The 137,095-nt window shown below is 36.2% G+C and overlaps 1 long non-coding RNA gene across 1 annotated transcript; it reads right to left on the bottom strand.

Annotated features, from left to right (window-relative positions):
* Positions 1-32,061: 32,061 nt before the first annotated feature.
* On the bottom strand, positions 32,062-81,267 carry LOC112630971. Its single transcript, XR_003121053.1, has 5 exons — positions 81,107-81,267; positions 36,869-36,981; positions 36,147-36,194; positions 33,732-33,809; positions 32,062-32,221 (listed from the first exon to the last, which is right to left on the bottom strand). It is a non-coding gene; the product is annotated as an uncharacterized LOC112630971 (long non-coding RNA).
* Between the last annotated feature and the right edge of the window lie 55,828 nt (positions 81,268-137,095).

The following is a 137,095-nucleotide window of genomic DNA, read 5'->3' as shown; positions in this document are numbered from 1 at the left end:
AGGGATTGCATTGGGAGTTATACCTGATGTAAATGACGAGTTGATGGGTGCAGCAGACCAACATGGCACAAGTATACATATGTAACAAACCTGCACGTTATGCACATGTACCCTACAACTTAAAGTATAATAATAAAAAAAAATAAAAAAAAAAAAAAAAAAAAAAGAAAAGAAGTTAGCTGTCTTTGATTTGTTCTCTCTTTAGACAAAAGGCTTCTAATGTTTTATCATTATGTATAATGTTTGAAGTAAGATATAAATAAACTACCATTTTCAGATAAAAAAAAAAGAAAGAAACTGACAAAAAATGTTATGATTTTGTTGTTGTTGTTGTTGTTTGTTTGTTTTTTTAGCACATCCAAGATTCTTTTATTTGGACTGAACCCTGACCTAGCGAATTAGCTAGTTTTTCAATGTCTGTTTACATGCATCTAACACTGATGAAATTTCAGGGAAGACATTAGCATAAAGTACAGAAAAGGAACATTGTCTCTGCTCTTTCTACATCATCATAACCCCACCCCAAATCCAAGCACCACATGGCAGCCAAAGGGGCATTTTACAAATACCGTCTAGACTTGTGTAATGGACTGAGTTGTGTTTCCCCAAATTTACATGTTGAAGTTCTAGTGTCTGATGTCTATATTTAAAGACAGGCCTTTCCAAAAGTAATCAAAGTTAAATGAAGTCATTAGGAGGCATCCTAATCTAATAGGATTCCTTATAAGAAGAGGAAGAGACACCAGGAGTGTGCATGCACAGAGGAAAGGCCAGGTGAGGATGCAGCCATAAGGCAGTCATCTGCAAGGCAGCGGGAGAGGCCTCACCAGAAACCAGTCGTGCTGCCACCTTGATCTTGGACTTCCCAGCCTCCAGAACTGTGGGGAAAAAAAATTTGGTTGTATAAGTCACCCAGACTGTGATATTCTGTTGTGGCAGCCTTAGCCAATGTAAAAACCTTCTTAAAAGTCTCTATCACTCCCCTTTTAGTTCCGAATAAAATTGAGTCTTCTTAACATGACCTCTGAAACTCTGTATCTGGCCTTTCCACTTTTCCAAACTTATCTCCTGCTCTTTGCTCCTACTACATGCCATCCACAGGGACTTGAATTCCTTTGACAGACAAAGTTTGTTGGGAAAAAAAGTAGTTATCAAGGTCCTTACACGTGAAGCTTGTTTATCTGGAACTCTGTTTCCCTGATAGTTTGCACAGCTTCTTCTCTTTATTCAGTCTCATTTTAAATGCCTTCTCATCAGAGAGGTTATATCTGAGCATTCCATCTCAAGTATCTCTCCTTCTCCCCTACCTTCAGTACTTTTGACCACCTTATTTTATTCCCTTATCACCAATAATCACTATCAGACCTTATCTCCTTTATTTACCATCTATGTGTTTACTGTATGTACTTTCTCACTAAAATGAAAGCTCCCAGAGTGAGGAACCTGTGTATGTTGGTGAATGTCTGTTCTCTATCTCATTGTCCAGCAGAGAGCTTGATATATGAGCTGCTCAGTATGTGCATGTTGGATGTTGAATGAATGCATGCTTTTCTTCTTTCTGTTCCCTATTTCCCATTTCCCATTCCACTCTATGCCTGTCTCATAGCTCATGTTTTCAGATATCTGCTCCAATTTACTACAAGCTCTTATCAAATTAAGATAATTCTTTCACAGGTGAAGTTGTATTTCCCCTGAAATTGGACTTCTTATGTTGGAAATTTAGTCAAAAGCAAAAATATTGACAGATACCATGACTTTTTCAGTGCCCCTCAAGTTTAGATCACCATTAATAGCCTTTTATTCTCTCATCCTAAAGCTCTTACAGATCTATAAGAGATAGTAATCTTATATGAGGTAGAACACTGGCTCCTTCTGAAGGTCTTTCACTGCACCAGGGCTTCAACAAAAGAGAATTCCTTCTGCCCTGGAGGTATGAGCAGGAGAAAATGTGGGAATGTGTTGGTAACAAATACAGAAAAGCTCCATAACCTGATGACATTGAAAATCTGTAGTGCGTAGTATAAACCACTAAAATATGGCTAGATTGACTCACAGCAACTATACCACTTCACATGCTGATAAGATAAAAAAGTAATGTGCTTAAAACCAAATAGAATTCTTAATCACTAGTTTCCTCATTTTAAGATGCCCCCAATCTATTACCAAACCCTTTATCTCCGCCTGTTCCTGCAAATTGTTCTAACTGAAGCCTTCTGATTAATGCTGTGATCTTTCTTGTCATTTTTTCATTACAAGTGTTTGTATAGGAAATATTATCCTGCCTTCATGGAGGAAGACTCGAAGTTCATCTCCTTCTTCACTTCATTATGCTGAGTCTAAGCTCAGTTTCAATATCAACACTGAGAGAATGATCTGAATCTAATAGAGTAGAGATTGGTTACAGAGAAGAACTGAGCAGGCCCCTACAAATAAACATGGTTTCTCAGTTAGTGTCTTGCTAACAGCTCCTTTCTCCTGTTTTATTAAAATAGCTTGACTAATTGGAATGGTTCCAGATTTTTTTTCCCATTGGCATCCAATGCATAATTTCAGCAATTTACAGATAAAGATTGTATTAGCATTGAATATATAGTTATTTTCCTCCCATTGTGCATAACATAAAAAGTCTACTTTAGTTCACAGAATTCTTAGCACATAGATGGCTTACCAGTTCATTGAACAGCCCTAATAAAAACAGGCCAAACAGGTCTCTGTAAGTTTAAATGCTACCTTCAATCTATCCCGTTTGGCTTATCCCGATTGCCTGTGCATGTAGAACTGTGTCCCTATTTTGCTTTAAACTCGATTTGATTAAAGAGAAGCTGCTTGTATTTCCTCTGCCACAAATATAAAGAGCAAAGGCAAATCCTAGAAGCATCCCTCACCTTTAACGGGAGAGAAAAATAACCATGACATCAGATCAGCTCAGAGGGCTGATGAGACAACTTGCAGCTGAAAAGAGAAGTGAGGATAAGGAAAAAAATAAAACCTTTAAAATTATAATAGACTGGGAGATGAAATATATTACCTTCACGGCCTGGCAATGATTTCTGCTGAGAAGGGCATAGTCTTTTTTCCCCCCCCCTTTTCCCCTTAAGAAACAATTTCCTAGGAATGTGAAGTGTTTTTTCCCCTATTAAATGGAAAATCATTGCAATTCTGCAGTAATACTAAAAAAACTAATAAGAGAACACATTCTATTTGTAAATATATTATCCTGTTGGCAGACTTACAAGAACAAACCAGCAGTGATGTTTGGTCTAGCATTTATTTCTACTTATAGGAACTGTCCCTAAAGTAAGTTGCTGATAACATTCAGTACAGCTTATTAAAATAGATGGCAAGACTTTTAAAGGACTTGCATCCTCTTTGCTTGTAAAGAAAGAAAAATTCTAGTAAATAAACCTTCTAAAGTTTATACAATCATATGCTATGGATTAGCCATTTAAATATATGGGATATAAGATGAAGCGTGAATGCATATTGTCAATATTTTTATGATCGCTTTTGTTGTTCTTCACAAATCGCAATGTTATTATTCACTGTGCCAACCTTTCTCCAATTCACAAATAAGAAAGATGAAAAACTCTGCAACCACTTATGTACATAATCTTTTTCTTGATAAGCTCTCTAAGTTAGTTGGCATGATGTTTTCACCTTGTGATCAGACTCAATTTCAAACCTACTCAGTATTATGGTATTTCCCCTAATATGACTGCAGAGTTATTTAGCTGGATATATCGCAATAATAATGTTTGTTAGGGTAGTAAAATAATAAAATAAAAAGAACTAACCCTACTCCAGTATGCCTATTTTCTAATTTAGCTCATTTTAAAAAACAATTTTTAATTTCACCCTTAGATATTCTATATTTTGTTTCTCATGTATTGTATATTTTTATTTAAATAAAAGTGTAGTGGGATACAGGTTTTTTTATTTTCGTTTCCTGCATATCTTAATCATTGTTACTTGTCTTGCCTTTTACGAACAGCAGTCTTCCTGAGGACTGCTTCTAGAATGAAGTAGTAGTAGTTCTGGCCCTCTGAAAACTCTGAATCCCTATTTTGCTCTATAAAAATGTATGTTTATTTTTATTATGGTGATTGTTGTATTTAGAAAAAAACACCACTTTTACCTCCACAATTTATTTAATAATAGATAACATTTATTTAATAGATACTGCCTGATGGACACTGTTCTAAGTGTGTGGGAACCCAAAAGAAAAGAGATGGCCTATTCAAAAAGGAGTATTTGGGAGTTTAATTAAGGGGCTATTCACAAAAACATGGGCAGGATTAAGGTAAACCAATAGAAGGTGGTGAGGTACCTTTAAACTAGAAGGAGCAAAAGGTGGCAGAGGTTAACAGCACTTGGCAAAACTGTAGATGTGGAAGAATGCCACTCAGTGTCTGCCACTCAGTACTTCAGTTTTGGTAGACAACTGCAGCACTCTCTATCTGTGGCCTGTCAGGGAGCTGGCCCATAGGGAAAAGTACACAGACCTCATTTTCCTCCTGCCCTCCGATTTCCTGCAGTGTCTTGCATTTGCTGAACCTGTTGGGAAGCCAGAAGAGAAGGAGACTTTATCACAGCAGAATACACAAGCCTGCCCCCCAGACACCAAAATGAGGGGAGAAAAGTGGAGTGTAAACCCATGGAGGCTAGTGGAAACCCTCTAGCCCCAAGTGATTCCTGTAGATAACTGATTCAATCCTCACAATGACTATACCATACCGATAAATAACATTAGTCCTATTTTACAGGTGAGGCAACTGATTCAGGCAATCTGCCGGTGGGTCATACATTTCATGAGCAGCAGAGGAAAGATTTGAACCCAGAGAGTCTTTTCACACAAACAATATTCTGACTCACTACAATGTGCTACCCAAGGAATAGCTTTCTGCCTGCTCCAAGGACAAAACCCAAGACGCAGAACATGTCTCTCTTCCTGGAAGGTTTCTTCCTTTTCATGCTCTCCCATTTTTGTGTCTATATATTTAATCTGAGAACCATAGCAGCCATGGGATAGTGTGATATTTGAGATATCATTTGAGACATTTTCTCAGAATAGTTATATTTTTTGAATCAGTAAACTATTTTAAGAAAATAGTCCCAGGACCTCCTAGAATTATTTTTAAATTGCAGCATAGGAGTGAGACACAGGGAAGGGTGATAAAAAGTATATGGAAAAAGAAACTAAATGTTGACTATATGATATGCTAGGTATTTTATGTAGTAATATTAAATAATAATAGTAATAATAGAAAATGTCATAATAATAGAAAACATTTATTGAACATTTACTATGTATCATCCCCTAGATCTAATTTTTGCATATTATGTTACTTAATTGTCATAACAAATGAATGGGATAGGAATTAGAATGCTCTTGTTATACATAAGAAGTTGAGGTTTTATGAGGTTAAGATGGTCACATAGACACAAACAAAAGATAGAGCTCTCAATCAAACATAGGATTGTCTGATGTCAAAAGTCCTGATCCTAACCAATGTGTATCCTTACTGTTAACCTTTGCCAGATGATCATTATTCAACTAGCTTTTTTAGGTGCTTAAGAGACTTTTATAGTTCATCCAGTTTTCCAAAGTTAATAAAGGACAAAGCTGGAATTGGAACCCATCAATAGGACTTCAGTACCACTTCTAGTAAGAAGCACACAGAGGCATCAATTGTGTAATTTTATCTACTAGCACAATGAAGTCTCCTAGAAAAAGTGAACTGCTATTTTTATTGTGCTCACTTTAATAAGTCATAAAGGTTTAGGGTGTATCTTCTGTAACAAGTCCACTTACGACAAATCAAATGTGACATCAATGGAATCAATTGAGTGAGTGGACACTTAGCTGGACAATTTATTTCTTTTGTCACTTAGTCACTGCAGTCATTTACAAACCATCTAACCAGGCCTAGAGATTTAGTTTTCAAATTAGTTATTGATCTAAACTCTAGGAAGCACAGTTTTTTTTTTTTTTTTTTTTTCCCCCAGATTCAGAGGAATCCACACAAAAAAGCTTCAGGGTTATGATGAACAAATATCTCCTTTTTAAAGAACTTACTTGTAGTTCTAACTGTCTGCCTTAAAGAGATAACACATTGGTGTTTTCCATAAGGAGTGACTCAAGAAAACATAATGAGGGAGGATCTTAACCTAGTAATCTTTTTTTTTTTTTCTTTTTCTTCTTGAGATGGAGTTTCGCTCTGTTGCCCAGGCTGGAGCGCAATGGTGTGATCTTGGCTCACTGCAACCTCTGCCTCCCATTAACCCTAGTACTGTTTATCATACCCCTCTGCAATGCAATGACTCAGGTCACAAATTATAATATTCTGATATTATAATTTGAATGGTTTATTCTTATATGTATTAGTCTTCTATTACTGCATAACAAGTTACCAAACACTTAGAAACATAAAACAACACACATTCATTATCTCACAGTTCTGTGAGTTAGGAGTCTTGGTAAAGCTTAGCTAGATTCTCTGCTCAGGGTCTCGTAACTCTGTAACCAAAGTGCATCCAAGCTGGATTCTGATCTGGAGGCTGGATTGAAGAGGAGTCTGCTTCTAAGCCTACTCAGGTCAGTGGCAGAATGCATTTCCTTGAGGCTAAAAGGTGTATGTTCTTGGCTTCTTGCTGACTGTTGTCCAGGGGTTGCTGTCAGCAATAAGAGGCCAATTGCAAATCTGTCACATTACCCTCCCTACAGGCCCTCCTATAACATGGTAGCTTAATTTTTCAAGGCAAGAAACAGAGAGGAAGAGACTTTAGCAATACCTAGACAGGTACTAGAGACTTATGTAATCACCATAATCTTTGCCACCCTAAGATTAGAAGCAAGTCCTAGATCCCACCCCCAACTCAAGGTAAGACATTTCACAAAGGTATGAATGATAGGAGTCAGGAGCCATGAAGACCACCTTAAAATCTGTCCTACACTGTGCTAACATGGAAACAAGCTCATTCTGGAAAGCTGCATTGAATAGCTCCAAACATATTATACCATTCAAAAGGCCAAAGTTTAGAGTTTTCTGGGAAATAAACTTTAGCCATGTGTCGTAAATAGATTTTTAGGAATCTTATTGTCTTGTAAGAGAGTCCTATTAAATCTAAGTTAAACTATAAAAAATAATTAGTAGACAAAAAGCTACCTGTCTCACAATATCTGGACTTTAGGCACAGTTTGGAATCATGTATCATGTAGTTGTAGGGAAGCAGAATTTCTCTATTTCCATCTCTTGTTCTTGTTTCATTTTGACCTGTTGTATTCCCCTTTCATATTATAGACAAGTTTCTCTTTTTGTATTGGCCCATGTGCAGGAAAATGTTTGGAATGGAAGAAAGGCTTAAAAGAAGTTTCCGTGTATGCACTTTGGGCCAAGAACTTAACTACGAATTATACATTCATGACCAAGGGGCAAAAGTATGTATCCAACTGTGCTTACCTCAACCATGTTGTACTTGGAGGTGGGAGAATTTCTAGAAAAGTGATAAATGATAGAGTTGGAGTCTTTTCTGAATTATTTAATGTCTAGGAAATCTCTCTCTCTCGTTCTCCTTCTCGTTCTCTGTCTTATTTTTCTATTTAGTGAGTGACACATGAGACTGTGCTTTTCAAGAACTTGAGTCTTAAGGTCCTGAATGGCTGGCATTTTTTAGCACTGTGATTTATACATTTAAATGTTCAATAAATGCTGAGTTTAATCTGTTCTAGTTTCAATGACAGCAAGTCAGAATTTTACTCTGCTGCTTAGCGCCTTCCAAAGGCTTCCTATTTTCTTCAGAACTTTCAAAGTTCTTAGGATGGGCTATGTGGCTTATAGGATGAGGCCACTGTTTCTTCTCTGACCTCATCTCCACCTACTTTTCCTCTCACTCACTGGGCTTTAACCACACTGGCCTTCTTTCTGAACCTGGAAAGCACTAACTTTTGGCTCAGGCCTTTACGCTTGCTGTCTCTTCCCTTTTTCCCTTTAGCATAGTTTCCATTTGAATCGCTGAATATCTCCTCCGTCTTCCTCTCCCTTCCTCTCTCCCAATCAAGTCTGGTTTTTAAATGTTACTTTCTTAAGAGTACCTTGACTACACCCCCTTTTTTTTTTTTTTTTTTTTTTTTGAAATGAAGTCTCACTCTGTTGCCAGGCTGGAGTGCAGTGGCTCAGTCCTGGTTCACTGCAACTTCCGCTTCCCTGTTTCAAGCGATTCTCCTGCCTTAGCCTTCCGGGTACCTGGGACTACAGGTGCGCACCCCCATGCCCAGCTAATTTTTGTATTTTTAGCAGAGACAAGGTTTCACTCTGTTGGCCAGGATGGTCTTAATCTCTTGACCTCATGTTCTGCCCGCCTCGGCCTCCCAAAGTGCTGGGATTACAGGCGTGAGCCACCATGCCCGGCTGATCACCACTTTTAAAATTGCAAATGCTCTTCCTTTTTCCTTCATTCCCTACTGGCATTCCCTAATTTATCACATCTACAGCATTTATCATCAACCAGCATACCATATACTCTGTTTTACTTGCTCCCGTGTTTAGTACATATTTCCACATCTAACATGTAATCTTCATGTGGGCAGGCATTTTTGTCAGTTTAATTCAATATTATGTTGCTTGTGATCAGGACTTGGTACATAGTAACCTTTAAACATGTATGTATTTATCACAATAATTGACTTTATGACTGCCCATATTATTTGTTTAGATTGAGACTGTGGGAAAATTTCTTTGGGCCATTCTTTTCAGCAGTGTGTAAAAGGCATATTCTAGGGCATGCATAGGATGCCAGGTGGAAGTAGAAGGCACTGGGGAGTGTGAAAGGAGGATATCTGAGCTGCAGTTCGGAGTAGTTCTATGGCCTCTGAAATTCTTTGTTTTATACATCATTGTTTGTACATACTTTATAATTTAGTGCCTCAGTTTTCTGGTCCTTGAGAGCTATGCTCTTTGCGTTGTTTCTGCAGCTTTTTAAATTTAAACATTGAGTAGAATATTCATATCACTAGAAAATAAAAAAGAATGTTGTCAATGTCAAAATCATACGCCATGAAAATGACCATAAAATAGCAGTCTTTTGGTTGTGCAACTGATGTTATACCTTGTTTTATTAGCCCTGGCAGAATTTTGTAAATTGGATTTATATTTCCTAATTTCTATCAGTTTGGCTTTTTCATTACTTTCAGCTTGGACAATCAAAATAAGACATTCATTATGTTTCTCTGCTGTGTTTGCACTTCCATCTAGGCAATAAACAGGAGAGATGCCTGCATATACAAATCAGATGGAGAAGAAACTCTGCTTACAAATCGAAGACTTTAGAGCTGATCTCATGGCCTTTCTCATTCACCAGGAAGGCTGGGGCACATTCAATCCTTTGATTAGGGGGAGTAATATAAAATAGTTTGGGTGACTAAGACAAATGATTTCAGTGATTAGGGAGAACATAGTATGTCATAAATGCATTAACTTGTTCCCAATCTTATTCACTGCATCAGGCACTGTTCATGCACCACTGCATAGCCTCTCAGTTTTACCTGAGTCTTACTTCGGCAGAGGCTGCAGTGATGCACTCTGAAAGGATTCTGACCAGCTTCACTCAGGCTCAACCTGCCAGTGTCTGCCTCATACCTGTGCCATGTACTTCTTGCCTCCCGCCCCGGTTCTTCTGTGTTGACACGGGGCTTTGCATGTGGTGGACATTCCTCTGTGACTATAATAGTGAAACCTGCTTCCTTCTTCACTTTCCTGACCTTTATCCTGCTCTCTGGGATGCCATTCCTGAATAAAGCTATATATTATACATCTTTGCATTGTACTCTGCTTTCTAGCAGAAGGCAGATTAAGACAGTTGGTATGGGGCGGGGGAGGTGGCAGAGCTCTAGAAACAAGATGAAAATTTGGAACTTGATGACTCTTTGATCTGGTGACAATAAGATCATTGCTGGTGATAATTGGGGTGGTTAAAACCATCAAGGTTTTCAATTGTGAATAATCAGAACAAAGGGCAGGTAGAAGGTGAACCACTGGTTTTGCAGTGGCTGAGGGTTTGGATGATGTGGGGGAAATGATAATCATAAGAAATGTGATTTTGTTCTATTCTTTTTTGGAAAACTTGAAATGAGAACATAATAGGCTTCGGGCAGCCAACTGCTAACTCTAAGCATACTATAAAGCCAAAGAGCCTCTGGGACAGCTATGAAGGATACTTTCATCTTCTGAAGCTGTAGCACAGAATGCACTGAAAGCCAGGCTCACTCTAAGAGTGACCCCTCCACGCGGCATCCTTCCTCCAGAAGACCGGCCAGTCCCACGGTGGCAGGTCAATTAATTTGGATCCCTTCCACTAAGAAGGCAAAGCATTCCTTCTTACAGGAATCAACACCTACTCCAAATATGGGTCTTCCTTCCCTACCCGCTGTGTTTTCACCATCACAGCTTAAGGACTTAAAAATGCCTGACCTATTGTCATGGTAGCCCACACATTATTTTGAAACAAAGGATTCTTGTACAGCAAAGGAGCTATGAAAAAGTTGCATGATAACAGATGCATTGTTCTTACCATAAACCCATCAACCAGAAGAAGCAGTAGAATGCATTGTTAAAGGATTAGCTAAAAAGGTAGGGAGGGAACAACATCCTGAGACACTGAGGTACTACTCACCAGAACACAGTCTGTGCTGGACCAAAAGTGCTCACAATAACTGGTATACATAAGCCTGGGAACCGAGGAGTAGAAGTAGGGCTGGCTTTTCTTACCTTACCCCAATGATCTGCTTGTAGAATTTGTGTTTTCTGTCCCCCTGACTGTAGGCTTTGCCAAGTCAGTGGTCATAGATCCTGAGAGAAAAAATACTTCTCTTAGAGGCACTAACGTTTCTGTTGAATTTTAGGCTTTAGCTACTTTCTGGTTGCTTTGGGATTCTTAAGTTAGTGAATAGGTGTTTAAAAAAAAAAAAGTGTTACTAGACTTAGGAGTAGCAGACCCTGATTCCCACGATGAGCTAAGGTTGGTTTTACATAGTTGGGGATGAGAAGAAGGTTTGTTTTGAATGCACAGGGTTCACTGTGGCACCTTGTGTTTCTGTACCCATGATAAGAATAAACTCTTGATAAACCTTGACTTTAAAAAAAGTAAAACAATTGAAAACACAGATATGGAAGGGATAAGTGCCTGGGTCACCCCACCAGATAAGCCATCCAGATAAACTGAAGTGCTAACCAAAAGTGAGGGAAATTGAGAATAGATGATGGAACCAGATATGATAAATACCAAAGATAGTCTTGGCGCAAACTGTAGCAGTGTGGATGGTAGCTTTTTCACTAGCCTTCTAGGCTTACATATTTTCAGATATTGTGTCTGTTCTTACCTTGAATAGGATTCTATGATAGATGGGGTTTGTAATTCACCTTTCAAGGAAAAGCAAAGCATGCTGTCCCTACTACAAATGGGAATTTCATCCTGCAGTATTGGAGCGGGATAAAATGAAGAGCATACAATCAGACATAGTTTACATGACATCTTGGAGGATGATCACAAGACGGAGCAATCACTTGCCCTTTGGAGCTGTGAGCTCTATAGCACATCCTTGTCACAGGCTGACCCTCCTTTCCTGCTCTGCAATCCTAGTCCCTCACTCCTGCTCCTTGGGATTGCACTCCAAAATAACAAAGCAACTCAGTAAGATTTTGCTTTGTTTCTGCTTTTGTGGGAGTGTAAACTGAGACATCGACTATATATTTTAATAATTTAATAATTTTATCAATAATGTTTTGTTATTTTAGCTTCAGACCGAAGAGTTTAAAATCACATTACTTATCAGTTGGGTGACGTTGGGCATATGGCTTAACGTCTCTGAATTGTTGCTCCTTGTATAGGTTATTGTAATATCAAGAAAAGGTTTTTGTAAAATCAAGAAAATATCTTCAAAGCATATTAGATATTTAATAATGGTAATTGTTATTGTTGTATTACAAATTCCTTGTTCATGGTTGAGCTAACAAGTTAAAAGGAGATTATTTCCCCGGATTACATGGAGGGTATGCTAGAATGCATCCAAATCTGTGGATCCACCAGGATTTCCTTTCTATGGTATCGTCCTAGAAGAAGGAATCAATCCCAACCATTCTATAAAGGTATAAGCACCTGAATTGACACCATTTGGCATTCCATAGGGAATTGTCTGGGCTCTGCTGGCTGAGATGACCATGGATGGCTTCCTGGAAGAAGTGCCCCTTAGATTTTTCCTTGAAAGCTGAATGGGTTTTTGTCTCCAACTTAGTAGCTTATTTACATTTACTTCACTCAAGTCATTCATAGTAATTACCTCTTACTACTTTTCTTTCATGGTTTTAAGATGAATCACACATGCATATCCTAAGATAATCAGTAGAATGACAAGGTTTGGGCCTGAAAAATCATAAACTCTAAAAGGACTGGGTAGCTCTTCTTAAATAGCTGAAGGGCTAAGGAAGAACTATTCTGTCTTTCTGTATAGCTCCAAATGAGAGAACTGGGACCAGTAGATATACATTTAAGGGAGACATACTGTAGAGTTCCAATGATAAGACATTCAGTAGAAGGCAAAACAGTGAAAAGATCAGTAGTTGCCAGAGGTTGGGGAGGTGGATGGAGAGATAAATAAGCAGAGCTTAGAGATTTTTTAGAGCACTGAAACTATTCTTTATGACACTATAATAGTGGATACATGTCATTATACATTTGTCAAAACTCATAGAATGTAAAACACCAACATGGAATCCTAGTGTCAACTATAGACTATATATGATAATTATATGTCATTGCAGGCTTAACAATTGTAACAAATATACCACTGTCATGGGAGATATTGATGGTAGGAAAGGCTGGCGGAGTAGAGGAGGGGGAAATACACAGGAACTCTTTGTACTTTCTGCTCAATTTTGCTGTGACTATACATTTCATATATGTATACATGTATATGCACATATATATAAGAAACAAAACAAAATATAACAAAAACAAGTTGAGAGTCAGAGGTACTTAAAAATGGAATGGATTACCTTTGTCAATAGTAAGTTTCCCATCATTAGCATTTTTAAGCATAGAGTGACTGAGGGGTCAGGTATTTCGACATTTAGCGTGTCTTCTTATCCTGAGACTCCATACCTCAAGAGATCCAAAGATTCAAGTTTATTTTCGAAATCAATTTAGCATCTGCCTGTTTTGTATTCATTACCTGATTCCATTTGGATACTGTTTATAATTATCCTGATAAATAGATGGCAACTACTTCCTTGATTCCCCTACAGAAACTTGTTCTTCGTGATATATCAGGTGCACAGAAAACAAGAAAAACAAAGTTCTCAAGTAATGCCTAAGATGATAATTGGGTGATGATTAACTCTCAGGTTCAAAAATACATACACTTCACATACAGCAAGCTGGTGTTTAAGCAAAAGCCTTTTCATAAGAAGTGCAGATAAGGAGCTGTTTGAGTAAAAGGAAAAAACACCTTAATCATCGAAGGGAAGAAACCATCCCGATAGGCTAATGAGATGTTGGGCCTCGATAAAGGAGGATCCAGGAAGGAAGTATTGCCAAGATCAAGTTTTGCTGCATTGCCATGTTAGGAAGTCACAGAGCAAAGAGCAGAGGAAGAAAAGTTGAACTTCAGGTGCTCGGCAGGAATTATAGGGGGTGTGGACTAGTGGACTATAAGACAGCGTGGCAGCAATTCTGCTCCATGCTATTCTGCTCTAAGATCTTTTTTATTTTTTATTTTTTTATTTTTATTTTTTTTAGATAGAGTCTTGCCCTGTCCCCCAGTCTGGAGTGCAGTGGCATGATCTCGGCACACTACAACCTCTGCCTCCAGGGTTCAAGCAATTCTCCTGTCTCAGCCTCTTGAGTAGCTGGGACTACAGGCATGCGCCACCATGCCCAGCTAATTTTTGTACTTTTAGTAGAGATGGGGTTTCACTGTGTTGTCCAGGCTGGTCTCAAACTCTTGACCTCAAGTTATCCGCACGTCTCAGCCTCCCAAAGTGCTGGGATTATAGGCGTGAGCAACCGTGCCCGGCCCAAGATCTTTTTAAGTAGGAGTGATCCTCAAGGTTTGTTATGTGGGCTTGAACAAATCATTTATCTTTTTAGAATTTAGAATCATTTGCTATAAAATAAATGACAATAATTTATTTATAATACTCTAATTAGACAATATTATTAGCCTGTTCTATTGCCTATAAGATGAAAATTAATACCAGAAGTATTATCTATTCTTCCTATTTCGAAATGGATTGTTTTTTATTCTTGAAAATTTGCAGCCTTCACTAGTCACTAGTTTCTCCTCCTTATCCCAAGAAAATAAGACATCCATCCCAATAACCCATCAAACTCTGCTCTGACTTATAGTACCTTTATTTTCTTGGATGTGATCTTCAAAACAACTGCCCAGGATTCTCATAGAAGATACCTGAAAGTAGTCATTAAGGTTTGGGTGGAGTGGAAATGTCTCATTAAAATGATACTGCTGTCTTATGACTATAACACTCAGCTTCAAGTAAGCATTAAGACTGTTGAAGGTGCTGTACAAGACATAGCATAGAGAAAATGGCTATTTGTTAGAAGAATACCAGGAGTGAGATCTAAGGGGGAGAGATTGAGTCTTACCTGGCAGATGCAGACCTTCCTCAGTGACCTGCCACTGGTTTAAGCCGGCAATGGCTTTGTGGGTTTTATTTCAGAATCTCAGTGCCCAGCAGAAAAAGGGATTTTTTTTCCAGATAGATTTTGGGGAATTATACACATGAGGCTGGTGATAGAAAGTATGAGTTGCATATAAAATTATCTGAGCACCTAAACGTATCTTTGATTAGTTGGAAATTGAAATTATTTTATAATAATACTTTAAAAGCAGCTTCTAAGAAAAAAATTTGAACTTTTCCCTCCCATTTGAAAACATTTATTTGAGATTAGCAGAAAGTATTAGAGAAATATCTGCTTCTTCTGAATCTAATCCTTCAAAGACAGGATGGCTGGATGTTTAGATAACTTCATCAAAGTAATTACAGCACTCTTTGAAGAATTGGGCTTATTTAGATGTTCTGAGCCAATTATAGGGCTCCCCTATTTTTCTTGGTTATACTACAAAATTGAAGTCAAATTTTCTACCTGAAAAATGCAGGTGAATTGTTGTATCTGGCAGTGGCAATAATATCTACTTCTCATGGGATGATCAGTGAAGATTCAAATTACATATATAAAGCATTTTCTTAACCATCAAATAAAGCCTAATTTTATTATTGTTCTTACCTATTCATTTGTTTCTTAAATGCAAAATATAGTTGGTAAAAATTATGAATTTGTTTCTTTTTCTGAAGCTGGCCAGGAGTCAATCATCATTGTGAAAACTTTGTTTTGTTAGACCCTAAATATGGTCTATACATTCTGTATTCTTATTCAACAATGTTGAACCATGAAGAGAGACATCAACCCCTGCCCCAAAGAAAAATGGAAGGACAAATTGTAACAATGTGGTCTTAGTATGTTAGAGTCAACTTTTATTGTGAAATCTGTTTTGTTAGACCATATTTAGGTTTCTCAATGAGAATTGACTCTAACATAATTAGATCACATTGTTACAATTTATCCTTCCACTTTTCTTTGGGGCAGGGGTTGATGTCCCTCTTCATGGTTTAACATTGTTGAATAAGACTACAGAATATATAGATTTCTCTGCATATCATCTATAATCGAAAGTAGTTATTCATCGATGAGATTATTTTTCTCACCACAGCAGTCTCAGCTGTATTTTCCAACATAGCTGGCAATTATCTTACAGATTCTATGGACACTCTGATGTTGTCTAGACAAGAATGTGAAATCGTGTATATACTTTTTGTAGCTCAAATGTGCTTAGAAATTAGTGTCATTGTAAAAAAAAAAAACAATAAAAATCAGAAATTGAATTTAAAAAGCTGAGACCTACTCACTAATGAGTTCCTATATTTTCTTACCTAGCATCAGTTTAACCCTTCTGTAAATAAGGACTGTGAATTACATTGCCTATCATTTTTGTTGTCCCTATCAGATTATCTGGTCCATCCTCCACACCCTTATTATTATGTTTTAATCAACAAGGAAATAAAAACTCATGAAGTTGAAGTTATCTACTCAAAGATATACAGGTGTGTGTATGTGTGTGTTTGTGTGTGTGTATGTGCATGTGCGTGCAAGTATGTGTGTTTGGCAGAGCCAAGAATAGTAGCTAGATTTAGTTTCGAGGTCAACACATTGGGTAAATTTTCTTGTTGATCTCTGCCTATCTTTTGAAATGTTAAATAGATGAGATTATATACCTCCTATATTATCAGAAAGAAGCTAGTAAAAATAGATGTTTCATCCTTAAAGCTAAGAGTTGATTGCAGTAAGTCACCTTCAGGCGTGGAGCAGTGTATGATGAAGTTATCATCAGACCTACTGTCATCTCCCTGTAACTCTTCCTCTGAACTACCTAAGGTCATACCCTTCTCAATGCAATTTCTGCTTGATATGGTTTATTATTTATTAAGAGCAACTTAATGTGGCTCCCACAGCTCTCTCAGCCTAGAGGACTGAAACCCCCAAATTAGATCTCTGAAATGATGCCACCAAGCTGAACCCATTTAATTTTGTCTGGTTCTATTCATTTGCATAATGAATATTGAGCTTATTTATAGCTCTATGAGAACACTCCATATTAGCTAGTGGCAAAATAAAACTCTTTTATCACCAGGATTTAGTAAGTAACATTCACCCAAAATAACTGAAGAAAATATTGAATTGTGAATTAAAGATAAGTCTATCTGTATAATTTCAAAGTTAAACACAAAATTTGAAATAAAAGGAATAATTTGTTATTTAGTATAATTTAGTAATAAAATGGAATGGAGGAGAATTGGGAAAGATGGGTGATTAAATACGTGTTTCTCATCTGCACTTTTGTCATCTTCCTACTTGACACTTGAACTCCTAAAATAATTAGAACTGGCTGTAGTTGCCTAATGGAGTACCAGACATACAGGTCAAAACACTCATAAAAACAAATGGAGGCCGAGCGTGGTGGCTCATACCTGTAATCCCATCACTTTGGGAAGCCCAGGCAGGCAGCTCACTTGGAGCCTAGGAGTTTGAAACCAGTCTGAGCAACAGGTGATACCACGTCTCGACAAAAAATATGAAAATTAGCCAGGCATGGTGGCCCACACCTGTAGTCTGAGCTACTTGGGAGGCTGAGGTGGGAGAATCACTTGAGCCCAAGAGGTCAAGGCTGCAGTGAGCTGTGATTGGCCCACTGCACTCCAGCCTGGGTAACAGAGTGAGACCCTATCTCAAAAAAAAAAAAAAAAAGGAAAAAAAAAAACAGATGAAGTTTAAATTTTATATTAAGACATCAAAAACCTTCAGGAGCACATAATATTGAGTTAAGCCAAATACATATGACCATACACTTAATGATTCTATTAATATAAAATTCTAAATAGGCAAATTTATGGTGATAGAATTCATAATAGGGGTGTATTACTTGTGTATCACTGCATAATACATTATGACAAATTTAGAGGCTTAAAACAACACATTTATTATTTCATGATTTCTGTGGGTGAGGAGGTCAGGCATGGTTTAGCTGGGTCCTCTGTGTAGGATCTCACAAAGCAGCAATCAAGGTGTCTGCTCAGTTGAGTTGTCACGTGGAGGTCTGGCTGAGAATTTCTTTCCAAATGCACCCAGGTTGTTGGCAGAATTCATTTCCTTGGCATTGTAGGATTGAGATATCCCAATTCTTGCTGACTGTTAACCTGAAGTTGCCCGCAGATCCTAGAGGCTTCCTGCAGTTCCTGCCCTCAATTCCTGACCATGTGGTTTCCTCAACATGATCACTTACATCATCAAGTCAATAATAAGTGTCTGTAGAGCCAATTTTCTAGCAAATGCAGTCATATATAATGTAATTTAAGCATGAGTGACATCTCATCACCTTTACTGTGTTCTTTTGGTTAGAAGCAAATCACAAGTCCTACCCATACTCAGTAGGATGGGTTTCTACAAAGGCATGAATACAAAAAGACAGTGTTACTGGTAGGTCTATTAGTCCGTTTTCACACTACTGATAAAGACATACCCAAGACTGGGAAGAAAAAAAGGTTGAATTAGACTTACAGTTCCACATGTCTGGGGAGGCCTCAGAATCATGGCGGATGGCAAAAGGCACTTCCTACATGGCAGCAGCAAGAGAGAATGAGGAAGAGGAAGCAAAAGCGGAAACCCCTGATAAACCCATCAGATCTTGTGAAACTTATTCATTATCATGAGACTAGTACAAGAAAGACCGGTGCCCATGATTCAATTACCTCCCACTGGGTTCCTCCCACAACACAGGGGAATTCTGGAAGATACAATTCAAGTTGAGATTTTGGTGGGGCACAGCCAAACCATATTAGTAGGGTTTTGGGGGAAGCCCCTAAAAGTCTGTCTGCCATCTATATATACAAAGTTGTATAGTGGGAAATTACTGAAATGGGGCACAAGGAGGTTTTTTTTAAAACTGAATATATGGCATTTCTTTTGGGTGGTGGTTACAGCAGGATGGTCACTTCATAATATTTTAGCCAACTATGATTTTATTTTACCCCTTAAGAATGTTATGTTTTAATTAAACATGTATTTAAAATAAAGGAAATTTATATGTATGCATTCATTTATAATATATATTTTGTATTTACTATAAATATGGTAATATATTATGTAAATGCAAAAATAGAAACTGGCTTTATTAATAACAATGTTTCATTCAATGATAACTCCATTATTTAATAATAAAGGAATAGCTTTCTTTTCCAATATATACAATCTATAGGAATATACTAGTCATTGCCTTCTTGTACCAAACCTCAAAGCAGGGAAATACATAAAGGAAGGTATTTTACAGAATTTGATACATCCAGTAGTCAAAAATCAAAATTTGAAATACAATCAAGTATTTTCACAGAGATCATCACATGTATACATACTGTTTTCTTAAATTGATGAAATATTCACTGAAAAGCCCATTAATAGTAACAGAAAATCTAAACTTCCAAATATTGGGTACTTGATAGGACAAATTCTTTTATCATAGTCAAATCAGATTATATAACAACAAATAAACATATAACCTCAAAATATCAAGAAAACAAAATTTTACACTTTCAAAGGTAAGAAACAATATTATAAACACTTCCTAATTCAAGTGATGTTAAACCCAGAATTATAAATTATCTAGATGTGAATCGAAGTAACAAATAATAACAAAATATGAGTTTAGGCTAAAGCTACACTCAGAAACATTTATAACTCTAAATATTTTTAAATTTAACAAATCTGTGAATAAATTATTTCTTTCAAGATCCTAGTAAAGTAAAACTAAAAATGAACCAAAATATTGAGAGCAATGTTTTAATAAAGATAAAAATAGAAATCAATGAAATAAGGAAGTAGAGAAATTACATCTAAGCCAATAAATACCTACTTTTCAAAACATTGGTTGGTTTGATTAAAGAAAAGAAATAAATGCATCCAAAATTAAGAATGAAAAGTATTAACCTGATTTCTGTAAAAATTATAGAAAGTTACAAAATACCATTGTGTAGAACTCTTTGAAAATATGTTTAAACTATAAAAAGTACATAATTTTGTAACAAAATATAAATAATACTTTGAGAAAGTTATAAAGCCCTAACAGAAAAATAATCAAAGGAAAGTTTTAGAAATTTGTTAAATAAATGTAACAATTTTATTTATTTATTTTGAGACAGACTCTCACTCCGTTACGCAGTCTGGAGTGCAATGGTGGCATCTTGGATCATCGCAACCTCCGCCTCCCGGGTTCAAGCAATTCTCATGCCTCAGCCTCCCCAGCAGCTGGAACTACAGGCACTTGCCACCATGCCCAACTAATATTTTATATTTTAGTACACACAGAGTTTCACCATGTTGGCCAGACTGGTCTCAAACTCTTGGCCATGAGTGATCTGCCCACCTTGGCCTCCCAAAATGCTGGGATTACAGGCATGGGCCACGATGCCTGGCCTAGATAAATGTAACTTAAAAGGTGCCAAGGCCGGGCACGGTGGTTTGCACCTGTAATCCCAGCACTTTGGGAGGCCGAGGTGGGTGAATCACCTGAGGTCAGGAGTTCTAGACCCGCTTGGCCAGCATAGAGAAACCCTGTCTCTACCAAAAATACAAAAATTAGCTAGGTGTGGTGGCAGGTGCCCGTAGTCCCAGCTACTGGGGAGGCTGAGGCAGGAGAATTGCTTGAACTTGGGAGGTGGAGGTTGCAGTGAGCCAAGATCACGCCATTGCACTCCAGCCTGGGTGACAAGAGTGAAATTCCTTCTCAAAAAAAAAAAAAAAAAAAAAAGTGCAAAAAGTTTGTTAGTTCCGCAGGAGTTACATAAAAATTTAGTTAAAGCTGATTTATGATTCTTATAGGTCCATACCAAATAAAATTCCAATTAATTTTATGGGTTAGCATAAATTTTCTTAACAAAACCTAAAATAGATAGTGCAAACACTATAGACAAAACTCATTTATAAATATAGGTGTGAAAATCCAAGATAAAATATCAATAAATCATACGTCAGAATAAGATACTTCTCTGCAAGTTGGGGTTACTCTAGGAGTGCCAAAAATGTTCAGTGTTAATCTATCAAAATGTGAACACTGTCTTTAAATTAAAGTAAAAAGTAACATCCACAAAATATTAAATGAGACATAGATTAACGTAAAAGAACAAAAATACAATCTAAGTAAAATTCAATGAAAACAAAATACAAATAATAGGAAACTACCCATATATGATTCTATTTATCAACCCCAAACTAATAGCAAGCATCATCTTAAAAAGCTAAATGTTAAAGTCATTTTCACTGAAATCTGGATCCTAACACTATAGATATCATCACTATTAATCAGTACTTTAACAGATGTTTATACAATTAACATAATTCAAAATATTTCATAACATGAAAAAATACAATTAGCTTAGAAGAATTGATTACATGTTTGTATTTTAGAAAAATCCAAGTGAATCCAATATATAGGAATTAATAAGTTAATTGGATGTTTGATTATAAATCTAGAAATCCAAAAAGTTTTCTTTATTCAAAAATAATGTCAAGAATGAAAATGAAAGAGTATTTATAACAATGAGCACAAAAATATAAAATACTTAAAAATGAATTTATTAAGATAGATAGATATACATATATATATTACATATATATATATGGCACCTAATATAAATCAATCTAAAAAATGCTATAGAAGAGCATAAAATAAGATCTTGATAAGTAGAATAACAGATCATTTTACTACATGGTATGAATTAACATGAAAATGATATTTCCTATCAAATATATTAACATTAGGTTATTTAATTATACTTTAAAAAATATACTTTGAATCATATTACCAGCTGACATTTTTTGCAAAGAGAAGAAAATGTAGGCCCACATGTAATTACACATAGAAGAAGAAATATATGGAAACAAGAAAAGGAACAAAAATGTGGTCAATAGTGATAAACCATTTGTATCTACCTCACATTAGAAAGTTCCTTTCATGTTAATGGTGTGTGATTAGAATAAGGATAGGGAAGTGGATAAGCAGAAGAAAACAGAAAGTTCAGGAAACATTTTTATTTAATAAAGTAATTTAATGTATGTAAAAGATGGCCATTAAATTTAGTGGAAAGGGGATAGATTATTTAATCATTGAAGAATAATTAGATACTTTCCATTTATCCCTCTATATTGCTGCTATAAGTCACATATGTAATTTCAAACCAGTAGCCACAATTATAAGTAAAAAGAGATGAAATTAATTTTAATATATTTCATTTAATCTAATATATTACCATTTCAGTGCAATGAATATAAACAATTATAAGTGAGTATTGCATATTCATTTTCTTTGTTTTTCCTACTAATTCTTTGAAATCCAGTACTTATTTCCTACATACAGAACATCTCCAGACTGGCCACATTTCAAATACTCAGAAGTTGCCTGTAACTAATGCCTGCCATATTGGATCCAGTCTCTAACCCTCACCATTCACTGAGACCAAAGCTGTGGACTACACTGATCAGTCCCCTTGTTATCTGGTTTCTTATTAAATTCAGTCAAGGACAGACATCAAAGAGATGAACTTAGAGAATAAAAGGAGAGTGATGTTGTGTATGTATTCCTCCATATACCTCTCTGTCGGACTGTGAGTTTGTTTCATTGCTCTCCTGGGGCAATAAATTCATTTAGGTGGCCATCTCCTGCAAGGTCCTGATAACACATCTATCCTCCTCTTACCTCTCCAAGTCTAATGAAGGAGAAGGATGCTTCACTATTTCTTGGTTTCCCTCAACCTTGCCCTCTCCCTTATAAATTATACCTTTATTAAGTTGTCTACTTTTACTCCATTTGATATTTTTCATACCAGGATCCTGATTGATATAACTATTCCATTAGAAGAATATAAAAGTATACCTTATCTCACATCACATGCACCACCCCCCCACACACACACACAAACACACACACACTAGATGAGTTATAGCTTTAAATATAATATATAAAAGACAAAACTTTTGAAGAAAATATTTGTGTAATTTTGTGGAGAGGAGCAAAAAAGCCAAGAAGCCATAAAGTAATAAGTAAAACAAACAAACAACCCCGACAGATTAGATGACACTGTACTTAAAATTTTTATATGGCTCAATTTGGGCTCACGCCTGTAATCTCAGCACTTTGGGAGGCCGAGGCGGGCGGATCACGAGGTCAGGAGATCGAGACCATCCTGGCTAACATGGTGAAACCCCATCTCTCTTAAAAATAAAAAATAAAAAATAAAAAAATTAGCTGGGCTTGGTGGCAGGCACCTGTAGTCCCAGCTACTCGGGAGGCTGAGGCAGGAGAATCACTTGAACTCGGCAGGCGAAGCTTTCAGTGAGCTGAGATCGCACCATTGCACTCCAGCCTGGATGACAGAGAGAGACTCCATCTCAAAAAAAAAAAAAAAGAAGAAAATATTGACGTCACAAAAAATGGACAAAATGTTAATTTCTTTAATATAAAAAGATCTATAAATTGTTTTTAAAAAGAACAGCAGAAGGAACATTGACAGTAAATTTCAGTAGGAAATTCACAAGAAATTAAATGCAAACATCAAATAAGCCCATGAAAAGACATCCAACTTCACTAGTAGATAGGTAACTGCAAATTAAAACAAAAATATGCCATTTTTTTCTACTGGAGAAATGGAAAAGATTATTTTCAGTTGGTGCTTTAAAAAAGCTTAGGAATAGCTGCATTCTCATAGACGATATGAGTGTAAATTTAAACAACCATTTACTATTCTTCTTGGATAGTAAACTCCATGATTATTCACCATAATGAAGTTAACATGTAAGTTAACTTTATCAAAAAAAGAAGAAAATAATAAAGGAAAAACACCTGCATTTATATGTATATAGAAAACTATTATGAATGGATAGGTATAATATTAAACAATTATATCAATAAGTTGGAATTGAAGAGGGAGAAGCCACAGTATTACAGTTACATAGAGAAAAATACATAATTGTTCATTATAAAGAGCAAATACTTTGAAATAAGAATAAAGAACAACAAAGGAAAACTTTAAAAAACATTATTTAATCTTTAAAAAAAATATAACAACAATGTTCTGTTAACATCCTAAAGTCAGATTCTGTACTCAATTTGGGTACCTGAACCTTGCAAAAAGAGAAGGTGTCCACTCATACATACAGAACCAGATTCCTGTAAGACTGACCTACTGTCAAACCTTCTGTGCATAGAGATCAGTTACCAGTTTAGCTCCTTATGATCATTGTATACCTATGAATTCATTAACTAATATTAATATAATTATTTAAAAAACTTATTTGACAGTTTTGGCAATACATCTGTCCAAGTTTAATTCAGAAAAAAGAAAGTCTGAATTGGGAAGTGTGCTTCCCCTGAGTCTTATCTCATTGAGTTTCTATATCAACACTTTTTTCTATATTAGGGGTACATAGTCAATTTTATACATCTTAACCTAAAATGGTTTTGTAGCCTCTGAGGAAGTTGAATGAAATCTATATGTCATATGTTATTAGAATTTTTAATATTTAGTAATCCATATTCTTGTTCTTAGCTATTTAGTAAAGATTATACTATTTTATTGTAAATGATAATTTCTTTGTTAATTTGTTTACAGATATCTGTACTTAATCTGATTTTATAGTATTATTGGTATAAGAGAGTTTATGAGGGCAAGAAAGAAAACTACAAATTCCTGCTATTCTAAAATAAATGTCTGTTGGCAAATGGCCAACAGGTACAAGAACAAGTGCTCAACAGCATTAGTCATCAGGAAAATACAATCAAGACCATAATGAGATCTCTCTCACCCTTTAGGATGGCTGTATCCAAAGGACAAGAGAAAACTGTTAGGAGGATTTGAAGAAAAGGGAACCTTTGTATATTGTTTGTGGAAATATAAATTAATACAGCAATTATGGAAAACAGTATGTTTGTTCCTCAAAAAAAAAAATTAAAAATAGAACGATTGCATGATTCAGCAATCCCACTTCTGGGTATATTTTCAAAGAAAGGGAGATCACTATTTGGTAAAGTTCTCCTCATCCCTATGTTTATTGCAGCATTATCCACAATAGTCAAGATACGAAAGTCACTTAAGTACTTGTTCATTGTTAAATGGATTTTTAAAATATGATAGCCACATACACTGGAATATTATTCATTTTTTAAAAATAAGGAAACTTGACATTTGTGACAACATAGAAGAATCTGGAAGACATCATCCTAAGTGAAATAAACCAGAGGCAGAAATGTAATTATTTAATTGTCTCACTTACATGTGGAATGTACTCTCAGAGACTCAGAGAAAGAAAAATGCTACCAGTGATAGAGGACCAGGTGAGGCGTAAGAAATGGAAAGATGTTAGTAAAAAGTACAAGCTTTCAGCTTTAAGAGAAGTAAGTTCTGGAGACCTAAAGTACAGCATGGTGACTATAGCAAATAGTAAAATAATGTATTCATGAAATTTGTTAGGAAAGTAGATCTTAAATATACCTACCACAAAAAACAAAATGGTAACTATGTGAGCTGGCAGACATGTTAATTAGCTTGATTGTGGTAATCACAATGTTTATACATATCAAAATATCACATTGTACACAGTAAATAATACAATTTTTATTTGTCAATTATACCTTAGTAAAGCTTGGGGGAAAAAGAGATGCATCCATTTGGAACTCAAGACAAAAAAAAATTAAAGTTCTTGAATATAACCAAAAGCAAATAAATAAATACAAACAATCAAAATGTGCTGCCAAACAAAACTTATCCTCTGTGTTTGTTAGGGCTCTCCCTCTCTCTCCTTCTCTTTTTTTCTCTCTCCTTCTCTCTCTCTTTGTATAGATAGATACCTCCAATATCTATCTAACTATTGAGAGATTATGCAAACTGAGGAACTATCAAAGACAGTGGTGTCATTCAGTCCAAGTCTGAAGGCCCAAGGACCAGAAAAGTCAATAGTACAACTACCATTCTTATTCCAAAGTTAGGAAAACAAGGGGTGAGTGTCAGTGGTGTAAGTCCCACAGGCCAAAGGCCCAAGAAATAAGAGTTGTGATGTCTAAGGATGGGAGAAAATAGATGATCTAGCTCAAAGAGAGAGAGAGAGAGAAAGAAAGAGAGAGAGAAAGTCAGCTTTTCTCTTTTTGTTCTGTATGGGCTCTCGATAGATTGGATGATGCCCACTAACAATGATGAGGCTAGATCTTCTCAGCCTTCTCATTCAAATGTTGGTATCTCCAGGAACTATCCTCACAGATACATCTAGAAATAATACTTTACCAGGTACAGCTATCTGGGCATTCTTTAGTGCAGGCAAGTTGATACATAACATTAACCATCACATGCTGTAAATCCAAAATCCTAAAATAACAAGTCTGTAGTTGGCAATTCTGACTGGCTGTTATCTGGAAGACTACCAAACTTATATAAATTTATTTTGCTAGGAATCTGTGAAAAATCTTTGTAGGTAACAATGTCTTTTTACTTCTACAATTTTCACTTCCTGGCAAGTCCTCCCCATACCAAATATTTTTTCTACCTAGTCCTTGTTTAAATTCCACATTTTCCCTAATGATTTTCTTAATTACAGTGATTGGAAATTAAATTTATTTTCTCATATCTAATACTGCCATGTAATTTTGATAGGTGTTATGAGTTTTAGGATTCTTAATACATTATAAATTCCCAGTTAGTCGAACTTTGCACATGACATCTTTTTTTCATAAGAAAAATATTGAATATCAAAAGATCTTTTATCCTTTTTACACCATGTTAAAGTAATTCCTTAAAAGATTTCAATATGGGTGTTTGGGGGAATTGCAGATATAGTCCCAGTTTCATAACAGAAACTAGTTCATGAGTTAGAAAGTGGGAAAAGAGAAGGCAGTCCTCTGGTTCTATATCTTTTTATAATACTTTAGAGACCAGAGAATATTGGAATCAGGAGATTTATAAAACACTAGCCCTCCAGCTTTCCAATGTTTGGTTTTCCAGATGGTACATTGCATATTGTGGTTATTCATACAATACAGAGACGATTAATTAAAAGAGCAAAACATGTAAGTGTCTTTTTAAATCATGACTTTAATACTCTCCTTTCTCCACCTCCAAAGATTTGGATAAAATATTTTTCCACATTGGAAGTATTTTTATTTGCAATGCAAATTCATAGTGTGGACCAATCCTATAATTATTCAGGCCAGACATCTCTAAAATGGTAAACATAAGCTGAAGGTTTACCTGTAAATTTGTGATATGTATTCAAACTCACTGATGATTTTAGATAAACGTAAGTAGAGAACCTAAAGGAAAATATTTACTTACCTTAGGGAAATAAAGCTTGGAAAGCTGGTATCAACTTTCCTTCTGTCATATAAGCCTTGCTTATCCCTACTTCTGACCATTTACTCACATATTTCCATGCAAACTTTCCTCTTCTCCCCTCCTTTGTATTAGTTTATATTCAGTGGTTACTTTAAGTTCTACCTCAAAATTAGTTTCCTCCAAGTTGCTGTTCAAGATTTTCCTACTCTGAAAATTTCTTTACCTAGATTTACATTTAGTACATACCTAATCATTGTTGTATGTATATGTTCTAACTTGCTAATATGTTATTTTGCCATTATTCTTGGATGGGATTGTCTTTTTTACTTGGAATATATGCTTCTTAATATCAGAAACTTTGTTTCAAGCTTGTCTTACCTGCAGTCCAAGGGCCAAATGTAGCCCAGCGTGGCTTTTAATGCAGCCCAACACAAATTTGTGAACTTTCTTAAAACATCATGAGTTTTTATTTGCATTTTTTTTCTAGCTCATCAGCTATCATTAGTGTTCATGTATTTTATGTGTGACCCAAGACAATTCTTCTTCCAATGTGACCCAGGAAAGGCAAAAGATTGGATACTCCTGCTTTATTCCATTAATCTTCTACTTACTTAGGGGTTAAATGTTGATGATGGAAAAACACATCATTAATATATTAAATGAGAGAGTTAAAATAAACAACATTAGAAAATACTGAAATCCTGAACTTTGTCTGATGAGGTGAAATTTTGATAATTGTAAAGTATTATCTTTTGGTTCACAGAAACTAGAGCCCAAATGCATAATAGAGAGATATTGTAGCATAGAATTATATGTGAAAAGGCCAGTGTTCTATTTGGCTCTAAACTAAGTCATTGGAGATCAAATATGTGTGTTATAGAAATGATACCTATTGAGAATGGTTGGAGTTCATGATACAAAAGCTGAAGGAAGGCTCATAAGATAGGTAAAGTGGATAAAAGTTCATGAAAGCCTTGCATGTCATTATCTTTAGGCCAAGATTTATTGAGCACTGAACAGATGACAGACACTGAAACGAATCAATTTTTATATATATGCACACATATATATACATATATATACACACATATATACATACATATATACACACACACACATATATATATATCTCATTCAATCCTTGCACTATCCCTAAGATATAGGTGGTTTTATCCACACACTATAAATGCAAAACCTAAGCCTTAGGGAAGTAGAATACCTAAAAATAATTTGAGAAGTTTGTATTTGTTATTTGCTATGAAGTTGCAAATAACCAAAAAGAGAATAGTCAATGAAACAATTTATCCAAAAGAGTGATAGTGTCAGATGTAGTTATAAGACAGAGGGAAACTTCCTTGATTTTCTATAGAAAATAGTAATCTTGAGAGGCAGGAGAGCTGTATGCAATTTGGAGGGGGGAGGATAAAACTTGAGATTTTGGTAACCTCTCTACTTACCCATTTGAGAATCACTGTTTGACAAACAATTGTTGACAGCAACATGGAAGGGGGACTTCTATTATGCTCACTTCAATTTAGTATTCTAAGAAAGAGAATGTTTGGTCTGTTCTCTGCATGGTCTGTTCTCTACTTTTAATACATCATTTATTTGCAAGGCACTAATTAAGATAAATTGATAAAGTGCCTGTTACTCAGGGTCAAGCAATTAGGATGGTGAAGGCACAACATCATTTTATAATGAAAAAGCCGGATATGTATTTAAAGAAGAGAACATTTGTGCAGTGGAGGAAATATGCATTTTGAGTGATTACAAAATATAACTTTTTCAGGGTTCAGCTTCATATAAGTAGATAATTTTTCACAATCATCTTCTACATTGGAATGGATTGTCATTGAAATAGATGAATTTCTAATCACTGAAGGTTTTAAAACATGCCATGCAACCTCTCATCAGAGGCATTATTCTCTCCCAGTTTTTCCATTGGATATGTGAAATTCTTTAACACCGATATTTTCTATGTTCCAAGCCTACTCAAACCAGCTTAACTTACAAAGGAATTCATTAGCTTATGTAAATGGAAGTCAGGAGATAGGGCAAGCTTCAGGAATAGTTTAGACCCAGAGGGTTATCTACCCTTGACATCAGAGGTTAAATTTCATTTCTCAGGTTGGCTTTCCTCATGTTGACTGTAGGTTGGCATTGATCTTGAGTTGCATGCATCTTGGTTCATATTTAGACAAAAGAAATGTTTGTTTCAATAAATTTACCACATTCAGTTTCATATCTATCCCTGATAGTTATAATGGTGGAGGTCTGGGTTATGAGCCCATCCCTGACCCAAAACTGTCAGAAATAGATTGTGAATATATTGATAAATTTGGCATATTCCCCTGAGCAAGAGTCTTCAAACTTTAGCATCGTAAGAATCACCTGTATTGTTTGTTAAAATACAGATTCCTGGGCCCGATATCCAGAATTTCTGCTTCAGCTGGCATGAGATCCAATTATTTATATATTTTTCTCTTATTGCATATGTTTATTGTATGCAACATGCCATTATAAAACATGTATACATTATAAAATAGCTAAACTGAGTAATTAACATACGCACTCCTTCACATAAAATTGCATTTAACACCTCCCCAGGTGATGATGGTGATGAACCACTGCCTAGGCCTCATCTCAAAATAATTCAATGGGAATCTCTGAGAGGAGGGAACTCAAGCATCTGTATTTTTTAATGTGCATGCAGATTGCCTGGAAATCCTCTTAAAATGCAAATTCTGATTCATTAAGTCTGGAGATGGGCTTGAGATTCTGAATTTCTAATAACCTCTCAGATGATACTGATGCTTCTGATTTGAGGTACTGACCTGAACAACAAAAACTCGACAAAATTCTGGTTGAATTAATATGAGGAAGGGCCAGGTGTTTCCAGTGTGTAGACGTAGCTGAGAATCATTTTCTGACATCATCAGGACCCAGGAATTAAAACTCAATGCAAGAGCAAGAAGAGGAGTGGGTTTCTTCTGGAAAGACAGTCCCTTTGCCAGACAGTGGGTAATTGGATTGGTTGGGTGATCTTTGAGGTTATGTTGTAACTTTTAGTTTCCAGGAATTGTCTTGAGTTCTTTGTGTTAGCCCATAAATAAGCAGAACTTAGCTTCAGAATCAATTTATAGTTGAGAAATCAACTTAAATATAAATATTTGTTTTGTTTTGTCAACTCAAAAGGAATCTGAAATCATAAAAATCTTCCATTTCTGGGCTCCAAGTCATCTTGTGTTTTAAGTCACCAGCATCTTAATCTTTTTTTTTTTTTTTCATCTTAATCTTTTCTTAGAAACTTAGGCACTTATACAGCTGTCATCATGGAAAAAAAAGTAAGGGAAAAACATTTTCACATGCCACACAGAATTTGGATAAGCACATCAGTGATTTTTTTCCTAACTCATCTCCAGTGTTTAGTTTACCTTACCAATGTGTCTTGCTTACTAATAGCTGCTGATCAGAGCTGAATGAATAGATTTGTTTATAGGAAAGATTTGCATGATTGAGAATCAATAAGGCACGTTTAAATCCTCAGGTGATATGAAGAGAGGAAATGGGACAGATTAAGCTGGTGAGTGTTTACAATTTAATTGTGAGCAGACAGGTGGAAAAAATCTACTCTGGGAGAAAAAGGAAAAAGAAAAAGCTCTATGATGTCGAGGGTGAAAATATCAGGAAAACATAAATACAGGAGTCTGGATATTTTAGGCCTATGCCTTAGCCCACACTCATTAAAACTGATTTGAGCTAGTGGTCCATCTGTCCGTTATTAATGGGAGAGAATGGCTTCGGCAAGTAACTCATTAAATATGCGGTCTGTTTGGCCCAATGTGAAGTGATGTATCTAAATGGCATTTGTAATTGCTTATGTGAAACTACTTTTAGAAGTGTCTTAAACCACAAATAAAAATAAAGAGATAGAAAGGAAGAAGAGACATCTTTCTGCGGATGCTTTTGTTGTTGCAGGTACCTATTATCTTTAATTCTGAAGCCTGGTTGGTGGAATTGAGATAAATTTGTTAGGGTCATATTTTAAACCTCAGGTAGCACTTCCCCTAGCTATCCACTATCTTTCCATGGCATATTTTATAGTTTAGATCTGCAGGGTAAGCCTCATAAAAATTACAAATTTTATCACCCCACATTAAAGTGACTGGTATGACGATCTGTATGAGTTAAGAGCATGGCTAATTATCTACCTCTTAGCATTTGCAAGGTCAGTGCATCAACCGCTAAGAAGGTCAGTACTGGGTGAAGGGCTGACAAGAATTTGGGAGGTTTTGTGAAAAGATCAATGACCTTCATTTGTCTTAGGAGGCAAAAGAGGCTGAAACAATTCCAGCAGAGAGCAGCAATACCTACATCCGCATGGCATTGTGTCAGAGGCCAGCAGCAGGTGGCAATAACGATAGTTGTAGCAATAAACAACAATTACCAATAGAGTTTATTACTCTATGTCAGGCTATTTATGTGTATTCTTCCATTTAATTTTGAAAACAACCATATAAGGTTTTTATTATACTCATTTTACTAACAAAGAAGTAGGCTTTGATTTTAAGTAACGTACCAGAATGAGTTGACCAGACATATATAACAGAAGTATGACTTTTGAATCAAGGACTGGCAGGCAGGTCAGCACTCCAGAAAACGATGGGTACTACAACTACTATCCTATAAGTCATAGTGTTCTGGCCATGGTCAATGTGACTTCCTCCAACTGTATTCTTAGAATACTAACATTCCTGTTAAGATGTTACCGAGTGTTCTTTGTGTGTGAGTGTGTGTGTATGGTTGGGGCAAGGGGGTTCCTACATGGGGAGGAGTTGGATAGGATTTATGAGAATGTTGAGTTATATAATTTTTAGCAAGTTTATCTCTTGTATTAGTTTTGCAAGGAGAGATACAATGAGGAACATGATCAATATATTACAGAATATTATCTCCAGTGGACCACAATTTATAAAGAGATGAATGAGGAAAAGAATATAAGATCAACAGTTAAAAACCTAGTGTCTTAGTCTATTTGGGCTGCTATAACAGAATACTGCAAACTAGGTGATTATAAACAACATACATGTATTTTTTTACATTTCGGGAGGCCAGAAAGTTCAAGATCAAGGCGCTGGAAGACTTAGTGTCTGGTGAGGGCCCGCTTCCTGATTCATAGTTGTCCATCTTCTCATTGTGTCCTCACATGGCAGAAGGGATGAAGAAGCAATCTATAGCAAGATAGATTTTATATTTATATATGAAAAGAAAGCAAAAAGTATCAGACTCATTGGTGAATGTAGTAGGTCAAGCCATAAGAGAAAGTAAGAATGCAGACTTCTAGAAGATAATAAAGAATATATGGCAATTAAATAGTTGGACCTCAGCTTGCTTCTCAACTTCTTTATAGCTAAAGTGTCTCAAATTTAAGTGTTTTTACCTAGTGACTTTGCCTTGTCACTTGGAATTGAAAGTTTGTTTTCAAAGTAGAAAACAAAAACCAAAGAATAGGAACAAATTATATTTTTAGGGAAAATAAGAGAAGAAACTGCAGAAGTTTAGAGAAAATTAGGAAACAGAGCCAGAGGATTCCATCTGCTTGATCAAAAATACACATTTTTGTACTTCTGTATATAGAGACCTTACTTGAAATGTATACCTCTTCTTCTCTCCAACACTGTATCTCTGCAATTGCCCTAATTCGATATGAATTATAAACATAAAAATGATATTATAATATGTGTTCTTCCCCTGTGGGTCCAAGATATGTCTGCCGACTAAGATTTTCAGAATATAGAAACAAAAGAAAAAATAACATCTGGATTACAGCATCAGAGAACATGGTTTAAATGGGAATTTTTTTACCTTGGAGATGGACCAAAAACAATATCATAGAAACCCTTAAACCATCAGGAATAGAAGAGCCTTACATCTGGCATCTTTTCTACTAAAACAGGAAATTCTTTTTTTGACTAAGATGTTGCCCCCCCTTGGCTGGGTGCAGTGGTTCATGCCTGTAATCCCAGCACTTTGGGAGGCTGAGGCAGGTGGATCACAAGATCAGGAGATTGAGACCAGCCTGGCTAACATGGAGAAACCTTCTCTCGACTAAAAATACAAAAAATTAGCTGGGCATGGTGGCACGTGCCTGTAGTCCCAGCTACTTGGGAGGCTGAGGAAGGAGAATCACTTTAACCCGGGAGGCAGAGGTTGCAGTAAGCTGAGATCGGACCACTGCACAGCGAGACTCTATCTCAATTTAAAAAAAAAAAAAAAATTGCCCCTCTTACTAAGTGTACTCTACAGGATTTATTTGAACCAAAAGTACCTGTACTCGTAGAATAGTAGTACTTTGGCTCAAGAGAGTTAGTTAAGTCAAAAGAGGGCTTGAGGGACCAACATTTTCCAAATAAGAAAACTGATGCCTGGTACGGTGCCATGCTTTCTCAAAGCAGGTTGATGACAGAGCCAGGGCTTCAAGTCTCTAGTCACCCTGTATGCAACCCTTTGAGAAGCTGTCCATGTGTCATTTTTATATCTACATTCTCAAAACTGTAGTGTGTTTTATAACTCAAAGAGTGTCAGAGTTAATTGGAAGTCAAAAGAAGAAAGCATCCAATTGAACATCTAAAAGAAAACAGATTTCAAGTAGGCACGCATGGAAGGAGAATGACCTGTATTTCTGCTTTAGAAAGTGATCGGGGAATGAGGCCAAGTACTTAAGAGTTAGTTAATATTTACCATGCTGTGCTATAATCACAGGAATCTGAGCTGATGCTGTTGGGTAATAATGGTCTCCATCTTTTCAGAAAGCAGCTTCTACCCAGCCATGGGTACGGAACAAACAAGACTGTGGAGAGACATCTCTGAATTATTAAAAGCCTCGTCTACGTATGAGGATTAATTGTGAGTTCTGAATCAATATTTTATCATTTTAGCTAGTGAAACATTTATGAGACAGCCCCTTTTTTGCAATTTCCCCAGTATAATTAAAAGAGATCTAACCTTTCAATTGGCATCTTTTTCTGCTTATACCTAGATGACATTGATTAGCTAAGCCCTAATCAAGCTAGGAACAGTCTCTTAGACCCTCTTTACCCAGCATCATTGTACCCATAAAACCTGTACACACACAATGCTTAATATATTAATTTATTCACTCACTAAGAAAACACATGTTGAGTATTCACATGAAAATCACTGAAACAGATGCGATGGGGTATATAGTGATAAGACATATGTAGTCCTGGTCCACCCACAAAACCCAGATATCATTATGATTAAGCACTACATGTAATCCAGCTTGCTTTAGGTCACGCCACTGTGTATGTATGTGTGAGATGTGTGTTTTTGTGTGTGCGTGTCTATGTGTATGTGTGCAATGGATGTAGTTATTGATTCACAGTAACAAAACAAAAAGCCTAAATTCTCCTGTCTCCTACTTAACATTGTCAGATATATTCTATATCCTCTTTTTAGTATCTTTCCTAAGATATTACTTTTTTGAAAGCTCTCAAGAAGTGATTCACATAGAAGCAGTGTAAAAAAATGGATGTGAGCATGAGCTTGCAATTTGAATCCAGACTACACAGCTTAATAGTTTTGCGACCATAGACAAGTTTCCTAATCACAGTTTCACCATTTGTAAAATGAAGATAAACAAAGCACTTCCCCCACATATTTGTTATAAAGATAAATGCGAATAAGAATATTTGGTCCAGTGCCTGATGTAAAATAAGTGATCCATTGTTATGTATTATAAATATGTGTATAGTTATATGTATCGTATATTTCATTGGCTCTGAAGTGCATATTTTTCTATTTCAGCATCTTTGAAATTGGGATGTGATTTAGAATCCACAATGTCTCAGATGTGATGAAAGAGAGAATTATATAAAGCACAAATTTATATAACAATAAATGATATGTATCATGGGCTCACAGACAATCACATCAGCAATGTTAATATTTCTATCTTTTAATTCCTTCTTGATCCAGTTCAGTGTGGTGAGCCAAGGTTTAGGTCCAGGCACCATGATGTGGGCTTTATAAAAGGGCCCCAGCAAGACTTCTTGCTGTATTGTTGTTGTTGTTGCTGTCTGCTGATACCTGAACTGGGGTGTCTAGCAGTCAAATTCTGGTGCATCAAGATAACTATGGAGAGCATGAAGGCTTGTTACTACAAGAGTGATTTGAGCTTATTATGACAAAAGTCAGTCTAATTTCTGCTAACATGGGAGATCTTTTGGCTATACCTTTGTATCATCTCTGTTGCCCACAACTCAAGGCAGTTCAGCTTGGGACTCCTTATACTTGAATGTATTAGTTACACAGCTCTTTCGGGTTTGGTTTGCAGACTGTCCTTGAGCTCAGGCTGGAGAGAGAAGTTAAGTGACTGGCAATGTGTGCTTATCACACAGTGTCCCCTTTCTCAGGAAAATACGAATGTCTGACTCTTACTCAAAGACAAAATTTTTCCTAGGTGTCTGATCATTCCCAAGTTGCCTGTGTGTGCTGCACAAATATCACATCAGAGTGTTCAGGCGGGCATGTTCATTGTGTGTTTTGGCAGTCCTGGTGTCTGTTCCTGTGCTGTCTGTTTCATTTGTCTGTGTTCAGGTGCCTTTCCTGCCTTTCCCCTGCTTGGTTTCATATCACAGGGGATTGACACCTGCAAACACTGTTTCCCAGGACTCCCTCTCCTGACTTCCAGCTAGATCTCGCCAACAGTGAACACTCACAAGAGCTTGAACAGAAGGAGAAAAGAAAAACCTGGGTTAGTTGCCATTTTCTCTGTTTTTGGCAGTGTTCTTAGAGAGGACTGCATGTCTCCTATGGTTCCTGTTCTTGTTGGACATCTCCCCTTGACCTCACCTCCTACCATTTCTACCCCACCAAGGTAACCAGTCTCTCGGACTCTGGAAATTCCATTCCCTCCCTTATTCTTATAGCCTAAGGGTGATAGCAACTTTCTGTTTTTGCTAATTTGGGGGTTACCTTTTTATCAACTCTTTGGTATTTCAGCTCCTCCCACATGTTTGTAGTTAGTTTTCTATTTTAAAACCTTACTAGTTGGCTACCTGGAATGGGTTTCACTTTCCTGATATAGCCCCATGTAAATAGACCTCAGGAGTCCCAACCCTACAAAATACCTACCTAGGTGTATCTGAACACTGGTGAAGACAATACAGACTTAGCTTGGATCTGTAATACAGGCATATATTGAATCAATTAACATATGGTCAAATGTGAAGACAGAGTCATTCAAGAGCCATCCGGAAAGATGGAACTTTTGAACGGGCTGATAGAAAAGATGGTGAGGGTAGTGATGAATGTTTCAGTGCATGGAGTTCAGGATGAGGCGTGGCACTTCTGAAAAATGAAACATCACATTTATAGAATAATGAATCAATTTAGGCTGGGCCTGATGGCTCAAGCCTGAAATCCCAGCACTTTTGAAGGCTGAGGTCGGAGGTTCAGTTGAGCCCAGGAGTTAAAGACGAGCCTGGGAAAGAAAGCAAGAACCTCCTCTACAAAATAATATTAATACTGCTAATAATAATAATAATAGTTAGAATAATGATTCAGTTTGGAGTATGGTATACTGTGGAAGACAGGCAAGATATTACAAATTAATAACAATATCAGTGACAACTAATATTTTCATTTTAATATTTGCCAAGCACTAAGTGGTCAGTGTACGTTCTGTAATTTATCCTTAGAAAACCTTGTAGTGGAAGCATTGTAAGCCACATATAATGATATGGAAACATAAGGTGAGAGATGAGCATAACTCTTTTAAGTAGAAAATGAAAACTAAGTGGCAGAGCTAAGCTATCAGATGTGATGCCAGCCCCATCTTTTCAGCCCAGACTTACTTTTCAGCCTTCAACATGCCAAGCTGATGTCCACTTTAGGACATTTTTACATTTGCTTTTATATCCTTGGAAAGTTCTGTCTCCTGATCTTCACCTTTTCCTCTTTTTGACATCTAGAAATAGTGTATCCGTGTATTTGTTTCTGATTATTTTCTCCTGCTCCTCCTACTTTAGTTAGAATATAAACTTCATGAGAGCAAGAACCTCAACTACCTTTCGCTGTTGTATTACTTGTGCCCAGAACAGTACATGGTATGGAGCTACATCATAATTGTTCATTGATTCGAAGAATGGCACATAATAGGCCTTTAGTAAATATCCAAATATCCATTCTCAACTCCCTGTGTGTTCAAAAGTCAATCTCTCAGCCACTTTGAAGGGCAAAGACTGCATACACATAAAGGTCAATGGATCTGCTTTTAGGAAAAAAAAAATAGGGCAATCTATAAGCAGCAGGATTTGGGACAATCTCTCCCAGCTAACTATTATCGTTTAGGCTGAGAAATGAGATTCGTACCCTGCCAAACTATTTATACTTTTTAGGTAATTAAAGTAATGAAGTTGTCTGGGAGTACAACACATTGTATGCTATCCCCTCAGGTCCAATTCATCTGCTTTAGTTTCTGACTCCAGTTAACAGTTTTATGTAGGAAAATCACATAGAATAGTGGGAATTCATGCAGAGCCGCACGAAGGAACAAGCTATTTGTTATTTCCAAGAGAGAAATGAATGAGGAAAGGAAACAGGGCTTAAGTCTGCTTTCTCTGTTTCATGCAATAACTGTGTATTTTAAATAGGCCTAATGAAGCATGGGAGTTTCAGCCTGTGCAATACGAGCCCTCTATGTGGACACTGGACAGCACTTTGTATTAAAAAATATATACATAAATGTAAACATATAGAGACAATTTATTTTGCCAGAGATCAGTGTAGCATAAAGGGTATGTGTATTCCTATAGAAATATGATCTCAAACAGGACAGAAAGCACTGTTTCTTCAGACAAAGCCTTAGGCGGGAAATTGCCTCTGGGGTGGATAGTTTGAGCTTCTGCACACCTTCAACAGCCTCTTCCTTTCTACAAGTTCAGCCTAAGAGGCAGAAGTCTTAAGGGAGGCTCCCTTGCATCTATTCTGTCTGGAGGAAATGGCTTTCCTCATTCCCCGCCTCTTGGACAGCAGAGACCTTGGCTGCAGGCCAGTGGGAGCACAGACATGCCCGCCAGTAGGTTGGTTATGTTTTCCAATTAGTCACTGCCAATCTCTGGAACATTTTCTTTCTTTTTTTCTCAACTTTTCCCCTCATTTGTTTCACTATGTAGATGGCTTTCAAATTTTTCCTCAAATAATTATAAATATTCCATACCATTCCAGTCTAGGTGTAGAAAGAAGAGTGAAAATATGTTCAGAACACCCACCAGGTTGCCTCTCATCTGTGCCCATGACAGTATTGGGGGGCAAGGTAAAGAAATCTTCAGATCCGCCTATACACACTGGAAGTCACAGGTGGAGCCGATTTTGCTGTTTTTCATGCTGATGTGTTTTACTACGATTCTCTTCACAAATATCCCTTCAAAGATCACCTTCCATTCAGGTCTGATATTCAGACCATGTGTACTAGATTGGCTATGTCTGGTCTTTTTGTTTATTAAAAACACAGCAGAAATATTTCCATATCAGCTGATAAAATAGCCACGCCCTGAGCCCCCTAGTTTCCCCAGCTGCCCTGGCCACCTTGGCTCAGAACACTTGATTTTCAGGATCCAAGTTTGTATCTGGCCCCACAGGTGGTCTGTCGACCTCTGTTTCAACACTGTGGATGAGAGCAGTTGTGACTGCCTGACCAAGTTTTGAAGATTAGGAATAGCACTCCTGCTTCTAATAAAAAAGAGGGGAGGGGTATCTTTATAGTACTGTCAAGTCTTCCCTCACTTTGAGAATGGCTTAGATTCCATGAGAAGAACTAGAAGCCCTGTTAAGAGGCAAACCTGCACAACACAATAGAGGCTTGGGGGTCAGCCTGAAACGCATTTAAATTTTACTTGCCAGTTGGATGAGTTTCTGCAGTTGTCCTCTCCAAACATTGCTATCACGTTTTGTCTCTGAACTTCAGTAGCCTTCTCTGTGAGTCAGAGGGTAGTAATTGGAATGCAAGCAAGAGGAATCAAAGTGACTGATATTTGAAAAACAATTTTTTTAGGTTACAATGAAAAAGAATTTACTGTAGTTCACAGCATGAAAGGAAGAATCGAGCAATGAAGCATTGTCGGGAAGAGTAAAAACCACAGCAAAACTAGGTGTTTCTGAACAGATAGCTGGGCTTCAACTATGTTCCATCTCCCTTTGTATTTTATTTTATTTTATTTCTTTGAGACAGAGTTTCTCTGTCTCACCCAGGCTAGAGTACAGTGGCACGATCTAAGCTCACTGCAACCTCTGCCTCCAGGGTTCAAGCGATTCTCCTACCTCACTCTCTCGAGTAACTGGGATTGCAGGTGTGCACCACCATGCCTGGCTATTTTTTGTATTTTTAATAGAGATGGGGTTTCACCATGTTGGCCAGACTGGTCTTGAACTCCTGACCACAAGTGATCCACCTGCCTCAGCCTCCCAAAGTGCTGGGGTTACAGGCATGAGCCACCGTACCTGGCCATTCCTTTGTATTTTTTTAAGATTCATATTTTTGGGACAGAGAATCTGGTTGTGCTAATTTGTTCTCCTGTCTGTCCCTATATCTAGAAGAGCAAGTCTGTTTCATTGGCAGCCCCAAAAGAATAGGGAAGAGGAATTTCCTGAAGAAAAGAAAAACAATCAAGTAAACAACAATAATCAAGATCTCTACTTATTCACTAGACGTTAATCACAGGGTACCACAGAGTTTAAAGGAGATAACATATATCAATTGCTTAGCTTAGTATGTAGTTCAAACACTCAGTAAATAGATGCTAATAATGTAATGAATGATAATAAAGTGGCATGGGAGAAATATAATATCAGTGCTATTAAAAATAGCAGCTGCTGGGTGCGGTAGCAAGTGCCTGTAATCCCAGCTACTCGGGAGGCTGAGGCAAGGAGAATCGCTTGAACCCGGAATGTGGGGGTTGCAGAAAGTGAGTGAGATCACGGCCCTGCACTCCAGCCTGGGCGACAGTGTGAGGCTCAGTCTCAAAAAAAAAAAAAAAAAAGTAGTAGCTGCAGTGCTGGTAGTATGGTGAGAATATGGTCTTCTGGTTTAAAAGGCTAGGTGTAAGATCAATGGCAAATCTGAGACTCATTTTCTTCATTAAAAAATGAGGGATATAATAGATTTTTTGAGTTACTAAATTAAATAACATAATGTACATAAAGTACTTAGCACTTTTTTGGGTTCCTGGCTAAGTACTAAATTTTTTATGCATGTGTATATGTCCTTATGTCTATATATACCTCTACACATAAGTTTATATATCTTTATCTGACATATATGAGATTATATCTTAAGACTTTAAAGGAATCATAAAATCCATGATTAAGATAGGTTTGAGGTTGTGTCTATCAGTAGACACAGTCTTTCATTCTTTCATTGACCCCCTTCCATCTAAAAATAGGCTCCCTTAGTATCCACATGTAGATAGAACTTGCATTTCATTCTATAGAACATATCTGCCTCTTGCAGTCTTTGTTCAAGAATATTGTTTCCTCATCAGTTTTAAGGGTGATTTATTGTTGTTTTTGCTGTTATTATTTATTTTCAAACCCCACATTAATTATTTAAAATTAATAACAGTTGCATTTGTAAAATAAGATCTAGACAGAGACGAAAGAATCTGCTCATGAAGCAGACCCCAGTCCTGCATGACTCAGTGCCCACTCCATGCCCCTCTTCTGTGCTTCCTTCTGGAGAAGAAAAGCTCGGAGCAGAGGGGTTGATGCCTTTAAGAACAAATGGACACTTTCCCGGTGACTTCCTTGGGAATTGCTCCTTTGCTTTCCTATCTGAAGTCCACCTTAATAAAGCAGCTGGCCCTTTGTACTGAAAGGAGGTATTATCTCTTTTCAGGGAAATCTCTGCTTTGAGTTATTCGTCTTTGAAAGTAAATGAATTAATGAAGTTGTCTCACTACAGAAGAGGACACATTCTATCAACCTAGGTCCCAATTATGTGTTGTGTTTGGTGATGTTACAGAATACAAGGGGAGGAACATTAGGCAGAAATAACATTAAAATAACTGGAGGTCGACAGATGATGGAACTAAGTAGTTGCGGTAGTAGTAGTTTTCCCCAACCGCTGTTGTCCACTACTTAATCTAATTTAAAAAATATAGCTAATTGTATACCCTTTGATGCAAACCTAGATGTATTTAAAAGTGGTCCCACTCAACTATTTAAATAAATTATGATGCAAAGATATAGTGTAGCACTGGCATCTGTTCTTTTTAAAGACTCTATAATGACATAGGAGAAATCTTTCAAATCTATTGTTTGGTAGGGAAAAAAGTCAGGATTCAAACATGATGTAATATAATCTCAAATAATATGCTTATAAATTTGTTTAAAAGGCAAGTATTCAAAATTCTACTTTCCAAATATTCTATAAGAAATATATGTTTCTTTATGGACATAAAAACAATCCATAACTGCTCTGCTCTTAAAGAGGGCCTCAGCAGTCCATTTATCCAGCCTATGGATCCTGGTAAGGAATGTCACTGGACCCACCCATCCCTGGAAGTCTAGGATGCCCTCATCCCTTTTCATGAAATTTATTCTTCTACATGTGACTGCCCAGGAAGTTACTTTAGTCCACTTACCATACATCTGAGATAAGATTCAAAGTCTGCACCGGACCACGTTATTTCAATTTGAATGCTGGAATCTTGCCACTTGCATACTGAATTCATACTTAGGAATTCCATTATATTCCCCAATTCATTTTTCCACCTTGTTTTATTATGTATGTACCTAGTAAGCTCTCTCCCTCTACATTGTGGACTCTGTAGAGGACATAGAGTGTCAGATTCTGTAATACATTCTTAGTGTTAGCAGGTCACCAAAGAGCAAACAGTGCTAAAAATTGGTATGAGCAAGGTCTTCTTAATGCCTACTGCTTTGGGGTCTGCAAAGATTGCTATATTCCACATCTTTTTAAAATTTTTTTTTGTCAAGGAGAGAACAAGGTGAGATAGATATGGTGATTATGTGGTGACAAGAACACAAATAACGGATATAGTTATAGGACAGAAGATGTTTCAGGTTCTCATAGTATAAGCAAAGACTTGAGAGATTCAAAGGAGATTGAAATCATATGGTTTAGTGGGTTTCCGAGGATGACTGATGAAGGATTTGTCCCTCATGATGGGACCTGAAGGAGATAGAATTTGGTAGGCAGATAATAGGGTACTTGAAGCAAATGCAAAGCATGAGTAACTGGAAAGTATGAATAATTTCCAAGATGGGTATATCTCTGGGAGCAAGATAATTTACATCTTACTGTGTCATAAGGAATAATATAGAGAATGTAGGGTACTTAAGTCAAGGTTCTATTGCCAAGGTTAGTTTGTTACAGGGAGGTTCTTTTCAATTTGGTGGAAACTGGAAAATTACAAATGGTTTTCATGTAAAGGTATGATATTACTCAACTGTGTGGAAGCCTGATTTATTTAGAAAGAATCTAGGGATGGGGAGACTAATTAGGGGGTTATTATATTATTTCCTTAAAGATAGAAAGAGAAACTTTAGAGTTGCAGCATTGGGAATAGAAAGGAGAGAAATACTGAAATATACAAAATCCATGTATCTAAATCATAGCCATTTTGCAAGGTACATAATGTTCTTTACAACCTGTACTTAATTTATAACTCATGCAATAATGGATTACAAATCTCATCTACCCACATGCATTTCTGCCTCCATTCGCACATCATTCTTCAAGCAATTCCACCTCATTCTCTAGTCTGTTGTTTTGTGCATGCCATCTTTGTCCAGAATACCCTCTCACTTGCTCAAAACCTGCTTCTCAGTATCTATTGACTCCTCCAGGAAGTTCCATTTAATTTTTCTGACAGTATTTAGTCTAATATTTGATAATGCATGGTAATCTAAATGAATGCATATCTGTCTTTCCCACTAGGGCCTGAGTTCTCACTTCCAACTTAGGATATCTGCAAATTCGAAAAGCATTTCTTTTAGGCCCTCTAAGTCATTTCCCCAAATATTAAACAGGACAAGGCCAAGGCCCTGTCATCCTCCAAATTAATTTTATTTTAAAATATTTCTGGAGGACTGCACTCTGATGAATGCTGTGCAGGATTTAGAAGAAGTAAAATATATAGTTCCTGTTCCCAAGCTGCTCACAATATAGTGCAAAAACAAGACAAACACTTGTAAAACAATTCGAGGACACACATCACATTATATAATTAAGGGTTTAATTGTGTGGTGAAGATTTACAGGAGACTTAAGTGGAGGGAGATTGGAGAGGAAGAAAAAGTCAAGAATGGCTTCATGGACAAGATGGAAAGAAACAAGAGAAATAGCAAGAGAACTGGAAGGTGTTTCCTAACTAAACCACCTGCTCTTTTCCCCTTGTGACATATACCTCTGAGACTTGTCTGGGACAGATGGAGACATGGATGTGCAACGACTCAGAGTCAGGGTATGAGGCAGGAAAGGACATGAACATAGACATTTTGAAAATAAAGAACTAAACCAAAAGTTTTATGGGACAAATCAGCTTTATATATGAACAGTTAGTTTCATCTGAAGTTAGAAATAGAGTTCAGCTGGCATATTCACTATCTCTTTCATCAAGATTCAAAAATAGTTGGTAAACCACGAAGAAATTGATTTCTTTATAATAATTACTAAAAGGTCCTTGTATCCAAATCTTCTTTCTTCTGAACAATTCAATGCAGTCAAGGAATTGAACTTTAGCTCTTCAAATGAGACAAATTTTAAACAACTATAGACATAAACATCAATGGTGATATTTATTTGAAATTACTTGTCTTTGATCTCTTTTTGGCTTATCATTCTAGAATCAATGACAATACATGATTTGCAGAGTATAAAAACCTGGCTGAAACGATGTATCCTCAGAAATGAGATGTGTTCCATTTCCACATTAAAGCTGCATAATGTTAACATGGTGTATAGAATAAGAGGTTGCCATCAATGCAATGCCGCAGTACCATATTTTGTCCATAACCATGTTTTTCTTCAATATCAAGAAATCAATTTTTATGCTGAGATTTTTAGTCCATGTGCCTGAGAATTAATAATTGTGTAGAACTGAGGATGAGCCAACAAATCAAAATATGAAGCTAGATTTAATATTTGTATCTTCAAGATGGTTTGCTGATTTTTTTGTATTGGTATATTTTATGAACACCACCAGCAAAAGCATACACACACACATACACAGACACATATATGACATATATATACATATATTTTTGCAACACTATATTTTTCTTGTGTAATAATATTGAAGCAAAAAATATTTCTCTGTAATCTTTAGGTTAATTTGTATCACTTCTTCTTATATAATTTTCTCTCTGTATGACTGAAGAAATATTTGGGTTGTCAGGCTTAGTTAAATATAAAGACAACAATCAGTTAGAAATAGTGAAAATGCACACGTGGTATGTTTTTCTCCATCTGACTTTACTGCCTTTTACCCACAAGGTGGCACTCTCTAGATATGTCTAAATTCAAGCCTTTTTAATAAAGATACATAAAAATAGAAATCTTCCTCAACCAACCTTCATTGTTAACAGCCTTCCCAAAAAACAAAGTGAATTCACAAATGCTGTTTGGAAAACTAGTATGGTTAAATGTATCACATAGATCCCTAACAAGATGTCACTGTTTATATTGTAAATTTGTAAAGTCCTTAATTCTGGATCAGTCAATTTAGGTCTGATTTTGTTCTCAGTATGAACAGGAAAGCAGATTGTCCCTACTAAATCTGATTAGTCTTGAGGCAGCTCTATTCAGTATTTCTTCTTAGGAAGTACACATGCACAGCCCAGAGGATGGAGTTTATGGAGAGAACTGGTGTGCTGTGATTGCAGTGACCATATGTCCCCAGTTTTTTTTGGACAAAAATAATTTTAAATGGGCTATTCTAACAACCACATCTGGATATTCATATTTCTAGAGAACATCTTCCTTTTTTTTTTTTTTTTTTTTTTTTTTTTTGAGACAGAGTGTTGCTATGTCACCCAGGCTGGAGTCCAGTGGTGCGACCTCAGCTCACTGCCAACTCCACCTCCCGGGTTCCAGCAATTCTCCTGCCTCAGCCTCCAGAGTAGCTGTCACTACAGGTGCCCACCACCATACCCGGCTAATTTTTGTATTCTTAATAGAGACAGCGTTTCACCATGTTGATCAGGATGGTCTTGGTCTCCTGACCTGTGATCCACCCTCCACGGCCTCCCAAAGTTCTGGGATTACAGGCGTGAGCCACTGTCCCTAGACCCAATGTTTTAAAATTCAAAAATAGTTAATATTAAAGACAGTCTTGATTTCCTTCTCAACCAAGTGTACATGGAATCTGTTAGCAACATGACAACAGATGTTCAGTCCTTTTTTAAGTTCAATCTTGGCCCTGGGAGATGTCCTATTCATTGGCCAGTAGATGCACAAAGATAAGTCTCTGGCGGCTAGATCCTAGGAACATGTCCTCCCTATCAGCTTTCACTGCCTTTCTTAGAAGCTGTCTCAGGAAAGAGATATGCCCTTTGCTTGAGACACTTCCTTTGAAATTGAACTCTTAAAAATCAGAGAAAGCATCCTCCAAAAATAGTTCCATAGCTCTACATTCTAGTTTTTCAGTCAGAATTTTATAAAGCCTCTTTCCTTACCATTAAATAAATTATAAAATAAAGAGGTTTCCAGTAGAGAAAATGATATATTTTCTATATCATGCAATTGCTAAGTACACACTGGGTAGTGCCTACAAATAAGAATATTAGAGATCTTCTCGCCCATCACCAACCCCTTTATGTATATAAAAGAAAAGCAAGTCATACTGTAACTGGTTGCCACTATGACAGGTTAGAGTAAGGTAACAGATTTGTTACAATCCACATCTCTGCCTTTTACTTAGGTGGAGATAAATCGGCAACAAATTCTACATTCTACTAATGATTCTATTAGAGATGCAGTCTGCTTATGTTTCAAAGCATTTTCTTGGTACATGGAGCAGCTGATTAAAATGTCCATGAGGGGAAGCTCATGTATAAAATGAGCCGAATTTGAATGAAAGGAGGTGGAGCTGTAGAAATTTCAAATACAGAAGAATGTGAAGTGGGTAATAATTACCTGGAACCAGCAAAATAAAATAAAATAAAAATTTGATTAACTAAAAATTGGGCTAGACAGAGAGAGGCATTTTGTAAAATTTTCATACAAACAATGTCCTCCCTTATATTATTGTGAAAATGACAACTGGGAGGAGTTATGGGCTTGCAAAATTGACTAGATGCAATAAAATGGGAGTTTTGCTTTGGGAAGCATCTTTGATACATATGGTATTGTGAAAAGCATTACAGCCCCAGCATAAATAATCTTGGTATAAGTATACCTGATAGACACTTGCAGGCGGTAATGTAAGTGGAAAGTAAATAGAAGGATTTGATTTGATTTAAAATGAGGAGGGAATTTGATAAAACAGAGACTATGATGGAGAAGTCAAATGGAGGAACAGGAGTTATAAAGCAGAAACAAATCATCATAAAGAGATGAATATGAATATAGAGATGAGCGAAATTTCAGCCCAGCACTAAATGTGTTATACATTGGGCTCCTGCTGTACGCAAAGAATATGTGCTACCTGACCTCAGAGGCTACAAAGGGGAACAGCATGACACAGAATCTTTTACCAATAATATTATAATCTTATTGAGGAGAAAAGATATAAATACATTAAAAAGTTAGGTTTAATACAACATTAACAATACAACAAAACTTTTACAACATAATACATGAAGAGTTACAGAGAGACAAATCACGTACCTGTAAATGGAGTTTATCATCAACATTAAAAGGAAAAAATAGATAATTCATATCGTATCAATTTCTTGGACACACTTTTATACAACTGTTTGAACTCTGGTAATAAGAACTAACACCAGCTAAGGTAAATGATATAGGCATATCGAAACTTTGCTTTAGTATTTATGGTTTTCCAAAATGTAAGCTTCAGCCTTTGTGCTCAGCAATTTAAAACTGTAATGGCTATGTTTGATAACTCGGAAAAATATGCTTTCTAAGTCCTTTATTTTTATATGTTTATTTGATTAAAGCAAAGGAAAAAAAGATGCTAAAATAGAAAAATGGTCTCTATACTTAAGTTAATTTAGCTTGAGTACCAATATTTTTAAAATTAATTTTTGGATCCCAGGGAGGATCACTCACTCACATTAGATTTTCTTTTTTAAATCTTGCCAGTGGTCATTAATTATGTACAATCATTTGTGACATTTAAAACTGTTAATTTCCTTTGTGATTTAGGCTGTGGGGATTTTATTTTTCAAGGAAACAGTTTCTCAAAACCCATACTTTAAATGATTTTAAAAATACCTCAATGAATAGTAGCTATTTCTTCTTATTATTATTATTAATCTTTTTGAGTACCTAGGTCAGGAACTATGTATACATCAACCTAGCTGAAAAAATTGTAGTTAAAACAAGTCATTCAAAAGACAGAAACACTCAGAGAGGTAAAGTGATATTACCCAGCTAGAAAATGGTTGAGGGAAGGTTTATTTCCAAATCTGCCTAATTCCCAAATCATTGTTCTTTCTACCAGTGAATGCTGCCTCCTTAGAGAGAACCATATTGAGATGCTGCCATATTATAGATGCCTCTTTGTGTGTGTGCGTGTGTGTGTGTGCGCACGCGCACGCTCAGAGGCTTTCACACAAATTTTTATATCCTAAATAAGTCTCTAACCAGTTTTATAATTTGGCAAAAACTGAAGTGCAAATTAGAATTAGATTATTTGTTTTATCTTTTCTGTTCTCGGCCTGCACTACCTTCATCCTACTTAAGAAAAGAAACTTCGTTTGGTGGCATGAAATTGGTTGCCAATGACTCTTAGGTGTCTTTTTGTTTTTATTTGCTTCCAGGGACTGATATTTCAATGGCTGCATAGTACCTGACCTAAAGAGGATACTCAATAAATGTCCCTGAAAGACTGAATGGTATTAATCTCTGTTTATATCTGATCGTTCCACACACAGCCCTTGTTTACCCTCAAGTCTTGAAAACACCCAAATACACGTTGCAATTTTACTTATTAAATAAAATGTATTCTCAGATGCACTTACATATGGACAATGTTTTAAAACTCACTTATATTCGCATTTGAAAAGCTTGTATCAGACCATTATATAATCTAAGAATTATTAGGGCTCTTAGAGATACTGTGGTTGAACTCTTTCATCTTACTGAAAGATAAAATTGAATCTTTGAGAAAGTAGGACATCTTTGTTTTAAAATTAAATAAGATTATAAATTCACCTAGGACATTTAGAGATGTGTTTCTTTCAATAATAGTAGTGTTTCCTTATGTTGGTGACTACTACTTCCCCTGCTGGCTTACCTATTGTGGCTGGGTAGAAGGCAGTGTTGCATGGAGTGTTGGGGTCCGAATGACCTGAATTTGGGATATAACTTTGACATGCTTGACATGTGGCTTTGAGCAAATTACACAATTTCCTCTCCCCACAATTTCATTTTTTAAATAAATTAAGCATTATAATAACTATCTCCAGAGATTATTTTAAAGATTAAATGAGATAGTGCACGATAAGAACTTAGCATAATCCTCTTACAGTGAATGTTCAATAAATCTCAGGTTTTAGCACTGTTGTGACATAACCACTGCCTATAGTCTTTGGATTTGAAGATATTTATTTAACCTCTCTAAAACACATTGAAATGAAAAATGTTAATCATTCCTGCTCTGCCTACTGTAGCAATCCTACTGCAATTCCTTACCCTAACACCTCCTTTACTGGCTTTTCTCCTGCTCTGAATTTCTTTCTCCACTCACATCATCCTGTTAAATTTTACCTTAAATTATCTATGTGTACCCAAACCTTTGACTCAGGCTCTGTCTGTAGGAGAGTTCATCAAAGACAGCCCTTTTAATGAATTCACTTTCAGAGGTAAGTAACTTAAAACCAAATTTAAATGGATTGTTATGATAAAGAAATTTATTTGATTCACACAGTTAAAAGTCCCAGAGAAAATATTTATTCCTGCACTTTTACTAAAGTGCCAGTATTCCAAAGATTTGATTTCTCTCCACCACCTTGCTTAGCCTTCTAATATACCAGCTTTATCCTATGGTTGCTATCCCTCATGATCCCAAGATGTGTTCCAGAAGCTTCCACAGTAAGATGCATTGTCATTTATGTGAGATGTGAACAACGTGATGTCTTCATTCCAGGGTGCTTAGAAAATTTCCTGAGATTCACCCTGACTGGATCAGCATATGTTCCATGACCATGCCTGTCCCAATCACTGTGACCAGGGAAATTAAACAAGTGGATTAGCTTAGATTCAGTTATGAGTTTCAGCCTAGAGTGGGTAAAGGAAGCAGCTTCTTTGAACCTATAGAGATTCCCAAGCAGAAGTTGAAGCTGTTGGAAAGGGTAAACACCTGGGAAGGTGGTGAACAGATGATAAAAAATGTCGGCTGGGTGTGGTTGCTCACGCCTGTAATCCCAGCACTTTGGGAGGCCAAGGCAGACGCATCACTTGAGGTCAGGTGTTTAAGACCAGCCTGGTCAACATGGTGAAACCCAGTCTCTACTAAAAATACAGCAATTAGCCAGGCATGGTGGCACATGCCTATAATCCCAGCTATTTGGGAGACTGAGGCAGGAGAATCACTTGAACCCGGTAGGTGGAGGTTGCAGTGAGCCGAGATAGCACCATCGCACTCCAGCCTGGGTGACAAGAGCGAAACTCCATCTCAAAAAAAATAAAAATAAAAAATTCTACTACTTGACTTCACATGATTGCAGTGAAACAAGAAGGAAATGATATTTGTGAATATTCTCTGCATAGTATAGCTATAAGGTGGTTTACAAATATATAGTTATTATCATCTGATTTTCCTTAGCAGGAGCATCTCAGGAAGTCTATCCCTTTGTCTTTAGCCCAGACCAAGGACTCTATGCAAAATAGTACCAAGACCAACTTCACTTCCCCTTGGTGCTCAGTGAGAGTGGTTGCTGCCTTTTGAGCCATGGCACACCAGCAGATGTGCATGGGCAGAAAAGCCAAGATAAGCTTCTATATAGACAGACAGAGCAATGCATGTGTTCCTCTGGGCAAGATTTGATATTCACTGAAACAGCTGTTATCTCTCAGCCATTGCACATAAGATTGAAATGAATAGGATATTGTTAGTATAGACTCAAGCAGGTTTTTTTTTTTTTTTTTTTTTTGTAGCAACAGAACTACACCACACATGGACCATTCTGCCATCTATGAGACTGTTCAATTTTGTTCCCCACAAGAGGAACGGAATAATTTGAATCCACAGAAAAACATTATAGTCTACCCTAAATATAGCATGCATTATGCTTTCCATATTCCAAAGCTCTGAAACAAATTCAGGAAGTAACTTTGACTTCTTATCATCAACTGTGATTTATTTAAGAATAGCATTCCAAAACCTGAGTCCCAGAACCAACTAAATTAAAAAGATGAAACACATTTTAAAATATGTGAGGGTGTTTAGATCAAAAGGATCCCAAATGCTGTAGTAAATGTCTCAGTAAATAATATCATGGACACTTCAAATATGAACAAGTGATGGTCAGAGCACACATAGAATTTATAGATGACATTTAACAAAATGCAGTGAAGATGGCCAATGTAAATGTTTTTCTTTTTTTCTTAGTAAAAGAACATAGAGGCCATATGCTGAGGCACAAACAGTTGGAAAATGCACTAATCCAGGAAAAAGAAGCAGATCAGCATTAATCCTAGCCTTGCTTTGTAGTGATAAATGTGTTTTTTAAAATGACTAATTGAACACATGACAAGAAAAGACATTCCTGGAAAATAACTAGCAGTTGAGAACATATCGCTACCTTGCAGAAACCGATTCATAGTAACTTATACTGAAACATGAAGTCAAACAAACAGAGTTAGAATTAATAAACTACAGCAATAACTCAGGGTATTGTGAAATGACTGAAAAAATAGTCTTTACTCTGCAAACTTTTGGCACAAAGCTGCTCCTTTAAACCTGCTTGTTTTTGCGGGAAATCACATGTGATGGATGATTCTATGAGTAAGAAATCATGAATATTTCAGGCTATAGTAGTCGATTAAGTACACAGGCAGGAAAGGTGAAGAGGGAAATAGCTTGAATTGGTTATTGGCCATGTCTACGACTTGATGATACATTTACAAAAACCCCCAAAGCATCACCTGGTTTTATGAGTTGTATCCTATCATCTGATGCCACAGGTAGGGTGTAGTAACGTGACCAAATCTGGGCCAATGGTATGGGAGAAATGTTGCAGGGAAAGATTCAAAATGTCACTATACAAAAGATATGTAATATGCAAGATTGGGATAGAAGGCAACTACAGCAACTCAGAGGCAAGAAACTGTATCAGTTCATTCAATAGCACTCCAGAGGACACATTCATACAAAGAAGAACAAGGAAGTTAATTTCAACACAAGATAAAGGAAAACTTTCTACCACTGAAAGCAGTTCAAAAGTAAAAGGTCTAATCTGATCCTTTCCAATGACTGTAGTCAGAGACCTCTACACACAGAGATGTTGGGCATCCACCTCAGGACTGAACCAAATAACTAGGTGAGGATGCAAAACCTCGGGAGGAAATCTTTTTTATGTTTATTGCCAATATTCATTTTATTTATTTGGGACTTTGGAAGTGAGGAAGGAATTTCTGGAGCATTTGGCAAACATTTTTACGGAGATCTGCAAACAAGGAAATTTCACTGAAGTTCTCAGAATTTATGAATTGCAGGACAAAGTTATTGGCTTTAATTTCTTTGAAAATAGATTTTTTTTTTCTAAAACGAGAAGTGTGTATATTAGGACTGAAATTGATGCAGATGCAAAATAGCATTTAAGAATAGCATTCCTAAACCTGAAGGCCAATATGACCAAAAGAGAAAGTTAAAATTTAAGTTGTCAATACAGAAATGTTATAAGATTAAATGAGAATACACATACTAAAGGTATGTCATATAAACACTGGTTCCCCATTTTACTCAGAAGACATGCTTTTATAGGTGTATGATAGAAATGTACAAATTCTAAAAACCTCTAACTTGATAGTAATAGTCTACAGTTCAGAAAATCATCCACCCCAAGATTTTAATCTTTGGTTATTTAGTCAGGGGTTCTATAGTGTTTACGAGTTCTTGGAATGGGAGTGTTCAGGTTTTCTCTGCCTTGAATTGTGGTTTAAAAAACTCCTTGGCATATCCTGTTCAAAGCACAGTAGATGAATCAAGTTCTGGTCATGTCCCAGCTATGGATGCTAAAATGGAATCATCTCCCTCAGCAGCTAAGGTTCCCAGCCATAAAGGCCAGGCTTCTCTAAATGAACATTTCAATGGGTTTATTGACACTTACTGAGGTTTTTTGTTTGTTTGTTTGTTTGTTTGTTTTAGACAGAATAGCACAGTCTCTGTTATCTCATGGAAACAAGATGGTAGAGTTCTGGCTATGGTGCCCTGGTTCAGTTGGACATCAAGGCATAGCCCACTGGGTATGAGAAAGTATAAAATGTAGTACATTTGAGGTTCCCTGGTAGAAAACAAGAACTTCCCAAACATGAAGAGATGCATGGAGAGAAACATGGAGATAGCATGCATGTTCTCTCCATGTATGAAGAGAAATCTTATTCATAGAAGACTTGAGCTAGAAGGGGATAAACTGTGACCTTACCAGGAAAACAGTCTTGAAAGGTGAGGTTATGATGATGTGGCAAAGTACAGGTCTTTTTTTGTGCCTGCTACCTTTGTTACTGATGGAAGTTCTTCAGAGTGGCTCTTTAAAGGAATAAGATATTTCAGTATCTTGCTTAGTTACAAGATCCGTACTTTTTGAAGTCTTAGACATTACACAGTCACTTCTTAGGTGCAAACCAGCCTTGACATTTCAGTGACCTTATGGACTGGGCATCAAGCCTGCTACAGGCCAAAAACCACTCCCTACCTTACCTGAACCACTTAATCCCCCAAACATAGGACACCTTATACACATGTCTCCAGACAGTGAGAACTAGCCCCTTGCAATTACCCTCTCAAGGAAGATGACAAGGGAATTCAAGGTGACTTGTCAGTCTTAGTGTGTACTCTGAAATGTTTGGCTCTATTCACTGAATAAATGAAGATGCCAGCATACAGTCTAGTGATGTTTCTATTAGGCATAATGTCATAAAAGCTATACAATAGTGTTAATATTTAAAGCAAATACTCCCTCAGTATTTCTTTTCAAATCTTCTAAAGTTCATAGGTTAAATTTTTAAAGTAAACTGTAAGATAACTTTGTAAAAAATGTCATCAGGATTTCAAATATGTTTGGTACATATATATTATTTGCAGAATTTTGAAAATATTAGATATATTTGCTTCTTCCCACCAGATGGCTGATCTATTCCTACATTTATTTGAACTTTTTACACGTTTTATGATGAATTTCTATAGTTTCCTGATTTTGGTTCTAGACTTTGTTTTATGATGAAGAGTTTTGGAATATAAAAAGCTAAGAGCTTTATATATATTATATTCTCACTATTATATCTTCATTGTTTTAAAGTTTTAAAGTTAATTTTCTTTCATTTCTAGGGACAACCATATCATTTTGAAGTCAGGTCTGTGTCCTTGTCCTCATTTATTATAATCTCAGTTGACTTTTTGTATTATTCCTGATCTTAGGAGAAAGCATCCTGTCTTTCACCCTCACGTATGAGATTAACTGAGAGTTTTGATAGATGTCCTTTATTAGATAGAGCAAGATATCTTTTTTCCCTATCTTGTTGAGTGTTTTTTTTTTTTTCTAACTGTGAAATGAGATTGGATTTCTTTTCTATTTTTATTTATTTTTTATTTGTATATATATATTTTTATTATACTTTAAGTTCTAGGGTACATATGCACAACGTGCACGTTTGTTACATATGTATACCTGTGCCATGTTGGTGTGCTGCACCCATTAACTTGTCATTTACATTAGGTATCTCCTAATGGTATCCCTTCACCCTCCCCCCTCCCCACAATAGGCCGTGTGTGTGATGTTCCCCTTCCTGTGTCCAAGTGTTCTCATTGTTCAATTCCCACCTATGAGCGGTGTTTGGTTTTCTGTTCTTGCGATAGTTTGCTGAGAATGATGTTTTCCAGCTGCATCCATGTCCCTACAAAGGACACGAACTCACCTTTACGTATCTAGTGAGACAACTGTATAGATTTTTTCCCTTTATTATATTAATATGGTGTTTTATATTTATTGGTATTTGGATATTAAACCAGCTTTACAACCCTGGGATAAAGCCCACTTGGTTATAGAGCATAATCATTTTATGTGTTATTGGATTTGGTTTGCTAATATTTTTTCAATATTTTTTGTGTCTATGTATCTATATTCATAACAAGTGTTGGCCTGTAGATTTCTTTTCTTGTGATGTCTTTGGTTTTAATATCAAGGTAATACTGATCTCACAGACAATTTCTTCCTTTTTAAAAAGAGTTTGTGAAGATCTAGTATTAGCGGTTCTTCAAGTGTTTGGTAGAAATTACCAAGAAGGCCCTCTGAATCTTAAGCTCTTCTTTGTGAAAAGTATTGAAATTATTAATTTAATCTCCTTTTTATGTTTACTTTTTATGTGTATAAAGCATAAAATATACTTTATTTGTTAATTTCTTTCAAATTATGTGTGTTTGGTACTGATTAAGAGAATGTCAGTACCAAACACACAGAAATAAAGGAATAATGAGGAAAGAGTATTGCAACTGTATGCCAATCAGAGCTTCAGTTCCAAACACATTTGAATCTTTAGATTTAGAAATTTGAATGTTTTATCATTTTTTTCTTATCCTAAATTTTTGTCAGTTAGGTAATATTTTCAAAGAACCAGAGTTTGTTTTGTTGATTTCTCTATGTTTATTTCATTTGTTCACATACTTATTTCAGTTATTCCCTGTCTTATGCTCGCTTTGTGTTTAGCTTTCTCATCCTTTTCCAATTACTTATGGCAATAGGTCATCAATTTGATATCTTTCTTTTTTTTCAATATAGATGTCTAAAGCTATAAATGTCTCTCTCAGCAATATTTTAGTTTCCACTTATATGTTTAAGTTTTAGTATGTTGTATTTTTGTTTGCATTTATCTCAGAATTTTCTAATTTATCTTGTGATTTCTTCCTTGACTCTGGTTATTTAGGAGTGTGTCATTTAATTTCCATATATTTGTGAATTTCCCAAATTTATTTTTGTTATTGATTTCTAATTTAATATCATTGTGGTCAGGAAACATGGTTTATGATTTTAATGTGTTTAAATTTTCTGAAGTTTGATTTATAGTCTAGCATATTGTCTATTTTCAAAATGTTACATAGTACCAGAGAAGAATGTGTATTCTTCGGAGTGAAGTGCTGTATAAATATTTGTTAGTTTTAGTTGGTTCAGTGTTGTTCAGATTATCTATACCTTTGTTTTTCTCTCTAGTTCTATCCATTATTGAAGCAGAATATTAAAATATCTAACTATTGTTGAATTGTCCCTTTCTCCCTTCAATTCTTAAATACTTTATGAGTTTTGGGGCTGTGTTGTTATGTGTATATTTATGTATAATTGTTATTCCTTCTGGATTTATTGATGCTGTTACCATTATAAAATATCCTTCTATTGATATTTTTGTTTCAAAACTCTATTTTGCGTGGTGTCAGTATAGGTCAGTTTTTTTATGATTGCTGTGTGCCTGCTATATTTGTCTTCATCCTCTTACAGTCAACCTGTTTCTATATTTGAATCTAAAGATACAGAGTATCTTTCCATCCTGAGAACAGAATATTGTCAGAATTTTTTTCTAATACATAAAGTCTAAAAAACCCTGCCCTTAATGCATTTGCAGATAATGTTGTTATTGATACAGTTGGGTTTAGGTCTGCCATTTTTCTTTTTGTGTTTCATATGTCTCATGTGTTTTCCTCCTATTTTATTCCTCTTTTACTGACTTTTTTTGTGTTAAGCCAAGGTTTTCTGGTGTAACATTTTAATTACTTTACATTTGTTTTCACTTTTTTATTCTCTTAGTCATTGGTCTAGGCTTACTATATGTTTATTATCAGAATCTACTTCAGATTTATACTAACTTAATTATAATGAAATATAAAAAATTAATCCTATATATCTCAATTCCATCTTCTTTCTTTCATGCTATTATCATTTTACATATTACATTTATATGTTATAATATAAAACATTATTATAAATGATATTTCATATAATTTTATATTTATAAAAAACAGGAAAGAAAGAAGATCAAGTATTTATAAAGTTTGCTATATTATTATTATTGTTTTCTGTTTCTGGTTGTCTTCTTTTGTTCCTATGGATTCAAAGGACAACTGATGGCATTTTATACTTCAGAACAGCTTTGGTCCCACCTGACCCCTCTGTGCTGTTATTATCAAACACATATGCTCCTCCATTACAATGGGATGTACCATAAACCCATTGTAAGTCAAACATGCATTTACTACCTTTATAAACTCATTATAAAATTAAAAATTTATAAATCAAACCATCCTAAGTCCAGATGCTGCCCAACTTAGGATGGAGTTTTGTCCATGTAAACCCATCATAATGTCTAAAAATCATAAGTCCAACCATTAAAAGTTAGAAACTGTCTGTGTACCAGATTTCTGCATGGTATATGCCCAATATAAAAAGTACAACTAAGGCCGGGCGCGGTGGCTCAAGCCTGTAATCCCAGCACTTTGGGAGGCCGAGACGGGCGGATCACGAGGTCAGGAGATCGAGACCATCCTGGCTAACACGGTGAAACCCCGTCTCTACTAAAAAATACAAAAAATTAGCCGGGCGAGGTGGCGGGCGCCTGTGGTCCCAGCTACTCGGGAGGCTGAGGCGGGAGAATGGCGTGAACCTGGGAGGCGGAGCTTGCAGTGAGCTGAGATCCGGCCACTGCACTCCAGCCTGGGCGACAGAGCGAGACGCCGTCTCAAAAAAAAAAAAAAAAAAAAGTACAACTATATACAAATTGTGTTAGACAATTATTTTATCAATCTGTTGAGAGTAGAAATGAGACAAAACATGCATTTATACTATCTTTTAAAATTATATAATTACCATTACCAGTAATCATTCTCTTTTCATGCAGATTTGAATTACTCTCTGGGATCACTTACTTTCAGCCTGCAAAATTTCTAAGTATTTTTGTAAGATGAGTCTGCTAACAATATATTTTCTCAGTGCTTCTGTTATCTGAGACTGTATTTATTTCATCTTCATTTTTACAGATAGTTTTGCTGGATGTATGATTCTTGGTTGACAGTTTTTTTTGTTTTTTATTTCTTCTTTCAGTACTTTGAATATGTCACCCCACTCTTTCCTGGTCTCCATTGTTTCTGATGAGAAGATCTTAATCTCACTAAGGTTTCTGTATCCAAGCAAAGTCATTTTCCACTTGCTGCTTGCAGTATTTTCTGTGTCTTTAGATTTCAGCATTCTTACTCTGATATGCCTGGGTAAATCTTTTTGCATTCATCCTACTTGGGATTCTTTGATATGCAGATTATTTTTTCATCAATTTTTAGTTTTCACTCATTATTCTTAAAATATTTTTTTCCGCTCCTTTCTCTTCTCTTTTTCGGGTACACCCTTTATGTACATGTTGGTATGCTTAATGGTGTCCACATTTCTCTGAGATTCTATACATTTTTAGAAATTTGATTTACTCTGTTTTTTTGGATCACATAATCTCTATCAATTTATCTTCAAGTATGCTAACTGTATCAAACATACTGTTGAGCCTCTCTAGTGGATTTTATATTTTGATGACAGAACTTTTCACTCCAGAATTTACATGTGGCTATGTTTATAATCTCAGCTAAAACATTGTCTTCATGGCTTCTTTCAACATATTCAAGCATAGTTTCCTTTAGTTTTTTGATATATTTATAAGGAATACTTTGACTCAGTTTTGGGTTTTTTTTGTTTTTTGTTTTTTGTTTTCTGTTAAATCTGACATCTGGGCCTTCTCAGAGGCAGATTCTATTGTCTGCCTCAAAACAGACAACATTCCTGTATATGGCTCACACTTTCCTGTTTCTTTGTATGTCTCATGATTTTGAATTGAAAACTAGATATTTTACTTAATATATTATAGCAACTCTGAATTCTTATCTTTCTCACTCCTTTTGGCACTTCTTGTTCTTGTTTGTATGTCTATTTGTTTAGTAACGTGAGATGACTGGACTACTTCAGTGAATTCTATTTCCCCAGTAGTGTACAGCATCTGATGTTGCTTCTCAGAATGTGCAGACTTGGCATGCAGAGTCTCTCTGAGCACCTGGGAAAGTCTGCTTCTATTAATATCACACCTAGTTTTAGCATCCACAAATTGCTTTCTAATTCTTCTATTGTTTTGAAACAATGCTTTGGGGCATAAATTGTTCCACAGAGTGATCCAGTTAAAAGTAAGGCCCCTTTGCAGGGGGAGAATCTTTCCAGTCTTGAAGGCTGCTCCAAATCCATGAAGGCTCTTATCTTATTCTCTGGTTTTCTCTATTAAATACCTATCTCATCTACAATTTTGCTTTTTGTTATGGGTGTCAGAGAGCTACAAGTCTCCTCTTCATTGGTCATTTCGTGATCTCCATTGGGTTCAACAATGCCCTTGGTCACGAACTCACAGTTTCTTCCAAATTAAGTAAACTCATTTAGGAAGAGATTTGAGCTCTTCGTTCTTATTGTCTGCCACTCCTCTGAATAGAACTTCTGTGTGACTTTAGCTGGGCTGAGGGCGAAGACAGTGGTCCACTTCTTTTAGGGTGACACCTCTGCTTAACAAGTGGTACTCTGGGCAGGGAAATAGAGCCTGAACTTTTGAACTTGTCCTTTTTGACATTGAACCTCTACCCTAAGCAAGTTGGGCAGCGCTGTTTAGATTCCAGTTTCCTCGATGTATTGTGCTTGGGGCATAACTTCAGCAATTGGAGTGGGTGTTGGGGAAGGTAAAGGAGATCAGTGTTCCCACTCATGGTACTCAGAATAGAGATTCTACAATTCAGAGCTGGAGTGGAATGACATGTTCATGCTGTTCCTGGAATAAAACTGTAACCCTTGGTGAGAGTGAGGTAGGGAGGAAGCCCCATGTCTTCAAATGACTGAACTAGAGTTTTCATCACACAGATCTAGGAGGGGCAGGATAGAAATGGTAATGAACTGTGGCTTAAGTGCCACATATTTTGACTGTTCTTACATACATTTAGTAGATTTTCTTGAATAAATGGTTGTTCATTTACTATATACCCAGATGACAATTTCCAAAGACTTTGCATGGTTAGTTTAAAAAAAAATTCATTCACTAAATGATTTTTATTTTCGACTGGGAACGTGGTTCACTATATTCTTTATACCGCTGTTTTGACAGTAAATTCCTCTGGTTTCCTTAAAATAACATCGTTGCCTTTGATACTCTGCAGGCTTACTCTAATATATATAATTGGACTTGCTTTCATTTATTATGTTGGTGGCTCATTTTATTTCTCAATCTGAAAGCTCTCTCCTTTTTCCTTTTGGTGGTATTCTCAGCCATATAGTTTATAACATTGCTTCATTTTAAATGTGTCCTATTTAATTTCCCCTAGAATACTTAAAGTACATTGTACAATTTCTATGTTTCTATATCTCTTAACCTCTCTTTTATATTCTCTAGTACAGTTCTCAATTTTGCATGTATCAGAGAGATTACTGATCCCTATCCTTAGAATCTCTGATTCCACACATCTAAGATAGAGCTTAAGAATTTCATTTCTAACAAGTTTTCAGTGATGCTGAAATTCTGATGCGAGGACTACACTTTGAGATTTACTGCTCTAGTTCTTATATCTCTGTGCTGGATTCAGATGATTTCTTCAAATTTATCCTCAGTTTACAGATTAGCCATGTCTGATTTGCTATTTATCATCTTCTACATTTTAAATTTAAATGACTAGTCTTCATTTATAGAAATTCTGTTTCTCAAAATCTCTTCTGTTTATTCATGGCTTCTTTTTTATGGTTTATTTTTTATATTTTATCTTCGATCCTTTTAATCTCATTTTTATACTTATTTAAGAACCTATTTCAGATTGTACCATTATATCAAGTTCTGTGATGTTATTTTGTGTTGTGCCAATAAACTGCCTATTAGGTAGAATCATTTCTTCATGTATTGGGTGACTTTTGATATGAGGTTATCATTGGCAAGAATTATTTCTCCATGAGAGTTTTGCTCATGTTGGGTTATAGTAGTTTCGGTTTAATTGATGAAATCTGGAGTTCAGTTTCTGCCAGGAGCTTGGAAAACTTAATAAGCTTAGACCTATTTTAACAATAAGTTCTCATCACATAATTTATGCACCATGTGTGCTGTAAATTTGGATCCCAATTTTGGATTCTATGGGGGATATTTTATTTTAGTTTTGCATCTCAGGTTCTGGAGAAATACCAGATGAACAGAATTTTCTCTATTCCCTTTTGAATTGAGGAGGGTTGATATGTGTGTGTGTGTGCACATGCATTTATGTGGTCAATTTCCCTTCTAGTTTTTCTACTAAAAAAGGTAAGATTTTAGAAATGCAGCAGCATGTATAGAATTGACCACTACCTACATCCTAAACTGAACTGTAAAGTATTATCACTTTTTTTGCAGAGATCACTATTTTAGGCCCTGGAATTTTTGTGCCATTTGCCTTTTATATTTTAATCTAAAATTCATTATCTTAAACTGATATTTATCAATTTCTATATATGAAGCTGGGGATGTACACATCAGCTGAGTCTTACGAATATTGGGAATTTTTATTATTTTGTAATCCAAAAATAAAATTTTTAAAAAATTAAAACAAGCTGTTAATCAAGGAATGTGCACTTATGATCTGTAGACTTATTGTATGATATATAAAAATATATAAATATATATTTATATTATATATTATATATATATAGAGAGAGAAGTTTTAAGTATAGGTAGCAAAAGCTACTTATACTGAATATTTATAAACAAGCATGCCCTATATTTAAGATTTACATCTTCTGGTTATGTTAACTTTCCTCTTCTATTAGCTCCTTGTTACACTAGTCATTGTTGTAATAAAATTACCAATTTAACGTTTTTCTATTTCTTGAGAGTCAAAGAAAAGTTGAATTTACTATCACTTACAAGCAGTGATAGAACTGACAAGCAATTGGACTGACCTGTGCCATTATGATGGACAGTTTCCAAGTTCTACAGAAATCACAGTGTGTAGGTACCCCTAGCTTTTTATTTACTGGTATGTTCTAGCATATAGAACAGTGCCTGGCATAAAGTGGATATTTAATAAAATTGTTGAACAATGACATGAAGCTGTGAAACTGACCTAACCAAGGAAATAATTGTGACATTTGTAATCAAAGTCTGACATTCCACATATTAATTTCCAGTCAGAGCTCTAGCCCCTGGGGCCCCTTTCCTAACTGAAACCCAGAGAATGTTCTAAACCTGCCATGAATGTAAAGTAATGGCAAGGATGAGGGTGCTCTGTGGGACTACGACTATTTGTGAAACTCACCACTGCTTAAAACCTTAACTTTGCTAAGATTTACGCTCTTTCTAATGAAACAACTGCCCTTTGGATTAAAAAATATCCCATTGCTTAAGTGTCAGGCAGTTAGATTATTATTTTAACATACCCATAAAGAGGAAAGGCGAGCTCACATGCAGAGGCTGGTTAATGTGCTAGTTACTAAGATCACAACCTGGGCAGAAGATAGGATGAAAGCCAGCACTATTAGAAAGGTCCACTCAGAGCCACAAACATATCCAGTGTTCTTGCTTTTCCCTCATAGACAGAAATCTTGTTACTAGATAGGAGCAGGTAACTGATATAAGGAAAAATCAGCCTTCTTTCAAATAGTCTCTAAATATTTGACCATAGGGTCACATCTGGGCTTTGATTCATGAAAATTTCCCATAGAATCTTACAGGTGTTTAATGAGTATTCCCAGAGTGTGATCATTTGTATGATTTTAATAAATTCTTCAATGGAAAGGGAGGTGAGACTGGATTAGATTTTGCCAGTTATCTGCTAAGTTAAAATAAAAACTTTTGGACTCCCGTTGTTCTTTAATTTAAAGAGTTTTTCTTTCCCAGTTTGTCCATCAAGAGTCAGCTCCTCAGAGATCTCTTATTTTAGTCTCAGCATGATCTAGGGGCCACTTCTAAGACTAGTAGGGCACACTGAATATACGCTAGCATGACATTTACTGTGACTTTTATTAGTAATTAATTAACATACTAGTATTTCCTACTAGATTCTATGCTCCTTGAGAATAAGATCTGAATCTCACTTTCATAAACCTAGTAGTTGACACGGTGCCTGGCACGGCACCTACTCAATACATATTTGTTAAATAAATGCATGATGCTCCACCCCACCCTACATGATAATTCTCAGCAAAAGCCTCCAAGAATCCAGCAGCATGAAAAAATCCTTTCCTTATGAGATCGTTCCTTCCCGATATTATCGAAAGCACTTGAAATGTCTCTCTGTGCGAGCCAGATGGATTCAAATTAATATAGCTAGAACAATGTGGCTCATCAAAAGTTAAAATAACAAAGACAAATTGGACTCCAACTTTAAAGTCCTCATATTCTTTTTCTTAAAATACTAAAATATTTTGTTAAAAACAGAATACTGGAATGCTTAACATGTAGTTTGCAAGTTAGTTTTGTTTCTTCTTGAAATTTTCCTCCAAGGGGTGGCAGAAAGAAAAGTAAATGTTATACTGGAATTTGTTTTATTTAATCAGTTAATGATACAGAATCATCTCCTTTCACCAAAGTGGGTCCCCTGATTAACAAATCTCTTCTGGTTGTCATGACTAAACACTCTCGGGAGGTGGGAGGAGTGGGCAGGAATAGGGGCACAGGGACATCAGTCAGGAATTTCAGTAAGCCAGACCTGGGTCGGGCACGCTGCTTCTCTGCTTTCATTGTCCTCATTTACTGAATAAGGGTCTTGATCTAGAATATTTACTCTAATTTTAACATGCCATCCTCTCTCTGAATTCTGAAACAATTCTGCCCTCTCTGGCACCATTATCACCAACTGCTAACAGAGGAATCATATAGTTGCAAGGGATCCACTGGGCTTAAGATACAGAAGTAGGGTCAGAGACAGAGTTTGGGCTGCTGCATCAGCACACAGTCAGGTACCATCAGGATCCTCCATGCGCACAGCCTTCATTGGAATGCAGAATTTTCAAATAGCAGCATGTTTTCAGGGGATTCTCGTGTAAGGCGGCAGTATAGGGGTAGCAGAATAGTACATAGCAGGGAATGCAAAAAGAAAGGGTGGGATACGGTTATCACCATGCTTACTACCTATTAATCTAACAATCATTAAACACTTACTGTATACCGGGCACTGTGCTGTGAACTTCCACCTCCAAACTCAATCTTCAAAATAAATCTGTGAGTTAGGTATTACTTTGGGTCCATTATACAGATGGAGAAATTAAGCCTCAGAAAGGTGAAATAACACAGTTTTTAAGTGATATGAATGGTAAACCCAGGCAGTCTGACTCCAGGGGCCTTGCTCATAACCATTGACCTATAAAGAGTTTCTCACTTTTGCTAGTCAAAGACAAATAAACAAATGAAACACAGTGGGAAGGAAAGATCTGACAAGTTCCCACATTCTTAATGTGAGCATGAAAACCTGCTCCAAAGAAGAAGCTTTGTTTCTGGAGTTCTTGGAGCAGTTCCTGCACCTGCACCTGCACCTGCGAAGAGCCCTGAATGTGAGATGGTGCAGGATCAGCTCTGAAATGTAGTCCAGAGAGCTAAATCAATAACATGTAAACAATGATAATGTTTGATTTTCTGGAGATATATAGATATATATTTGAAGTAAAATGGAACTCTGCAGGAGCCTAATTTTAAAACATCATTTTCTCAGTGATCATGTTAATGCATAAAATGTTTTCTTTTCTTGAGTGTAGGGATTTGCAAATACTTTCTCTGTAATTTGATGCTGTTATCAGACTTAATTTAATGACACATTGATTTGTTATTCATTCATTTATTCAACAAACATTTATTGAATGCTTTCTGTGTGATAGGCACTGTCCCACGCCCTAAAAAAGAGTTATAGAAAAATTAGACAATAATCGTTGGCCTCACAGAGTTTATGTCATGGTAATATTAAAGGATCTGAAATTTTATCATTCTGGTTTTATCTATCATCTGAGTATTGGTGGAGAGTAGAATGTTATGACCTTGGTTCTTAGGATCTGGGGAGCTATATGAGGAATTTTTTTTTTTCTCTGAGGAATCTCAAAGAAGCTTTCCTATTCCTCACTCTTCTTTAGAAGTTTCTTAGGCCAATAATCTAGAACAGAGAAAAAATATAGAGCAACTTCATCCGCAGAGTCTAGAATCTCCGGCTATGAAAGAAGACTTGGGGAGGAAAGTTTACTTTTCTGTTTTCCTTCCCTTTAATATCATCATGGCCAGCATAAGTTTCTTAGATCAAAGTATGTATAGTATCAGATGAAACAAGATAGTCATGTTGGGCCACAATGAGAGGATAGCTTTAATACACTTGTATTATAATACATTTTTGATTTCTTAGTAAGTGTTCTTCTCCATGTTTAATGGTCTTACTTCATCTTTTTCCAGGGTACCATGAAGAGCTAGGCCCAGTTACCATAAATCAGTTAGGCTTGAGCACTGTAAAACATGGCAGAGCATGAATAGTATATAGATGTGGGTACCTGGGCATGACCAAATATATACTGATTTTCCAGAATTAAATCCATGGTTGTCTTCATTTTTTTTTTTTTTTTTTTTTTTTTGAGACGGAGTCTCGCTCTGTCTCCCAGGCTGGAGTGCAGTGGCGCAATCTCGGCTCACTGCAAGCTCCGCCTCCGGGTGCACGCCACTCGCCTGCCTCAGCCTCCCGAGTAGCTGGGACTACAGGCGCCCGCCACCGCGCCTGGCTAATTTTTTCTATTTTTAGTAGAGACGGGGTTTCACCGTGATCTCGATCTCCTGACCTTGTGATCCGCCCGCCTTGGCCTCCCAAAGTGCTGGGATTACAGGCGTGAGCCACCGTGCCCGGCCGGTTGTCTTCATTTTTCAAAATGAAAACGCAAACATAAATCATTGTGTTTTATCAGGAAACATTTCACTGTCTAGATGTAAGTTGTCACTGGGAAAGAGTCTATAGCCTGAATTTTGATCTTGGTTTCTTCTAGGATCTCTGCAATTTTAAAGTGACATAGGGTCAAAAAAATCAAAGCATCTTTTTGATGTTAACTTATCTCCTTTCTTTGGAGATTTATGATGATATCTTAATGGTCTAGGAGCCTGTGTCTAATCTCTGTTAAGTCACTTAAAATTTTCCTTTGATTGCAATGGGTGGCTACATTTCATAAAATCATAGAATTGGACAGTAACTTAGGTCACACACACACACACACACACACACTTGAAATCCCTGTGTGTCCTTGGTCAGTACTCAATCAAGATTTTATTTCACTGATTCTAATAAACGTAAGCTATATCTGAAGGCCACCTTTTCTTTTGAGCATATTTTTATTAATAAAGTTATTTAGTTTTTATAATACATTTCATGGTTACTTCTATTGCTGTTTTGTCTTTTTTGGCTCTGTATGAAATAGCATGTCCATTTCCATGTGAGAGTCCTTCCTGCATTTGAAGAAAGCTTTTAGAAACTTTCAGTTTTCATGATACTTGCCCTTTCTATTCGTTCTGTTTCTCCAAGCAATCAAAACGTATCTTTAGCATTTTGCCTAGATTACAGAACCAGAATATAAAATGTCCTGAATCCTAACATCCCCAAATCATCACTGTGTTTGACTGCTGCCTGTGTGTTTAGTTTCAGAAGAGCCCATAGCCTTGCTGAGATTATATCATGCTGTGAGACTCTACTCCATCCTGGATTTACGGTTTCCTTCAATATACGGGGTCAGGTGAAAACTAGCCACTAAAAGTCAAGAATTAATATTTTCTTTTATAAATCCTTGATCTACGTTTTGTGGTACACACAATAAATAAATACCAGAAACTGGAACTATGGCCTCTATCGCCTGTAGCGCTCCTGCAGCACTTCTGTGCCGTCTTGGTTTCGAAACTATTGGGGACATAAAAGAAGGAAAGAGCATCTGCCACCAAGAAACACACAGTTTACTTAAGGAGTCATGGCACCTGGAGGATCTTATGCTAAGTGAAATGAAAGCAAAATATTGTATGGTCTCTCTTATATGTGAAATCTAAAAGGTCTAACTCACAGGAATGGAGAGTAGAACTGTGGTCACCCGGGAACTGGGGATTGGGGAAAATGGGGACATGCTGATCAAATGGTACAAACTTTTAATTATAAAATGAACAAGTTCTGGCAATCTAATGTGCAGCATTGGTGGTATTTGGAGTGATAATTTAATTTGATTTTGATAATCATTACACAATGCACAGATGCTCTTTGGCTTGCAGTGCGGCTACATCCCAATAAATCCATCGCAATTTGAAAATAACGTCGTTTGAAAATCATGTAACACAAAGCCTGTTTTATAATAAAGTGTTGAATATCTCATGTGATTTACTGAAAGTGAAAAAAAAACATAATAGTTTTATGAGTACTGTATGAATGCATATCACTTTTGCACCATTGTAAAGTTGAAAAAATGTAAATTGAACCAGCATAAGTTGGGAACTATCTGTATACATGTATCAAATCATGCTGTACACCTTGAATATATACAATTTTTAATAAGTTATGGCAGATGATCATTAAATAAAGAACAAAATATATAACACATTTCTGTGACATCAACTTCCGTGATTACTTGTGTTTTGTGTGTGTGTGTATATATATGTATTTGTGTGAGAAAGTAGAAATCAATATGACAGGGTTATTTGGAAAATTATTCCTAGGAGAGGAAGAATGCACGTTTACTACTTTGATTACTTCAAAATATAAATCATCTGAAGGAAGAATACTAATGCTTGGTATTTAAACATTTATATTCCCTAAATTCCAGTAAAGCATGGGTTTTTGCTATATCTTAATGATTTATGTGCTTTGAATTTCATGTTTAAAAGAGAAATAATGTGGGGTGCATACACTGTAGAGCCTTAATGCAAAATTATTTTCCACTTCCTCCTTGCCCCTATTCATCTAGCTAAGACTTCTTTTTTTTCTCCATGGTCAGCTAAATAACTGTGGAAGATAGTAACTCATGGATGTGAACTTCATTGTCATTTTTGCATGTATGAATATGTCCCTTGCTTTCTCAAATCCATGACCACAAGTCTAAACTCTAGCAGGTGCCAGAGGATGTAAGAAGTAGTAATAGAAAGGTTCAGAAACACCACAGTTTCTGGTGTATTCTTTGCTGTTTACTGCTTTATCTAAATATTGATTTAGATAAATGTTAGAGGAGTAGTAACTATATGTGTGACTTTGCTGTTTTGTTTTCTGCTTACTTTTTCTTGACTTACAGGAGAAATATAGCCAAAACAAGAGCTGCAGTGCCATAATGCAAAATAAAATTAAGTAGTTCACACACACACACACACACACACACACATACACACACACACACACACACACCCCAACATCTGCGATTGCTGAGAAATTAAAAATAGAACAGAATGAGAGTTTGGGTGACATATTCCAGTTTGAATCTTTAAGAGCAGTTTAGCTGAGGCCCTTTGATGAAAAATTACATTGCGCTTTCTTTTGCTACCATCTTTGTCTTAATTTCTAATCCAAACCCTAAATCTTGACAGATTGGTAGGGGTATAAAGAAAAACAGGGTTTCTTGCTTCTAGCAGAGTCTCAACATCCTGCTGAGTTTTCTGTCAAATCTGCAGGAATCCTTATAGCCACCACTGCCGTATTAAGTAGTTCATCAGACCCCATAGCTAGAAAAGACATCCATATGCTGTCCATTTCAGTTCTACCTCATATCTGTTGTAATCATACTCCTGGCTGGCATGCACCTAAATCCTAAACTGGAGAACTAGTGGATACCTAATCAGCACAATGGTTTTTTATTATTTTTCTTATTTTAAATATTTAATTGACAACATAGTATATCTTTAAGATGGACAATGCAATGGCTTGATACATGTGTAGACTGTGTAATGTTATCACAATCAAATTATCACATCCATCATCAGCCATGTTAATCATTTGTGTGTATAGGGGGCTGAAGACATTTAAAATCCACTGTTACCATTCAGTATTATTAACTATAGTCACCATGCTATACATTAGTCCTCAGAGCATATCCATCTTACAACAAAGTTATTACCCTTTTTACAAAGTTTTAGTCTGATTGAATGGTGACTACAGTTAATGGTAATGTACTGTATACCTGAAACATGCTGAGCAAGTAGATCTTAGATGTTCTCAACACAAAGAAATAAGTACGTGAAGTGATGACTATGCTAATTAGCTTGATTTAAACATTTCACAACACATATCAAAAAATTACATTGCTCATACATATATATGATTTATATTTGTCAGTTATATCTTAATAAAACTGAACAATAATTAAAAGTTTTTACCATGTGAACAATATCTCTCCACTTCCTCCACCCTTCAGCCCCTGACAACCACTGTTCTACTCTCTGTTTCTATGAGTTTTACTTTTGTAGATTCCACACACAAGCAAGATTAAATAGTATTTGTCTTTCTCTGTCTGGTTTATTTCACTTAGCCTAATGTCCTCCAGGTTTATCATGATGTAGCAAATGGCAGAATGTCCTTATTTTTATGGCCGATAAATATTCCATGATACATGTGGCATCCATTAATGGACACTTGGATTATGTGTAGCCATTGGCTATTCTGAATAATGATGCAATCAACATGTGGTGCAGATATCTCTTCACTATACTGATTTCAAGTTATCAGGATATATCCCCAGAAGTATATATTGCTGGAACATATAATAATTCTATTTTTAATTTTTTGAGGAACCTCTATACTATTTTCCATAATGCCTGTGCCAAATTACATTCCCACTGATGGTGTACAAGGGTTTCCTTTCTCCATACCCTGGCCAACACTTGTTATCTCTTGTCTTTTTGATAATAGCCATCCTAAGAAGAGTGAGGCAATATCTCACTATGGTTTTGATTTGAATTTCCTTGATGATTTGTAATGTTGAACACCTTTTTCATATACCTATTGGTCATTTGTATGTCTTCTTTAGAAAAATGTCTATTCAGGTTTTTTGTTCATTTTTAAATTGGGTTTATTTGTAGTTTTATATTGCCATATATATTGAGTTACTTGGATTCCTTATATATTTCCATATACCATATATATTTCCATATACCTTGTCAGATATATGATTTGCAAATATTTTCCCCACTCTGTAGGTTGCCTTTTCATTTTGTTGATGTTTTTTTCTTTTTTGTTGAGATAGGGCCTTGCTCTGTCACAGGTTGCAGTGCAGTGGCATGAATATAGCTCACTGCAGCCTGAACCTCTCAGGCTCAAGCAGTCCTCCCACCTCAGCCTCACAGGTAGTTGTGACTAGAGGCATGCATTCACCATGCCCAGCTAATTAAAAAAAAATGCAGAAATGTGGTCTCACTATGTTGCTGAGGCTGGTCTCGAACGACTGGGCTAAAGGCATCTTCCTGCCTCAGCCTCCCAAAGTGCTAGAATTACAGGCATTTGACATCATGCCCAGAGGATTGTTTTCTTTTCTATGCAGAAGTTTTTTGTTTGTTTGTTTTTTGTTTTTTGTTTTTTTTTTAATTTTATATAGTCCCACTTGTTTATTTCTGCTTTTACTGTCTATGCTTTTGGTGTCATATCCAAAAAGTGATTGCCAAGACCAATATTATGGAGTTTTCCCCTATTTTCTTCTAGGACTTTTATGGATTCTGGTCTTACATCGAAATCTTTATGTCGAGTTAATTTTTTTAATATGGTATATAAGAAGGGTCCAATTTCATTCTTTTACACATAGATATCCAGTTTTCCCATCACCCTCTACTGAAGAGACTATCTTTTCCCCATTGTGTATTCTTGGCAGTCTTGTCAAAGTGTAATTAATCATATATGTATGGGTTCATTTCTGGGCTCTCTATTCCTGTCCATGAATGCATGTGTCTGTTTGTGCCAGTACTGTGATGTTTTGATTACAATAGCTTTGTAATATATTTTAAAATGAGGGACTGTGATGCCTCCAGCTTTTTTGTTCTTTCTTAAGAATTGCTTTGGTTATTTGGGCTATGTAATGGTTACATCCAAATTTAGATTTTTTTTTCTATTTCTGTGAAAAATGTCACTGGAATTTTGATAAGGATTGCATTAGGCATATAGACCTCTTTGGGTAGTATGAACATTTTAACAATATTAATTCTTCCAATCCAATCCACAGAATAGTTTTTCATTTATTTATGTCTTCTTCAATTTCTTTATTCAATATCTTACAGATTTCAGATAGTTTTTGTTAGTGCGTAGAAAACAACTGATTTTTGTATGTTGATTTTGTATCCTGAAATGTTATTGAATTCCTTTCTTAGTTCCAACAGTTTTTTGGTGGTCTTTAGGGTTTTCTATATGTAATATCATGGCATCTGCAAACAATTTAACTTCTTTTTTATGACTTTAATGTCTCTTATTTCTGTGTCTTTTATCCTCTGTGTAAGATCAATGCTCATTGTTTACTTATATGATCACATTTCTAAGTAAACATTGTAATTATTCCCACTTTAATTATAATGGAACTGAATATTAGAGAGATCAAGTGACTTGGCCAAGGTGCTTCATTAACACATGGTAAAGCCAGATTTAAATTCAGATCTTTCTTTCTCCAAAGCTCACGCTGTTTACTGGCAAACTATACTGTCATCATTTAACCTAAAATATAGAATCTCAATAAAATGCATATTACCCTGGAGAGTAGGAATTTGGAAAGGAAGTGACAAGGGGATCCTAACAAAGGGAGTTTGTCCCTTGCTGTAGTCTCCTAGGGCTGCTGTAACCAAGTACTGCTTAATGTATGGCTTAAAAGGACAGAAATGTATTCTCTCATAGTTCTGGAGGCTAGAAACCTGAAATCAAGGTGTCAACAGGCTTCTGCTCCCTCTAAGGACTCTACTTAAGAATGCTTTTGTGTCTTTTCCAGCTTCTGGTGATTACTGGCGTTCTTGCTGTTCTTTGAACTGTAGTTTATCATCCTAGTATCTAATTCAGTTGTTATGTGGCCTTCCTCCCTATGTGTCTCTGTGTCTTCACATGGGCTTCCATAAAGGTGTCAGTCATTGGATATAGGGCTTACTGTACCTAGTATGATGTTATCTTAGCTAGTTATGTCTATAAAGGCCCTATTTCTAAATTCGGTCACATTTATAGGTACTGGGGTTTAGGACTTCAGTTTGTCTTTACGGAGGACACAAGTTAACCCACAGCACTACCTTCCCATTTTCTTTTTTAGCTATGATTCCTCCAAAAGTTATGTTTGGGTTAGCTGTTGATTATTATATTTCTTGTAGGATGCAAAAAAGACCATTAAAATGGTCTTTCCACTCAATCCAAAGGATTTTTAAATAAATTAGTGGGCAGAACAAAATCTTCCATTGCCGTATATTTCCACAGACCTATCTTTCAAGCAAATATATGACCTGTTCATTAAAAGAGCTGCACATCGGAGAGATGCTCATTGTGTGCAACTGCCCTCTATTACTAGAGAAGGAAAGGAAATAAGACCACCTAAAGCTACATAGAATATTCAGGGGGTGATATAGTGTTATCTTTCCTAACGTAGTGCACATTGCTATTTATTGATTGTTAAATAAACAAGGATCATTCTTCCCTTGGAAAGTCTCAGTATGATTTCAGGAACCCTGGGAAATATCATGTCATCTCACTATTTAATTCATACTTTTCTATTCTTTATTTATAAACTGCCTTGTTCCAACAATGATTTAAAATGACAAGCTATAATCAATGTAAACTAAAGAAAATAAAAGGATGTAGATGATAATATTTGAGAGTCTGGTTCCTGCAAAACAAATGTTGCAGTCTCCACTTGATCGTTTTGGTGTCCCACTAATTAGTTAAAATTTGAGTATATTAAAAGTACAGTGAACTGCTATAGCTAGAATATTGTGTAGCTAATTGAATCCAGGAACAAATCGCTGTACTTTAAAGGGAAGTGATATATTTGAAAAGGATTGGTGAGTTGTTTTTATCTAATCTTTCTGGGTGCTAGATGCTTGGCTGCTTGCAATGAAACGTGGTCCTCAAAAAGTAAGGGACCTATGGCCCTTTCGTCATTTCTCCAGGGCAACCGGAGGCAAGAGGGCCGGCATGTATCAGGTCATACAATTGTCATCTATTTGCTGAACCCTGATCACAGAAACACTGTGCCACTTGTGATTCAAGTCAAGATCCACTTTCCTTGGTGACCAAGAAGCAGTAAGATGTTAATTAATTTTCCTTTGTCAGTGTCAGTATTTGCCATACCTGCTCTAGAATGGTGAAAATCCATTGGTTGAGAATGCTTCTCTTTCTTCCCACTTGATGTAGGAAAAATAAGAGGGTCCACTAAATCATGTTTGTTTGTTTGTTTCCTTTTCCTTGTGATTTAAAAAAAAAAAAATGATTGAATTGTTTAAGTTGCCTTCATTTAGAGAAAAGTGGTTCTTGGAAAAGCATTTATCAGTCATTATGTGAGGACCATAGGCATAAACTAGGATTGTCCCAGGCACCCCAGAACGTGTGGCTACGCTGTAAGTAAGTATCATCAGTGTATGTTTATAGCATTGCAGCAAACTCTGATTCTGTAAAAGCAATTCTATGGCGAGCAGGTAGGGGGGATAAATTGGACAATATGAGACATCTTAGAAGTTTGTTTCTCTGATGGTCTGACTCAATGGAAGGATAGATTTTAAAGAATCCAGTGTCATCAAGAGGTAGCATATCCTCCAAGCAGTCCTCCACCAGTACTTTCTTTCTGATGAATTTTGAAACCTGAGCTCCTAGGAATCTGAGATTACCTTTCTTGAGAATTTCTTGGATTGAGAGTTTTCCCGATTCACAGTCAAATGCAGCATCTTAGCCTTTAATAATCAAATATAACCAAGTATAAATTGACCTTTTTTTAAAAGAAATGTATGGATACCAACACACACTGAAATAGGAGGCCTTGTTTCATATGCTTTGATGTAAGCAATATTTGCTTCTACTTTGCAAGCAATGAATGCTTTGGCTTACTGGCAGCTGGTCTCTCTCTACCTTTTCCACAATGTACATTTGTCTACTGGTTATCTGGGTGATGAACAGACCCTGCCTGGAACTTATGGCATGTATTCTATGAGGCATTCCATCATCTTGATTTCATTGTCATTAAAAAGTCCCTGGCAACTCAAATGTTGAATGCTCATAGCAGGTCTGCCTGGTGGGACACCTGTCCTCTTAGTCACCACTGGCTCTCTCAGCCATGGTTTCTTCCTATTGGCAATATTATCAAAATGTTCATTTCATTCACAATACCATTAACTTTTCTAGTCTGAAATAATTTCAGAGTTCATCAAGTTCACATACTTTTTTTTAGCGTTAGGGAAATTGAAGTGTAGAGGTCATATGAGCTCTTACTAGCAAAGCCCATAATAGAATCCAGACATCTTGATGTCTAGCTTAATCTATTTTCGGCTTTTGTGAATTTCAGGTGGTTCTGCTGAAAAAGATTGAACACACTTGATTCACACATCCTTCTTGCTCAAACATCTTTTTATGGGTTAATTTCTGTCATTAAATGTATTTTTCATTTCTCCCAGAATGTATCAACTGCAGGCAAGATCAGGTAAAGTTTTCCGTTTGTTTTTTCAGTTGAGTTACATAAATAGGATTTGTTCGCCAGGCTTGATACCACCTGAGATACCATAGCACTCGTGACTTTAGAATGTATCTGGTTGTGGTCAGGTAAATACTAAGCACCCCCAGAGCTTCTTTAATCTGAAAATCTTCTAGAATGGGGGTCCACAAATGGTAACCCCTGAGCCACATCTGGTATGCTGCCTGCTTTTGTAAATAGTTTTATCAACCACGCTCATTTGTTCACAAAGCCTGCTTTCAACTACAGTGGCAGAGTTGAGTAGCAATGACAGAGAATGTTTGGCCTGCACAGCTTGAAATATTTGGTCTGACCCTTTATAGAAAAGGTTTGCCAACTGCTGCTTTGGAAACTGTAAAAATCCCTTCTAATAATCAAGATTCTGTTTGTTAGATACGATTTCTTTTTTATTTTCTACAAGAAATGCATTAGGTAATTTTAGACTCATGCTAAGGTTTGTAAATAGACAATTTAGCTAATGACTTCCAGAACAATCAATGATGTTTTCCTTTTTGATGTACGGTGATTCTTCCTGTGTCCCTGAATATTCATTTTTCCTGAAAGCTGACAGGTAATTATACACTGAAATGACATATCTTACATAAACGTGCATGGTTTCCCTTTTTACACGTAAGAACGTGAAGATACAAATGTGTCTTTGATTTGTGAATTGACATTTGCATGGCTTTAATGAATTATCTATAAGAAGAATATGGGAGAAATCAACATGCTTTGAAATTGTTTTTGAGTTTTTGTGCCTACTCTTGTTCTTAGTGAAGATGCTGAGGCAATAGATTTTTTTTGAGTGATTATATTCATAGAATTGGCTTTGTAGTAAATTGCCAAAGTCTTGGATAATTTTTTGAGAAATTTTCAAGCAAATCTAATAAACACCCTGGCACCATTTATAAAGTTGACTTAATTTTGTTAGGTGCATTTCACCATTCAGCCTAATCATATTCTAAACAAGAAATAAATATCTGCAATTTGTATGCTTAGTCTTTTTCTTCCAATTTTCTCCAATAACACTGGTCAGTATTTCAATGACTTTTCTTAGTGTTGATATTTTAGGTAATAGTTACTTTGTTACTGAATTCTGCAATGATTAATCACCATCACGCTGCAACTATCCTTCCTTCATCACAGTCATGAGTCGCTTAACAGTGGGAATATGTTCTGAAAAAAGTATTCCTTAGGTGATTTTGTCATCGTCTAAACATTATAGAATGTAAAAGATTTAAAGAAAAAAAAGGTACCCCTATGTAAGGTACTTCCTGTGGCCGAAGCTTACAGGACTGACTATTGCTCTGGGCGAATGAGTGAGTGAGTAGTGAGTGAATGTGAAGGCCTAGGACATTGCTGAACACTACTGGAGACTTCATAAACACTATATAATCAGGCTACAGTACATTTATAAACAAATAGTTTTAAATAATAAATTAACCTGTAATTTTTTACTTTATAAGCTTTTAATTTTTTAACTTTTTGATTCTTGTAATAACTTCTGGTTCAAAACACAAACACACTGTATAGCTGTACAAAAATATTTTCTTTCATTATATCATTATTCTATAAGCCTTTTTCTATTGCAAATTTATATATTTTACTTTAAAACTTTTTTGTTAAAAATTAAGACACAAACACATATATTAGCCTAGACCTACAAAGGATCAAGACGATTAAGATATCAGGTGATAAAAATTTTTCAGCTCCATAATAATGTTATGGAACCAACATCATATATGTGGTCTGTTCTTCACCAAAACATTGTTGCTTGGTGCATAACTGTACTGCAGTTGCTTATTTTTAAATCACTCTTTCATTTGACTGTATGTTCCATGAAATCAGACACCAACTATATACTCTTCACCGTTGTATCCTCATGTATTAGTAACTTCTTTATTCTGGACATATTATTGAGCATGTGTTATTGAGCTGTGCTAATCCTGAAAAGGAGCAGTTTGAAGCAATCATGCCCAATCCTCCTGCAGTTTGCAATTATTTCCTAGCACAGTACTGAGCACGTAGAAATTTCTTAGAGATCTTCATTGAAGAAACACATTAATGAAGGATATTAGTGTTTGGTACTAAATCTAACAATTAAAATTAATTTTCTTTTATTACACAGCTATAAGCCTCACGTCTCAATAAGACTATTGACAACAAAAAGGATAAGATGAGAAATTGTATAGTTCAACACTCATTCACTACTAGAAAAATAATACCTGACAAATTATGAGTGATGCAGAAAAGCTGAACTTAAATTTCATTTCCTATTATAATTTTTTAAGTAAACATTTGTATTTATTGGGTATAAATGCCAAGATATTTATAGGGGCCTCTAAAAGCCCATACAATCTGGCTCCCCTGGAATTATAACCCATATCCTACATCTCTCCCCTTCAGTCATTCTGCTACCACATCGGCCTCTTTGTTCTTCAATCATGTCAGATGTGTTTCTGCCTCTAGATCTTTATTCTCTTTCCTCTGTCTGAAACATTCTTCTTCAAAGAATGCACGAGGCTTACATTCTCAGCTCCTTTGGTGAGATCTTACTTTACTCATATTATCAGAGACCCTTTCTCTGACTTCCCTATCAAAAGTTGAACACGTCCCTCCCCAGGTACTAACTATACTGACTTTCTACTGGCTTTGTTCATTCGTTTGTTTCTGCATTTATTTATTTTTATTTTTAATTCATCCATCTGTCCATCCATGTATTCATTCACATATACTCAGTTATTTACATTCTTGGACCATTGTTACTACAGATTTAAGGGTCATTTTTATATATTATGAGAAGGAAAGTTATATCAATATGGGTAAGGTAATGGAGAGTGCCTTGGCAAAATACAAATACAAAGTTAATGCTATTAACATTCAAAAAAGTAGTGGTTACTGAATATTTCAATAATATCAAAAAAATCTAATCTCTGTTTCTTACTAAATTCAGAACGCATCTGAATGAAAGCCATTGGCTACAAATGTTCATAGAATGGTTTCCAAATGTTCTATGATCAATCTCCATGCAACATTTGAGCAATGTTGTGTGAAAATGACTCATGTATTTTTTTTTCGACATTTTGAGGTCCTGAGGTATGACCTTTTCACTCTATTCCAAAATTTCAAATAGTTGTGCTTACTAGGGTCCAGGCTGAACATTTTTCAGGGTTGAAACAGGTAAAGCTAGAAGCTACAGACTTTTGCCTTTTGATTGTACTGTCTCAATGCAGAAGTCCTTGAAAGCACCTTTTAAATTTTATCAACCCATATACCAAAACTTGCTGTACTCCCTGGAAAATGATCTGAAAATTCTTAACCCACAATGTCAACTTCATCAAACCTAGGACCAGCAACCCAGGCATGCAAGTATGGCATATTGTTTCCTATGCTATTCCTACATGGGATTGGCTTAGACAAATACATCCTACTACATAAATCTCAATATCTATGTGGAGTTATGTGAATTATGTTGTGTAAAAACAGGCCACAATTTCAAAATTCAAAAACACTACTTTGATAATGATAAGACCACATTAGAAGATGCACATGCAAGTACAGCCTGACACCTCATCTAAACATTGTCTTGTAATCTGCAAACCAGAGGAGCCGCTTGACTTTCAGCAGATGAAAAAACATGACACCTAGTTGTTGAGGGGAAATTGGACTTTATTGTTAGAAGTTAGTCATTTGGAAAATTGTACTGATAACAAATCTTAAACAATATTTTGACTAAAAACAAAAGTATAATTTTTGTTTATAAAAGTGTTTCAAAATCTATGAAGAGATTATAGTGTTGTGAAGATTTTCTTTGGGAGGGAGGAATAAAACTTAAGAATTTCTTCATAAGTTGCATTTTATGTTTAAGAATATGAACCCAGTCCAGAGTTTTGTTGATTATGGATGCAGATTTTATTTTCAGTGCGTGTAGATGTTTGTAGCCATCTTATATCCACACATATCTATAATTGTTTATTTGCATGTTCTGAGGGTACCACATAATTTTGGAACATGCCATGGAAAGTTATTTTTTTCTCCCAGTCCAGCTGTTAGCTCACTTAGTGTCCTTCTCAGACATCCCACACATTCTTTGATTGCTCTTGGAGACAGGTTGATAACACAGCCTGTGATCATGGACCCTTCTGCCCAGGGAATGCATGACACATTTGCTGTTGGAGAACTGTAGTTCACAAGCCCAAGCCTAACAGGTCTCCCTAAGCTTTCATGGTTCTACAAGAAAGCAGGAAATAAAGGGTGGTTGAGTAGAACCTGGTGGTTTGCCGATCTCATTCCTGGTTTAGAGTAAATCAGTCACAGAAGATGCTGAAGGCAGCTGGTTTCTCAGTCTCATCTGAAATTGTAGTTCTATCATAATATATTTTCTACGGTAAGTTAAGGATCTGATTGAATCTATTTCCATTAGGTTTTTCCTTTAAGAAATTAAGTCAACATTCTGTCTTTCACCTTGAGGCTTTCTCTCATCAACAAATACGTAATTGAGCTTTGTTAGAAGCTATGAGCTTCTTCAGTGGCCTGCATTTTGCCTTGGATCCTAGTACTGGATATCCTACTAGAAATGTTGGCAGTTCTTTCCTAAAGGCATGTTAAAGCCTCAGTCCAGGAACATATGACCAAGGAGCAAGCCAAGAGCAAGGGCAGAGTCAACTGAATGGCACAAATCAGCAAATTTGGGGTGAGTCGTCTATTTCCTAGACCCTAGCCTTGCCACTAGCTCCACTGCATTCATTTCATAGACGCTGTTCTAATGGTCTTAATGTTTTCTCCAGGACCTTGTAAAACAATCTGCATGGGATTATCAAAATCTGTGATGATTTCCATCAGGAGGCACAAACATTCTGTCCTACGTTATTATCACTAAGATGATGTAGAAGTCATTGAAACTGTGGTTAGAAACAAATGTGGTATCCATTTGTAGATATAATTGTTAATGGCATTTAGTCTTGAGAAAATACTGTACAAAGGTTGAAGCCAATCCTTTATTACCTGGATTATTTTTCGAGAAATAATCTTGCTTCTGCCTACAGAGATCAGAGACAGGCTAGACATGGATCGAAATTCCTATGCCTATAAGCGTAGGGCTGTAGCACAGGTAAACAACAGATTAACTAATACTTCAGTAAAACAAGTGTCATCTCAATTGCTTTCTCATATGTGTGAGCTCTAAATGATGATGTAAGGTACAACCACCAAAATCAGAAGAATCATTTTTGACAACAGCACTCCTGAAGAAATAGAAGAAATAGGATAGCCATAGTAATAGCAAAGCAAGTGTTTTGTATTATACCTCAGGTAGGGTTTTGTTTGCTTTTCAAGGAAATGGGATTAATAAAGAGCTGGAGAGATTTTATTCTGAGTCTAGTTAGAGCCCATCTCACATTCTTGATAGGTTTGAATATATTATGGCAACTGGGAAAATAATATAGTATTCTAAATCATAGGTACTCTGGATTTGTGTGGCAGGCAGAAATAAGACATAGGTCCAGAAGAAACGTATGCAAAATAGTAACAGGTTCTCTGTGAAATATCAGAAGATATGTTAAGCCAGATAAGATATCTGGAATCATTGAAAGAACTGTTCCTTCTAAAGTATCCATCTTAGAGCTAATGATATCTCTTTTTCTCCTCGTCATCCTGGAAAGGAAATGAAATCGGCTATGTAGGAACTTGTTTGGTGGGCTTCTATCAAGCAGCGCGTTTATTTGTTGACACTAGGGCTAGGTATAGGGTATGCTAGTGCTTGAGGTTTTATGAGGTTATTTCCAATATACTCTGCTTGATATCATCTTTGCTGGACAAGGAAGTAGAACTGAGAGTTTGAATGTCAGCTTCTTTCCTGGTTTTACATTTGAAAGATTTGTTTGCAGAAATATTCATATACATGTATTTTATATATGTATTATATATATAATATGAATGACTTTGGTATACAATTAAAGATATTTTAAAATTATAAGTTATAACTTATAATAACATAATTATAAATTGTAAGTTATACATTATATTATAAATTAATATAATAATTATAAATTATAATAAACTTTTCCTGTAATTATTATAATATAATAATTATAAATTATAATAAACTGTTGCATTCTCATGAAACCCTATTTCCTGTTAAGCAACTAGGGTCATCCTTTTGATCCTAGATATGAATCTGCCCTGGCAAACCAGAGGCTTCTATACCACCTGCAAGGGTCTCATCATTAGCCATATATTATCTCAGGGTCCTCTACAGTGTCTCTTTTTATATTCACTTCCATAGAGGAAATGATGTCAATCACCAAAAACAGAGAGTTCTCTGGGTTCTTTATTATAAGGGGACTAATCTCATTCGTGAGGGCTACACCCATGTGACTTAATCACCTCCCAAAGGTTCCACCTCCTAATACCACCATATTGGGGGTTAGGATTTCAGCATATGAATTTTGTGGAGACATACATATTCAGACAATAGCACTTATATTTTTGTGATCCCTCAGAAAATTAAAAATAGAATTACTGTATGATCTAGAAATTCCATGCCTGCATGTATACCTCCCAAGATGGAAAGCAGGATCCTAAAGAGATATTTGTATACCCTTTATCATAACATAATTATTCACAATAGCAAAAAGGTAAAAGTACCTCAAGTGTCTATAAGCAGGTGAATGGATAAACAAAATGTGGTATACACATACAAGGAAATTTTACCTAACCTTATAAAGGAAGGAAATTGTGACATAGCTACATCATGGATGGACTTTGAGGACATTATCTATGTGACATAAACCTGTCACAAAAACACAAATACTGTATTATTTTATTTATATGAGATACATAGAGTAGTCACATTTATTAAAAACAAAAGTAGTAGGGTGGTTGCCAGGAATCCAGGAAAGGGAAGAATAAGAAATTGTTGTTTAATAGGCACAGAGTTTCAGTTTTTCAAGATGAAAAGAGTTCTGGAGATTGTACAACAATGTGAATACACTTAACACTACTCAACTGTGCACTTAAACAGAGCTAAGATGATAAATTTTACATGTGTTATGCCACACTAAGAATAAAGTAAAATATAATACTCACATATTAATGCTGCATTTGATATGTTATATCTTCTTGGTAATCTTTAAAACAATTTCATTCACTTCTAGGGCACCAGTCCAGAGCAAGAGGTTCATCAAGAGTCATTTCTGTTTTGTTAGGTTTTGTTTTGTTTTCTCTGGGATTCAAGTCTCCCCCTGTTCTATGTGTGGAACAGTTTCTCTTGGCTGCCTGGCAAATCTTCAACAAGACCCCACACACTGACATCAAGGAGGGCATTGTCCCAGAGCTTTCTCCCGAGATACTCAAACCTCGTGCTTTGCAGGCGTGAGGTGGCCACCACCAACCTTTAGTCAATAGCCAGCAGGCTCTGCATGGGCATCAGCCCTTGGACACAAAAGTGACTGAAAGGAGCTGTTAAATGCCCCAGTGTGAGCACCAGTGGGGTTTCTGAGAAGAAAGGGCAGCAGAGCACCAGGAGGAGAAGCCTAAAGAGCAAAATGCATTTTCTGATCCTGTGGAACTTGCAGTTTCTATGCCCTTGATACTGTTACCAAACTGAGCAAGAGGGAGAGGAAGAAGTGCTCAGCAAGTAAGTCCTTGAGCAGGCCTTCTGTAGCCCGAGATGGCAAATCTCAGCTGTTTCAGCCCCAGCTGTTGCGAGCAGAATGAGCAAGCCAGAATATTCACCTGGCCATCCAGTCCAGTAGTGACGAGGTGTGTTGAACAGTGTCTGCAGCTTGGGTCATTTCAGGTACATGTGGATAGAAGACATCTCAGAGACTAGCCCAAACTTCTCACTTTACATATGAAGAAAACTGAGGACTACATTCATAGATTTACAGTTCAGTGCTTACTTTACTTTGTTTGAAATAAGGTCTGTGTCCAAAAAAGTGGGGGTGATGTGGAGAGTATTAAAATAGTACTGAGCTCCAAAGGAAGAATTTCCAGTATGTTACTCTCTCCTATTCCCAATATTTCCCCTTTCTTCTTCATAGAAGGGAAAATTCATCATTTCCATGGTCTTCTTTTTCTCCCTTTCGAAATGGAGAAAGCCCACCCATATTTTACCTTTCTTCTCTCCCTTCAATAAAAAGAGTATGGTAAGTAAAGTACAATATTCTTCACTCACCAAAGGTAAAACCCAGGCATCTTTTTCCTCCTCTCTCCCCTCTAGAATCTACCCCAGCAGCCAGGCTGGAGAAGATGTCTAGGTGATCTCCCTTAATATTATCATGAGCAAACTTTCTTTCTTGGTTTGGGTCTATGAGTATTACCTTTGTCCTAGTCCTTCCTTCACGTCATAAGGTAAGGTCTAAGTTTTAGGTTTGAATAGTCCCAGACAAATACAGAATGTCAAGTCTCTCCTGTCTATAGCACTTCACTATTTAAGCCAAGCTACCTTAAAAATAAGTTTACTAGATTGGGCATGGCGCCACATGCCTGTAATCCCGGCATTTTGGGAGGATACACTGGAAAGATCACTTTAAGCCAGGAGTTGGAGATCAGCCTGGGCAACAAAGTGAGACCCCATCTCTTTAAAAAAAAAAAAAATTAGCCAGGCATGCTGACACATGCCTGTTAGACCAGCTACTTGGGAGCTGAGGTAAGAGCATGGCTTGAGCCCAGGAGTTCAAGGCTGCACTGAGCTATGAGCCTCCCACTGTATTCTAGCTCAGGTAACAGAACGAGACCCTGTCTAAAAAAAAAAAAAAAAAAAAAAAAAGTTTACTAAATCTTCTAGGCCAGTTTATAAAATACTTTTCATTTTATATTTGATACCTAAGCCACTGCTTAAAAAATATTTTTTGGCCAGGCATGGTGGTTCACTCCTATAATCTCAGCACTTTGGGAGGCTGAAGCAAATGGATTTCTTGAGCCCAGGTGTTCAAGAATCCCAGTCTCTCCAAAGAAAAGTATCTAATTCAAGTATCTATTGGCGCACGCACATGCGCGTGTGTGGGGTGTGTGTGTGTGAAGGTGCAAAGGGAAAAGCCACCTATCTTCATAGATTAATGTTACTTAGCATCCCTGGGAAAATAGTAACTCTGACTACAGAAAAAAGCAATCTCCAATTTAAAAAAGTTTTTTATGTAACTTCCGAGGTCAACGGTTAACTTATTTAATTTCAGATGGTAGCCAGAACTTCTTGAAATTTTAAAGGACTGCAAAGTGGTGAACCAGTGAAAAACTGTGATTAAATTCTTACTGTAAAGAGCCAGATCAAGACAAGTGAATATATTTCAAGGAAATGACTGCATTAAGGAATCAATATATAGTTGCAAGAGCTTTTCAGTGAGTCTACCATCCACAGAGTAAAACATTTTCTACAACTATTATATCAATATGTGGCAAATAATATCTTAAGATTTATGCACAAGTTGTTCCCACTTGAATATGCAGCCTGTTCTTTGAAATTATGCTTTAAAGTGATCATTTGTAAGTGTAAGAGTAACTGCAATTCTTGTGTCTTTCATTTCAAAATGTTAGAAGTCATTGGTGAGTACATGGGTAAAGATGAAAGAAATTAATGATTGCTAACTATATACTTCAGGTTTTAATTAACTTATTTATGTCAGTGATTTATAAATAGTTCTGTGGAACACAAAGCCTGAAAAATGTCTTAACAGAAAAATTAAATGTTCTGTGAAGCAACGAATTTTGGAAACACTTGCATTACTGTAATGAGGAATATTAAAGAGATTTTGATTTGGAGATAGTAAAGGGATTTGGATTTGGGGATATAATATAATATAACCAAATGGCGTTCATCCCAGGTAAGAGAATTTAATTTAATATTAAAATCTATTAGTAATAATGATTTTCTCAATGGGAAAAAGGAAATGTAATATAATTAAACACATATAATAAATATTCTCAACGTACTTGAAGCAGAAGAAAACCTTCTCAATCTGATAAAGAGTTTCAACACAAAGGCATCAGATAGCATAAGTCTTCATGGTTAAATAAGTATTGAATAGTGTCCTCTGATTTTAGGAAGTAGACAAGGATATGTATGATCTCACTTTTTGTATCTGGCTTCTTTCATTTAGCATAATGCTTTTGAGATTCATCCACATTGTTTCATGTATCAATAGTTCACCGCCTTTGTTGCTGAGTACTAGTTAATTGTGTGGATATAGCATAATAGATTATACATTCACCAGCTGAATGCTTATATTGTTTTATTTATATTGTTGAATGAACCATATAAATGTTTCCAGGTTTGACTATTATTAATACAGCTGCTATATACATTTGCATTCAGTCTTTGTATGCACATGCTTTGTTTCTTTTGGGTGGGGTGGAATTTCTGGGCAATAGAGTCTCTGTTTAACTTGACCGGAAACTGACAAACTCTGTTCCAAAATGACTGTATTATTTTTATTCTTTCTAAAATAAACATTTAATCCTATACATTTTCCACTAAACACTGCTCCAGCAACATCCCACAAATTTTGATATGTGTATTTTCATTTTATTTCTCTTGAAAATATTTTCCAATTTCTCTTAGGATCTTCTCTTTGACCCATGGACTATTTGAAAATGTGTTGTTTAATTTCCAAGAGTTTGGAAATTTACCTATCTTTCTATTGTTTATTTATAGTTTAATTCAGTTATGGTCAGTGTGTTAGTCTGTTTAGTGTGTCTATAACAGAATACCTGAGACTTGGTAGTTTGTTTTCTATACGCGTTTATTTAGCACAGGATTCTACAGGCTGGGAAACTCAAGAGCATAGGGCCACATGTTGGGTCAGAAACTGGCATGGGAAAAGAGGTCACTTGGCACAGGAGGAAGAGAGAGTCTAGGAAGTCCAACTTGCTTTTGTAACAGTTCACTCTCTGATAACTAATCCAATCCTGAGAAAGCAAAATTTCACTCCCATAGGAGGGCATCAATCAACTCATGAAGGATCACCTCTGAGACTCAAACACCTCCCACTAGGCCCCAACTCCCACCACCACCACACCGAGAATCAAATTTCAGCATGAGTTTGGATGGGAAAACCACAGCAATTAGAGAACATATTTTGTATAACATCAATTCTTTTATTTTGTTAAGATCTGTTTTATGAATCAGGATATCCTTATTTGCTGAGTGTTGGGTATACACTTGAAAATAATAAGTATTTTCCTGCTTGGATGGATAATTACATAAGTATCAATTAGAACCTGTTGATTGTCGGTGGCATTTGGTCCCTTTATGTATTTTCCAATATTCTGTCTACTAGTTTATCTATGACTGATAAATACATCCACAGATATAATTGTGGATTTTTTTTACTTCTCCGTTCAGTTCTTTCAGGTTTTCCTTCATGTTCTGAGGCTCTTTTGTTATATTCATGTACATGTAGGGTTGTTATGACTTCTTGGTGGGTTTACCCTTTTATTGTTATGTAATGTCTCGATTCTGGTAATTTTCTTTGCTCTGAAATCTACTTTGTCTGATATTAATATAGCTATTCTAACTTTCTTTTGATTAGCATTTGTATGGGAACTGTTTTTCCAGCCCTTTAATTTTAATCTAACTCTATCATTGCATTTGGCATGAGTTTCTCATAGATAGCACTTGGCTGAATCCATTTTAAAAAAATCTATGTTGTCCATCTCACTTTTTTAGTTAGTATATTTAGATCATTTAAAGCCCATTGGTTTATAAATAACTTTATGGATTTATATTCCTGAGCTCCTCCCTAAAGTCTTCCAGGTATTTTCCAATTCCCTAGTGCTTTCATTTTTTGTCCTCTAGCCAGAAAGCTGGAGCATTAGTTACTCTATGCTGCCATATACTATCCACAACCATGTCAACATTAGGGGTAGCAAAGATCATAGTAATTGAAGCTCCAGCTTTCTGGTCTATGCGAAGACAGAGAAAGAGAAAAAATATATATAACTGGAGTTTTCCGCACACTCTTGGGACCACAAATCCTCTGGTTAGAGAGGAAGATTTTCCTCCTTCAAAGTTTATATGCTCCTAGATAGATGTACAATCATTTTGGAGGTCAATATGCAATGCAGTGTCTAGCAAACTTGAAGATGGACAGCCCTGTAATCCTGTTCCTCATCATACACCCTAAAGAAACGTTTCAATGTGTATACAAGAGACAAAAACTGTTGACTACTTTATCATTTTATAGTAGCAAAAGATTAAAATTAACCTAAATTTTCATCAACAGAGGAGTGAACAGTTTGCTCCCTCACTTTATTCATGTCTCTGACCTGAAAATGCAGCCTCTTTAGAAAGGCCTTTCCTGGCCACCATATTAAAAATAATTCAATCTTCTCCCTCAACCCCAATCTCCTTCAATCTCCTTATCCTATTTTATTGCTCCTAATAGTTCTCATTATGATATGACACTAGATTGCATTATTGGCTTCTCTCCTGCTGTTCTCCCCCACCACAATCTAATACATGTGTGGATTCTTTGCTGTTCATTTTATATACTTCACTACTTCACATTATATACTTATTTGTTAACATGTTTGTTTACTACCTCTCTCTCCAACTAGAATATAAATTCCATGAGAGTTGGAAAATTTGTCTTAGTTGTTGTTGTATCACCCATATCTAAGAATGTGTGGTACTTAATAAGTGCTCAAAATATTTGTAGAATATATCAGTGAATAAATTATGTACATCTGAGAAAGACTGCATGACATTTTATAATTCTCTATCTCTATGGTTTTATATTTTATACCTTTTTTTTTTTGAGAAAGGTTCTTGCTCTGTCACCCAGGCTGGAGTGCAGTGGCATGATCTCTGCTCACTACAACCTCTGCCTCCCAGGTTCAAGCAATTCTTCCGCCTCAGCCTCCCAAAGCGCGGAGTGTACAGGCATGAGTCACCGTGCCCGGCCTGTATTTTATAACTTTTGAAAGAGAAAATAACAATAAATTGTTTTAAATAATCTTTCAGTGATTATTATGTTTTATTTTTTAAAGCTCCTTTGAACAGATTTTATTTTCATAAAAATACTTATTTTTGCTATTACTATTTTATTTCATAATTTAGCTATAACTCTTTTGGTCTATTTCATTTTATATCTACTCCCCTGCCAACCTACCTTTCTAGCCCAACCATTCAGTAGTCATGAACAAGTATTCTGCATGCAAAACAAAATGGAAGATTGGTAGTTTTCATATTATGCTCTATGCTTATTTCTCTCACTCCTAACTCTTCCTAACTTGCACTGTTCTCTTCATCGGGAAAGAAAATCCTTTCTCTCAGCCCTGTCACTTTCTCCCATCAAAATTGCAATCCTTCTTCAATGGCACGTTGAGTGCCTTTTCACACTTTCCTATGGCAATAAATGCAAGCAGCAGAGGTGTTATTTGTGTATCTCCCTATCTTCTTGCCTTAATGTCTTTGTTGACCAACCTCACTTCCTAAAACACATTTTACAAAATTCACATTTCACGGAATGTTAATCTAGGTCATGTGGAAAGAGAAAAAAAAACTGATTCCATGGTAACTCAATTTTGAAATGGCTGTATTTTAAAAAATTACATAGATTATTTTAATTTTGGACCTATCAAGAACATTTTGCCAATGTCCATCATGACATTTCAAGAGGGACCTATAATATGCAGACTTTCAACTTGTTGTCCATAAAACTACTTTGTACATTTTAACAGTTTCCCTCTAAAAATTTCTTTGTGTGAGTACTTCACAATGTGGGCAATTATATTTTGTTATATTTCATATTTTGTGGGGGTCCTTATCTCTCTTTTTACTTTCCAAATTCACTCACTGCAATTGATTAGCATAGTAGGTAATATATCGACACTAGATAAATACATGATTAAATCTATTTCTATTAGGAACTTCTGTAGAGAGTTTAGTACTTTGTCTAGCGTGACTCTTTAGCAATATACTTTTTTAATCATTGTTTTCTAGATAACGAAATCTAGCCTGTGAAATTGACCCCCAAGTCTAATCCTCCTCTGCTTTCCAAAGTTGATAGTGAGTTGATAAAGTGTCTGTGGAGAATTCTTCCTCTCTTGTTACTGCTGAATAGTTCACTGTGTGAGCATGTTCTGTACATATGAGTCAAAATCAATTTGACAGATGACAGTTACCTTCAAACTTTCGATGGGCATGAGAGGAAAAAAGACAACCTGAATGTTTTCTCCACTCATTTAATGCTTGTTGACAGTGTAAATTTGTAAGAATTAAAAGAATTAGTCAGACTATGGTTATAGAGAAAGAATGGGTTGGAATTTTATATGGTTTCATGGTCAAACAAATTAACTAATTTGGATTAAGGCTGAGTTTTGAATGGAGACTTACTTTACTTTCATAGAATTTCAAACGTTTTTCCATTTCAAAATGTGTTCAGAGAATTGTTACTCTTCATGTTTTGCCTCTGACAAGTATAATCCTTACAGAAAGGTTTCGGCTGAAATCACTTACAAGCTAGAAAGGCCTATGGTGATGACATTTAATTTGGGAAACTCTTCTGTACCTTAAAAATTATTTTAGCTGACTAATGAGTAGATCCATACAAAATAGTTCCAATTAGAGCTTCATATTTAATATTATTGACTGACTCCCAAATCTGTAAATGTCTTTTTATGATTGTCTCTGCCGATTTACCCTCATTTTATGATGATTGAGGCATGTTTCCAAATTATGTGGTAGTGTTAGCACTATTGTTGTGGTTAAAACCTATGGCGCATCAGGCATTTCCTAAAGTACCAGGAAATATTTTACATATATTATTTCATTTACTATTTTACATACATTATTTAATATTTTACATATATTTTTATGTATTACTTATTTTACATATATTATTTCATGTAATCATCTCCAAAGTTATGAGATTAATGGAATGTTACTCCTTTTTATTATTCTCTACCAATAAGAAGACTTACATGACAAGAAGATTAGTTACTTTGTTCAAAGTCACAGAAGCAGTAAAAGGTTAAATTGGGATTCAAATACACACAATCTTAATCCAAAACCTGAATGTCCAGTTATGGCTACACAGTATACAAATAAGTTTAAAAGTATAAGCTCTCAAGTAAAAAAGTGTCCCAAATTGTAGGTTCTGCTCTGTATTAGTTGTATGTATTTGGGTTCATTGCTGAATCCACTTAAACCTCAGTGTACTCAAGTGTAAATTAAGACTAAAAAAGGCACACATTTCATGTGGTACTTGTAAAGACTAAGGAAGTTTATGCACATGCATAGAGGAACAGAGGAAATGATCAGAAATTGTTACCTATTGACATGACACCTAGCAGTATTATTGTGACTATGTTAAGAATGTTTCTCAGATCAAGACCATCCTGGCTAACACGGTGAAACCCCGTCTCTACTAAAAAATACAAAAAACTAGCCGGGCGAGGTGGCGGGTGTCTGTAGTCCCAGCTACTCGGGAGGCTGAGGCAGGAGAATGGCGTGAACCCGGGAGGCGGAGCTTGCTGTGAGCCGAGATCCGGCCACTGCACTCCAGCCTGGGTGACAGAGCGAGACTCCGTCTCAAAAAAAAGAATTTAAAAAAAAAAAAAAAGAATGTTTCTCCAAATGAACTTGTTGATTTCTCTATAGAAAGTTCTATCAAAAGGCTCATCTGGGGAAAAAAATGTAGCAACACAGTAAATTTTAGTGTGTTTTAAGTCAAAGATAAGATTTCCTGCAAGAATATATTATTTTAAATCAATCTGGAATTAATATTTTCCTTTTGGAAAGGAGAGCAGTTCAATACCATTATCATAATCTTTATCAGCAAGTATCATATTCATGATCAATAAAGGCATAAAGAAGTATTTAAAAACATGTGCTCCAATCAGCAGAGAAATAGCACCCCTGTCCTCTCTGTTGATCACAGAGGCAGCCTCACCAATAGATTCTTCAGTGTTCTCTATGGTTCCAATCAGCTTCTCAATCCGTAACACCAAATCAAAGGCTATACTTGTGGAATAGATTGATGATTTGTGAGAAGATAATGTATATACTGATTTATAATTCCTTAACAGACACAAAGCAGATTTACCCTCCTTAAAAGACCCAGAAAATAATAAATGCCTAAGGAATATTTTGTAAAATTAGTCTTTTTATTGCACCTATTATATGAAAAATAGCCTTCCATACTAAACAAGTTCATAAATTCTGTTTATTTCTCACATACATTTTGTGATCCAGATACCTTTTAAACTAAATTTATTCTTCTCTCTAGAATTCAGATTTAGTCCTAATCTACTTAAAAGCTCAACTCAAGTCTTCTGCAGGCAATTTGCTGGTTTCACATACGAATCTCCCTTGGCAGAATCCGGTATAGTAAAATGTATTACTGCACATTACAGTCATTGTCAATAATTCCTTTGATTCTTCCCTACTTTTTGCAGTACCTAAATTTGTCAGTTTACATCTTCTTGAATTGCCGTTCTTTGACTCTCACACCCATAATGTTTGTAGCAGTAGTCTAACTATATCGTTATGTGTCTACAAAGGGGTTTTTGCATTATAAAGATAAGGCAGTGGTAAACTGTGTTGCTTCTATAAAACTAAAAGTCTGATTGTAGAGACTTTCTCAAGTTGAGTCTTACACTGTTGCTTCAACAAAATAATGTATAAAACAACTGAACAGGTGCTTTTGAAATCTGCTACCCTCACTTATGCGTCTTCTGTTGTTCATTTGGACAAAGACATTTTTGTTAAGGATTATTTAATTTCACCCTCCATGATTTTTCCCTTGAATGTAACGTTCAAGACTTTATCTTGTGTCCATCATTGACTGTATACAGTTCTAAATAGCTTTCCATAAGTGGCAAAGGCAAGGGCCTCTTTGGATTATCAATAAGATATTGCACTGTTACAAGAAAAATTCACATATTATCATATTAAGTCTCCTCCTCTAACATACTGTTTATCCTTTAGCCCCCAATCAAGAAGGGTTTAGTGGTCCCAGACACCACCCACATGCCTTAAGAACATGAATTTAAACATCAGCTCTAACATTTATGGTTTTTCTTTTCCTGAGCTTGCTTGCTTTTTTTTCTTTTTGGCTGAGGAGAGGTAAGATATGAATTAATTTTTTTGACTCTGTGAAAATGATCTATAAAGAGTTGACATCTTCTAACAAGTCTATACTATTTGTGATGCATCTTCTTTATTTTCCATCCTCTCTTTAATTTGCTCCATTCTGTTCCAACTCCCATCTAAACTGCTCCTTTCAATGGTCAAATGAAATGGTCATTTCTTTCTGTATTTATCTTGCTTTAAGTCTCAGCAGCAACATTTTAAACAGTTTTCTGTGGCATTTGACTCACTGTCCTTCTGTCTCTTGCTCGCTGTCTCTTCTAAAACTTTTCTTAGATTGTAGGAGATCACGCTCACTTAGTTCTTAGGTATCTCTTGCTTTTCAGTATCTTTTCACAGCTGCTCCTTCTTAACTTGCTCTTTGAATACTGGGAAGGTGAGTCTTCTTATATAAAGACATATATATACACATGTACACACATATACACACATATGTGTTTTACATATACATATGTCTTTATATAAGACTCAACTTTTTATGTACACACATATATGTAAAGGCATGTATGTCTTTATATATATATGTATACATATGTCTTTATATATATGTATACATATATGTCTTTAAGTACCTCATTTATATATATATTTATAGACAGACATATATATGTCTTTAAGTATCTCATTCAGTTCCAGAGCTGGAAATACTCTGATGACTCTCAGATTTGAATTTAAAGTCATGCACTCTCCCTTAAGCTTGGATTTAGAAATCAAAATGAAGATTGAAGAACTAAGCAAGATACACATTAAAAATCTCAAATTTGATATGTTCCCCAATTTCCCACAGAAACATCTTACTCTACTCTCTCCTGTCTACATAAATGGAGCTACAGTCTGCCCTCTTTATTTACTCCAAAACATAGACAGTTATACTTAACTGCTTTCTGCCCTTTATTTTTCATTTTCTCAGAGAACCTGGTCAGTTCTGTCCCTCAAATATGCCTTTAATTTGTTCCCATTTCTTCACCTCCACTGTCACTGCCACATATCACTCTCAGTTCTCACCTGATTTGCAGTAGTGGCCTTTTACCTGGTCAGCAGTTTTCCTCTCTTAACCTTCCCAAATCAGGATACCCTGCAGTCACAGAGGGATATTTTGAAAATGAAAATCTGATTGTGTCATTCCCCTTTGATAACTTGTCACTGGATTCCTACAACTCCTAGAATAAATTCCCAAATCCTCACCTTTGAGAAGACAACATGAACTGGCCCTCATCTAAGGCCTGGCCTCATGCAGCTTTGGTAGTCTACATCTTTAATAACACCAACTCATTCTCTCCTTAGTGCTTAGGATAGGTGCCCCTTCCACTGGCTCTTCACATCTCGGGCTCCTCATTAGACAGGTTTCATTTCCAATATCACTCCTTGATGAACCAAGCCTTTTCTGAACACCTTACCTATGTAGCCCCTCTCCAGTCACTCCCCCAGCCCAAGGCTTCATTATCTTCCTTGTATTCATCAGTATCTAAAATTATCTGATGTATTTTTTCAATTATTTATTGTAGTTGTCTTTTCTATTAGAATGTAAGCTGTCTGTGGATGAAGACCCTTTTCATTTTGTTCATTGCTTTGCAAGCTGCCCAAGAAGAGTATCAGAGACATAGTATATGTTCAATATATATTTGGAAATGAAAGAGTAAATGTATTTTCCATGAATGTTTATTCATCCTTGCTGAATCCCGACTTAGGTGCCCTGAACAGTCATTCTGAGTTTTTGTTTCCAGTCACTAGTTTAACTCCTTGTTGCTAAGTACCTACTGTGCATTCAGGCCTAGGACTATGGCACATTAATTTTCAATTTGCATAAACCTGACAGTCTTCTTCAGGGTAGTGAAATTTCTTGGCTGGGTGTTGTGGCTCACACCTATAAACCCAGCACTTTGGGAGGCTAAGGCAGGAGGATCACTTGAGGCCAGGAGTTTGAGATCAGCCTGGACAACATCACAAGACCCCACCTCTAAAATATATATATATATAAATTAGCTGGGTGATGTGTGCCTGTAGTTCCAGCTATTCTGGAGTCTGAGGCAGGAGGATAACTTGAGCCCAGGAGGTCAAGGCTTCAGTGAAGGAAGATCATGCCACTACGCTCTAGCCTGGGTGACAGAGTAAGACCGTGTCTCAAAAAAATGTTCTAGATGCCTATTCACAGATCTAAAATCTATGTTTTTCTGGAACCCATGCCTCTATTGCATCTGCTTTCCATATGTCCAAGTAACTATGAGCATTAAGGACCACTGGGGCTGTACTAATTCCTGAGAGCAATTCCTCCGCTGTGCTGAGGATTGAAAGATGACCTGGAATTACTGATGCCTGCCCTCCCAATGCCTGCTGTGCTTGAACTCCACCTCCTCATGTCTACTGAATACAACCTGGGGAGGGAGCAGGGCATCAGGCTGCGAGTCCTGATGAAGAGAGTCTTGGATGTGCTTAGGAAAAATGCTGTCAGAGAGAAGATATATGAATGAATTTAATGGTTCTGCTGGTTCTGGCATTGCTTCATTCAAACTGCCTTATGGCCTAGACACTGCATGCTGAAGAGGAGATTCTTATTTTTATCAGTTAGGATTAATGAGTAAAGTATCAAAGACAAAAACCAAAGGAAAGGAATGAACCCCAGATACTTAGGATGTGGTGTGTGTGCATAAGGTATTATGAGAGTGATGGTCTCTAGCATGGAAGCCCAACAAGCTGGGATAGATATAGATATTTCACATGGATATTAAGTTCGAGATATATTATACATGTATATATAAATTTTCATGTGAAAGAAATGGACAACTATAGGGTTTCAGAAAAGAAAGTTACTGCATACAGTTTTGTTTATTAGGACAGACATGATGCTAAAATCCTTTTGAATGAAACTGGAGATAGGAACAAAATGTTCAAAGAAGAACCAAATCTCAGAGAATATGAACCAATTAATTTTAACCAAAATATATGGTTTGTTTAGGACAGTAATAGTGGGAGGCTCTTAATGTAATGATCTATCTGGCCCAATCTCTTTAATCTCCTTAGTTTTTGTCTCATTTTCTTGATTATCCTAACAGGCTTCTGGATTTGTAACTTTTACTATATTTTTATGTTGTATGTTCAATGATGAGACCATTAAACATAATACAATGAAATTCTAATTATATTCTAAAAATGTGTCTTATGTATAATTGTTGAAAGAAATAAAAGGACACATTTCCAGACTTAGGATATTTTTACTAAAATGTTCCTCTTCTGTGAACAATTTTCATTTTAAAACCATTACATTAATGGCTGTAATTTTTATTATGAGCAGCTGACTCCACAGATGTAGCATCAAGCTCATCAGCAACCCTCATAGGAGGGGGAGGTCAAAGGGAACATGACTGAATCAGTTTGCACATGGAATCAGAGGAATTACATCTTTATTACGAGGCTTTCATTCTTGCATTTTTTACACGTAGAAATTAATTCACTCTGATGTAAGAAAATAAAACAGTGATGCATAGAATGTCAACTATCTTTATCTTATATCATCAAACTTCATGAGTGGAAGTGAGTGAGCTAGTCTCTATGTTAAAATGTTTCACGTCCAACACAGTTTTCAACTTGGAAAAAAGACAGGGTTGAAAAGCACGCATTTTATGTAATTGGATTCCTAAAAAGAAAGACTTTTGGTATACCTGGAATCACATACTTTGAAACAAGAATCAATTCAGGTGAAGACAGTGTCTGTCTTCTTGGAAATTAACAGGTCCAGAGGGGGAAGAAAGGAATGTGGTTTCACAAGTATCACATGATTCTTGAACAGATGCTGTTATACCTTTTGAGGGTCAGGGGTTAATTGCAAATGCCAGTGTAAAACACAGAATTCCTATACATTTTTAGTAAAATAATTGTGAGGGAAAGCTACTCCCTGCAATTAGTCTGAAGACCGTTCTGGAAATGTATATGTTTGAAAAGCTACAGTGGCAAAAAATAAAAGAAAAAAATTGTCTGATTTTAAGGCGGCCAAGAAAAGACTGACTGATCCTCTACTCTTTATCCCACTTCTTTCTCAGAATTCCCTTCCTCTTCCCTTTCACTCGGCACTGGGAAGTATGAGAAGATGGTCAGAAGAGGAGCAGAGTGTACCCCATTATCCCACCATCTGAAGACTTTGGTGGCATTTATAAATATTTGACCCAAAAAAACAAAAAAAAAAAAAAAAAAAAAACGGTACTTTTGGAGACAAGTGCTCCTACTTTAGATGAAATTAAGCCAGGAGTTGGCAAACTTTCTAGATGAAGCCAGATAGTAAATATTTTATGCTGTGTGGACCATATAGTTTTTGTTGCAGCTATGTAACTTTGCCATTATAGGGTAAAAGCTTCCATAGATAATATGCAAGCAAATAAACATGGCTGTGTTCCAATAATTTTTTTTTTTTTTTTTTTTGAGATGTATCTCGCTCTGTCACCTAAGCTGGAGTGCAGTGGTGTGATCTTGGATCACTGCAACCTCTGCTTCCTAGATCCAAACAATTCTCCCTGCCTCAGCCTCCTGAGTAGCTGGGATTACAGATACCCACTACCACACCAGCTAAGTTTTTTGTATTTTTAGTAGAGACGGGTCTCGATCCCTTGACTTCAGGTGATCCGCCCACCTCGGCCTCCCAAAATTCTGGGATTACAGGCGCGAGCCACCACAGCTGGCCTGACAAAACTTTATGTACTGAAACAGGTGGATGGCCAGATTTGGCCTGGAGGCCTTATGTTTCCTATCGCTGCCTTTGACTGTTGAATAATTTTTGCTAAGGGAATATTTATTAGAAAAAAAAGACAAATCTTTAGTGCAAAATTCACTAGACCCATGGTTCTAGGAACTTCACTCACTGAGGGCATCCAGTTCATGTACACACACACACACACACACACACACGAAAACAGAATATATGTAACCTTGTAATGTTTAGTTTTAACTGAAAATAAAAGAATGCTAATTAAAATATATAATACTATGCTATTTATGTGATGTGGGGGAATAGTAAACAGACTTCCAATATCTGAACCCTGATTTTTAGAGCTGCGCTAAAAGGAAAAACATATACTTAAATGACTCTGTTTGCTATCATCTTTTTGGAACAAATTGAGTCATACATTTGGTAATTTTTCAGTAAATCTCCTGTTAGGGCTGTAGAAATCTCTCTCCAAACTTTCTGAGAACTCTCAAGCCATGTCTGAAATCTTAAATGCTTGATGAATGTAAATAAACATGCTTAAAATCCAACGTAGCTGAAGTATGAGTTACAATTGCAATTTTTAAGAATTTACCAATCACTCTTCTAATTACATCCTTGTATGTAATTGTCACTATATTCTAAGTATCTTTCACCAAAGTATCAGATTTGTAATCATTTTAGATTGGAAAAGAAACATTTCTAAATCAAGCTATTGTTAGCAATGTTAAGAAATATGTAAAATTAGGATCCAAGTAGTAAGCATATATTAACAAGCAGATAGTTTTAGACACAAAGGGTCAAACTACCTTTTCAGTAGACTCTCAAAACTTTATACATGCCATGGAATTGAGTCCAATCTTCAGGAACTACTTAGATTTTAACCTAAAAATAATGATATATGAGACAATGAATGGAATAAAGGAACCACTGGCATAATTAGATACTAGTGAAAAGAACATGGAGCTTAGATTGTAAGGCAAGTGAGTTAAGGTCAAACCATTGAAAGACTGTTATACATTGAATGATGGATTTAAAGAAAGAGTGTGGGATTTTTTAGAATCTGTAAATTGGAGAGTTTGAAAACAATGCTTCTTACACATCGACAAAAAAGCTCTTTGGCTTTAAGATTCACAATCTTTTCACCCTGCAGGTTGGTATAATCAAAACATCCAGCAATCCATACAGCCATTAACAAAAAGTCCCACTGATTTACAAAGATATGTTACATAGATTTTTGTTTTGTTATGTTTCTATTTTCCCACGATGGAAGTTGGAACATGAGTGGTCCCCTAAGGAAAACATGATCTTAAGAACACAAAACTAATTATTCTCTCATTAGGATTTGAAAAAGGAAAGAGAAAGCAGTGGATTTTTTTTTTTTTTTTTTTTTTCAGTTAGAGTACAACCAATTTTCAAGTTCACCAGAGCCTATGGAATTGTTTCCATTAGTCACTGAAGCCTAGTACCACACCTCTTGCATACTGTCTAAAACACATGTAGGCAACCCACAGTCCCAGAAGAGCTGCACATATTTCTGAATTGTATACTGTGGCTTTAACGTTTTTAGATTCTTACTTTCTATAGCAGCCTTAGTGAGGATGAAAAAGTACATTTTTATAACACACACCACGATGTGCATAACGTTTTCTCTCCAGTCCCTGTATCTTAGAAGAGTATTTTCTGTGGCACATAGTATACAAGGTAAATGAGCTGTGGAGTAACAAATTAAAAAGCTTTTATAGAAACCTCTAAATACTATTTATGACTCCCCTGGTATTACCTAAACTTGTTACTGCTCAAATAATTACAAGTTTTCCAATGAGCATGAGGTAGGCATTGTTGACTAACAATAGATGCAGTGAGCAGTGCAATTTATTTTGAAGGCTGAGTTATCAAGGTAGTTTTTATCAATGATGTCGTTTCTGTGCACTGCCAGAGAGACAATGAGAAAGGGCATTTTTAAAAACGGTGGTATTTTTCTGCACGGTCACGGTTCTTCCTTGGTGATAACTCCTCGATCCTGTCCCTTTTATTTAGTATATAACATCAATATTATTTTTTAAATGAGCAGATATACAGATATACTCACCTGGTTATATAGGAATTTAAACATCATGAAAAGTTTGCAGTGCATCTGTAGTTATATAATTAATACATTTAATGAGACCTATCTATAGGCTATAGTCCCAGCACTTTGGGAGACTGAGGCGGGCAGATCATTTGAGGTCAGGAATTCCAGACCAGACTGGCCAATATGGCAAAACCCCATCTCTACTAAAAATACAAAAATTAGCTGGGTGTGGTGGTGTAATCTCAGCTACTTGGGAGGCTGAGGCAGGAGAATCACTTGAACCCACGAGGTGGAGGTTGCAGTGAGCCGAGATTGTGCCACTGCACTCCAACCAGTGCTACAGACTGAGACTCCATCTTAAAAAACAAACAACAACAACAAAAAAAAAGAAAAGAAAAGTGGTTTTTTACCTTAAGGGGATCATGATCTAGTAAATAATTCTTTCTTTGGTTTATGATACTTTTTCAAAATAATGGCAAAGTGGCATGAATTTGATTCATCCAAAATTTATTGAGCATCTACTATATAATCAGCTATTGGCTAGACTCTGGGACTCAAACATTAAATTCCCTGGCCTCTGGATGTTCATGGTCTTGTGAAGGACAGAGAAGGCCACATAAATAGCACTTCTAGATGGTAGACAGGGTTAGGCGATCTGAGTTCCAACCAATATGGTATTGAGGGATGCAAATTAAGATTCTGAGTGGATCTGAGGGGGTATTAGGAATAGATACTAGGAATAAGGTAGAAGGTGAGCGTGCAAATGTGATTTAGGACTGGGATGAAAGGGCTTTTCAGGTAAATAATGACTTACTTTGAAAAAAAAAAACATGAAGATAAAACAAGCAGAAATATAATTTATACAAGACTGAATATCAGCCAGAATTACTGTTTGGACACCTGTTTGATGGAATGATACAGAGTAAAATTAAAAGAAAAAGGATAATTATCGTTTTCATGATACATGCAGCCTAAATGGAGAGTAAAAGAATCCATTCTGCAGGATCAGATATGTTTCCACATACTCTGTGTAATGATAAAAACTTGGATTTTGAAGCGAAACAGTTGTTCCCACCCTGTCTGTTAGGGATTTTATGACTATAAAGAGGAACACACTTGGAGTTGCTTTATAAATTTTTAAACTTTAAAGAAATGTCAACATTCTGGCATGAATTGAGAGATGTATAAGTACTGCTTGTCCTGACATACCACACAATTGACTTCCCAGCAATTCAGCCTCTGTGTTGGACAGTGCAGACAATGCTGGCCATTTGGACATGACTGGCAGTGACAAAATGCTGTCAGTAATGATGGTGCCTCTTTGGAAGGTCAGATGACATTGTATTTCACCACATTACGAATGCCCTTTGTGCAACTGACAATCAAGAAGTCTAGAAAGTAAGTTTCTGTCATTTACAGAGAGTGTCAATGTGGTAGTCTTTGCCTCTCAGGTTGGAAGCCTCGGGTCTGCCTCCATCCATGAGGTGGGAGACACTAGGCTGGACCTTTCAACACATAAGCCACAAAAAGTACAGAGGCAGCAACAGCACGCATGGCCAGGAATCCCATACTTGTATAGAATGCTGGATGGAACCTATTGTCATTCCTGGATGGAACCACAGGTTTTTGGTGGCTTGTTGGGTTGTTCTCTGGTTTATTCCCATGTAGGTGAGTCCAGGCTAAACAGGGCTGATCAGGAAGCCCTCTGAAATGTGGGATTATGATGGGAAGGATTACCTTGGTATGATGGAAAGGATCACCTCGGATATAGACAGAAAAAAATGCACATAAACACAGAGTCAATCCTAACTGATTATGTAAAGGTGGATCACTTTTTCTTTGAGACAGAGTCTCCTCTGTCACCCAGGCTGGAGTGCAGTGTGACTATCATCACCCACTGCAGCCTCTACTTAATGGGCTGCACCCCATTAAGTGATCCACCCACCTCAGCCTCCCAAGTAGCTGGGACCACAGGCAGGAATGACTATTCCTAGCTGGTTATTTTATTTTCAGTAGACATGAGGTCCTTCTATGTTGCCCAGGATGTTCTGAAACAACTGAGTTCCACTGATCCTCCCACTTTGGCTTCCCAAAGTGCTTGGGATTGTAGGCGTGAACCACTGCACCCGGACCTGGATCCTTCTTGTGCAGCCCAGACTGTTGTTTCAAATACTCCCTACTACTCACCTGATATGGTTGGGATTTGTGTGTTCACCCAAATCTCATGTCAAACTGGAGGAAAGTATTGGTGGGAGGTGACTGGATCATGGGGGTAAATTTCCCTCTTGCTGTTCTTCTGACAGTGAGCGAGTCCTCAGGAGATCTGGTTGTTTAGAAGTGTGGCACCTCCCAGTTTTCTTTCTCTCTTCTGCTCCACTGTGGTAAAACATGCATAATTCCCCTTTGCCTTCCGCCGTGATTGTACATTTCCTAAGGCCTCACAACCAGGCTTCCTGTACAACCCGTGGAACTGCGAGTCAAGTAAAGTTCTTTTCTTCATAAATTACCCAGTCTCAAGTAGTTCTTTATAGCAGTATGAGAATGGACTAATGCACTACCCATATTTTATTTTTAAAATATCTAATTTTTATATTTTTCATGTGAATCATATTAAAGTAATTATTATGCCCCCTCTAGTCCTCACACAAATCTGAGTAGATGAACACTGTATTTGATCTCTTTGCCACTTGTTGTTGTTTTCCATGGCTCCTCATTTCTCAGACCCTTTATGTATCTGCATTCTTTTTTTTAAATTTCATTTATTTCATTTTAAGTTCCAGGATACATGTGCAGGACATGCAAGTTTGTTACATAGGTAAATCTGTGTCATGGTTTGCTGCACCTATCAACTTATCACCTAGGTATTAAGCCCAGCTGCATTAGCTATTTATCCTGATGTTTTCCCTCTCCCTGCCCCACTGACAGGTCCCAGTGTGTATTGTTCCCCTCCCTGTGTCCATGTGTTCTCATTGTTCAGCTCCCACTTATGAGTGAAAACATGTGGTGTTTGGTTTTCTGTTCCTGTGTTAGCTTGCTGAGGATAATGGCTCCCAGCTCCATCCATATCCCTGCAAAGGACATGATCTTGTTCCTTTTTATGACTGCATAGTATTCCATGGTATCTATGTACCACATTTTTTTTATCCAGTCTATCTTCAATGGGCATTTGGGTTGATTCTATGTCTTTGCTATTGTAAAAGTGTTGCAATGAACATAACATATGTGTGTATCTTTATAATAGAATTATTTACATTCCTTTGGGTATATACCCAGTAATGGGATTGCTGGGTCAAATGGTATTTCTGGTTCCACCTCTTTAAGGAATTGCCACACAGACTTCCACAATGGTTGAACTAATTTACATCACCACCAACAGTGTAAAAGCATTCCTATTTCTCCACAGCTTCGCCAGCATCTGTTGTTTCTTGACTTTTTAATAATAGTCATTCTGAATGGCATCCGATGTCATCTGATTGTGGTTTTGATTTGCATTTCTCTAATGATCAGTGATGTTGAGCTTTTTTTTCATGTTTGTTGGCCACATAAATGTCTTTTTTAGAGAACTGTCTGTTCATGTTCTTTGCCCATTTTTTGATTTGATTGTTTGTTTCTTGTAAATTTAAGTTCCTTGTAGATTCTGGATATTAGACTTTTGTCAGATGAATAGATTGCAAAAATTTTCTCCCATTCTGTAGGATGTCTGTTCACTCTGACAATGGTTTCTTTTGCTGTGCAGAAGGTTTTTGTTTAATTAGATCCTGTTTGTCAAATTTTGCTTTTGTTGCAATTGCTTTGGATGTTTTCATCATGAAACCTTTGCCCGTGCCTATGTATTGAATAGTATTGCCTAGATTTTCTTCTAGGGTTTTTATAGTTTGAGTTTTACATTTAAGTCTTTAATCCATGTTGAGTTAATTTTTGTATAAGGTGTGAGGAAGGGATCCAGTTTCAGTTTTCTGCATATAGCTAGCCTGTTTTCCCAGCACCATTTATTAAATAGGGAATCCTTTTCCTCATTGCTTGTTTTTATCAGGTTTGTCAAAGATCAGACGGCTGCAGATGTGCAGTCTTATTTCTGAGATCTCTTTTCTGTTTCATTGGTCTATATGTTTGTTTTTGTACCAGTTCCATGCTGTTTTGGTTACAATAGCCTTGTAGCATAGGTTGATGTTGAGTAGCAAGATGCCTGTAGCTTTGTTCTTTTGGCTTAGGATTGCGTTGGTTCTATGGGCACTTTTTTGTTCCATGTGAATTTTAAAGTAGTTTTTTTTGTTTTCTAATTCTATGAAGACTGTGAATAGTAGTTTGATGGGAATAGCATTGAATCTATAAATTACTTTGGGCCATATGGCCATTTTCACAATATTGATTCTTCCTATCCATAAGCACAGGATATTTTTCCATTTGTTTATGTTCTCTCTGATTTCCTTGAGCAGTGGTTTGTAGTTCTCCTTGAAGAGGTCCTTCACTTCCTTTGTGAGCTGTATTCCTAGGTATTTTATTCTCTTTGTAGCAATTGTGAATGACAGTTCATTCATGATTTGCCTCTCTGCTTGTCCATTGTTGGTGTATAGGAATGCTTGGGACTTTTGTACATTGATTTTGTATCATGGGACTTTGTTGAATTTGCTTATCAGCTTAAGGAGCTTCTGGACTGAGACAATGGGGTTTTCTAGATATAGGATCATGTAGTCTGCAAATAAATAGTTTGACTTTCTCTCATCCTATTTGAATACTCTTTGTTTCTTTCTCTTGCCTAATTTCCATGGCCAGAAATTCCAATATTGTGTTGAATAAAAGTGGTGAGACACAGCATCCTTCTCTTGTGGCAGTTTTCAAGGGGAATGCTTCCATCTTTTGCCCATTTCAGTATGATATCTGCTGCAGGTTTGTCATAAATGGCTCTTAATAGTTTGAGATACGTTTCATCAATACCTAATTTATTGAGTTTTTCACATAGAGGGATGTTGAATTTTATCAAAACCTTTTCTGGATCTATTGAGATAATTGTGTGGTTTTTGTCTTTAATTCTGTTTATGTGATGAATTATGCTTATTCATTTGCATATGTTGAACCAAGCTTTCATCCTGGGGATAAAGCCAACTTGATGGTGCTGGATAAGCTTTTTGATGTGCTGTATTTGGTTTGCCAGTATTTTATTGTGGATTTCTTCATAGATGTTCATCAGGGATATTGGCCTGAAGTTTTCTTTTTTTGTTGTATCTCTGCCAGGTTTTGGTATCAGGAAGATGCTGGCCTCATAACATGAGGCAGGGAGAAGTCCCTCCTTTTCAATTGTTTGTAACAGTTTCAGAAGAAATGGTACCAGCTCCTCTTTGTACCTCTAGTAGAATTCAGCTGTAAATGTCTGGTCCTGGTCTTTTTATGGTTGGTAGGCTATTTTTTACTGCCTAAAGTTCAGAACTTGTTATTGGTCTATTCAGGGATTCAACTTCTTCCTGGTTTGGTCTTGGGAGGGTGTATGTGTCCAAGAATGTATCCATTTCTTCTAGATTTTCTAGCTTATTTGCATAGAGCTGTTTATAGTATTCTCAGATGGTTGTTTGTATTTCTGTGGGGTCAATAGTGATATCCCCTTTATCATTTTTATTGTGTCTATTTGATTCCTCTCTCTTTTCTTCTTTATTAGTCTAGCTAGCAGTGTATTTATTTTATTAATTTTTTTCAAAACACCACCTCCTGGATTCATTGAGTTTTTGAAGGATTTTTTATGTGTGTCTCTGTCTCCTTCAGTTCTACTCTGATCTTAGTTATTTCTTGTCTTCTGCTAGTTTTTGGAGTTGTTTGCTTTGGGATTTCTGGTTCTTTTAGTTGTGATGTTATGCTGTTAATTTGAGATATTTCTACTTTTTTGATGTGGGCATTTAGTGCTATAAATTTTCCTCTTAACACTGCGTTAGCTGCATCCCAGTGATTCTGGTATGTTGTTTCTTTGTTCTTTTTGGTTTCAAATAACTTTTGATTTCTGCCTTAATTTCATTATTTACACAGAAATCTTTTAGGAGTAGGTTGTTCAATTTCCATGTAGTTGTATGGTTTTGAGTGACTTTCTTGATCTTGAGTTCTAATTCAATTGCACTGTGGTCTGAGAGATTGTTACAATTTCAGTTCTTTTGCATTTGCTGAGAAGTGTTTTACTTCCAATTATGTGATTGATTTTAGAATAAGTGCCATGTGGTCCTGAGAAGAATGTATATTCTGTTGGTTTTGGATGGAGAGTTCTGTGAATATCTATCAGGTCCACTTGATCCAGAGCTATGTTCAAGTGGTGAATATTCTTGTTAATTTTCTATCTTGTTGATCTGTCTAATATTGACAGTGAAGTGTTAAAGTCTCCCACTATTATTGTGTGAGAGTCTAAGTCTCTTTGTAGGTCTCTAAGAACTTGTTTATATAAATCTGGGTGCTCCTGTATTGGGAGTATATAGATTTAGGATAGGTACCCTTCTTGTTGAATTGATCCCTTTACCATTAAGTAATGCCCTTCTTTGTCTTTTTTGATCTTTGTTGGTTTAAAGTCTGTTTTTGTCCAACACTAAGATTGCAACCTCTGCTTTTTTCTGCTTTCCATTTGCTTGGTAAATTTTCCTCTATCCCTTTGTTTTAAGCCTATATGTATCTTGCACATGAGATGGGTCTCTTGAATACAGCATACCAATGGGTCTTGACTCCTTATCCAGCTTGTGATTCTGTGTCTTTTAACTGGGGCATTTAGCCCATTTACATGTAAGGTTAATATTGTTATGTGTGAATTTTATCCTGTCATCATGATGCTTGCTGGTTATTTTGCAGACTTGTTGATGTTGTGTTATTGGTTTTCATACTTCAGTGTGTTTTTGCAGTGGCTGGTAATGGTTTTTCCCTTCCATATTTAGTGCTTCTTTCAGGAGCTCTTGCAAGGCAGGCCTGGTGGTGAAGATTCCCTCAGGATTTGCCTTTTGAAAAGCATTTTACTTATTCCTTGTTTATGAAGCTTTGTTTTGCTGGATATGCAATTCTGGGTTGGAAATTATTTTCTTTAAGAATGTTGAATATTGGCCCCCAATCTCTTCTGGCTTACAGGGTTTCTGCTGAGAAGTCCATTGTTAGTCTGATGGGCTTCCCTTTGTAGGTGCCCTGGTCTTTCTCCTTTGCTGCCCTTAACTTTATTTTCCTTAATCTCAACCTTGGAGAATCTGATGATTGTGTGTCTTGGGGTTGATCTTCTCATGGACTGTCTTACTAGGGTTCTCTCTGAATTTCCTGAATTTGAATATTGTCCTGTCTTGTTAGGTTGGGGAAGTTCTCCTGGGTGATATCCTGGTATGTTTTCCAACTTGATTCCATTCTCTCCATCTCTTTCAGGTACCCAAATCAGTCGTAGGTTTGGTCTTTTTACATAATCCCATAGTTCTTGGAGGTTTTGTTTACTCCTTTTCATTATTTTTTTCTCTAATCTTGTCTGCCTGTCATTTCAGCAAGGTAGTCTTCAAGTTCTGAAATTCTTCCCTCTACTTGGTCTATTTAGTTATTGATACATGTGTTTGCATTGTGAAGTTCTTGTGTTGTGTTTTTCAGCTCCATCAGGCCATCTCTTCCTTTCTAAACTGGCTATTATGGTAACAGCTCCTGTAATGTTTTATCATGGTTCTTAGCTTCTTTGCATTGGGTTAGAACATGCACCTTTAGCTCAGCAAAGTTTATTATTACCCACCTTCTGAAGCCTATTTCTGTCAATTCACTCATTTCAGCCTCTGTCCTGTTCTGTGCCCTTGCTGGAGAGGTATTTCAATCATTTGGAGGAGAAGAGGCACTCTGGTTTTTTGGGTTCTCGGCATTTTTTAACAGTCAGGCCCCTCTTCTGTAAGGCTGCTGCTGTTGGCTGGGGTTCTATTCCAGACTCTATTCACCTGGTCCTTCCCGCACCTGAAGGTGTCATGCATGGAAGCTGCAGAACAGCACAGATGTCTGCCTGCTCCTTCCTCTGGGATCTCTGTCCACACAGAGCCCTGACCTGATGTCAGTGGTAACACTACTGTATAAGGTACATTGGGGGTTCTCACCTAGTTAAGGGGCATGATATTCAGGACTCACTTAATGAAGCACTCTGGCTGCCCCTTGGTGGATGAGTTGTGCTGCTCTGGGAGGAATTCCACTCATCTGGGCTGCCCAGATTCCTCAGATCCAGCAGGGGAAAAGACTAAGTCTGCTGATCTGTAGAGACCATGGCTGTCCTTCCCTTGAGGGGCTCAGTCCCAGGGAGATCAGATTTTGTCCCTGGCTAGAGTTGCTGAAATCCCTGCAGGGAGACCCTGTCCAGTGAGGAGGGATGGGTCAGGGTCTAGCCTAAGAAGGCAGTATGGCCATGATCTCCCACAGCTGCTGTGCTGCACTTGTGGGGAATTCCCCCTGGGTTCAAACCATCCAATCCCCCTGGCACCAGCAGGGAAAACATGGCAGACTGGAGATACAGTGATGGCTGCTGCCCCTCTCCCTAGGAACTCAGTCATCTTAGGCACCAGGCAGCCATAGTGATGGCAGACACGCTTCTCCCCTGGGGACGCAATAGCCTTAGGGAGTGTCCACAGGAGTTGCTACTGGAAATCGGCACAGCTTTGTGCTTGGGACCCAAGGCCCTGGTGATGTGGACTCACAAGGGAAATCTCCTAATCCACAGGTTGTACAGCTCTATGGAAAAAACATGGCTTCCCTGGCAGGGTAGCACAATCACTCACTGCCTCCCTTGGCTGGGGGTAGGAGCTCCCCTTTCCCTCTGTGGATCTCAGATGGGTCGTTGCACCACCCTGCTTTTCTTTGCTCTCCATAGGTCATGCCAACTGACTAGTCAGTCCTAACAAGAGAACCTGGATACCTCAGTTGCCGGTGCAGGATTCACTTACGATTTAGATACTTTTCTGTGGGCGCCTCTACCACAGCTGTTTCTAGTCAGCCATCTTGGCCCCTCCCCTGCATGATTTTCTTAATGTTCCAATACGGCTTTGCTCAGTTCCCTAGATTTTCCTATTCCTGTCTTTGGACAGATAGAAACAAGGTTTGTATCTCATCCATATCATGTGTCTAAAATCAATAATGTCTACTGGCAATTATTCTAACTGGTCTCTTTACTGACACTTTCATAGCCTGAGAAAGGAGTTGGAGCATAAAAAATGTACTGTTCTCTCATATTTATAGCTCACTCAAAGCCCCAGTAGATTCTAAGTCATTGGGAAATCATCAGTGTATCTCTGTGCATTGCCACATCTTTATAATCTTTAGGCAGAAATTATCAAAATGGGTGCATTGGTATCCAAAGATGATGAATAAAAATGCAAACTAGATGGGTACACATAACTCATTTACCCAATATTTAATACTAGAAGTGTGGTGTATATTACTCCAAATTTCATCCAGTTGCTTTTATCTCAAGTTTAAAATGACTCACAAATATTCATATATTGAGAAAGTCCAATTATTTCAGTTAGATATGTGCTTAGCAGAAGGTGTCTAAGACGTAACAAAAATCTTTCTATTTGTGCACATTAAAAGATTCTGCATTTTCCCATTTACTGTGATCTTGTATGTATTTTAAATACTAAAGGATTAAGAAGCTTTAAAAAAAAAAAAAGATTGTGAAGGGTTGACCTGCATAGATAAATAAAAGTGTTAATCTGAGAGAAGAAGATTTGAATTAGAAATGAGATAATTAAAAGTGAAGATATAATGGAACAAATAAGTAGATAAGGATGAAATATTTAGATCTACCAATAAAGAGAGTCTTAATAAGTTTGCCATGCTATCTCATTGATTAACTTAGTGCCTACAAATTGTGTATTCTCAGTGGAAACAGTAGGAAGTCTATCAGTAATGTGGTGTAAAATAAGAAAGCCAACCAGCACTTTACTTCATACAATATAATTGGGCCAATCACCAATGAACCATGACAGTAGAAACCACATTTTTAAATTAATTAATGAATTGTGTGCCCTTTAAATGACCCTGGTGTCTTTGATATTACATTCATGGTCTTTACATTCTAGCATTTGATTGCCTTTCACACAGTTTTCATAATGAGTATTAGTCTGTATTGCTTCATTTGCATCCTGAGTAGGCAATCCCTGCAGCAAAGCAATATGGGATGTATTTCCTATTGTCTGATGTGACTTCTTTTGCATGAGGTCCCAGGAGCTAACTGGGGACTATAGTTTCTTTAAAATGGATGTAGTAATATTTTGATATCTATTACTTTGAAACGCTGAGTGTGTAATTATTCCATCTAATAGGAATAGGACATCTTGGTGTTATAAAATTAATAAAATTCACGTTGGAAAATATACCAAGTGTTTAAAATTATTACCACTATCCTAAGTCTTATTTTCTATCAGTAAAAGAATTTGACTTCCCTTTTTTGTTCCAAGCTACTTAGAGAGGGACTTTAATAGCGAGCTGTTGCCTTTGTCATCAGGTTATTTATTTTTTTTAGTAATATTTTATTCCCAAAAAGTTTGATAAACAAGCAGTTTTCCAAAAATACTTAAATGTTTCTCAAGAGTTTTGAATACTCTCTGGCTATACCTAAGAACATTGTGACTCTATACAAATAAAATTTCACATAACTTTGGATGGATGCTTTATTATTCTGTTTTCAGTGACTTGAATCGGGTTACTGAAATGTTGATCCAAAAATAACCGTTTAAAAAATTCTACATCACCTGGTTAATTCAGCAGTGGTGAAAAGACACTGTCTCCATCAGGGTCTGACCTATTGTGTCCTACCCCAGGTGACTTGTCTTATAAAGAAAAAGTCCAGATGGCATGTTCTGTCTGTTTCCCTATACCTGACAGTGAAGCTGCAAGGATGAGAAAATATCTGTGAAGCGTTTTGAGATTTCCAGGTTGAAAGAAATCTATAAGTGAAAAGCATCATTTTTATTACAAATGGAAATATCATGGATGCCTGGGAGGTAATTCTAGAGTCCTGATCATTTTCCAAAACATTGCAGTGCCCTTTTCCTCCCACTATCCATGATCAAACAAAGAGAAAACTCTCTCCTTTTATCCACCAGAGTGGATGTAGGGAAAACTTAAACATTTGTGCTTTGGATATTGTATTATTTTAGAAGTCAATAGATGTCCCTAACTGGCTGTATATAAATGAACATTTACTTTGACAGGTCGTTCAATATGTTCCATGCTGTCCAGCCAACATACAGTATGAAATGAAATTGCAGGGCAGCAATTTCTATCAGCAGGAATATATAATTACAATATATTTACCATGTGTATACCTTGAAGCTTTATTAAATTACTATGTAATTAAAAGGCAGTATGTCCTTCACTCAAGCTGCTACTTTTCCCAGTATGTGTGGAAGTTTCCTATAATTGTTAAAGAAATGCTGATATTTTATACAGCTGTTGGGAACACAGATGAATAACCTAAAAGTAAGTGAATGCAAGTTGTTTTCCTCAACCATTCATTGGACTTCAATTAATTCCCATTTTAATTCTGTTTCATTATTTCAGGCAAAAGAAGATAATGCTCTTTCTGGTGACCAAACACTCAGTTGGATAACATGGTAAATAGTTTATTAGACTGATAATATTTATGTTATATCCTTATTTTTTTTTTTATTTAGTAGAAAGCATGCAGTACCTTTTGGAAAACTTGTTCCTGAAAATACCAGGCTTATAGACTGCACTAGGTTCTGTTCCGCTCCACAGATCCTAACCCAATGGTAAAAGCAGAATGACAACTGGTCAGATGTATTATGTATTTAGGTATACATATATTAAGGAGAGAAATAGTAGATGGTGGCAAAAGAGCATTCAGTAATAAAATCTAGCAATAATTTTCTACTCTTCCCTGCCCCATATTTGGTTACTACATACTCTAGAGCAGAGATTATGAAGATCTTGTTTACTGTGTTTCCTGGGGATGACTAAGAACAGCGTATTTCAACTGGAAATGATTAAACAGTCCAAATTTTAAGTTACCCTAGAAAATATTAGGGGGAAACTAATGGTTGCAGCAGAAATTCGCAATTCAAATAGCATTCATTTTTTTCTTCTGTGCAGCAAACTGCTTTCATTCAGAAAAACAACAAAATAATGCAAAGCCAAGCAACCCTATATTTACTTTGAACACCTACCATACAGAGTAATGTTGAAGTAGTGCTAATTGTTATATCACTATGATTTCTCATCTAATTGTATCAATGCTCTTCAAGGTACACTTAATGTTTTAAATTATTTAGAATTTAGTAATAATTACCTGGACCTTTTTCATACTCTTGCCATTATGATTGTTAAGGTCCTATATGTAATGAGATATTTGTGTGTTAACATTGATTGGGTACTGTTTCTTTTCATCTTTCCTACACTCATAATTTGGCCTTTGGTAAGGAGTACAGCAGGAGTAATAGCACAGTTAAATTTCCTCTCGGGGTTTCTTTTACCTTCAGATGTTGTAAGATTTGCATTGTTTATTTTTTCATCAAAGCTCATTAAAAATGTCACATGTAGATCATACTACAATGCTCCAAGTCAGCTAAATAAATGGTGAGGTCAGCCATCTAAAAAACACATAAAGATGAATGTAAAAATAGACAAAATCATTGGAGATCCCATCTTACAGTTCCACAAAAGAGAACTACCTGGAATTCTACAAAAGCTGGAATTTATTTTTCAGGCATCTACCAGGATTCATCTTGTGATGAAAATAGATTTTTCAGGTGCAAAGAAAATTTGGCAGAGAGGAAAATAAGTGCTAGATAGAAGATAAAATAAAGAAAAGGTAATTTGTCTACATCATTCTAAAAGAAGTTTGAAAAGTAAAAATAAAGGTAACTGGGTATTACAGAACATATATTGGAATAAACACAAAATTGTCTGATGGTTTCTCTGAATCAATAGGTTGCTTTGTGATTATATAGACTGAGCCTGAAAGGCTATATATGAAAGGCATGCTTCACTTTCCTTCTCAGCACGGATACAAAGTTTGCACGTACTTATGCATGCCCGTGCAAAGGCACACAACTTTTTTTTTTTTTTAACTGGAATATACTTGTATTTGGAATAGTGACAGACAGGTTTGTAGAAATAGTGAATAATTACCTTTTTGTTTTCTCTCTGATTGGGTTCCAATAAAGATACAACAAATAAAACACTAATGAATGTTTCATATACATTCTTTTAGATTTTTACCTATGTTTGTATGTATTTTTCCCCTTATTTCTCCTCTTTCTTTTTCTCGCTTCTTACTATTTTTTATTTATTGCCTCAGAGGAATGATAGAAAATAGAAAATGTACAGATCCCCCGGCTTTGGTTTCTAAAAGTCTATAAACCCTTTCAGAAACAAAGCCTTCAGAACCTCTGTGAAATGATGGAGAGAAACATAGAGTATAAAGGGCCTTGCCGTTTTAGACGAAAAACAGATTTGCTTAGCCAATGAAGCAGGCAGAAAAGTAACATAAGGAAAGACACTGATGTATTAAAGGAAAAGGAGCTCTTTGCCTTTCTCATGCACAGCTCTTGAAAAGTGTGTCCTGTAATATAAGGCAGATTGAACCACAGAAAGGCTTCAGGAAATTCCTATATACCTGGTGTGTCCTAGTTGCAGTAGAGATAATCCTATTAAACCAACATTGGCAGGGAAACATTAGAGAGAATTGATAGACAAATTTTGCCAGCAGAGCACCATCAATCTGTGCAGACCAATGACGAGAAAAATAAAAATTCACATTTGTCAATTCCTTTGCAGTACATATTCAAGTCATTTGAAATACCAGAAGCACTCTAAAAAGACTGTGGTTCAATTTTCCCATCAAACTCCATTTTCCCAATCCTAGTAGATGAAGGCTTGAGATTAAAATAACTGTGTTTGTAGAATGCAGTGAAATGGTTACTATAAACCTGAGATTTTAAACTGCTGATTTTGCATGCAGTTAGGCTCAGTTCTCAAATGGTGTATTTTCTTAGGTTAAGTTCCCATGAAAAGAGAAGTTAGAGACAAAGGACATACTTGCAGACAGTTTATTTGGGAAGTCATCCCAAGAACCCAGAGTGAGGGAGTAGGGGAAGTGAGGCAGAAAAAATAAAATAAAAAACAATATAATGGTGTGTCATTGTGGGTTACTGCTGCTGATAATAAGGGCTTGATTCTTCTGGGATTTCTAAGAAACATAGCAACAGCCTCCCAGAATTGTTCACTGGCTCCCATACCCCACTGATGAAAGGTGGATTCTTGTAGGGGAAGTTTAAACTTTCACTCTGACAGTTTAATGATTGAGTCCTCCTGCTGAAATAAACTAGCAATAGACAAATTACCAGAAGAAAAGTCATACAAATTTATAAACATGTACATGAACCTGGAAGTCTCACAAATGTGAGATTCAGAGAAAAGTCAGATGGTTGAGGCTTAAATACCTTCTTAATGGGGAAGATGGATATGGGAGAGGTGGGCACTTGTGAGGGGTAGCAAATGATTTTTAGGGGAAAATGAATGGGCCTAAACAGACAGGCCTGAAATAAAATTTTTCTGAACTCTAGGGGAGGTAGTGAGAAGGCGAGGGGAAGAACTTCACTGTGAACAAAGTTATCTTATTACACAGATAAAGTCTCCCAGGTAATATCTTGAAGCTGCTCTCAGAATAGATGAAAAGTATGTGGGGCATAATGTGTTTTAGTCTTTTCTGCTATAGTTAATATTTCCTGGTTATTTGATGAGATTCCTAGGGAGAGAGTCTTAAGACAATTGCTTTTTTGTTTTGTTTTGTTTGAAAGAAGAAATTTTTCTTAGATAAGGGAACATTCAGACAGATCCCCTCCCTGCACCTGGGGAGGACAAGCAAGACAAGGTTAGAAAGTTCTTGTTTCTGAGACAGCTTCTAAGACCTTCCGATTTCCTTCAATTCAACAGTGCTCAGCATGCCAAGGCACCATACTTTGAGTGTATCATTCTCTGTGCCCCAGCACTTCTGAGAACATTAACTCTTAGATCTGCGTTGTGTTTTCACTTAGGAAGACTGGAATTCTGTGGCTTTTGAGGAGGCCCGGAACCACAAAAGCAGAGAAAGACACACAGTAGGTGTGGAAATGTTCACCACCATGGCATCAAAAATTAGAGTTGGGTCAACCAAAAAGGATAAGGAACATAAAAAGCATCTGCTATAGTCCCATTATTTCATGGCTCAGGTTCACTTTTGCTCAACATTATGTACATTTCTTATTGACTGTTGCACGTGGGGCCAGACACAACCTCTATAATAAGTTTAAATAAGGAAGGATTCCTGGCACATGCTGCAGACCCTACTGTTACAGTGCTGAAACCATGTAAACTCCTCCTTTTCCTGTTTCCACTGATTGTACAGTCAGTACAATTTTGCCAGCCCTTCAGCTGTGCTGTATTACTTGCATGCTGAGGTGACTCAGCTCTCATCCCTGAGAGATCCAAGCACCAGGCTGCCTTGACTTTGATTGTCTGTAGTTGCTGACACAAAGCATCAAGAAAATTCCCCAGTGAACTTCTTGAGTCCTAAAGATGTTTTATCCTGCCCCCCATTATGAAGCAGCAACCCTTGCTCTTATGAAAAGCAAGGAAAAATAAAACAGTATGAATAGCCCAAGGTGATCAGAATGCAGCTATAATTACAGGTTTAAAGGAAAATTTGTTGTATTCTCCTTTGGAAGCACCTCCCACTCCCAACTCTCTCTCTCTCTCCCTCTCTCTCCCTCTCTCTATTGGCTACCAAGGCCTCTAATCTAAAAGAGGATGATAAATACAAATGTTGAAAGTGGCTCACTAGGAGTAATGGTGAGAAAGATCAATTTTTCTTCCAAAACTTGACCACCAGACCTGTTTATTTTATATATATTCTAGCTACTGGAGACTCAGCATCATATATTGGTTACTATTTTTTGCATATATTGTATTCTAGAAGACAGAAACCCAAATCTGTAGGCTGCTATTCTTGAACCTTAGGGGAGCTTTTAATTGGCCTCTCTAACATTCTTTTAGACTAATTTCATGTAAGGTGGCGTATGGTAAGATAAGTGAGTTATGTGATCATGCAATAATTGTTATTTTTTCTTTACTTTAAACTTGGCCAATTAGTCTGACATGATGTTATACAACAGCAGTCTTCAACCCTTTTGGCACCAAGGACTAGTTTCATGGAAGGCAATTTTTCCACGCATTGGGCATGTAGTTGGGGGGCTGGTTTCAGGATGATTTAAGCACATTACATTTCCCGTGCACTTTATTTCTATTATTATTATATCATAATATATAACAAAATGATTATACAACTTACTATAGTGTAGAATCAGTGGGAGCCCTGAGCTTGTTTTCCTGCAACTAGATAGTCCCATCTGGGGGTGAAAGGAGACAGTGATAGACCAGCAGGCATTAGATTCTCATAAGGAGTGTGTAATCTAGATCCCTCACATGCATAGTTCACAATAGGGTTTGCACTCCTATGGGAATCTAATGATACTGCTGATCTGATAGGAGGTGGAGCTCAGGTGGTAATGCAAGCCATGAGGATAACTGTAAATACAGATGAAGCTTTGCTCACTTGCCCACTGCTCACCTTCTTCTATGAAGCCTTGTTTCTAACAGGCCATGGACAGGTACCCATCCATATGATGTTCCCTAGGAGTTGTGGACCCTTGTTATACAATATTCCATGTCAATTACCGAATATTCTGTAAATACTGTAATCATGCTGCTTTTATAAAAGGCTCTTTGAGAAGAAAAACCTATGCTTAGAGTAAGTGTCAAGTCTAATAAGGATCCATAATTGCCAAAGGATCTAATATCAGCTTCACATAAAGTGCCAAGTTAGTCTCCTCAAGGGATTTTACCACATCAAAGTGTCAGACTTGGATAGTGCTGTTGCTATGCCTGGTGTCCAGCCATTTCTGTAGCTGGATCAACTTACTTAGAAGGAGCCTTTGCTCTTGGGCCCATACATTGACTTCATTCAAGATAAATATACCTTTTGTAAGCCTATTGCACAAGCAATAGAGTGACAGAACACAAAAGCTGGCTAGAGTCCATTGAATGAGTAATTCTGTATACTTGCTATTGGGCGTCTTCTTTGCAGTGGGATTTCTCTGATGTTTATTTATATGATACACAAATATCCCAAACATTTTATGCCCATCTGCATAAATTCATGCATAGACATCTACCCAAAGCTCCTTAGATATGATGTTCCCATATTTTTTTTCAGTCCACTGACCACAGCCAGGCTCTTTGCAATTTTTCAGGAGTCTGTTTACATCCCAACTTCATATCAATTCTCTTACCAAACAACATTGGCAAAAAAGAAAAAAGAAATGTACTTTTAAAGTTGTCCACTAAGAACAGTTAGTGTTATTTAGGGCCGCTTCTGGAACAAGCTGTAGAGGGGCAGAATAACATTGTTAGCTTGCCCTGATATAGTTAGACAAAGCATCACACAGCAAGCCTGAATTTTTTTTTCTCATTCACCTGGTTATATGGAATGCTGCACAAGGCCATGGCCACGACCACTGGTGCAACCTACTTAAGCAGTATGGCTGTCTGATTTATGTGTTCATGAAACCGACTTTTACTCTCTAGACTTGCTTGTGCATGATTCTAAATGTATTGTTTTCATCATATGATAGATTGCTACTTAGTAGCATAATGTTATCCATAAACAGTTCAAATACAGTGTTCTACAGAATGTGGAGATGATTAACATTCCTGTGTCTACATTATGATGGACGTCAGAAGACTTACTGTAGCCCTGAGTCAACTGAGTGTACATTTCTATCTTTCCCACCACATAAAAGCAAACTGAATTGTATTGTCCTTATTGATGGGATTTGAAAAGACCATAGTATCAGGCAAACAATTCCATACCAAATTGTTGATGTATTCCAAAAAATAAATCACCTGTATCAGAAAACTTAAAACACCTCTATATCAGAAAATAGAATATAAGTTAATTAAGTGTATATAGTAATTACTAGTCATCCAAAACCATCCTCTAGTTTTTGTAAGGGTTATGCTTTCTTTAAATTTTTGAAAATGGTGTTCATCTACAACAGGTAATGGATTATGGGGTACCATAATACTTTAGATTTCGCTGTCAGAATGAGGATTGTTTTAGAGGCTTACATTTGGCCCTACCTACCGTAATATTAATATAGGGATCATGAAACCAATGTGAGAATCCTGGCAGCTGCTAAAAAATCAATTCCAATTAAGCTTCTATCTGTACTGCACAAAATATTTAAAAAGTATTTGAAGACACTGGAGAAGAATCAAAGCAGAAAGAAATCTGAGGAAAATGATTCTTGGAAAAAGAGATGCACTAGGTAAGCTTCATACTTACCTACCTTTCTGTTTAAGGGGATTCCCTACTTTACCCCCAAACAATACGGTGCAGTCTTAGTGGACAGAGAAGAAAGAGTCATCTTTCATGGACTCTAGATTTTGTGCATTACTGGCATTCAATCAAAAATTCTGAAGTATGATTATTTTTAAAAGGGATTAGTTATTTTAAAACTAAGAAAAGCAATTAAAATGACTCAATAATGAGTTGTTTAGATATTAGAGTTAAAGCATAATTTGAACTATTAAAATATATTAAAATAGAGGAAAAGATTATCATAATTGAGGATAACAAAAAAAATCTGATTTAGAATTTAAAACATATATGCAGAACCAAAGGCCCATTGAATGGATAGTTTAAAAGTCTGGGCACAGTAGAAAACAGGATTTGTGAATTCAGTGACAGATCAATAGAAACATATCTAGACTGAAGCACAGAGAAAAATAAAATGTAAAGAATAGAATAGAGTGTAAAAGGTATGTGATACATAGTCAAATACCTAACGTGTATAATTGGCATCCTATAAAGGAAAGAGAGAGGGAATGAGGAATAAGCAATATTTGAAGAGATAATGACCGAAAATACACTAAAATTGACAAAAAATCTCAACCCACACATTGCAGAAGATCAGTGGAACCAAAACAGGAGAAATACAAAGAAAAATCCCACTTAGACATATCATAGCCAAACTGCTAAACATCATAGTTAAAGAAAACCTTAAAGGAGCTAGAGAAAATAGATACATTATCTTCAGAGAAGCAACAATAAAACTGGTGTCTGGCTTTTCAACAGAAACTATGGAATCTGAAGACAATAAAATGACATTTTTTAAAGCATTGAACCAAAATGAACTCTAATCTTAAACTCCATACCTGGTGAAAATAGTCTTCAACAATGAAGTCAAAATGAAGACTTTTTCAGACAAACAAAAACTGAGAAAATTGATCATCAGAAGATCCATGCTGCATAAAATAAGTGAAATCCTAAAGAAAGTTTTTCAGGCTGAAAGAAAATAATTTCAGATAAAGGCTTTGAACTACATGAAAGAATGAAGGATTCCAGAAAGAATAAAGTTGTGACAAAGACTTCATGACTAAAACACCAAAAGCAATTGCCACAAAAGCAAAAATTGATAAATGGTATCTAATCAAACTAAACGGCTTCTGCACAGCAAAATAAACTATCATCAGAGTGAACAGAACGGGATAAAATTTTTGCAAGTTACCCATCTGACAAAGGTCTAACATGCAGAATCTACAAGGAACTTAAACACATTTACAAGAAAAAAACAACCCCATCAAAAAGTAGCTGAAGGATATGAACAGACAATTCTCAAAAGAAGACATTTATGCGGCCAAAAAACATGAAAAAAAGCTCAACAGCACTGGTCATTAGAGAAATTCAAAGCAAACCCACAATGAGATACCATCTCATGCCAGTTAAAGTGGCAATTATTAAAAAGTCAGGAAACAACAGATACTGGTGAGGCTGTGGAGAAATAGGAAAGCTTTTACATTGTTGGTGGGAGTGCAAATTAGTTCAACCATTGTGGAAGACAGTGTGGCGATTCCTCAGGGATCTATAACCAGAAATACCATTTGACCCAGCGATCCCATTACTGGGTATATACCCAAAGGATTATAACTCATTCTACTATAAAGACACAGGCACACATACGTTTATTGCAGCACTATTTTCAATAGAAAAGACTTGGAACCAACCCAAATGCCCATCAATGATAGACTGGATAAAGGAAATGTGGCACATATACACCATGGAATACTATGCAGCCATAGGAAAGAATGAGTTCGTGTCCTTTACAGGGACATAAATGAAGCTGGAAGCCATCATTCTCAGCAGATGGACAGAGGAACAGAAAACCAAACACCACGTGTTCTCACTCATAAGTGGGAGTTTAACAATGAGAACACAGGGACACAGGGAGGGGAACATCACCTACCCGGGCCTGTTGTGGGGTGGGACACAAAGGAGAGATAGCATTAGGACAAATACCTAATGCATGTGGGGCTTAAACCATAGATGACTGGTTTATAGGTGCAGCAAACCACCATGGCACATGTATACCTATGTAACAAACCTGCGTGTTCTGCACGTCATGTATCCCAGGTCGTAAAGTGAAATTTAAAAACGATGTGAGTAAATATGAAAGAACACTAACTGTATAAAACAATAATAATAGCTATGCCCTGTGTAAGAGATATAGAAGGAAACTATATGATAGCAAAACCACAAAATCAGGAGGGGGTAGAATTAAACTTTTAAAGTTCCTTGCATTGTTGTAGAAGTGATAAATATACTAATAAAAAGTAAGCAATAATAAGACAAATATATACATCTTGGATATCTGCTAAAAGAACAATACAAAAATGTTACTAAAAATTCAATAAAATACTTCTTCAATTATAATTTTTTAGTCAAGTAGGGGAGAAAAAACCATAGACTGTAGCTGAGGGGCCTTTGCACACACTGTTAGATGGAAGTTCACCATGACTGTATTTATCACCTGCTATTTTATAAGCTCCCACAAAATCAGAGCTCTGTAATGGTATTTTGAGTCTCCTGGCATCAATGTCAGCTCAAACTCTGTATCTGTCACCTCTCATAAGTTATCTGATTAAGGGCTGCAGAAGAATCCTTGCAGAAGGATTGGCAGGTTGATTGTTGTATTGACTTTCAATGGCACTTCATGGTCCCTACTAGCCAAGTAGAAATTAGCCTCCCATCCATATGGCAGGATCTGTATTTGAAAACTGGGGATGGAAATACTTTTCTATTAAGACTGCTAACATCAGCCTTCTCACAAGCTCTGTCATTTTTCTGTTTTTACAAGTCAAGCAATACCCTCACCAGCCGCTTCTCCATCTTACCCAAGAAACCCATGTTTTCTTAGCCATTAACACAGACTACTGCATTAAAAGGTACCTTGGTTGTTGCTTTAGTCTTGCTGTCATTAGAAGAAAACTATCCACTTTGCCTCTTATAGTTGAGTTTCACCACATGGTGTCTGTTACTTCCATTAATACTAGGGAACTAAGCTCCAAGGAAACTCTCTCACCACCAACCCTGCAGTACAGAGGATAGTCACCCTGAACCAAGCAAGAGTTCTTGCAACCTAGGCAGTTCCCAAGAAATCACCCAGGCATTTCTACATTACTCACAAAACCGAGGGTCCCAAATAAAGGTCCAGACTTTACCCTGGGCTGCCTGTCGAGGTTTTACATTATTTACTTGGCTATTCTGCTAGCAATTAAATTCTCAGCCTAATTTTCAGCACAGCACTGACTTCATGGAAAGGCCTCTAACAATGCCAAGAAGATCTTCAGGCTTTTTTGTCATGTTCTGATACTTGAGAGACTTTGTCATTCTCTTTCTTAAAGTCTTTCAAGAAATTTAACAAAAACCACCCACCTCCTAATTTTTATTACCATTGTCCCACACCATTCAAGGGCTGGAACTAATGAATAAGTTAATATGTCTTCTTTCAATTGTATTTAATTTTAGTCCATCATAGGTGAGGCTATTGGTGGTTGTGATATTGCCTCACACATCAGAGGTTATCATCATTCTGTTTATTGCCAGTAAGAAGTGATATCTGAGCAGTGAGAGATCCAGTTTCAAAATCCCACCTTAAGAATATGTTTTTTAGGACCACTTCTGGGACAACTGTCTTTGTTTAGGCATGCTCAATTATAGAGCTTGAAAGAAAATTTGTGAGAGGAACTATAAAATAGTTGAGAGAGAGAATGAAAAAGAAAAATTTAAATTAAGGACGAGTATTCAAAGTAGGTCTGAGTGTAACACGGACTTAATTCTACCGGCCCTTCCGAGAAGCATACAAAATACCTCCCACTATTATATGTCCAATAAGCATGAGAGCACCCGCCTACTGAGAGTTGCTTCTGGAAGCATTAACTCCTCTGCATTTTAGGACTGAAAAAAATACGTAAACTGAACCAGTTTCTCAATTTTAGGAAAATGCTCTGAGGTTGAAAAGGAGAGAGATATTTTCATCATTTGAAATGGAAGTCTTTCAATATGCATGAAACTATCTACCACAGTTGGGGCTAAAATCAAAACTGGCCCAAGAAACAAAAATTGTGCACAAACTAATATGCTACACACAGGGTTCTGGGTCTGCCTTAATCAGGGTCTTCGCAGAGTGAAAATTAAAACATACACATTAGACCATAGTGGTTCACTCAGTCACGTGAGCTGACTTGGAACAGACAACTACCATACATTGAAGAATCTGCTGAGGAGAAGTAGCGGGATACTTTTGTGGCTCTCTTCTTCCATTTCTCTCACAGATTGTCCACAGGGCTTTAAATTCCTGCATTTCCCAGTTGTGTCACCAGGCCTCTCTGGATATGAGTGTGGAAACTAGATGCTGTACTTAATGGAATAGTGTTTTTTGTTTGTTTGTTTGTTTGTTTTGGAATAGTGTTTTATCTGAGTTGAGAGTTGAGTCAAATAGGAGCTTCTGTGTGTCTGGTTCTTTCACTCTTGATTACTAATGCTACTTTTGCTCCCACCAGAGTGGACATATGGATACCATGCCAGAAAAGAACTCTAACCAGAAATCAAAATCAACTGGGGCTATTAGGTGATGTAACAGCAGTAACTGAGTCTCCTTAATGACCAAGTAGGGACTGGGAGACAAGTATATTTGGTATGCAAATAGATTATTTCTTCTGGGGCCTAGGCATCAATACAATCAGTACATACAATGCATATATATGTCACTCACAGGTTATAAGTTATTCCTAATTTATAATCAGATATCAATTCTATTTTCCCTTCAAGGAGCAAATGTACAAGTTTTAAAACAAAGTAAGGCTGGTGCTGTTTTCTGTTTATTTTATTTCTTTATTTATTTTGTTACGTGTTTGACTTTTTCGCCCTGGGTCTTTATGGCTGTGGACACGGGAAATGCATAAAATGATGCCCTTGATAAGTGAATCTATGTTAAGCTGCTGTGAGACATGCCTGATCACTCAAGCTATGCTGTATTCCAGTACAACTTTGGTGAAAATTTCCTCATTTAAAAAGTCATATATACCATATTGTTGTGGTAATATCCAGGTCAATGTGAAAGTCAAACGGCAAAACTTATTAAAAAGTGGAAACCTTTTATGTCTATTTGCTGGTTTGTAGCATGTTTATTTTTCCCCCTTTCTTTTTCTAAATAGGTGGCAAGATATATTGCATCCAAGCTAAGAATGTAAGAAAACTACCCACAATGATATCACAATTATATGTGTTGCTTCAATTATTAGTTTACTTAATCACCAGTTCCCAGAAGATATCATTGAAATGGTTACATTATTGAAATGCTAAACAAAGATGGTACTTGGTACCATATTTACTTGAGAAAACAAAATCTGACTGGTAGGAAACTTTATGCCTGCCATTCCTCTTTGAACTTGACATTAGGTCTGTTTTTTTACACAGGAATATATCTGAGGCCTATCTGAGATAAAGGATACTACTTTGAAGATGCAAAGAATATGTGGACTTTAAGCTGGCCTTATAATAATCTTGTTCTAACATATTGCAAGCCAAATTTAGCCTGACATTTTATCAGATTGTTTAATTTCAGGAATATGCATCCAATCATTCTGATGGTTCTTTCTTTAAAATTCTCTATGAATTTTTTCTTTTTTAAAAAAAATTAAGTTGGCAGAACAGAGATCCAACCCTTATTTTCAGTAAAATCAAAGCAATTACTGATTAGAGAAAAGGGAAGAAACATTCAAACCTCATCATGATAGGTGATATTACCAACCTTGAGCTTCATATAGTTACCCCTTAAGTTCCTTAACAATGGACAGATTGAAGCATCCTTTAAATCCAGTTCCCTTTTCTACTTTGAGTAATTGTTACAATGAGATTGCTTAGTGTATTTATCTCCAGAAACATCTTCAGGCATCAAAAATTTGGTTTGCATATGTAAAATGTCCCAAATTTGATATAGTTCAGAATCACATATAAAAGTTATGAGGCCCTAGTGTAAAACTTCTGGAATGGTGGAATGAAAATCTTCAAAAATCAGCTCCTCATAAAGCAATTAAATTTCTGGCAACATTGTCAAAATCAAAATTTTCACAACTCAGGAAATTAAAAACAAAATCAGTAGACACTGTCCCAGCAGGCATCCAGATGTTGGACTTAGTATACAAGACTTTACATATGATGCTTATAAATATGTTTGAAGAGCTAAGAAAACATTGCCTAAAATATGACAGTGATGTCTCACCAAAAAGAGAATCTTGTTAAGAGACAGAAATTTGTAAAAGAACCAAATATGCGTTCTTGAAAAATGGGGCATTACCAATCTTATAAAAATAAAATGAATTATAACAGAATAATATGACACATCATAATCATCACTGTCCAAAGACAAATTACAAAGGATTTTGAAAGCAGCAAGAGTGGAGACTCATCACATACAAGAGATCCTTAACATGATTAGCAGGTATTTATAACCAGAAACCATGAAGGCTGTAAGGAAGTGGGAAAACATTTAAAATGCTGAAGAAAAATTTCAAAAATCAGGAATTCTGTACTAAGCTATTATCCTTGGGAAAATGAAACAGAAAATTATCCTTGGAAAATGAAACAGAAATAAAGACATTCCTGCCACTAACAGATATTCCCTACAGGAGATACTAATGGATTCAAATACTAATGGATTCAAGCCAACATGAAAATATGCTTGAATCCAAATGATAAAAATTAAACATATCAGTGTGGCAGGCTGAATAATAGCCCCTAAAGATATCAATTTCTTAACCCCTAGAACTTGTAGATGTTGCTGTATTTGACGAAAGGACTTTGCAGATGTGTTTAAATAAAGAATCTTGAGATGGAAAAAGTATACTAGATTACTAGGTAGGCTATAATTACAAGTATTTTTATAAGAGGGAAGAAGAGGAAGACTGGATCACATAGGCTGAGAAGGCAATGCAATGATGGAAAATGGATTGGAATGATGTGCCGCAAAGACAAAGGAAGAGGCCACAAGCCAAGAAATAGGGTGGGCCACTAGAAGCTGACAAACTCAAGGAAAAGATTCTCACCTCAGAGCCACTAGAAAGAACTGGCCCTGCCAACAAATGTGCTTTGGCCAGGGAAATTGACTTCAAGTTCTGATCTCCAGAAATGCGATAGAACAAATGTGTGTTGTTTTAGGCCACCAAGTTTGTGGCAATTTCTTGCAGGTAAATATAGGTAAATATAAAGGAGAGTAAGTATAAACATATATTTGTAACGCTTCTGTCTGATTTAAAAGGTAGCTGTATAAAGCAATAACTATAAAACTATGTTGAGTTTCTACTGTATAAAGTTGCAATATGTATTACAAAAACAGCCTAAGGAAATTAAAAGGAATGGGGCTATATGGAAAAAATTCTGTATACTACTGAAATTAAGTTAGTAATAAAACTAGATTTTTTTTGTTAAGATGCTAATTGTAATACCCAAGGCAACAACTAGGAAAATAACTAAAATATACAGAATAAAAGAAACAACATAATTAAAATAGTACACTGTTGGGAAGTAAGGGACTTTGAACAGAGGGACTGGCTGAGGCCCTGGCAGAAGAACATGAATCGTGAAGAGTTCATGGACATTTATCCCTTCCCCAATCAATACTCTTGTGATTTCCTATGCCTGTGTTTACTTTAATCTCTTAATCCCATCATCTTCGTAAGCTGAAGATGAACGTCGCCTCAGGACCTTGTGATGATTGCGTTTGTTAGAATCAAGTTCCTTAGGGGTTGAGAGTCGGCGCGAGGAACCACCCAACACACAGATTTCGGCAGAAAGTCATTTACTGGTGCACCAGGGCCCTCTCACTTGAAAGAAATGAGGGAGAGAGAGAGAGCCCCGATTTGTGGCGATACATCTCTTTTATAGCGTTTAGGCTTTATTTGCATACAGGCTATTGATTGGCCTCTTTTGTAACCTCGAGGCCAGGTGTCTTTTTCTATTTGGCGACGCAAAGGGGTGGGATAGGTACTAGCCCCGGGGAGGTCTGGGGAATGCAGTTTTCCTTTGCTGATGCAACCTTGGGTCTGGGTTGCAGCGATCGGGCCCCGCCACCTTTAGCATACTGGTTTGGAATTTCCGGCTGAGGCAGGGCTTGTTTTACAATTCGGAGGGCGGGAAAGCAGTTTTACAGAAGCAGAACAAAGGCAGTTAATCATTTAGTAACAAGTCTTACATCTAGCCTTGCAACAAACTCTGCCTGCGCCACGAACAAACAGAACCATTTACGGGGAGGGCCTAAAAGTTTTACTTTTCACGTTAACTGCACAAATTGTTTGTAGAGCAGGTGTATTTGAACAATATGAAATCTGGGCACTGTAAGAACAGGATAACAATGATTTTCAGGGAACAAGGGAGATAACTTTAAAGTCTGACTGTCTGTGGGCCAGGCGGAACAGAGTCATATTTCTCTTATTACCAAAAACGGGTAAGATAAATATCACTGAATTCTTTCTCCAGTAAGGAATATTAATAATTAACAGCCCTGGGAAAAGAACGCATTCCCAGAGGAAGCCTCTGAACGGCCGCCCTGGGAACATCTGCCTTTATGCAGATGTAGACAGGGATGAAACACGCCCTAGTCTACTGCAGTGCCCTCAGGCTTGCTAGAATTAGGAAATTCCAGCCTGGCAAATTCTAGTCAGACCGGTTCTCTGCTCTTGAACCTTGTTTATCAATGACAATGCATGCACAGCTGGACATGGAAGTTCATTAGTGATTCTAGTTTCACCCTGACCTTGTGATCTCACCCTGACATCCTACTTTGTGATCTTTTGTTGCCCTTGAAGCATGTGATCTCTGTGACCCACACCCTATTTGTACACTCCCTCCCTTTTGAAAATTGCTAATAAAAACTTGCTGGTTTTACGGCTCAGGGGGAATCACGGAACCTGTGGGCATGTGATGTCTCCCCTGGACACCCAGCTTTAAAATTCCTCTCTTTTGTACTCTTTCCCTTTATTTCTCAGACCAGCCGATGCTTAGGGAAACAGAAAAAAACCCATGTTAGCTGTCAGGGGCAGGTTCCCCCAATAGTACACTAGAACATACCTAGTTGACATTTAAAAATTCAGTAGTGTAGAAATGGAGAAACAAAAAAAGCAGGACATATAGAAAACAATTGGAAATTGGAAGACATGAATCCTAATTTATCAATAATTACATTAAATTATCTCATTGTTTCTTTTGTTCATATATTTAATTATTAGTGGCTGCCTTGGGTATTATAATTAGTATCTATTTATCACCACATGAAGTAAATCTAAATTAATGTTGACTGTACAAAATACTCTTACTGTCTGATCAAGTTTAAAATATACATAAAAATAAAATACGTCACAAGAACACCACAGGTGATAGTGAAAGGAAATAAAAATATTTTAGTATCCCAGTATTGCCAGAGGTAATAAAAGAATAAAGTTTAGGTTTCCACTTGGGGAAGCATGATATAATTTCTGGGGTATTTTTGAAGGAAACTTTTTAAAAATATAAATAATATGCAAACAGAAAAGATAATGGATTAGCAAGAAAAATACTTCATTAATCTAATATGAGACAAGAAAGGAGACAAAAAGGGAAAAATAATGAAACACATAAAAAGTAATAAATGGTAGATATGTAACCAAATAGATCGATAATTACATAACATGTACACGAACTATTTTACCAAAAAGAAAATCATTAGACTACATAAAATATGAAACTCAACAATATGATGCTTACAAAAGACATCATTAATTAAAAGCCAGAAATGTTCTGAAATAAAATGTATGGAAAAAGAAAAAAACATACCATTCAAACACTGACCAAAAGACAAGGCCGATTTCAAGGTAGGAAGTATTCCTGTAGATTAAGAGGCATGCCATAACAATAAAATGTACAGTTCACAAAAATAATATATCAATTCTAAATTGCCACATGCTTCATATCAATTCTTATATATCTAATATATTGTCACATGCCTCATAACAAACTTATAAATATTGAAGCAAAAGCTACAATATTAAAAAGTGACTTTAACATATTTCTCTTGGTAAACATAAAAAAGCATTTGCCTTAGTGAATCAAAGCAACTATACCAAGAACCAGAGTGACTGAAATATGACATCAAAATTAGAGATAAGGAGCTGATAAAACTTGCTTAGATTATATGAAAATATTGTGAATACCTTTTAGGTTTAAGTATATTTTGCTTTGTTTTAAAGCCTGGAATCAAGAGTTCAAGACAGAGAGACACTTATATTAGATGCAGTGATTTTACAATTTTCCTATCAGAGTTTAATGCCTTGATCAGCTGCTTATGAACATGAGTAGAAAAATCCAGGAAACTAGTTGGGCTTTCAATTTGATATTTGTGTTATTTTATATGAAGAGTCAACACAGTACCTGGCAAATACAAATTATTAAATAAATGTTATTTGCCTCATTTTATCTCATTTACCCTTCACAAACACACTAAGATTTCTTATTATGTCAATTTTAAAAATAAAGAAACTGAGTCACATAGCAGAAAATTAGCAAAAGTCACATAGCTAGTGACCTGGAGCTGAGATTCAAACCCAAGTTCTCTAACACACACACACACTCTCTCTCTCTCTTAATCACTATGCTCTATGGCCTCATAATTATTATTTCAAAAGCCAAATGTTTATTTTGTGATGATGAACAAGGGGAGAATAGTTAATATATATTAATTATTCAAAATACTATGTTTTTTCCTATACACACATACATAAGATAAAGGTTAATTTATAAATTAGGCACATTAAGAGATTAACAATTAACTATGATTATTTGACATATATCTTATTATTATATCATATTATTATAAGCAATATTAAGTAGTTTCTACTTTTATCTGTCAATAGTACCATTTTTCTCCTAATCAAATGTCATACATATGAGTATTCACATTATATAGTACTTTTTTCTCTTGAAGGCACAGAGATTTCTGGCTCAGTTTAAAATCATTTTATAATGTCTTAAATCTGTTTATTCTGAACGATTCAATATATAAATGAAATATATATGTTATAAAATGTAATAAAATGGTCAAATATGCTTCACCACTGTTAAATTGAAATATATTTAGCCTAAACCTGCTTTCATACATATTTTAAGTTTGGCATAAAGGTTTCTCTGTAGGTGAACTGTGAACTTGTAGGTAGTGAACTTGATATATAAACAGACTGTAACACAATATGAAAGTAGACTCTTCTAACAAGTAGCCAAGTCTCAGCTAATCATAGCCACTAAGCCCCCAGCCAATCAGAGGCTGAAGGCTAACGAAACATTACCATATAAGACAAATGCCGACTGTAACCATTTAGATTATTTCTGTATGTCACTACCTTTTCTTGGGCTATAAATATAACCTGCACATGTGGTGGGTGGGATGGATCGTTACAAACCATTTTTGGTCAGGACTGCTGCCTGATTCATGAATCATTTCTTTGCTCAAATAAACTTGGCTAAATTTAATTTGTCTATTTTTTTTTTTTTTTTTTTAACAACCACACAGCTTATAAAACAGAACACTATTGAAGCTTGTGTTTTTCCCTGATCACATCCTCCCTTCCTTCCCAATCAGGATAACCACTATATGGGGTGGATGATGATCATTCTTTTATTTAAAGAATAATTATAAAATAGGCGAGTATTCCCATATGGGGCATGAGGCATGCTTCCAAGATCCCCAGTGGGTGCCTGAAAACACTGATAGTACTGAATGAACTCTATATATACTATGTTTTTTCCTACACACACATACATATGATAAATGTTAATTTATAAATTAGGCACAGTATACAATAACTAATGAAACAGAGCAATTATAATAATGATGTACAGCAATAAAAGTTTGTGAGTGAGGTCTTTCTCTCTAGTATACAGTAGGTTATTGCATTATACCATGGGTAACTGAAACTGCAAAATGCAAAATTGTGGATAAGAGAAGGCCACTGTGCTCTTTACTTTTATATGTTTTGAAATTTATATAAATGGTGTTAGACTGGGTTTATTCTGTGACTTTACTTTATGAAGCAACATCGTTGATGTGATTCATTCATGTTGATACAGGTAGCTCATTCATTTCCAAAGCTGTATCAAAATTTATTATCCCTTCTCCTGTCAGTGAACATTTAGTTTGTTTTCAGATTTTAACTATTATAAGGAATGCTGCTACAAACATTTTTTTGTGTCTTTTGGTGCAGTGATGCAAGAATTTGTTCAGAGTGTAGATACCTAAGAGTGAAAATAATGATTGGTGAGAATGTGCATTTTCAACTTTATAAAATATGCTATATTATTTCTCAAAGTCCTTGTACTGATTTAGATTTATTCATGTAATAGTTCTCATTGCATTATATCTTTATCAACATTTGGAGCTATTTAATTGCCTTACATCTATTTACTTATCTACCTGATAATACATATAGATAGATATAGAGAGATATGATATCTATTTAAATATCTATAGATCTATAGGTCTATATCTATCTCTATTTGTATATTAATTTTTAAACTACATCTGTCTATCTATAACAAGAGAATTTATAGCTGATTCCACACCTATATTAAAATTTGTGGTGCATGAAATAGGGATTTACCCAGGAAATCAAAAATTGGAAATATGTGGTAAAAGGCATTTGAGGGTTTATGTAAACTTAAGAACCCTGAGCACTATGGTTCAGCCATACAAGAATACAAGAAATGCTTCAATGTCAGGAAAATAGATATCAAAAGCCTCTAAGAGCCTGAAAAATCCCTTGGGATCTGAATGATCATTCAGAATTCAGCACTGCTTTTGAGAGCTAGTGCTCTCATTGTCTTTGCAGCAGTAGTAAATTATTAAACCCTACTATTGCACTCTTACTTTCTTGTTATTTTCTAAATGGTGGGATCAGAACCAGAAAGATATTCAGAAATTAACAGAATGAGAGTATACATATATATACACACACACACACACACACACATATATATATGTATGTATGTATTTCTAATTCAATCTAAAGCCACGTCCTCATCCAATTACTTGTTATTCTAATTGGCCAAAGATCTCCTAGAAATTTGCTTAATAATTGTTGTATACAAATATAAAATCAGACTCTACATTTTCATTTGTACTAGCTTTCTGCAGTTGATATATTTTAATTACAAGCCCACATTATTAGATGTTCTTCTTCAACATGATTTGGCTGCCTATAACATTCTGCATTATACTTGTATGTACTTCTGGTTCCATCTCTTACCTTCTGTTCTTTCTGGGCCCCTTTCTCGGCACACCGTGTCCTCATCAACAGGACCATTTTATTGTCTGTCCTGCAGCACAGGATATTGCTCTGGTGTGCCATTCAGGCTGCTCTACTCCAGCTTCTGATCATCCCTACTTTCGTTGTTCTTCCTCCTTATATTCTGTCAATCAGAATTCACTTTTGCTGGATCCCAGTCTGATTGTTTACTCCCAGTACGGAGTACTGGGTGCTCCTAGCTGGATAAGTTACCATTCATATGTGCGTTTCTATCCTGGAGCTTTGGAGAAGATGTCCTAAGTATGATAACTGGGGGGATTTCATGGCACTGTGACAAGGTAGAGATATACTGGGATTTAAGGCACTGTGACAGGATAGAGGTGAAACAACTTGACTCTCTTTACAGGACTGAAAAATAAGGTGTAGTGTTTCTACCTTATATTTATGGCCAGCCCTCTATGTGGGCTTTTATTTTGTAACAATAAATCAAAGTAGTATCACTTAGAAATTCATTCAGATATAATGTGAATGTGCATGAGGAAAAGACTGATCACTAAAGTAAAGCCTTTTTAAACTTTTTAAAACTTATCTTACCTGTGTATGGATAACATTGCCAGAAACTAAAACAAACTGGTTGAATAAGGGGCTTTTAACTTTTTAAGGTCAAGTTTTGGTGAGATCCCTATCTATAATTTAAATTCTTTATTGAGTAAGGAAATAGACTATACATCATATAGTCTAGATTATCAAAACTTCATAGATTAAAAGTTTCTAGATGATTTGATGATGTTACTGAAGGCTGGGAGCTTTTTAGTGAGAAAGAGAGTTCAGCTGTAACTGTCCTCTTTCAGCAACACTAGAATGAGTATCAAACTCAATTTGAATCCTGAGATAATAGTCCCTAACTTTACAGATTTTACAGATTTATTTGGATTTTGCCTTACTGAACTTACTCTTCATGCTCTATATAGCTAAATAATATTTTTCAGACCAAACCTACAAATTGAGGATCCTCAAATGATATAGGTTTTATTTCATAATACCTTAAGTCAGCAGCATGCACCAGTCACTGCCCCCGCCCCATCATGATACACATGTATAGACACAGATTACATATATCTCTATTAATCTCTATTAATCTCTATTAAAGTTGGAGTGCAATGGCGCAATCTTGACTCACCACAACCTCTGTCTCCTGGGTTCAAGCAATTCTCCTGCCTCAGCCTCCCGAGTAGCTGGGATTACAGGTTTGCACCACCACACCCAGCTAATTTTGCATTTTTAGTAGAGACAGGGTTTCTCCATATTGGTCAGGCTGGTCTCGAAATCCCAATCTCAGGTGATGAGCCCACCTCAGCCTCCAAAAGTGCTGGGATTATGGACATGAGCCACCACACCTGGCCCTTCTTCTTTGTTTTTTTGAGACACTGTCTTGCTCTGTTGCCCAGTGGTGGAATCATGGCTCACCACAGACTCAACCTCTAGGACTCAGGTGATCCTCCCACCTCAGCCTCCCAAGTAGCTGGGACTATAGGTACACACCATCATGCTTGGCTATTTTTTGTATTTTTCTTAGAGAGCAGGTTTCACCATGTTGCCCAGGCTGGTTTCAAACTCCTGGCTTCAAGCGATCCACCTGTTACTGCCCCCAAAGTGCTGAGATTATAGATATTATAGGCTGAGGAGTTTTCTTTTTATAAATCACTTAGTTCCATTATTTAACCTCCATATCCTGTGATAACCTGCATTTCATGACCTGTCCTTAAAGTCAGGAGAATAAAGTAACTGAAATTAGTGTGTGTTAGTGATCTCTTTTGTAGTTCAAGAGACTTCTAGATAAAAAGTAATGTACATGAGATCAGCTTCTCCTAGTTATGCTACTAGCCACAGGCAGTAAGTAATTGCCTGAAGGACCTCTGCCCTTGGGGAGTAACCCCAGATGGCACCTGTGGGGAGGTGGGGGGTGCAGAATATTGGAAATACTGCTGCTGTCTTTTTGGAACTATCATTGGGATCAGGAAGATTACTTATTGAAATTTGTAATTACAGCTTATAAGGATAAAAGAAACCCAAAGAACGTTTTCCACCCTCTTTGAGTTTCCTTTATCTACTTTTTCTTTAAGTGAGAGATTAGTTTGGAGTGTGTGTCTAATTTGTTAAACAAGAAATTTTCTTTCATTGAATTCTGGAGCATTCTGCCAGACACTGGCACTCCTTTATCATCTTGACAATATTCACTGGTAATATCTTCAGTTAGTAACAAATCTAAGATTATTTATTTATAATACCAGGTTATTAAATCTGCAAATCTCTTAATAGCCCCCAATCTCTTCTTAATTTAATGATTTTTATATTGAATAATTTTAGGATTAGATTTAATACATATTATCAGTGATAATTTTTTATTGAGCTATCTGATTTGTTTGAATTGGAAATACTGTGATTATTTAGGTGATCAATAGGAAATCTGAGGATATACCCTTTCATTTTCTATGTCAATATTTCTCAAAGTTGTCTCTGAGCTCTTGCATGCTATTGTCCAGTGTGATTACTAAAAACTGTTTCTTAGACTGCATTTTGGACTCATTTAATCAGATTCTTGGGGAAAGGTGTGAAGAAATCTGCCTTTAACCTGCATTTAATATGCATTCCTCTTTTGTGATTATTTTGCTGACTAACATTAGCAAAGAAGTTATCTGGGGCTAAAATAAATCATACCTTAACCCATTTTATTCTGAACATATAGTTATGCTGACTATTAAATCAATTTTAGGATTTGCCAGTGCTCTCAATGCTGCCATGTCTTTGCTTGTATAATTGTTAAACTGAATTTGGCCTGAGGCTGCCTCCATAGCTTGAGTACCTGCTCAAGGAACTGCAACCTAACTTGGTATGTACACAGACTGAATGCCTAATTTAGGAGTTTTTAAAAATAAAAATAGTTGAGTCTCAGCCAATCACAGGCTGCCAACTGATCAGACCATGCTATTTTTTGCACCTCACTTCCTTTTACATCTATAAATACTGTCTGCCCACCTTGCAGAGAGAAGCTCTTTCAACCTCTTCTGGTTTTGAGGGCTGCCCAATTGATGAATCATTCTTTGCTCAAAAGAAAAAAAAAGAAAGAAAAAAAAACTTCAATTTAATTGGTCAAAAGTTTTTTTCTTTTTTTACGTAATGTTGGATGGGTTGCTTCTAGTACAGTTGAAGGAGATTGGGAATTGAATTTGGTGTTCAAAATCCTGACTCTCTTGCTTACTAGCTTGGTAAATGAACAAGCTAGACAAAAACTTTTGAAACATCAGCTGCTTTATCTGAAAATGGGGTTAATTAATAATAATACCTTTTATTTAAAGTGGTTGTTTTATAGCATTTATGATGTTGGGATTTGTTTGAGTTCCTTTGCCTGATATGTTGAGGAAAACATGCAGGGAAAAATGAAGATTCAATCCAACTTATTTTTCCATAAAATCGTTCACTTTTCTCTAAAGTAGGAGCAAACAAGAAACATTGAAACTATGAGTAGTGTGTAAAACTTTCTAATAAATGCATTCCTTCACATTAAAGCCTGATTTGCAGAGCTGATTCTTTAAAATAGCTCTGAATGTCTCTATGGTGTCTCCTATTGCTGAAGATGTAGCATGCAGTGAGTTTTGCTAATTAGTCTTAATATGGTTAACAGATGGTGAAATTTAAATTTGTGGGGGAAAAATGTGTGCAAGTATGTACGGTTACCTTGAGCTATATGTGAACCCTTTAAGGATATAAAGATGTAAGTACAGTTCCATTTGTGAATATGTCAGAGTATTGTGATATCAAGAAAAGAAATATCATATGACGTTGAAATATAAAAATTACAATATACAGTCATGAGTTGCTTAACAATGGAGATACATTCTGAGAAATGTGTCTTAAGGTGATTTCAGTGTTGTGGAAACATTGAGAGTGTCCTGACACAAACCTAGATGTTATAGATTACTATACACCTAGGCTATAAGGCGTAGCCTATTGCTCCTGTGTTACAAAACTGTACAGCATGTTACTGTGCTGAATACTTTAGCCAATTGTAACACAACGGTAAGTATTTATTTGTCTAAACGTATCTAAACATGGAAAGGGTACAGCAAAAATTGTATAAAAGATTTTTTTTAAATGATACACTTTTATATGACTTACCATGAGTAGAGCTTGCAGGAAAATGAAGTTGCTTTGGGTGAGTTAGTGAGTAAATGATGAGTGAATGTGAAGACCTGAGACATAACTGTACACTCCTGTAGACTTTATAAACATTGTACACTTAGGCTATACTAAATTTATAAAGAATAATTATTCATTCATCAATAATATATTAACGTTAACTTACTATAACTTTTTTACTTTATAAGGTTTTAAATTTTTGAATTTTTTTAGCTGTTTTATAATAACCCTTAGCTTAAAACACAAATATATTTTACAAGTATACAAAAATATTTTCTTTCTTTGTATCCTTATTCTGTAAGTTTTTCTACTTTAAATATATTTTTTTAACTTTTTAAACTTTTTTGTTAAAAACTAAGACACAAACATATTAGTTTAGGCCTACACAAGGTCAGAGTCACCCATGTCACTGTCTCCCAACCTCCATCTCTTATCCCACTAGAAGGCCTTCCAGGGCAAGAATATGCATGGAGCTATTATCTCCTATGATAGCAATGCCTTCTTCGACAATACCTTCTGACATACCTTCCTGAGGCTTTTTTATAGTTCTTTTTTATATATAACAATCACATCTAAAATAATGATAAAAAGTGTAGTATGGTAAAAATAAATCACTAATGTAGTAATTCATTATTATCAAATACTAAATACTCAACCTAATTATAAGTGTTATACTTTTATATGACTGGGAGCACAGTAGATTTATTTATGCCAGCATCACCACAAACGTGAGTAATGCTTTGTACTACAATGTTATGCCAGCTACATTACTAGGTGACAGGAATTCTTCAGCTCCATTGTAGTCTTACGGGACCACCATTCCATATGTGGTCTGTCATTGACTAAAATGTCATTATGTGGCACGTGACTGTATTTATGAGGGTGTTCACTAACAAAGATAATACTAATCAAATTTATTTTCTTATTTCTTGACTAAGAACCAAAACTCCTGTTTAGAGAATGATGATTTATCTTTGGATTATTTGCTGGCTATCATTAATGAGTTGCTCATTAGAATGCATATTTTACTCTGAACCTGGCTTTAGTAGATGATCAATAAACACTAAAGAATGTTATGATAGCTATCAATATCTACAGAGGTGAATCTTAGGGTGATTGGTTAAAAAGACATCACTTCTACTTTTTTTTTTTTTTTTTTGCCTTCTTAAATAACTAACAATATTTATGATTTCTGAAGTTCAGTTTAATTCCAGGTAACTAAATCATCTCAACATAGTTCAAAAATAGTTTTGAAAAGGCTACCATAGTTGCTTTCATGTCAATGTTGCTGAATTCACATTTCTTTAACTTGGAATTAAGGGACTATTTTAACAAGTGGAAGCAGTAAGACAATTTGTCACTCATCCCCCAGTAGAAGTTCTTGGAATAAAAGTGATCTTTCCCTCTGTGTCTCTAGAAAAGTTGTCCTTTGCTGTGGTATGTGTGACCAAGAGAATCTGTGGTGTTTTGAAAATCACAGGACACTGCTAATAAACTTTGAAAATGCTTTTCTTTAAAAATAAAGAAGTAGAGTGTCAAGGTTGTACCTATGACAACCCTATTCTCACACATTTGCTTTATGATATCATTTTTTAAGCAGGAAAGGAAAGTGCAAATCCTTAATTTGTGTAAATATTATCCTTATCTAGTGTATAGTTCTGAATTGAACATGTGACAGTTATGTAAGGTGTATGTCATTGCAAGAAAAAATGGCTACAAATAATTTAAATGTATGTAATATTTCTGCTTTCTGCACATTCAAAAGGGAAGATAATTAGTTTAGTAATAAATCCTTTCAATGTTTCTTTCCAGGGAAACAGTGCACTGCATCTTAAAAATTAAAAAAAAAAAAAAAAAAAAGAGGCCTGAATGTTTTCTTGGGGTATTTAGCTGAACCTTTAGAATTTTCTGCTTCCTCCTGGAACCCTTACTGATTTCCTGGTTCTAAAGTTCTCTATTAAGAGAACTTTACAGAGATGTAGATAAGGTTAATTAAACCACAGGAAATGGTGATACATCTAGGGACTAGCAACAAAGGAAAGTCATTTCCATCCCTAGTCTGATGAAAGAAGAGGAGGGAACTGTACAACAGGAGCCTTCAGAAAATGTTGAACTATGGAAGAGGAAGCATCCTCTAGAAGCTGTAAATGTTGAGCGCATCCACCAAAAGCTGTAGATAACGCAGAAAGAAGGAGAGGAAATAAATACCCCAATCTGAGTCTCCTGCCTTCCAATTCCTGCCAGTGTCTCCCATTGGCCAAATGCAAGGAAAAAATTCCAAATGATGTCTATAGGGGTCAGCACTCTAGAGCACAGAGCAGGAAAAGACCAGAGGGTGTGTCAGAGAGGAGAAAGGATCACTTTGTTACATGTGAAGCAAAAATAAAATGAGAAAAATCAGCTGTTTCCTCTTTCCTCCAGGTAATTTTGTCAACTACCTATGTCTATATACTCAGAGAATATAAGTGAATATTAACATCATGCTGGGAAAATCTGGAGCTAATATATTATCTATTTCAAATAGATTTAAGACAAGCTTTTGATAGTGATGACTCCTGGTAAGTGACGTTTATACTTGGGACATTCTAACTGTAATCAGGGGAGTCCATATTATGCAAGTTCTATGATATTTCTATATGAAAATCCAGATGGGAGTAATGCTTTTCTTTGATGGCTGGTCTGCCTTAGTCAATGCTAAGAAAGATAGACATGTCAAATGATACATTATTTTATCTGCTTCTGACAAGTGTAATACTCTATTTCAGTGTGTGTTATGACTACTTTTCCTATAAACAAAGGAAGAAAAATTATTAAGCCATTAAAAATCCTTTTGAATATTCATAACAATATGTCTGTGCATGATTCTTTAGAAGAGGAAGTCACTATCAGATAAATAAGTTAAAAATGTATAATTTTTCTTCCGTTAGCCTTATTCAGTCAGTTTTGAGACAACTACTTATAGTTTATCTTCATTATTGCTAAATTATTTTTGCTTTGGACTTTCTACTAGCAAAAGTATGTAGACTATAGGGAGCCATCCATATCAAAATTAGCACTTGAACAAATAAAGTACTTTACTTGTTATATATTAATCATGGATTAATGGGGAATAGAAATACAATTGACTCAGTAAGTGCTCAAATTTTTCTTAATCAGAAATGTGCCTGAGGAACACTTTTTAAGAGAGGAAGATAGATTAATAACAAACCTCCTAGATACAATGAAAGAAGAATATGCATAAAGAGTTTGTTATAATTTTATGGGTTTACAATAGGATGACTTGGCCAAGAGATGTTACAGACATAAATTTCCAGGCTCCCATTGCAGACATCTGCA

Source organism: Theropithecus gelada, chromosome 9 (genome assembly GCF_003255815.1).
Source record: "Theropithecus gelada isolate Dixy chromosome 9, Tgel_1.0, whole genome shotgun sequence".
Classification (NCBI taxonomy): domain Eukaryota; kingdom Metazoa; phylum Chordata; class Mammalia; order Primates; family Cercopithecidae; genus Theropithecus; species Theropithecus gelada.
Note: the sequence above shows the minus strand (reverse complement) of the source record. Positions and strands in the feature narration are given on the sequence as shown.